The 144179-nt window shown below is 41.0% G+C and overlaps 2 protein-coding genes across 6 annotated transcripts; both read left to right on the top strand.

Annotated features, from left to right (window-relative positions):
- The first annotated feature begins 4054 nt into the window (after positions 1-4054).
- On the top strand, positions 4055-50767 carry LOC103375900 (neuronal cell adhesion molecule). 3 transcript variants are annotated; one of them, XM_008306196.1, is made up of 27 exons: positions 4055-4093; positions 23440-23615; positions 25296-25401; positions 26166-26359; positions 26749-26871; positions 27999-28169; positions 28729-28785; positions 30770-30881; positions 30992-31176; positions 31368-31502; positions 32597-32740; positions 32856-32967; positions 33055-33221; positions 33795-33942; positions 34172-34296; positions 34621-34650; positions 35459-35560; positions 36104-36301; positions 36564-36634; positions 36928-37153; positions 37282-37397; positions 37508-37712; positions 39403-39525; positions 39909-40085; positions 44731-44862; positions 45622-45700; positions 48597-50767. In XM_008306196.1, exons 2-27 carry the CDS (start codon positions 23531-23533, stop codon positions 48841-48843), a joined length of 3570 nt encoding a protein of 1189 aa, XP_008304418.1. In that variant the 5' UTR covers positions 4055-4093; positions 23440-23530; the 3' UTR covers positions 48844-50767. The 3 variants fall into 3 exon arrangements, with proteins under 3 accessions (XP_008304418.1, XP_008304415.1, XP_008304416.1); XM_008306193.1 differs by lacking the exon at positions 34621-34650; XM_008306194.1 differs by lacking the exons at positions 28729-28785; positions 34621-34650.
- A 9880-nt stretch (positions 50768-60647) lies between these two features.
- On the top strand, positions 60648-132152 carry LOC103375896 (contactin-1a-like). Of its 3 annotated transcripts, none has more exons than XM_008306191.1 (24): positions 60648-60882; positions 92824-92958; positions 95446-95484; positions 103573-103699; positions 104519-104697; positions 105059-105154; positions 106992-107198; positions 110509-110608; positions 111361-111542; positions 111820-111944; positions 112424-112541; positions 112809-112956; positions 113876-114003; positions 114702-114874; positions 115756-115879; positions 118741-118902; positions 119216-119365; positions 119983-120053; positions 121154-121388; positions 122379-122482; positions 123080-123269; positions 123407-123519; positions 123613-123769; positions 129854-132152. In XM_008306191.1, exons 2-24 carry the CDS (start codon positions 92904-92906, stop codon positions 129928-129930), a joined length of 3060 nt encoding a protein of 1019 aa, XP_008304413.1. In that variant the 5' UTR covers positions 60648-60882; positions 92824-92903; the 3' UTR covers positions 129931-132152. The 3 variants fall into 3 exon arrangements, with proteins under 3 accessions (XP_008304413.1, XP_008304412.1, XP_008304414.1); XM_008306190.1 differs by having other exon boundaries at positions 103570-103699; XM_008306192.1 differs by lacking the exons at positions 118741-118902; positions 119216-119365; positions 119983-120053; ... (4 more) ...; positions 123613-123769; positions 129854-132152 and having other exon boundaries at positions 103570-103699; positions 115756-115890.
- Positions 132153-144179: the final 12027 nt, after the last annotated feature.

Raw genomic sequence — 144179 nt, 5'->3', positions numbered from 1 at the left:
CCTCTTGTTTGTCTGTTGCATTGTTGTGCTGCCTATCCATTCAATATTCAGCTGTCTATTTTGCGTGGCAGGACTCACGGCACGAGAGTCCTCTCTGAGGTATTGGGGGTACTGCGTCTCTTGCTGTGAGGGGTTTTGTAGTCCTGCTCGCTGCCCACTGTCGGCGTCCTATATCGGGCTATTTTCAGTCCCGGTCCTCCGTCCCCCTTCTTATCACCATGGCAGCCGAGCTGGACGGAGCTGCGCCTGACTCTGTGGTGTCCAAGGGCAGAGGTGGGGTGGTCGGATGGCTGGCTCGATGTCACGAGGGGAGGCTGCTTTTGATGGGATCAGGCTCCGGCTCATTCAAGCAGGATGTGGAAAGGTCATTTTGTTGTTGTGTTTTATTCAGACATCTCAGCAGCAATCAGCCGCTATTTAACACATGCACAGAGAAGCAGAAACTCTGAACTGGGTCCTGCATGTCTAAATGCAAGAGCTGAACAAGAGGGTAGCTGATCCGTAGGTCTGTAGTCAGGTACGGAGTCAGCAGAGGTGTCAGCAATAATCCAATGTGATGTTCTGAGAGAAGAGCATGTATGTCAGTGTCTTTTAAAATCTGGGTCAGGATCCTCCTAAATTCGGGGCTGTGAGAAGATCAGATTTTCTGTTGTAATATTCTGTAAGAAGTCTTATACAGACCAGGCTAGGCGGTAAGGCTTTTGAAATCGGTGAATTGTACAAAAGGTAGAAGTAAATAATATAGTTCTCGGGAGAGTAGCATAAAAAAAACAACTGATGTGTTTTTGGTGAAAGATACAGCACACAAAGGCTGCAGAGTTAGATCTTGGTTAGGAAAATAAAGAGGTGATCCTTGGAGAAAACAACTGAAGAAACTACACGTGCTAGTTGTGTGAAACAGAGGTAATGTAAACCTATAGTTGACAATAGCGTGTCTGCGAAGTGGTGCGGAAAGCAGTGTTCGTATTAAACTGAGTGGAAGCGGTGGGCTTCTCTCAATGGGGCTTCCAGACTCTTATTTAGAGCAGCAGACTGAAGTCGATAAGCCTTCGCTAGGAGTAAATTGGATCGGCTTCTTCAATCATTTTGCCCATCGATTCCTTTTGGTGTGTCTGTGTTCGCTGTGGCACAGTTTAAGGAAAAGAGACGGGAGGATTGGGCATAAAACAAATGGTGGCCGAGCAGACAGAAGGTAGAGGAGAGAATAAAGACAATCTGTAGAGATTACTAAAGAAGAGGAAGGAACAGAAAAGGGCAGCTTAGGTTAAGACAGAAGGTCTGAGCCTTTTCTGCCCTGTGACACTGTGTTAAGTTCATGTTTTCTTAGCAAGTGAGTCATTTCGTGTGAAGCATCTTTTTGTTCTTGGGTTATGAAGAGATTTTTACATCTTAATCTATGTTTATTTAATAAAAAATATGTCAAGACGCATGTGTGTCATTGTCTCCCAGACCTGTCTGCATGGAGAGTCTTGACTTCAGGCTAACAAATGTGAAATGAAAGAAGGGAGGACGTGAAGGGAGTGGATTGCCTATAAAGGGAGATGAAGACATGACAATAACACATATTAATAACGACACGAGTGGAGGAGAAAAGAAGATACAAACAGGGATGCCTCAGCCTTTTCTTATAATTGACTCCATTTTTAGGTGCCAAAGTTTCATAATCAGAGCAAATAGTCGTACAGTTGTTATGTTAAACAGAGAAACTGTTTTTTGTAGCCCAATTAAAAACCAAATTAGAAAACTACTGACAGTTCTTCAACTCCACATTTAGTTCTGACATTTAAACTGGATTTAGCCACATGCTAAAGCTCCGTGGTTACACTGAAGCTGAGTTGCACCTCCTCAAAAATGTGAGAAGATAAGCAAAAAGGAATAATAATTTTTTTTTAAAAAAACAAGGAAAGAATAGATGAGAACAAGGTAGGCCCTTTATTGGATCCCTAACCATTATACATTTTCATGATCAGAGTGAGTAGTTGTGATGTGAAACATTCTTTGTGTTAGTAAGAGAAATTGTTAATGAAACATCATAATAGAAAGAAGAAATCATGACAAATATGTATTTTTAGTGGAAATGTAGGACAAACATCCGCATTAAATAATGCAGCTTCACATGAGCTCCTGACCTTAATCCTCTGAACCTTACACAATTTCTAGGTGTTTTCTTTTGTACAACAGTATAAAGTCCCGCTCCTGTATGGAAGCAGCACACCCATATCTAGAAGTAGAGAGATTTTAAAAGTGTAACAATGTTTTTATCCCATACATTTTAGATGCAGAGAAAACAAAAGTTGCATTTCTTTGATTAATCATTTTTTCCACAAGTGTTACAGATACTGAAAAACTAAGGTGACTCCACTTACCATGGGTATTTTACAACTTGCATTTTCAGTTTGTTTCCATACTTGTCTCCTGTCTCCCCTAAAGCCTGCAGTTCGGCCCAGTTTAGCTGAAACATCCCTAAATGTTTGTCTCGTGACTTTTGGTTGCAGCTGAGTCACTTGTGGCTTCACAGCTGCACTGAGATGCTCAGAATCATTTTTTTTTTTTTTTTTTACAAAATCTGGTTTGAGCAAAGTTGTTATGCTTTTTAAATTAGATATATTTTGAATAAAGTGATTTTGATGAAATAGCATGATTTTGGACAACGTTTCTGATAGAATGGTATGTCACAGATGAGTCTTTCAGAGTTTCTTAAAAAAAACGAATGATTCGTCCTGTTTTAGGTGTTTTTTTAAATGATAAATGGTGAAATGTTTTTTTTTTTTTTCTAACGATGACATGCCTTTCAAACCCACTGGTAAGTTTTGTTGGTCAGGATGAGAAGAAAGGAGAGTTGGGTAGAAAAGTAAAATCAACACGGCAACATAAACGGATAGGCTGGTCCAGTTGAAAGAGGAAAGGTGATGTGAGGACAGGAAGCGATCGTTTCAATTCCATGTTCAGGTCTGAAATATGCACGATCACAGCAGACAGTTGTCAGGCTGTTATGTGAAATAACATGGGTTTTGGAGGAAATATGATTTCATACAATCATTCTCATTTAAAACATGTCAAAACATCTTTATGTTAGTCTTTGAAAAGTTACATTTTTCTCTACATATTATGTGACTCCGCATGGCAACCTGACCTCAAGGCTCACACATTCATGACAGAGAAGAAGGACATGAAAGAGTCGACATGTGGGAAGAAAAGAGGATCGGTTATGGCAGGTTAGAGAGGACGGGTGAGGAGAGGGAAGGAAAACGAAGAATTCAGAAAAGACCGAAAATGAAACAAGGTGAGAGGAAATAGAGGACAAGAGCAGAAGACGGGAGCGAGGGTGACAGTCGGTAATAGAAGAAGAATGAGAGGAACGGAAAGGAGACGTATAGAGAATAAGGACACAAGAAAGTAGGATAAGAGAAGAAGAGATCAAGGAGATGAGACAAGACAGGAGGGGAGATGAGGGGAGGAGATGTGTCTCTCCTCCAGCTCTCAGCCACAGGCCTTTTTGTCTATCAGCTTGGATTACACACTGTTGCCTCTGAAAATCCATGTTCGCGCTCTGGTTTACACAGCTCGGGTGTTTGCCTTCTTTCCACCTCCAAAACTTGTCACAGTTGGGAGTGTTTTAAGTGCATTTCCAGAGAGTCAACACACTCACGAATGATTATGCGTGTAAAGGAAAAAAAAAAAAACTTGTCTCCTTTCATAAGACCAAGCGTTTGATGGGAAGGAGAGATTTCATGTTGGAACTTCCTGGTGTGTAATCATTGCTGTGACTGATGGAGCAGGAGACTTCTAATATGAAAAAAGATTGTTAGCAGATTGTAATAAAACCAAACATAAAGTAATACGGCAGTTATCAAGTCAAACACGTGTATTGGATGTCAGAAAATGTGCAAAACATCCTCCCCAGAAACCTTATTAACAAAGATTAGATTTTCTTCTGTGGCTGGTTTGTAGTCTGGGTTGTTTCAACAGCGAAAGAGAAGAGAAAAGATAATAAAATGTCTACTTTTTTTAAACCAGATTGAAGAAAACCACAGAGGAAGAAGCAGACAACTGGCCATCGAGGAGGAGGAGAGAGGGGATCTGGGTTTCTTGGGTAAGTTGGAAACATTTCTGCGAGACTTTAAATCCTTTTTTTTTTTTCTCATCACACCACATCGTCATTTTCCAAAACAGTGTGAACATCCGGCCTTTTACAATCAAACGTTCTTGTTCTTCTCAACGGCATTTCCCCTCCAGCAGCATGTGAACACACACAGATGTCAGTCTGTTGCCATGCCTGGCAGTCGTCCCCCGTCTAAATATCTTCATCTATGATACCAGAGTGTTACTACCAGAGTGTGAATTTATTAATATTAACACTCTCTGTGGAGCTCACCAGCCCCTGAGCGACTACCCAACCTTCCTACAGCTCTTTCCCTGCCGTCCCTTTTGTTCTAGCTGTAAGGCAAAGGTCACCGCTTGCTTGACTGCCATTTGTCAACTGGCAAAGTGTGTTTTTGTGTCGGCGTCCATTTTGGCAGCGAGGGTTTGGCAGGGAGTTAAAACAAAACACTGTTTCTAGTGTCCAATTGTCTGTTTGATGCATATGGTTGCCAAGGTAGCGCACCCTCTCATCCTCACCCACTGCTGTGACAGTGGGCGTCAATGCTTAGAAATCGCAAAATAGCACTTAGAGCCCAAATTGTGCCTAGCGCCGCTCTCTTATTGACACATAATGTGTCATAATCGAGCGTGCAGAGGTAGAAAAGTTCCCTAATGGCAGTTGTAGAATTAAGAGCTGAAGTAGCGCCCCTCGAGCAGAAGGTCTCAGGATGCATTAGAGCCCAGAGAATTGACTCTCGGCTCGCACAGGGGGTTTTTAAAAGGACCCTCGGTAACCTCTGGCTCATCCCCTCATTCTCCTGTGCTGAAAGTGCGTCTGTGATTCAGCAGGGAGTTGATCTAATGCTCTGTGAGTGGAGGTGACACGGTGTGATGTGTGTCCACCGCCCAGCCAAGTGTGAAGGAAGGATCCCACCTCGGCCTTGCAGCACGCCACGCCAGGCGGGGAGGCGGCATGCACAGCTGAGTGGAGAGTTAAGGGACTCTCACGGCTTGGAGCTCATCCGCCTCTGTTGCTGGTGCTACGGTTGTGTTATTTTTGCTGGTAGGGAGGGGGGAGCTCCACTCTCTCCCAGTTTATCCATTTATGTGTCTGTTTCAATCTTTCACTTTGCCTCTGCTTTTCCGTCTGTCAGTCTGCCTCCGAGTCCCTCATTCTTTCCGCTTCTCCCCTGTCATAGCACCGTGGCAGCGGCTTGTTGTTGTGAATGTGTGCTGCAGGCACAGAGAGGCTGAGTCTACAGTTTTCAATGGCCGAGTCATAGAGGGCCACACTTAGGAGCTGCAGACTGAATTTGCGGTTTGAAACACAGCGAGGCGTGAAGTGTCTATTGTGAGCTGCAGCATTCAGGTTCCAAAACCCTTCAATAGAAGGCCACAGAGGTTTCTGTTTACCTCTATGCTGCTGTCTTTCACCAGTTTCCCCTCACGTGGCCGTCAGGGAGTGTGGTATTATTGTTTGTGTGTTTTGATGCAAAGTGGGGGTGGATGGGAAAAAAGATGGAGGATCACTCAGTCGAAGCTGTGCCTGCTCTGAAATAGCTGATGTTGTCAACTTCGCAGGTCTTGGGATGCATTAGAGTGTGGCTTTTGACTCAAGATCTTGGAGACTGATTAGATCATGTGAGCTTTTAGTACACAGTGCAATCAGAAAAGATGTGTGAATTGATGTATTTGAATTTGTAAGCTTAAAGTGCTGCTTAAAGGGCATTTGATTGTGGTCGTTTTGCATAATGCATGGTTAGCAGTTTTTAGAGCACCAATTGTAGCAGGGTATTGTGGGAGACCAGTCATCAACACACAGAAAATATAACCAAGGAGTTACATGGCCAAAGTTTAGATTTTCCAAATCAGTCACTCAATACAACTCATAATGTGTTGCTCAAAACCAGACTGAAGCCAAAATAACACCCCTAAAACAACAAGAAAAAGTGCTGCTCAACAGAACAACAGGGAAGATGCCAATGATCCACTAAGATCTGGAGCTCAGAGAATTCAGCCTATCATTAACTGCAGACCATTTGCAACCAAACATCCCAAACTTTTTGCTATCGACAACTCATTTTGTAAGTTTTGACTATCACTTGTAGCATTTGAATTTGCTCACATGACTGAGATGTAGAAACATGAGAACGCTGCTCCAGTGGACAATAGAATGGGCATATTGGACATGTAATTTACATTTTTGTGTTCTTGGGTGTAAAATGTGTGATTTGTGATTTTTGACGTTGCCAGATTGCCACAAATAATGTGTGAGGCGAGGACAGTCTTACTACACATGAGAACGATGCCCTTCTAACAATCCCTTGTTTCTATCTGGTGAATAACCTCGATTGCATGACATTTCCATCTTTCTCTCAGATTTTGTGTCTCCTCTGTCCACAATCAAACAGAGGCAAGCATTGACCCCTCCAAAACAGGAACAATAGGTAAAAATGTGAAAAAGTCTTTTATGAAACCAGAGTTGCCCTTTCATCGCTCCAATTACATTCTCTCCTGGAGACAGAAGGGGAATGTGCGTGTATGGAAGAAGACCTACAACTTGATGTAAACAGCCTCTAATTAAAGCTGACTGTCAGCACTTTAACCTCCTCGTTGTTTTTTTTCTTTTCCAAATTGAATCTTCATGACCACAGAGCCAAAAAAATGTCAATTCTAATAGAGCACTGTATAAACTAAACCACTTACAGCGACATTTTTCAGATTTTTCATGAATATGAGTACCTGAGCAGTGTTGTCATCTACTATGAGTGGAGCAGCAGCTTTCTTGCTCATGGTTAGAAAGCAGAGATATTACACAGCAGCAGTTGTGAGATGAGACAAGCTGCAGATGAGTTGTGGGACTCATACATTCACAGAAGGCCCGTGGGCTGCTCCCAGCGCTCGTCGTTTCGCATCAAGACATTTCTTAGGTGTCTCTTTGATTCGAGCCTGACAATTCTCTGACGATTCTCTGTGTCAACACTCGGGTCTGTCTGCTGCTCGTGAGAGAGAGAGTGTATGTTTGTCTGTAGCAGAGCAGAGAGGGAGATTCAGCGAATAAGTGTCGGAAAGAAGGACATGAATAAACAAACAGATGAATAGATGGATACAAAGACAGTGAGGGACAGAAAGAGGCTGAGTGATGTGAAAGAGGTTGGTGAGGCCCCTCTTCAGGGGCTTCTGCTCTCCTTCGCCATCTTCCAGGGTGGCGGAGAAAATTGGCTTCATGCTCAACTGACTCACAAACTGCTCAGCAGTCAGCCTGGAGAGTCTGTTCTATATCAGGTGTTGCATCTCCATCTTCTCACCTGCACAACCTTCCTCGAGGCCTTTACCTTTGCAGCTCGTCTTCTCTGTGTGGTATTATCTAGTCCAGCCTTGTGAAACACAAAGTTGTACATTATCAAGGTGTTGTTTGCTCGAGCTACTTGTTGGACACAACCAGGCTGGCTGCTCGAAGTCTTTATGCTTGGTTAACTTGACCGCCTGCTGACTTTAACTTCATATTAAGCATACAGACCTGGGATTATTAGCATTGTAAGCTGACTCTCTAACAATAATGGTGTGTTCAGATAAAAAACAATTGTCTACAAGTTCTTTTTAATCTACCAATCACAACCGAGCTAGCCTTACTGATTGTTTAGTGCTCCAGTGATGCAGTGAGGTGAACCACTATTCTTCATGCTTGCTGGTTCCCATACTACCCATTCTTCCCACATAAAGCTTTTTTTCCTTTTCCTTTTTTTTTCTAACTGCAACATCAACAACACCTATGAGTGCTTGAACTTCAGCACAGGTGGTTACACTTGACTGTTTTGTAACGCTCGTTGTGTCAACTAGTGATGTCCTTAACAAGGTCACTTGAAGTTCTATAGATTAGCTGGAGTACATTGCTGTGCTTCTTGCTGCTTAATACTGTAGCAACCAGAGGCTGACTTTTCCTTGTAGGCAACCAGAGATTATTATGTGGTTTAGCTACTAAAGAGGCAACACGACAGAGCCTTGTGGGATGCGTAATGACTTCTGGCCAGAACACATGTATTAAGTGAGGTTAAGGTCTTGTAGAGCAGTGTTTTTATATCCCAGAGGCATATGTAAAAGCCACTTTTGCAGCTCGTATCATGTGTTTATGGCTTTGCCTGTAAAATCAATGTATGAGCAATCAAAAGTGTGGTGAATTTTAAATAGTCAGTCATTGATTGATCTTGCTGTACAACGCATGTGTGGCAGTGGACGTAAGCAATGGTTCAGGTTTAGTTTTTTTTGCTAATACCTATCACTGACAAATCAAGGGGTCAGGCTTGGTACATCCCTGGAGTTATTATAACATAAGGAAGTCAAAAAATAGCTTTAAAATATGTCAAACCACCTTCATTGAAGTAGTCCATTTCTTGTTTCAAGATACCTCTAAAAATCCTCAAGCAGGTGTCTTTCTCACGTGAGCTTTATAAAGCAGGATACCCTAACAGAATACTCTGCTGACCAGAGAGGATGTGTACCTACTCCAATTTAGGTTTTTTTTCTATTTATTTAGACAGAGAGAAAGCAAGAGAGAAAATTCTGGGCCAGGTTTTAATGCATAAATGTGGTTCCAATGCAGTACTGCGCGATTACAGATCTCTGTATTAGATTTTTAAAATTTGAAATACCCGTGAACCCCCTTTCACCCTGTCGATGAGGTCCAAAGGTCTGTTTTGACTGATTCAGAGTATCGACGTGGCTTCAGGACAGAAAAGACTGTCCTCAAACCGTTGAATGCTGGTGGGATCTATCTGTTTGGAATGGCCTCGAAGAAACCGAATGATTTATGTGGCTGTTAGGCGTGGGGCCTGGTTCAAGGCCAAGTCTATCTGCTCATCACTATAAACAGCCTGCTCCCTGGGTGTTGTGGTGGAATACAAATGCCTGAATTTAGATGTAACCCCTCGCTCACCTGCAGCTCAGCCAATTCTAATGAGAAATCTCTCTGTGTACCTGCTGAGAAAGAGGGGGAGTGTAAAGGAATGGGTAAGTATGAAACGTGACGTCACACTGAAACAGCAGACAACGTTCAGAGTTTCATGTGTGGTTTTCTACTGGTTGCTAAATTGCATCAAATCCCAGTGTACTAATATTTATTTTTTTCCTGTTTTTGTTTTACTGGATCATTTACCAGTGACATTGCGCATGAATAAACATTGCTGTAAGCACATATTTGTCCAAAGTAGTTCCCGGACAGATGATGCAAAGTCATCCTAAAAGGAAAATGACTCAGCATGCTAGAAAGCGGGCTGCAAGGTGGCACAGTTGGTTAGCACTGTTGCCTCGCAGCAAAAAGGTTGCCGGTTTGCGTCCCGGTGGCAGCACCGGAATCTTTCTGCATGGAGTTTGCATGTTCTCCCTGTGCAGCGTGGGTTCTCTCCGGGTTCTCCGGCTTCCTCCCACACGGTCCAAAAACATGCTGAGGTTAATTGGTGATTCTAAATTGTCTGTGGGTGTGAATGTGAGTGTGCTTGGTTGTCTGTCTCTAAGTGTGGCCCTGCGATGGTCTGGCGACCTGTCTAGGGTGTCCCCTGCCTTCACCCTGAGTTGGCTGGGATAGGCTCCAGCCCCCCCGCGACCCTAGTGAGCGGTGTATAGATAATGGATGGATGGATGTTAGAAAGCTTCGATGAAATTAAACCATTCTGTTTTTGCTCACACCTGTAATGTTAGAGTTACTGTATCATTAACCAACCTCACACAAACATCTGAGATTTTTCATGCAAGCTTTTACGGATTTTCATACATCTGATTTTGAGTGTAAAAATGTAGAGTTAGTCTGTAAAAGCAAACGAGCACAGATGCTTCATATCAGCAAGACCTAGCTGATAGAGTAGTATACTGTCAGTGCACACAATTTTGATCCTCATGAAACCAACTGTGCAACCATATGACCCTCTCTAGTTACTGTACTTGTGAAAATAGCTCTCAAGGTGGATTCCGCAGATGTAATTACCCAGGATTCAAAGGAGTCAAAGACTTTACTGTCATATGCAGCAATTAACAAATTCTTTGCTGGCTGTGTCTTTACCAAGGGCCATGGTTAACCTATGTACAGCATGCCCTCATTAAAACGCACTCATCACTCGCATCTAGTCTACTGAGGTAGACAAATGTTGACTATACTAAAAGCAATGCAAAAAGGTTTTGTATATATTAAACAGTGTAATGAAGTATGTGCAGTACATATGCTGCAAAAGGTCACTATGTGCTAAAATTTAAAGTAGTTCAAGATTGTATGTAGTTTTTTTGTATGCATAACTTACAAGCCAAGTCTAGGTCGAACAACAAAAACTACTTTTAAATACGTTGTTTGATGGGTGTTTTTCCATGACAATGCTGCTATTTCAAAATTTAGAAAGCACTGACAATATATATGTATGAATAGATTTAATTATCGACAGCATTCATGAGCAGATAGCAGCATCTCCTACTATTAGTCTGGTAAACATTATGATATCTTATGTTGCCATAAGTGTATTGTGTCACTTTCTGTTGCCAACAAGCTCTGATGTGCTGTTGTTTATGGATTTGTCTTACCTCATATGCACCATGGAAAACGATCAATTAGCTGTGGGTACTAGTCAGGCACCAGTAGGCGGTGCAAACCGCCCCAAGGTAACCCCTGATAGCTGTCCCCCTGGTATTTAGCCAAAGCTGATTATCTCAAAATGGCATTTAATTAGCCTGATTAATCTCTGTGTCTGTATCAAATTGTGATACTTTTTTGGCACAGGGTGAAGGTCTCTTTCATAAGCTTTACTTTAAATATTCACTGATTTTATACAAGTAAGTTCATGTATGGCTGCCTTGTGTAGTAGAGGATTTAATACTGAATAATTTTGGCTTCATAAGTTTGACAAATCCAGATACATTTTTTTCTTCATATTTTTCAGTATTTTTGTGTTGAGAAAAGTTGCTTTCTATACACCAAACCTCAGAAACTGGATGAATATATATATGTATATATACTCAACTCTGTTTGAAACACACTGCTGAATGTTTATGCTGGTCGTAGGTCACCAGGAAATGCATTTATTCATTCTTTGAGTGTAGACAGATGCAGCTGAGGTGGTTTCTGCAGAGATAGTATACTGCATCTGTTATGGCACTAATTCATTCTTCTGTCATGTTCAACCCTGGGGGCATAAACAAAGTGAAACACCTCTGATCTCCTCCCACGGAAGCAAGTGACACGCACCATGTCCAGCGATACTGTTCGACCTCCCACTGTCAGCCTTTTCCTGAACCTGAATTACGCGACAGGCACAGTAAGAAAAACACCTCAAACCCCACTAAAGCCTCACCCAGCTATTATCCAACACTGAGCAGACACTTCTACTGCATTAGCGACTGGTCTCTGCCCGTCACAGGCAGACGCAGGACAGAAGCTGTTAACGGAAGCCGGGCTGACTGTTAGTGTTAAATGGGAGCAATGTTTCCTCCGGAATCACCGTTTGACAAATGAGTGCTGATGGAGCAGTTCTTGTCGGGGCCATTATTTCTGATGGGGCCGGATGATCTGTAAGGACGGAGCAGTGTTTGTCTGCTGCGATGCCCTCTGGGCAAAACACCAAACCTTGCCGAAACACACTCAAACCCTCCAAATGATGGATGTAAGATGGAAAATCTCTAAGCTATTAGACCAGGATTTTTATCTTTTTTTTTTGGTATTGAGTCTCTGATTTCCTCATTGTCAACTGAACTTCAACAGGAGACTTCTGCAGAACATAAAAAAAGCCGCTGCCTTTATGAGAAAGCTAAGACCTTCATTAGTGTCATTAATGCTCATTAGCTAACATTTCAGTCATGCAGACCCACGAGACAGATAGAAGCATGATCACTGTAAGCCGTGGTGAAGCGCCAACAGTCACCATCAGTCACTCACCACCAGGGGCTTTCCGTTGTATTCTTTAATCTTCAAAACTCTCTCTCTCTAATTTCACAAAATCCAATGCTTCAAATAAAATGGGGTCATCCAATTACTTGCTGACAAAAAAATACTTCCATCCGCTTAAGGGAGATGTAATCTCTCTCCCTGTTATTTCATTTCTGGTTGAATATCACAAGTTTCTCAGTCACAGAACTTAATTAGATCAAATTCCATCTAACGTCTTTGGAAGGGGAATTTAAAATGAAAATTCACAGGGCCACTCTTTTAAATTCAAATAGTCAGAGGAGTTTACTCTGGGATATCTTTGATGAATTGTTCGCTTCCCTCGACCGACTTGTTTGTTTGGTTTTGCATATGAAAACCTGACTCCTGAAATAGAGTGGCCATAGCTCAAACCAGTGTAATCAAAGCTCATTCACACTTGGCTGGAAGTCAGTGTTTGGATCAGTGCAGCAGACAAACATTATTGTCACAATAAGCAACATTGCTGCTTGTGTTGTGGTGGGATTTGCTGAATAAGGTTTCTAATGTGGATTATGTTGTGTTTGACAGTTGATTAGAGAAATAAGATGTGTGTGCATGCATGCAAGTGAAGGAGATAAACGCTTAAATATTAAATCAAAGCTAAAAGAAGTTGTGGAATGATGAGTTGCTTCTTTGATTAGCTGATCCTAAGAATATTAGTTACCAACACTTTGAGAATCAGTTTATTGTTGAAGTCACTGCATTACTCTGCTGAACAAAAGTATTCTCTCCTAAAATGAAAACAAGCACCTTTCAAAAATAACAACTAGAAGGAAAGTGCAATAAAAGGCCAGTTTATTACTAAATACTTAACTAGCAATAAAGTAACAGAAATGTAAATATGCATATTTCCAGTTTAGCATCAACTATGATAACTTACTTTGTGTGCATGGAGTGAATATAAAACATCAGAGCTGAAGTGTCACTTCAATTAAATGTTGAAATTATTAGCTCAGTAATCAGCTAATGAGTTGTCTGAATATTATTTTTGCTACTCTGTGGATCATTTTGTGTCATTTATTGAGGTAGAATGTAAATGTCGAACATTTATTGTGTAAAGCTCATTCAGGGAAAAAAAAAAAAAAAATCTATTTTCCATTTTTCAGAACTGGTTTAGCATTTTGGTAGGGTTAACTTGTGATTGTGTCTTTCAATAAAAAAAAAGACCATGATTTGATTTTCTCACACTTTGAAAGGACTATTGTTTGTGTCCTCTACGTCTGAAATTGGATGGTGAGTCCTTTTGGAGTGCAGCGGAGGGGAAATGATTTGTATTCACCTGCCGTATCTGAATAGAGCCGAGGAGGGGCTGAGAGAGTGAGAGAGGGGGCAGTTACATAGTGCTTCCTTTATGTGATAATGGATTGCTCTGACATTCACACACATTGTGGTGTGGTGTGTCTATCAGTCAATACTCTAACTCATTGGGTGAATGGCAAATTTTAAACAGATGCCATTACAGTACTGTCTCGCATTGACACAACAGGTGACACAGTTGTGCATTAGTGTCTCTTTTATGCCAAACTACCACGCTGAATATGCGACACCTCACACAACATGCAACATATGTGTCTTGTCATCATCCACTCCTGCAAATGAATTCCTTTTCTCATTTTCTTTCTTTCTTTCTTTCTTTTTTTTTTTTTTTACGTAACTGCACTCTCTTTTATTGGCCCGCCTGGGCAACTGGATTCTTCTGTCAGCCGCACAAAAGAGACAAAGTGAGACCGGGGACGGGCAGTAATGAGCAACTCCTCTTACAGTGTTACATATAGACCAGCCGCAGTGTGGGGAAGCCTTCTGGAGACAATGGAGGGTTTTGAGAGGTCTGGAGCCCTCTGAAGCCCTTCTTTGATTGAGTTTCCTGGCACTGGTTTCCAGTGTTGGGGATGATTGTGGAGTGGGAGCTGTGGGTCCGGGGAGGGGGCGAGGACCCTCCTCTGCGCTGACCTTTCACAGACACAGGTGGAGTGGAGTGGAAGGGGCTGGAGGAGGAGGAGGAGGAGAGGGAGGAGGAGGGAAACTGCAGGAGAGGCCTATTGTGGTGCTCTGTGAATGTAGAGGTGGCACTCAATAACACTAGAACTCGCTGCCTTCGTCCACCTGCCGCAGATTTTCTCACAGATTACTTGTCCTCACTACTTACTTTTCTCGATTTTTAAATGACGTGTTGTGGTAGCACATATTTATAACAGGTTGTTGCCGTGCACAGTCCATGTTCGCGCTTTGTTCTGTGATGCTGTTGGTGGATTTTGCTTGACAACAGCGAGCACAACTTACTGTTTTATCACCACAGAAGCAACATGGCTCTATGGGTGGCAATGATGGCCAGTCGTGGTGGTTGGGCTACACTTATTATCTAGACTGAAATCAACTATTGGATGGATTGGACTGTGCATGGATCCCCTGACTTTAGTGATCTCTTGTCTTTTCCTCTAGTGCAACCACAGCATTTACCAGTTGGTTAAAGTTTCCAACTGTGCAGCAAAACCATTGACATTCATGCAGCCACTTCTGTACTTGAACTTGAACAGGTATAACTGTACATGTTCAGGGTGGTCATGATTCATTGTTAATCAATCGTGTTAATTATTGACCAATTGAATTATACAAACCAATAAGGCAAAAGACAATGGACTCATGTCAGAAAATGTATCATAGATTTGCTGTAGTACCTGTTTAATGAGATAGAAGACTGCAGCTTGTTTGCTGTTTAACACTGTAGCAACCAGAGGAACTTAAATGAGTTCAATGTTTGCAAATGCAAATAACAACGGGGATTAATACTATTACAAATCAAATAGTTAAACGCTTAGTCCTGTGATTGTTACTGCAGTTGTGTCGTGTTTGAATTCAGATTTTGTGGACGGTGAGGTAGTTTTTTGTGTGGCTGGGAGCATTACTGGGGTTACGCTAGCAACAGGTCATTATGACAAAGACTTCTGTAGCAGTTTAAGGCTTCTGGCCAGTGACCATTTATACAGAGTCAGCTCTGTTTGGCCTTGGCGGTGATCCTGTAGCCACATAGTGCATCTGGTAATGGAGATGCTTCCTAAACTAATTTATACAACTATAGTTGTTATTGTAACATTTCCCGAACAACTAATTTGGTAAAATTAACAGTGTTTGCTATTTAAAAGGTAGTTAAAGTACCTGGTGTTATCTTGACCTGTTCCCAACATTTAACAAGCTTGCAACAAACTGTAAGTTGCTGTGATGAACAAAGGATGTATCATCATCACTGTGAGCATGTCAGTATGATGGTGTTGGCACTCAGCTTTGCGGTTCCATTACTGTGGTTGGTAGACTCAAAATCTCAAAATATTTTGGTGTCTCTACATTTTTACTAGTACCTTCTTATAAACATCACACACTTAAAATGTAATTTTGTTCCATCTCTTTCACTTGATATGCCTCTGAATCCTTTTTAGCTCTGTGAATGCATTCCTGCCTGCTGTTTAGTCTGATTATAAGTATCAAAATGGCCACAGGGTACAGATTGGATTGGATGAGACTATAGGCTTTGCTGCCTTTGTCCACCTGCTACTTGCTAATTTTTAAATTATGTGTTGTGTTAACACGCAGTGGTAACAGATTGTTCCAGCTCACTGTCAGTGTTCACGCTTTGTTATCTGATGTTGTCGGCAGATTTTGCTAGACTGAATGGTACCACACAAAGTGCAGACAGCTCGAAATGACCACTCGCTCCCTGCCTGTCTACATACTGTATCAGCACAATTCAAATTCCACCAGAAGAGTGTTTATTATACAGCAGTGTTTTTCTAGAAAGGCCTGGTTGCATCAGCTGTTGACTCATAGCGATCATCTATAGACATTGTTTCTTTGTGTTTGTCGTGGCCCACAGGAATTCATTTGCTACAAAACATCACGGCTTCGAGTCTGTGTGAGTTCGAGGGGAACATTTCCCGCACTGTCCGTCTCACACAGACTCTTTTTTGTGGCACCCCTAAGCTTAACGTAAACTCCACATATTGGCCCCATCTTGAGAGACCCTTCACATGTGGAGTAAGCCATCCGGTGTGAACACGGTGGCAAACTGAGATTCTAATCATACATCTTTTGTTGAGCTCAGAGGAGGTTCAGAGGTTTTCTAGTGCTGAGCAGATGTCAAGCGTACAGTTTCTCTCAAAGGTTACTTGTGAGATGACAAATGGGTCTGGGCCCCTTTCTTCTCTTTTTTTCCATATGTCTGTGTTTGATGACGGAGTTGACATCTTTTTGTTGGCATGGAGATCTAAGAGCATTTGGGGGATTGCTATGGATACAGAGTGCCCTTTTGGAGAGCAATTTTGAGTGGCTCTGCTCTGTTGAAAAGTCCCTATATTTAGCTGGTAAACATTTTCCCACATGTACTGAACTGTGAGGCTTATGGATTATATAGCATAACTATTATAGTGGCATTTGAGTCCATGTATGCATGGATGTTTCTGTCTGCCGTCTTAAAGGATTTGCTTGTCTTCGCACAGGAGATTGGTTTTATGTTGATTACGTTTTTCAAAGCTGTTATGTTTCTGTGGCTAAAGTGCGTCTTGTGATGTTGTATGCCGAGGATTTTGAGGGTCCTTTTAGCTATTCAAGAAGCCAGTTTGCATGCATTCCTCCCTCTCTCCTGCATTTGTTCATGACAATGAACGTCTGCTCAGCATATGAATGGCCTCACCCATAACGCTCTCATGTGGCACGGCAAGCATACTCAAGCTCCGTCCGTGACGTCCTGCTCGGGCCCAGAGTGTGAAAACACATAAACAAGGAGGATGCATATGCAAATGTGTGTAAGTGAGTATGAATGCTTATCCAAACATGCACAAGCGGGAATATTTGGGGATATGGAATCGCCTGCTTTTAAGAAGTAATTACAGTGTAGGGATAAGCTATTAAATAAGGGTCAAGTTCAGACACACAGTTGTTCACTCAGCCTTGTGCTGCTTTGCCTCCTGATCTCATTTTAATCAATGCTTTTTAGCTTGTATAATTTTACATTAATGAGCCACTGTACAAGTCAGATGTTAAGTGACAAGTGTGCAAATGCTCTTGAGGGACTTACGTTTATGCAACCTTACTGAAATTGCTACTTCATTAACTAATATTTATAGTTTTTGTTACATTATGAAGCAGTGAAAAGATTGAAAGACCTCCAATTTGCTACCTGCAATTATCCACGAGGAGAAAGCGAGGGCTTCATACACCGATACCAATCACGAGAAGCCTCTCAGGCATAATGGGAGGACATGACTTACCAACTATATGTCATATTTAGTTGGGCTGCGATGATAAGATGAAAGCGAAATGCCTTTTGGTTCCATTCAGGTTGAACAGGCAGGGATTTCCTCCTTAACACCACCGTCCCATCTAGTGTTGCTGCTTCCATCTGCATGCTAAAGAGGAGAACTCTCTCATAAGTGCCGGCGCCGCCAGTGATTAGCATTTGGGCAGAGGGGGACAGAGAGCGAATCCCGGAGTGTTTTTGGCGTGTACGGGGAGGAAGCTTAGTGAATGTCAATGCACGGTGCTCTGAAAGAAGGTGGACTAAACAAATTGCCGGACATGTTGCATTAGTAGCAGATGCCAATTAGAATTAAGAGTGGTTTTATATTGATAGCTGGGGGGGAGTTGTAAAAACAGAGCCACGTATCCTTAAGGGCCCACTGCAGAGATTTAATATGGCTCTTCCTCTAAGCTGGGTGACTTCTCTGGTGCAGTTTTTCAGAAGAATAGTCTAAATTAATGCAGCAGAGGCCAAAATATACCAACTTTTATTTTCGAATGGGGTTTTACTTCACACAATGACAGTTTTACATTTCCTGTAGTCTCCAAGCCAAAGCTGGAATTTAAGTTCAGATCTATAGAAGAGGAGGAGTGCACAACATAGATAAGGTTTATTATTAGGAAGACAAAAGCTTGGATTTACAAGCAACATGTATTATATGGCAGTGTATTTGAACCACTGTAGCTCTGGCCAGCATTGTTCCTCCAACAAGAGAGAGTTAAAAGAGTAGGATACAAACAACGCATTTACAGTGGAGCAGATGAATGAAGATCTTTTATTGTCTCGCATTGTACAGTGCAGATGAAAGGATCTGGCGTGCTTTCGAGCTGCGGGGTCTCCCTGAACAACAGGCACCAATTCATATGTTAACCACACCAATTATTTGCATACGGTCCCTCAATTATAAAAGCTAATGAGAAGATTATGGGAAACGCACGCTGCAGCCGACCTGCAGAATTTCCATTGTGGTCCTGTAGCTGCTCATAAAAGGCCCGTGAGAGGTATCAGTCAAAGCCGCTGAACATTCACAACTCGTGCATCGTGGCTGTAATTCATATCACTGCTTACTCCCGTACAATACATTAGATATGGATTTATGGCTCATGGAAGAGAAGTAATTAAGGGTCACCTGCAGAGAAGTATTAACCAACGTGCTAACAACATTACTTCATATTTAAACCCCTATGGTTGTGACTTTCTCAACCTTTGACAAGCCACTAAAAGACTGTGTCACTGTTCTTCTATAGCAAAGCCTTTTAAGCAGCTTCCCTCTTCCCCCTTTTAGATGTCTAATGGCACTCAGAGAAATTGCATGCAGCTCCAGGCGTGAATAGCAAGCATCGAGAGCACCCGGCAACCTCAGAAAAATAAACTCTTCCAACCTTATCCGTTTTCTCATCAAAACCTTCCTGTGCACGGAGCCATTCTCATCATTATGCCCTCCTCCATTCAGTCGTGTGCAGGAGATCCCTGCTGCTTCATTAAGGCCATGCCGAGGCTCACAAACCCCTGATTGCATGAGCCATCAATAGCACTGATTATGGACGTTAATTAGGGTGCTTGCCGTGAGAGAAAGGCTCGTCTTTCATCATAAATGTTAAAACTGTACAGTACTGATGCAATAGCAGTGAATCTGTCAGGGTTGCAGCGTTGCATCACGGCTGTTCGGCACAGACAATGACAATATCTTTGCTAATGGTTGGCATAAAGCGTGTGATGCAGTATTATCTGTTGCTGGGAGGGGGATTCAACTGGGATCCTTCCCTGCGGACTGCTATTCATTTACACTGTGCTCTGCTTCCATTCTCAGTCCTCGTGCCCCCGTCAGCTCCATCTGTGTGCTCAGACATGTCCTGACCCTCACGTTCTTCGGACAGCCTGCAAGAATGTGCCTTATCCTATGTACTTGTGTGTGTGTGTGTGTGCGTGTGTGTGTGTGTGTGTGTGTGTGGCTGCATGCGCTACGTGTCTGACATGTGCACAAAACCAATTAGTTTTGGGATGGAGAAGTAGCTGGGCATGGGAAAATGACAATGGAGTAATTGAAGAGGCCGGCTGAATGAGAGGCCAGACAGCTCAATGCAGCTTTTTACAGAGCTGTGTGTTTTCTGACAAAATGAAAAAGCAAGTCCTGAGTGAAGGTAGTCTCATGTAGCTGTAGACACTAATTAACATTACAGCCTGTCATTGTGCCGACATGAATTTTAACCAAAGAAACCCGACTAGTTAGGTGGTTTAGTGGTATTTAAATGTTCTCCACAGTAGCTTTGCATATTAAATGAATTCCTTAAATTGCATGACTTTGCACCAAATCTAGACATTCTGCCAACCATGTAGCTGTGTTTAAGGTTTTGGTGTCTTTGCAACCATTTGATGCAAGCGTTCATTTCTATGCAAACTTCCCTGACTTAATTCATCACTGAAGTTTAAGCACAGACTGGCTCCTAAATTTTTCATGACTTACAGTTTGATGTTCGCTGTGGTGGTTTGCAAATGACATCTAACTTGTAAATACGTTTTCACATCTTGTGCAAATAACTGGAAACTAAATGGCTGCCAGAAACATGAGGAAATGCCATAATTCTGCAGCACGTATTTCAAAATCTTTGGTAAAAATGCGAAATATAATGAATTGTGTTTGAAGCTTCCATTAATCAATATTTTTCTTTCTAACAATTAATCAAATATGTAGGTGTATGTTAAAGGGATTAATTATAGTAGAGCTGCACTCATTTATTGATTAGATGTAAACAAACAAATTATTCCCCCACTATTTTGATTTTTATTTGAATTTTCGAAGATATTTAGGGTCAGATATTCCAGCTGCTTACATTTGAGTATTTTCTGATTTTCTCAGGCCTCTATGAAAGTGAACTGAATTTCTGTAGGTTGAACAAAACAACTGCAATTTTTTCCATTTTTCTGACATTTGTGCACTAAAGAACTAATCCATAAATAGTGAAAAATTATTGATGTTGACCATTTTAGCATCTTTCAGCTTCACAGCTCACAACTTCCTCTTGGTTTTTTCTGTCATGGTTCTAAAAATTCAAAAAGTGAACTGCATGCTACCTGCCGAACAGCAGACAGCCAATAATAGCAACTGATTGGTTAACCTAGTGACACATTTAGCAGTTCTTAAATTCAATTATGTCCCTTAGGATGGAAGAGATCAAAACAGAGCTCCTTCATGAATGAATAGTAAGGATGCTCTGTGGATGTGTGAGTAGATAAATGCTAATATATTGCACTTGTCTCAACCTAAAAGCTAATAGTATATTAAGTGTGCTTCCATCTTTTTTTAACTGTCTCCTATAATTCAGATAATGCAGATTTAAGGAGCTAAAACAAATCTGGTCCTTAAAGCTTTCATGAGGCTGAATAAATATTGTATTGAGTTTTCAGTAACCTACTGTAGTTTATCCTCTCAGCCTTATCTATTTGAAAAATAGGCAAAAATCCTCACTGGAAGTGTCGTTACCAACCTGTCGTGTTTCTTTCTAAGAGACCATTTCCTGTTCGATTTTATCAGCCCTATGACAGCTTTTGGCACAGCTCTCCAAACTGTAGTGTGGTTTTTATCTGGGCCTCGGCAAAGGGAGCTTTATTGACTTTGGCTTTTTCCCGCTTCTGTCAGCAAAGGATGCAAAGGAGGGTTCAACAGCAGAGGTAGATACTCCTCTGATTGTGAGTGTCCTTGAAGAATTATATTCAAATGAGAAGCGGGTTTTGAACTTTCTTCTTTAAAATCCAGCGGAGCTCAAAATGCGCTCATTATGCAAGCTTTGCTACATTGCTAAAGTGGAGGTTTTTAGAATTAGGAACATGAATTCATTTGAACAGGATAAAGACTGGCTATTTTTCCACAACTTTAATTCTTAGTGATGTTTTTCGGGCTCTGGTGGTTGGTTCGTCTTAAGAGCCCCACTTGAATTTCCGCTGTCATCCTACTGTGAGAGGGATGTGAGGGGCCGGCCTCGTATCACTGCAGCTCACAGGGATAATTATAGCAAACACACACATACTGTACACACACACACACGTATCAGATATGTGCACAAAGACACACACATGCTGACCGGCTGGAGCTGAGCTGCTACACCTCATTAAATTGGGAAATGAATCCTGGATGAAGCTCTGGCTCCATTCCAGATAAGAATCTCCAGGCTTTTGGGGATTCACCATAAAACTTATAATTAACACATTTATTCTCTTGCTGTCACAGGCTGTCCTTTTTTTTTTTTTTTATGCCTCACCTGTGACTGCTCACTCTCGGCTGCTAATAAGCATAAATGGAGTTTGCATAAATTACACGTGTTCTTAAATTTCTAACACATAGTGGGTCAAAAATAAATGTTGAAGGAATGAATGTGTACAGGTTCACCACCTTTGCCTACAGCCTGCAAATGAGCTTGATGAAATGACCCGCTGGATCTTTCTATGTCAAATCCCAAGCCAGGGCTGCCTGATGGTGTAAGCGGCAGCGTGATTGGCTGCCCTAGGCGAATAATACAGGCCTTCCCGGGAGAGGTGTAGTTGAGGCCGAGGGCAGCAGACGTTAGCCTCCGTCTCTCCGTACGCTGCCAGACACCGGCTCAGGGGTCGGTACTGCGCCATGACTGTAGGGCAACACTAACAAATACCCCAGTTCCCCAAGGAGGACCGGGCCGGGACCAGGTCTGGCTGCCTGGCTGTCTTAGCCTCTGGTCCCAGACACAGCATCCACCACCTCATCTCCAGCGCCGACCCGCCCCACGCCCAACGGCAAGAGAGCAACACACATGTGAGGCTCCACCTTCAAAGGGCTCCGTTTGATTCTTTCATATGCTAACCAGCATTAATATCCCAAATTTGATAGTGTGCTTTTGTGATAATGCGGCAAATTAGTCTGCCTGTGCTCTAAATTCAGCTGTGACATTTTCATTCTGCAGATGCCTTGGGTGAGACAGGCAGGAAAAGCAAGATAACAGGTCAGACTGTTGTTGTTGTAAGACAGAAAACGACTCCTCAGTTCAGTTTCTTCATTCTTTTTGCTCATCGTTTGAGAGCTCACGTTGATGCAAAATACTGATCATTTCTCTGACGGCACAGAATTACGCTGATGAATATGAATTAGGCCGAGCAAAGTCTTTTTGACTTGCTGCCTACGATCATTTTCTGAACCCTGGGCGACGCTACAGTTTGGATTATCTTGATATTTCAGCATTTGAATTTTGCTATTATTCCATTTGTCCTCAAAAGAAAAGGATGAAGGTGTGTAATATGGCACCACCGAACTCTCAACAAGTGAAAACTTTGCACATTGTGTTTAAGTTTCGAGCTAATTACCGTCCATCCACCAGTGTTGTGATGGAGACATGATTGGATTACATTGTGTAACAAAAGAAAATCCTCACTTAATTAACACTTAATCAATGGCTACTAAGCCTCCCACCACTTTGTTCAAACATGCAAACAAGTAACCTCAGCTTAGCCTGAACACACTTTTCAACTTGAACCGTCCGTCCCCACTGAACGGAGATGTCAGAGATCTAAGATCTGTCCAGTCACACATGATATTTCCCAGTACAGCAGTCTCCTGAAAGCACGATGCTTCAGTGTCTGAAATCTGACCTCGTTGCAGATCAGTTTTGCTGCTGGCTCAGTCCATCAGTCAGTCAATCAAACTGATAAAGCTGAGAGTAAAATGGAAAGTAAAGTGAGTGTCGCCTTTGTCTTGTCCCTCGGCATGTCATCTGGCAGCTGATGTGATCGATATGGCACAGAAGCCTAATGGCATCATGACCACGGCGGTGATTAGCCGAGCAAAATGAGCCCACGTGGGCCCGGTCGCTCCCTACTGGAATGCATCAGATCAAAAAGATAGCCTCCAGCAAACTGCAGTGCATGGCAACTAGCATCGATCTGTGGCCAGAGCTATATGTGTCTGTCTCGCTCATTCTCCCCTTCTCCCTCTCTCCCTCCCTCCCTCTCTATCTGCTGCTGATGAAGAACACAGAATAGAACAAACTAAGTATTATGATTGATAGCTGCAGTAACTGGATGTGCTATTCAAACCCAGTAATCTCTGCTCCGGCCTCTATCCTCTAATCTGTGACGCTCTCTCTTTCTTTTCTCTCCCTCTCTGTAGTTGTGAATGTGCACGTGTCCTCAGACGGTGTGACTGAGCAGAGAGGCGGGGCGTCGCTGTATTCGTGGGCAGGTCTTTGCGTCACACGCCGATGATGGAGAGGAGGAGGATGGACGCGGCGCTGCTTGTGCTGTTCCTGGGACACCTGGCCGCCGCGTTGGAGGTCCCACTAGACCGTAAGGCAGCAGATCACACAGCACGCAGCAAAAACCCAGGAGAACAGAGTGATTTTTCCATAAAGAGCAACTGTCATGATTTTTAGAAAACTAAATATTGTTATAATCATATTACACATTTGATAGTATCATAAATAATGCAACACTGTTTGCTTGACACTCCAACGTAGAAACAACATACAGTACAGTCATGGACTCTCTATTTTGAGTGTAGTTCGTTCAATAACATATTTATAACCATATTTTTGAGATATCATGATATTATTTTTATTGTGAGTTCTTTCAGCTATGATAATCATGTAGGGAAAATCTGATGTTGTGGCAGGCTGAACTAATGATGGCATAAAGTAATCATTTCCAACCCTAGTTTGGCTGATAAGTGTCATCATGTTTTTTTTCCCTTGAAGGTTGGAAAAATCGTCTTATTTTTGATAATGTTACGTTTACGGCCGCAACTGTTTCTATATAGTTTCATAATTAATTAATTATTACTTTTCTTCCAAGCTTAAGATGATGTCTTAAGTTTTCTATTTTTACAGGACCAGTCTAAACCCTGAAACTATTCAGCTTGCTATCGTATATATGGTCAATAAAACCATCAATTACTCTCATTTGAGCAACTGAAGCCAGTCAATAATTGGTATTTTTGTTTAAATATTGGCTAAATGTTTTTGCAAAGTGATTAATTCCAGCTCTAATCACATTTATTCTATGAATATTTATTCATATATCCATGTCACTCTTTTTTTCTAAACAGCACTGTTTTCTTAAAGGAAGCTCTTTTTTTGCCTTCTTTTTTTGTGTGAAGTAAACACTGTTAGCTGCATTGTCCTCATTTTGACTGATGTGCAAAAGAAACGGCTGTGACAGACCGACTTTTAGCACCTCAGCCTGATGTCTGTGTGGCAGCAGAGCTTCTACGTATTGTTTGTTTGGAACTGTTGACCACTGCAGGCTGGCAGTCCTCAGTGGGGAACTGGCCTCGTTCAAACTTGGCTGTGAAGCAGGAATAAGGCAGGGAGGTATTTTTCTTCACTAATGTCTGGTTCTCTCTGCTGTCACAACTTTTTCTCTCTTGTTTGCTGATTCTTGGGGGAAAACACAACAGTTCAGGAAGGATGTAAGTCTCCAACGAATCCACCGCCAAGGCTGTGCTAGCAATTTTTGTGCATTAAGGATTCTACTTTTTTTTTTTGAGCTGTTTGTTATATTTTTCGATTACATTTAGTTTGTTTTATGTTGAAAGCGTTTGAGTGTGATTTTGAGTGGACTTTGCATTTTGCATGAATTGATTTTATTGTTTCTTTGTTTGCTGTTTTTGTTCCGTGTTTCTGCAGTGGTAGGACATTTTCCGTAGCGCGATATTGCAAACAGCATGAGTTCTTATATGATTTGTTTTGTCATAGTCCATTAGTTATCTCCCCAGCACTGACAGGAATACATTAAGCATCGGATCATTGCAATAAAGGATAATGTACCTGCATGCCTTTCTGCTGTTGCACACGTTGTGAGAGCTTTTTGTGTCTGTCAGCAAACAGCTGTCTGGTTTCATTCAGTGTGGTAAGTCTGCATGGGACTGGTAAAGACTGCTTGTGTGGTCAATACAGCAGCAGAAAAAAAGACTTTGTTATGCAGCAAAGGTCATGATTAAACATCGCCCGTTTTCTCATCGCCCTTTAGTGCCGCAGCCGCCGACCATAACTCAGCAGTCCCCCAAGGATTTCATCATTGATCCTCGAGAGAACATTATAATCCACTGCGACGCAAAGGGGAAGCCACATCCCAGGTAGGAATCAGTGCACAGCGATTTAGCATTCAGGATGCTGTTAGATGAAGGAGAGATATCCCAGGTGAGGATTCAACCACCACCTGTCAAAACCCAGAAAAACGTTTCAGCTAACAGCAAGTTTTCTTGGAGTTCAGTTGAAAAAAAGGAAAAAAAAAAACGACTGTCAAGAGTCTGAGTTTATTCAAACTTTAAAATAAATAAATGCTATTTTATTCATGGGCTGCCCTTGCCAGAGGCTGATTTTAATGATTCTGAATGCTTCAGATTTGTGTAACACCTAATTAATTTGCCAGGCATCAGCAGTGCACACACTTTTCTACTTTAAGAGATGCAAGAAACCTCATTGACAAAATTCATTTCTTAGCCCTTTATCTTAACTTTATTCAAACTACAGTAACTTTATTCATAAAACTAGTGTCGTATGTCACCATCGCCACAACACAATGTTTAAAAACTTATATGTAACTTTAAATATTCATGACTAAATTAGCAGATTAGCAAATTAGCATCAGTCAAAGTTAAGTAAAGGGAAACAACATCATTAACTCTGGAGAACTCTGACATAAAGTCCATGTTCATGTTCATAACCATTACTCATAGTAAGTAGCTGGTTAAGCAAATAGATTTTCAGGGACTTTTGTTCTCTTTTGTCCGTGTTATTGTTTATTAGAATAAAATACAAATATAAGTTTGTCATCCAGCAACATGTTTTCACTGAATGTTAGACACATTGTTATAGCACTTGTCTGCTTTTTCCTCAGTTTTTCATGGACGAGAAACGGGACCCACTTTGACGTCGACAACGACGCCAACGTGAACATGAAGGCCCATTCTGGGACTCTGGTGGTGGATATCAGCAGAGAGAAGGTGGAAAACTACGAGGGGGTGTATCAGTGCACAGCAAGGAACAAACATGGAACTGCTGTTTCCAGCAACATAGTCGTACGACAGTCCAGTACGTGCTGTCTCATGTTTCGTTTCTTCAAGTCATTTTTCTTTTCTTCCATTTTCTTAACATCTCACATCATGTGAAAATCAACTCCTTTTTTTTCTTTCTCTAACACTTAAGTTGCATTTTTCACCTTGAGAGCGCTCCTGGAAGGTAAAGGTTGCATGTAGAAAAGATGCACGCTTTGTTTTGCGGGATGCTTTAGCCGGTAGAGCTGAATCTCCCTTTTGTATTTCCCCTCTAGCGCATTGTAATTCAGTTAGGCATCATCCCTCTCATCTCGCCTCGTCACCTCTGTCATCATGTCAGCAACAGTCCATTAGCAACCCAAATTTCACGTCAAATCATGACACTCCTTCTCCGCTGACGTACGTGTTTTTCTCCGACCAATCCAGGATCCCCCTTGTGGTCGAAGGAGAAGATCAAGCCAATCGTGGTTCGGGAGGGCGTGTCCTTGGTGCTGCCATGTCGACCCCCAGCCGGCCTTCCTCCTCCCATCATATTCTGGATGGACAATAGTGAGCTGCTTTATCTCATAAGTTTCCTTCTGGTAACCTTATGTGTCTGCTGTCTAAGAATACATGTTGGTGGTTTTACATGTTAGTGACCCATTTGTGTGGGGCAGACTCGTACACAATTTAATGTGTGTTTCTACTGTTGTATGAGTGTGTTTTATGTACAGTCGTCCTCAAATGTATTCATATCCTTCCATTAAAAAAAAAAGGCAAAATTCACAACAGTCACTAAAAAAGCTAGAAACTGAAAAAAGTAATAATAAATAAAACATTTCTAAATTACAATTTGGTGAAATAAGGCATTGCTTTTGAATTGTGGTTGAAAAGAATAATTTTAAAAAACAAAACAAAACAAAGCTGTCCTGGACAAATGAGAGCACTTTGCTGATGAGCAGTGGATTAAAATAAAAATACCTGTCAGCAGGTACAGAAGTCTGATTGAGAGTTACAGAAAACACTTGATTGCAGTGATTGGCTCAAAGGGTTGTTCAACTAAATATTAGTTCACGGGTCCCATCAAGCTTGTTTGCTTGTTGTTTATATATATATATATGTTGAACCACAATTCAAAAGCAATGTCATGATTTTCACTATTTTTTTATTTCGTATTGCTTTCATCAATTTCAACTTATTTCAGTGACAGCTGTTTTTTTCCTTTTTGAATGGGAGGGTATGAATAAATTTGAGGACAACTGTGTCTATTAGTGTCCATTAACTCCAACAAGTTAGATAGCTCTTTTAAATTCTGTAGATTTTATGCTATTAATCGATTTTCCTTCTACACAGATATAAATAGAAACTAATATTTGCCTTGAACACTAAGGACAATGAATCTGCAGTTAAACAGTATCACATGCTTTTAAAAATTGTCAGCTAAAATGTGAAAATTTCAACCTGATGAACCAAAATATGCAAACAAACATGCTTGAATGCTGCACATTAGATGCACCGAGGCCTAATTTGGAGCATTTTAACATATTATGGGTTTGATTTAAAGGTGATAGTTTATCATGAAATGTATCACTGTGGGAGAGGCTTTATTGTAAATATATCATATAGCATCATCTTTCAAACACAGCTCCATATATTCAATAGAACTGCAGATAAACTTATATTGCTTTACGTTTCAGACTTTCAGAGGCTGCCTCAGAGCAGGAGGGTGTCCCAGTCGCTCAACGGTGACCTATACTTCTCTAATGTTCGCCGAGAGGACTCCAGGAACGACTATATCTGCTACGCCCGCTTCCCTCACACCCAAACCATCCAGCAGAAGCAACCCATCAACGTCAGGGTCCTCAACCGTAAGTCTGACTCTGCGTGTGTGACGCAGAGAACAAAGCACCGAAATCCACTGAAGCTGTAATGAACCAGCGCGGCTGAGACGAACAGGGAGCGACAGTGTTTGTGTGTAATGTGTGCGCATGAGAGGCAGTTCGTCTGCAGTAGTATGTGCTGGCATGACTGCGTAGGAGGGAGGCGGCGTTTCCTATCTGTGATCCCATCCTGAGAGACGCCAGCGGTCGTCATCCCACTGAAAAGACATATTGTCAGCGCTCTCATGGCTCTGCGGACTATCTGCCAGGCAGCCGTTTGCTATCACTTCTCTGAGATGTTCTGTATAAACACTCTCCTCCAACAACAAAGGCTGCTCTCATCCAGTCTAGCGTTTGCAGCTGACGTGACGACGGGCCATTCCCGCTGGATTCCTACGAAAGTCGTTCATTATCACTTTTTTTGAAGTTTTGTCGTGTTGCTTTTGATTTTGTGCACTGTCATGTTAAGCTGTCAAAGCATGTGCTTTTATTTTTGTCGTGATGATTTCAACTTGTGGTTTGTGTGATTTTTTCTGTTGTGTTGCAGTGGATGCAATCAATGACACAATGGCAGATTTTTACAATGACACTGATTTATTTAGTGGTGAGTTTTGGCACCCCCTAGTGTTTAACCCCCGACTTCGAGCTTTCAAACTCCAGCTCTTACCTACTAATGCTACCCCTTCTACCCAACGATCCTGAGGCTTAACATCTCACTGGTGTATTTAGGGGTGACATCTGGCACCCTCTAGTGTTTATCCCTAACATAGAGCTCCAAACTGTACTTCACCCACTAACTCTACCCCTCAAACCCAAGAATCCAAGATAATTCTCTGTCCTTCTGTCACTCCTGCTCTGTCCAATCAAAACCCTTCTGTTAACTATTTCCTTCCTAGACTTAGCACTGCATGCTGACTTCGTTATAAAACTGATTGTGTAACTTAAACATGCAACATTCTGAAAATCACAACAGAGCTTTGAAAAGAATACAGTAAAGTAATTAAGTCCCAACTTCAACACACTAAAATAAAATCTGATGGATGATGAACGATGGATTTGATCCGATCACAGCTCCTCTATTTCATTAAAATTCTAAATTTTGTTTCCTGTCAAACATGCAGCTGCAATCTTAACTTCTAAAATCAGTCTTTCCATGCTACCCGACCTGATTTCAGCACCAACTCTCGCTTTCATCAATTATTTTCTTCTCAGTTCATTTCTCTTTGCTTAAAATATCTTTTTTATTTCTCCTTGTCTAAACAGTCCTACGCAGAACACCTGCAGACACAATGATTCTCATCAAATGACTGAAAATCACTGCTATCATCAAAAACAACCACTCTGGTTTTTACATTATTACTTTAGATGATCACTTTTGCCCTTTTCAGACATGAGATACGTGACATTGCTACTTTATCAGTCTGACAGCGTTCTGTCATTCAGGCTGACATCACGTTTACATCGTGTTCCTCCAGGCTTCATTTACATAGTAGAGCCACAGTCTGCGCTCATATTTGTCCTTTACGCAGGTTTTTGTTGTACATCAAGTGATGCGTGATACGCGTGAATAAACAAAAGACTAAATCTTTGCTAAAAGCAAGCTGATCAAACTGTGAAAACAGCCTAGTTACTTTATGATTTCATAAACACTTCTTGTGTGATGATATCTAACTAACCCATAGTTAAATGAAAACATCACAACAGCTTCATCAGTCGCTGGTATTCAACAGATTTAGAGGAACATTTCCTACAAACAGCTGAAAGAAAGAAAGTAAACTTCAGCTCCTGTTAATGTTTTGTCAAAATTCAGATTACATTAGCTGTTTTTGCGTCCCATTAATCTGACTTGCAGACTCTTTTATTTGTATGATTTGTTTTATTTCAGTTTGTAATAAATGTAAAATTGTTGGCCAAAATGAATGAGAAAGAAAACCCATAGGAGCTTCAGTAGAAAGCAACCCTTGCTTTTTTATTTATTTTTATTCTTTAAGATGTTTAACCGCTCAGAACTGAGAGTTCAGAACTGAAGAAGCCACTTAGATGAGAGGTGAAACATCTTCAAGAACCTTAAAGAGAAGTCCAGTTGCTTTCTACTGAAGCTTCTTCTGTGAACTGGATGACTGAGAATCTACACAGACAACGAGAAACATGTTTTGCAGCTTCAGATGCCGTCAGATTAGCGGACACGAGTGCATGTCTGAAAGGGGCTTTTGTTGCCAGCTTATTTGCCAATTCAGAAGAAGAAAACAGTTCTTTGTGTCTCTTATTGTAAGTTGCTTGTTACGTTTCTTTTATTATTAAGAGGGAAACTTATTGACAATAAACACCCACAGAAAGCAGTACAATTAATCACAACATGACAATTACATTTACATCTAACTAGAAAATATGAGAACTGCTTTACAATGCAGTAGCTTAGTGTCTGTGGGGACCAATGTAGGTTTAATTACATGACTGTTTACACAGTGGGGAAGTTAGTGATTATGAAAGGTCTTATTTGCTCTACATCTTCTCTTCATTATGGACTGCTACAGAAGTGATGGTAATGTCTTTGCTGTTTGACTCACTCTGTGTGTATGTGACTACAGAAGCCCCGATGGATGAGAGGAGGCCAACCTTCCTCATCCCATCTGACTCCTCCAGCTCCAAGATGGTGTTGAGAGGACACGTACTGGAGATGGAGTGCATCGCTGAAGGACTGTGAGTCAAAGAATCCTCCATTACTTTAGTGCTGAATGCCTCAAGTGCCCACCTGCCTGGGCGTCTTCATCACTCTCTGCCTCTTTGCCTTCGTCTCCCTTTGAATCCAGACCCACCCCTGAAATCTCCTGGACCAAAGTGAGCGGCGATCTGCCCGCCAAGCGCACATCCTTCCTGCACTATAACAAGACCCTGCGTATTATGAACGTGTCGGAATCGGATGCGGGAGATTACCGCTGCACAGCCAGAAACCAGCTCGGCGCAGTGCACCACACCATCCACGTCTCGGTCAAAGGTGTGTCCGTGACGAAACGCTCAGTATCCCATCAGACCGTCAGCTGTGTGGCAGCACAGTCGCTGCTTCTTTCCGTCTCCTCCTTCCTCTTCTCCCTCCAGCTCATAATTGATTTATGCACAGATGCCAACAGGGCAGTGTGTTCAGTGATTAATTCTCCAGCCTTCTGCTGCGCTCTGTTCTACTTTCAGCTGCTCCGTATTGGATCAGCGGCGCTCCCACGAACCTTGTTCTAGCTCCGGGAGAGACCGGTGTGCTGATCTGCAGGGCCAGTGGCACACCCAAACCCTCCATTAGCTGGGCTATGAATGGTATCCCCATAGAGAGTAAGTGCAACCTGCTCCTCTCACTACCGCTGCCTACAGTTTCCTCCTTATGGGTGTTTGAAAATTATGTGAGCTATGACACCAGAACTACATCAGTGTAAGGATTATAAAGACGGTTTTCTAAAAACACATTTTTTAAAGGAGTAATTCAAGAATTTGGGACATATATTTGCTTTTTTGACAAAAGTTGAGGTTGTGTTGTGACTGTAAGGCCCACACATATCCTCCAGTAAAAAACAACATTTTTCAGTTGTACACATTAAACAAATGAGATATAATGTGTTAAACAACACAGATTTTATTAGCATTGTACAGAGTCATTGTTTCCTCACATTTTTAGACTCTGTGCTAAGCTAAGGTAGCTGGCTGCTGGCTAGATTTATCCAGTAATAATTATGGCTGCATGACCTTGCCTCACATCACAGGAAGTGAAGTGAGCCAAATTAACTCAAGCACATCACTATGCAACTTTTTTGCTGTTTGGTACAAAATTTGCATGATTTTCATTTTTCACAACCAATATACAAGAGTAGTCCATCTTTTAGCATAATTTACACCAATTTAGGAGTGTTGCATTTCAACTTTATTCACAAGAGACAGAGTTTGTTGACGTGCAGCCTCAACAGCAGAATGAGTGACGAACATGAAAGGAACACTAAAAGCGTTAAGATTTGGTCGCGAAAGAAATGCAGCATCAGTTGTGTGGAAACTTTTAAGCTACAGAAAGGGTGATGTTGAACAAAGACAGGTACCCAGCAATGTCTTGCAACCACATGAGGACACACAACTGATTTGTTTGACCACATAAATACTGCCACAAAGCTCTGTATGTTCTGAACGCCAGCCAAAGCAAAAAATCGTTTCATTCCAGTTGTGAGAACAAACAGTTCAAAACGGTTCCTTTAAGGTTTGATATCTAGTCATGCTTATAGATGAATTAATGAATGCCAAAATTAAAGTTTTCTGTCTTGCTTGTGTCTTACACATGCATGTGCTTATCTTACACTGATTCTGCTGATCCTGCAGAAGTTTCTTTTCATTCAGAATTCTCAGTCACATCTGTAAAATTGTAAAATTCTGCTCTACATTGACAGATTCCCCGAAGGATGTGAGCAGAAAGGTGGAGGACGACACCATAATCTTCACAGCTGTGCAGACCGGATCCAGCGCTGTGTACCAGTGTAATGTCTCTAATGACTATGGCTACCTCCTGTCCAACGCCTTTGTCAACGTCCTCTGTAAGTTCATCTCACAAGCTCCATTTATATTTGAATGCTTTAGTTTTTTTTGTTCCATCTACATTGATTGCTGGAAGGTAATAACATAGCAATAATTGCTGCTGCCTCACTGCAGCGGAGCCACCCAGAGTGCTGACTCCGGCCAATAAAGTCTACCAAGTCATCAAAAATCACCAGGCCTCGATAGAATGCTCTTCCTTTGGATCACCCATCCCGAAAATTACATGGTGAGTCAATAAACTTTTGAACAGAGGAGAGGAGAGTGTTGTGTTGTGTTTGTTCGAAAGCTCATGGCGGTCGACTCTGTGCCTCAGGTTTAAAGGCAGTCGGTCCATCAGCCTGGATGGAGACCCTTACATCACCCACGACAACGGGACTCTAGAGATTCACGTGGCTCAAGCCCAAAACAGCGGCAAATACACCTGCTTTGCCAGAAACACCCTCGGTATTTCTGAGAATCACGTCTACCTGGAGGTCAAAGGTGAGAGTGTGTCTGTTCTGAAGAGCTTGAAATTATTAGCACGAGTACAATTAGCTAACCCACAGGGCAGATTATTGTAATGTGATGTTTGTCCACTGTGGGTCAAAACAACCAAAAAGATAAAATACAACAGTTAAGTCAGCTACAATAAACCTAAAAATAGTTTTTGTGAGAAAATACTTGAAAAGCCAAGTAATCTTTCTTTGCATATGCGTCATATATACTATGATCTAAAACAAACATTGTGCAATAGCATGTACATAATTACCATTCATTGTCATATAACAGTCTAAGGAGTTGTTTAAGTGTAAGATACATTTATTTTTTTTGTTTGTTTGTGTAATTTGTTCTCTGTGAACATGTAAGGGGAAGCTATTGAGAATCCGATTCTTTGCAGGTGTTAACAAACGTTTTGATTCAGATTAGTTGATAAATGAGTTGACATTAATAACCAGGTAATTAATCAATGACAATCTTTGTCAACTAAACTTTCATTTTGAGCTTATTCCAACAAGGATAGTTTAAGATATTAGGTTTTTAGTGCCTCTGACCTCCTTGTGCACCTCCCATCAGAGCCAACCCGAATCCTGAAGCAGCCGGAGTACAAAGTGGTCCAGAGGGGCAAGTCTGTGGTGTTTGAGTGCAAAGTGAAACACGACCCCTCACTCATCCCCACCATGACGTGGCTCAAAGACGACGGGGAGCTGCCTGACGATGAGAGGTTAGAGTGGTTAAATGTTTGTAAAAGTCTCTATTTTTTTGTTTTGTTTTGCTGTCAGTCTGCATCAGATGTAATAGATCAAGTAAAATTCTGTATATGTATCTGTTTCATTTACTGATTTAAATGTTTATTCTCAGAGGCTGCTCATAAAACAAGTTCAAGATTTTACATAATCAGATGATGCTGAACTGTCTGTTTGAATGTTGTTGTTTTATTTATTTTTTTACAGATTGATCGTAGACTCTGACAGCCTCACCATCACTGATGTGACAGAGAACGATGCAGGAGTGTACACGTGCATCATGAACACCTCTCTGGACCATGACTCAGCCAGCGCTGAGCTCACTGTTGTCGGTATGGAATTCTCTGCAGATGCTCAATAACACTGACTCACGAAACAGCCTCACAAATTATTAAAAAGTGTAACCTCACTCCACCTCAGGTCTTCCTAGAAAAGCAAATCTGTCCAATAACTGGCACAACGATTGCCTTTCAGCCCTTTCAAGGTTAATTGCTCGAGAGTTTACTTGAGTGTCAGAGCGGATTTAGTCAGCTATTGTGTCAGCAGCATGAATATTTGATTGTTGCCTTCTTAGCGAGCCAGATAATCTTCTTTGTTTTCTTATGGCTGACTGACCACTAAACTCCCTATTTCACTCCTGCCCTCCAACCTGGCAGAAGCCACACCGACACCACCTGTTGTCTACGGTAAACCTGCAGCACACATGAGCACCCCGATGTGCTTCGCTGACATGGACTTGTGTTGTCTCTTGGTTGTTTCTGTTAAACGCAGCATGTTGCCGCCTGAAGATGCATTTTGTTTTTGACCGTCACAGAGCATCGTGCCGTCTCTCTGTTCATTTTGGCTCACCAGCATTGATTCGTTCTGTCTGTGAGATGTTTTTTTCATAACCTTTTTTTTTTTTAAAACCAAGTTGTATGTTTGCAAAATCCATAAAGTCTGAATGCATTAAACCACTAGTGCAAACATTTAGACGATGAAATTCCAGTCGAATGCAAACATAATTTGCAAAACAGACATCTCCCCGTTGCATATTTTCAGATGCACCATTTCCTCATCACTCATATATTCCAAGCATGCGATTCACTTTATCATTACAATTCCAAAACATGAGCATCAATTTAGCCTCTCTAGTGAGCCTGAGACTCGATTTCATGCAGAGTGATTATGGAAGATTTTCAAGTTGAGCATCAGTCATTTCATATGCATGATGCAGTGTCAGCATGTGTATCATAGGACAAATAGCTTTGTCAAACGGAACATGTAACGAAATGAAAGAGCAACAAAAAGGCGTGCTTGGTGAAATCTACAAACTTGGCATTTATCGTGATTCTAGCGTCCCAGAAATAACACGACTGAGATATCCTCTCTTGTTTTTGCTTCATCTTGTCATGGCATGAACCCTTCATATTCTGTAACTGCAAAATGAAGTCAGTGTGAATATAATCCCGGGCACATGTGTTGATGTTGCTGCCGATGTTGTATTTCTCCCAGAGCGACCTGACCCACCGTCCGACCTCGAGCTGACAGACCAGAAAAAGAGGAGTGTTCAGCTCACTTGGATCCCTGGGGATGAACATAAAAGTCCCACTCAGAGTATGTGTGTGTGTGTGTGTGCATTTGTGTAATTTGGCTGACTTTCTGTGTTGGTTCAGTGTGTACATGCTCATCTGGTTGTGCTATTAAAAATGAGTATTAGTAAGAGGTAGTAGCGATTTTATTACATAGTTGGCATTTAGCTGAGTCTCTTGAACAGAGATTGAAATTATGTTCATAAGTCTAAGAAAGATAATAATCTTCAATACAGTATAAAATCAGTGCAAAAACATCCTCAAATCCTTTTTATTTATTTATTTTTAAACAGAGTACAAAGACATTTCTCCAACCTCTAGTGCAGCATAATTAGTGTGCTCAGCATGTTGCAGACGCTCATGAAAACCTGGCTAAATCCACCATTTCCTTGAAGCTTCAAAGCACTGCCACAAGTGGCATATCTTGGCAAACTGTGCTTTTTGAGTTTCCAAAAAGAAAAAAAACCTGAGGGCATTCATTCCACTTATACAAATATACTGTCAGGTTTTAGGTAAAATAATGGACTTTTTAATTTTTTAATTTTATTTTTTTTTTATTTTTGGAAAGAATTTCTGATCCAGTATGAAGACTTGCTGCACCATCGAGGTCACTGGCATAATCTGACAGAGGTCCCTGGAACCAAGACGACAGCCCACCTGAAACTGTCCCCCTACGTTCACTACACCTTCAGAGTTTTGGCTCTCAACGCCATGGGGTTCAGCCACCCCAGCTTACCCTCCAGAGTGTACAAGACGGATCCTGCAGGTACTGAGTCAGCTGGATAGTTGTGTCATTTCCTCAACTGCCTCATTTGGGATTTCACATGTAACTTACTGCAATTGTACACTTGTTCATTATTTAATGCAAAAATAATTGCATTAGATAGGTTATCTTTTAACACAGAAAAAAAAGAATGATCAACATATGTATCAACATTCTTTGAATGCTTTAATACAGAAGTCAAACGACAGTGAAAGATTTTGTTTTGGATAATTGTTCATTTTGTCCTTAATAATGTGTTTTCCAGCTCCAGATGAGAACCCAACAGGTGTACAGGGATTTGGAACAGAACATAACAACCTTGTAATCTCCTGGAAGGTAATAAAGTAGTACCACATAATATCATCAGTTATATCATAATCCTCAGGCATTTACCGTTGTCCAGGGAGTACAGTGATACATGAAAATCTCCTTGTACTTTGAAGTATGATTTTGTAACTGTCTGGTCTTATGAGCTTTCTTTCTGTGTTGTTTTTTTAAAATCATCCTTTATTGTCAATCACCAGACCCATACATATATATATATATATATATAGCATTATGTACTGCTTATTTTCTGCACAAGAGTGTTATTGGAAAATAAGGTGCATTTAAAGCTTTCTCCTCTGCAGCCTCTGTCAGGCTTCCAGGCTAACGGCCCAGGGCTTCACTACAAAGTGATGTGGAGGCAGAAGGTGCTGGACAGCGAGTGGACCACAGTCACTGTTGCCAACAATTCCAAGTTTGTTGTGTCTGGAACGCCCACATTTGTTCCATATGAGCTAAAAGTTCAGGCTGTAAACGACCACGGAGCTGGACCTGAGCCTAAGATTGCCGAAGGCTACTCGGGAGAGGACCGTGAGTTTCACCGACTCTGTAGACTCAGAAAACAAGTGATGCCGGCTGCGTAACCTATGACACTGATTCAATATGTTTCTCTTTTGCATTTAGCCATTGCTATGTTATGCTCTTTGTCTGTTGTACAGTGCCGATAGGAGCTCCAGGAAATTTGCAGGCTGTAGTAATAAACAGCACCCTGGCAGAGGTACACTGGGATCCTGTGCCTTTTCATTTAATACGTGGACATCTCAAAGGATACAAGGTGCAGTGCTATGGACCACTTACAGTGTAGCATATACACCAATCCTACCAACCACAATGTGTACACACATACACACAGTCAGTGAGTGTATATCACCTGTGCCTTTGTAGGTGTATTACTGGAGAAAGCACAACCTCCACAAACACAACCCTGACCACATGGAGAAGGACATCCTGACCTTCAGCGGGAACCACACCCACGGCATGCTGCCTGGTTTGCACCCTTTCAGCCTCTACTCATTCAATGTCAAAGTGTATAACGGCAAAGGAGAGGGTCCCCCGAGCGAAACCCTGCAGTTTAAGATGCCAGAGGGAGGTAAGAGAAGGATGGAAAAGCCTTTTTATCTGCCTGTTTTTTTTTTCAAATGAGAAGTGTCAATACTCAACATTCCGTGTCATGTTCAGGCCTAAATGTCACATTATGAATCACTACCAAATGCTATATCAAGATTTTCTATAAAACACTGATTTATGTGGATTTAATGTCCCAGATGGTTTGTTACGTGGAACTATCTAGGAAATTATACATTAAAACTGTTTGCAAAGGGGAAAGCAATTTAAAAAATACTTGCCAGGTGATTGGATGAACCACCTGTCAATCATCGTCTATCACAGGCTAGCTCGCACCTAAAACAGAGCTGCCAGCACGTCCTCAAAGGATGCTGATATGTCAGAGCAACTGTAGATTGGCTCCAAGCACATAGTTTGAAGCTTGGCAAGGTGGATTATCTCATGATCGCGATCTCACAAATCTCATGATGATTCAACTGCCTCGCAAGGTAATGTGGATATAATGTAGCTCTCTGAATCTCAAAACCTGCTGACAGGTTTGCAAGGGCTGCTAACTTTAAAAAATCACCAAAATCTCACAATTTATCAGAGCCAGGAGCTAGAAAAACAGGACGCATTATTTAGTTTTCAACAATCTGAAGATCTTTGAACTACTCATGTGGCTGTAGCTCTATTGGAAAACTTTTCATCAAAATTACTATGTTCTACATTTGTCATTTAAAAGAAATTGCCAAAAATGTATCATATGTGGTGACTAGAGTTTGGAAAAAAATCTGCACTTCTTACTCCAACTGTGAAGCCAGTAGTTGCTCAACTGTGACTTCCAGTAACTGGACTAAATTGCAATTAGTGTGAGTCAAACTAAAAGTAAATTGTAAAATATCTATCGCATTTAGAGCCACCATTTTTCCAATATTATTAACACCTGTGGGCATTTAGACATCTTTTTTTTCAATTGTTAAAATCAATAATACCTTCAGCTTTTCTCTTTTTATAATCTATGTCATTAAGGTTGACATTATATCTGAAAATGTAACATTTAGTTAGGGTTAGTTTATACCTTTATTTAAAACCTTTATAATCGTAGATGTTGTGATTTAACAGTTAACCATTTTAATTGATTATTTAATTTAATATTTTGTTTCTGGTATGTTTTTATCAATCATTCTTAAATACACTGTTATTCATTCTCTCAGTATAAAAATCCAACATTTACAAAGACATACATATTTCTCATTTCAAAGCATAACTGCTGTTCACAAGATGTGTTTTGCTTCATTGAGAAGTCTCAGTGTACGAGCCCTGGAGGCTTCAAATTTCCCCATCACACTTGTGTAAAGACCATGACTGGCTTTCAAACTAGTTGTAATGTCTCAAACAGCGCTTGTAAGTACATGTTTTAAACTGAGATTTAAGAAAAGCGCAGAGAAACTTTCCCCCTTAAGCAGAGAAATGTGAAAATGCTGGCTTAGTGGCTGAGTGAAGGTCAAACATTCAAATGAACCAGGAATAAGCAAAACACATTTTGACTGGAGGAGGACTTAAAGTATTAATGTTGGACATTCTGCATAAAGAAAAACCCTGAAATGTTCAAGAACGCTGACTGGCTTTCTGCCTGTTTTCAGTCGTTTATTTGAAACATCATTTGCAGTTACTGTGCAAAGCATTACTTTGATAAAGTTGTGAAAGGTTTCATAATTCATGTCTTTCTGTAGTGCCGGGGCCTCCCACTTCGCTGCTAGTCTCTAACCCAAACCTGGACTCTCTAACCCTCGAATGGAGTCCTCCTCATGACCATAACGGACACATTACTGGCTACACACTCAAATATCAGCCAGGTGAGGCGCTTTTATATAACAACTAAGATTTTGTATCTTTGATTAGCAAATGTCATCTTCCTTCATGTAGTTTGTAGTTGTGTGTCATTCTTTTTCATGTCTTGTATTGTCATTCTGGTCAGATTATTAGACAGAAAGGAGAAGCATTTAATTTTGCCTAAAGTTCAACAACACAAATTAACAAATCAACTTTGGTCATTCCTGCCTTCTATTTCTGAACCCTACACCTCTTTGCTCCAAATGCTCCCATTTCCACCTTTGTCATCCATGACACTCCATCTACAACCCCGCCCTCCTCATATCTCTATTCAACTTACCTGACTGCTTCCCAACTTCCACCCCCCCATCCCATCATTCTTGTCGCCCATCCTTCACCTCTGTAGTCAATAACTCCAATGAACTGGGCCAGGAGAAGGAGATGGCCCTGGCCGCCAATGAGACCTCAGTCACTTTGCCCCACCTCAAGTACAGCACACGCTACAGGTTTTATTTGAATGCCAAAACAATCACTGGAGCAGGCCCCGCCATTTCTCAGGAAGTTGTCCCCGTCATGGATGAAGGTAAGTACATCAAGTACAGACAACTAGTACACTGTTACCTAAATAACGCTATGGTTTGTCCCACTGGAAGCCTTATTAGTTCCATATAATTTAAGAAGGAGGATCCCATTATGTTACAGATGATTTGGGTGTCTTTCTGAAATTTAAAAAAAAACAAAAAACTCTCCAGTGCACCATACATTATTCCCTAAATGTTTTCAACTATCTCGCCCTTATTAGGGTGACAGCTGAAGATCAGAGATTGTAATTGGTAGAGGAAAATATATATTACATTCTTCTAATTTATTAAAAGTAAATAATCCAAATTTCAATCTCCACATTCATCTATGATCTATAAGTGATCTCAGGAAACCAAAACAGCCTCAGATACCACCCTGATGAAGGTGAAAGTGATTATATGAAGTTTAGTGCACTGGAGCAGAGTTGTACAACATGTTTTTTTTTTTAAATTTGTTTTGCCATTGAAGCTCACACTTCTCTGGTGTGTGTGCTCTCAAAGTTCTTGGTTTGCACAGAAAAACATTCCTCCAACTCAGAAAAGCTGTTCATTGTGAAGCATGGTGTTCTGTTTTTTATGTATTATAGAAAAAATAATTCTGTTTATTTATTAGTTGACGGAAAAACAAGACAATGAAGCATTTAGAAAAATAAAATTTCCAATTGTTTGCTCGTCCGAACTTCTACAAATACAACAATATTTAGTTTTTTTGGACAGCTGTTTAAAAATTTACTGGCATTTAATAGACTATACCATCAATTCACCAGAAATTATTGAGCGTAATTGATCATGAAAGTAATCACGCCAGACTGTTCCATCAGATTATGTGACTTGTGTATGTACAGTGTACAATGTTTCATTTATTTTTAGCCTTTGACATTGCATGATGTACATAAGCTCTTCACCCATGTCCATTTTAAGTTACATATGAGTGTGATCCAGTTGCATTGTTACACAAGATGACTCATGTTCTTATGCGGCTGCTGAGCATCTTATCTTTAATTGACGTTACACAGCTTGAACACATTAATGTCTCGCTGATGTATGTGACACAGGTTAGGGGGCATGACGACCCCTGTCCTGTTGTTTCTCTGCATCTCTGTTCTCCGTACAAGCTCTTAATATCACAGGTTGATGTAGATGTGGTGTATCCAGACAGATGCCTGTTTTACAGATACAGCCACAGCTACAAAATCCACCGCAAACATGTCCTCCTCGTCTTTGAGCTATTTCCCCCCTCGCCTCTATCGCGTTCTGCGACCCGCCAAAACGCTCGGCTGAGTTCAAAGCTGGGAAAAGTTCAAAGCCACGTAGATAAAGATGCTATGTGACATGTGTCTTTTTCATGCCATGTGATAAAGCTAGATGAGTCTTTTTCAAAGTGCTCTGCTGCTTTTTCTGTTTTTTATTTTTTTCTCTTCTACTGTGCCTTTGGCTACTTTGACCCCTTCTTACCTCTTCCATGGCAGCTTCTGGTGACACTTTCCTGCTGCATGGCAAGGGTTTGCTTGGCATGCCAATGAACTGTGCTCTCTGTGTATAATGACTTCAGTGTCTGCAGTGTCTCTGCTGCGAAAAATGTTATGCGTCTCTGTGGGTGTCTCGTGTGTGTGTGTGTGTGACTCTGTCTTTACCCCTCTTCATGTTGTTTACAGGGAACACCCAAACCTCTCATCCCATTGCATGGTCTCCCCCGCGCCGTCCACCCCACAAGGGTACAGATTCTGCTGCGATTTTAGCAAACTATAGTCATAGCTTTGTGTATTCTGTGTTTTTTGGTGGTATAGTTTCCAGATTGGCAATTACGTAAGGTTGCACGAGTCTCGATTCAGTGATGCTAAGAGCATGTAATGGGACTATAATTACAGCAAAGCATTTGATTTGCCAGTTATTGGATTGCCCTTTGCCCAGCAGGCATTTCTTGATGGTTGTCTTTTCTCTTGTGTGCTCAGCGCAGCCCGTGTGTCCTTTTGGAAACGTTAGCTACTCGGTCGGCGAAGACGGGGCCCTGATCCGTTGGGAGTACTGGGGCTCGGAGAAAAACGTTTATCTAGAATACGTAGTAAAAAACAGTAAGCAAAAGCAACACACCAATATATGTGTCAGCTCCGTGCATAGGTGGCAAGAGACTCCTACTTCATTATTGGCTTGTGCAGGTGAATAGAAACATTGGCAGTCATGCTGATGCTGGCTCCTGCCAGCGTAGACCCAGATGTGATAAACAAGGCTCTCTGTGATTGGATTGCTAATTACTCAATGCTGTTATTAACTAGAACCGCGTGCATTTCCCGTGACAATCTGGATGGAACTTCTGTAGACAAACATCACAAAAAAAAGCAGCACAAACATTCTTGTTATGCCAGCCGAGTCTGACTGAAGTGCTCTCCATTGTTTTTATCCACCTGCAGCGAGGATGAAAAACACAGTGCTGTTGTAGTATGGCTCTCTCGCACCTACTGTTTAATGGATTCAATTAGGGAAGATCATAATAATAGATTCCAGCAATTCAGAAAATGTTGTTATCAAAAGCGCAATCATGTGATCAGCAGTCACAGCACATTTCATATTAGGCTCATTACCGCATGAATGTGTACAAGTGGCCCTGACAGCGTAATGCACTGCACTTTAAGAAAACTCCTGCAGATAGACAAAGCAAGAATCAAATGGAGAAGAAATCATCGCCAATTTGGCAACACTTGCACGACATTAGGAAGACGAGACTGAAAGTTTACAGCTGCAGCAGCGGCTCTGTGTATATCTGGCTTTGCACTTCAGAATACAGAGCTTTGTGGTGCTGACTTAAATGGTCACACAGACTTCTCTTGTAGATTAGACATGGAAAATGAGAACTACTGGAGGTTAATTTTGCATCAAGTAGTAAAAAAAAAGTTGCAGCATGATGTGAATTAATTTATACTTACTGCAATGAGAGTACTGCACATGCACACGTCGATATATTGTGCAGCCTGACTCCAAAGTATTGGAAAAATTAAGATTGTGACATGATGATGGAGCGAGAAGAACAGTCACCATTATCACCACAGTTATGTCAGTTTGTCACAAAGAGGACATTAATCTGCGGCAGGCCGTTTTGTTCCTGGAACATTTTGCTGAATAACGCAAATGTGGTTCTCTGAGAAATGTCAGGGGTTCAGCAAAATGAGTAGGATTCATCATTAATGTCAGCTTTGTGGTAATGCATCCAGTAGAAAATGTATTGACATACTACTATAACCTAGACTAAAGTGTTTTCCCAGGAACCACACTGCTGGCGTGGCTAAACGGAAGAAAACTCAGTCCAATACAGAAACGCTGCACGTTGTACAGAACACAAAGGAAATGAGTGACAGAACCACAACTTTGTAAGGGACAATGTATATGATGGACATATTTGTCTTCCTTGTGTTGTTTGAACCTCATTTCCAGTGTCTTCTGTGCAACATTTCTGGACCTGAAGATATTTTCTCATTCATCTTTATTCAAATGCTGCACGTGTTGCCAAATTGCTGAAACGGTTTTCTTGATTTGCATACGTTTTCTGAAGTTGCAGTGTGTTGAGCTTTCAGGGACACCGTAATAATTCATTCATAAACTTAATGGATTTTTTAAAACTCCATGAATATTAACTATTGCCTGAAGTGTAATACCATACCAGTAGATGTTTTATTTTAGCCAATTAGCTCCCACAATGTCATGATCTTGATGGCCCGTATGAATTTGCTCCCTCAAACATGCCTCTCTTCATGAACGTCCCTCCTGCAGGTGAAGGAGAAGAGGAGTGGCAGAAAGAGCTCGTGAATGGCTCTCAGAACTTTATGCTGAAAGACTTAAAGGAGGGTCTCCCCTATAGGGTGCGTTTGGTGGCCAAGGGTCACCACGACCAGCTCCACTGCTCCAAGGAGCTTGAGGTCACTGTCCCAGGTGAGGCAGTTCCCTGGCGGCCGCCTCCATTGCGGCCGAGCCGAGCTGAGCCGAGCCTTGCACTGTGTAGAGTGTGTCGTAGTTTGTGCCGTTGTGTAATTACACCCAGTCAAGCATGGGTTTAACAGATGTGTTGTGGTCGCTCAGTGTGCCAGGCATGTACTGTAGTGATGTAGAGACATCATATAGCAGCATGCATGATTGTATGGTTTAGTTGAAGCTATTTAATTCAGCATTTAATGTCAGTCTTGCTGTAGATTCAGGAATTTTTTTTAAAAAAAGCACCTCTGCTAATATAGAAGGTCAGTGTGTGTTTAATGTTATAATATCCAACCTAATATCGTTCTCAGTAAACCTGTGTGTTCCTGTGTAATTGTGACTGTCTTGCGTGTATCCGTGACTGTGTGCGCGCTTGATTTCTTAGACTGTGTACTACTACTAATGTGGTTTCAAGTCACCATTAATATAATCCAGGAGATTTCTAACTAACATGAAAGCTGTCTTTTTCGGTAACAATGTGAAATCATGATCCACTCACGGAGCGAAATTTCTAACTAGTAGATGCATTTTCTGTGAAAAAAAAACAAAAAACCCAACTTGATGTTCCGTGTTTGTTTTAGCACATAATTATGGATAATTGTTTCTATTTTTTTCCTTGCCACTGGGGAAAAGATGGGAAAAGAGTGCTTTCATAAATGTTAAGCCTTGTTCTCCTCCTCTGGCCAGCTGTGGCGAGCAGACAGGTCGACATCGCCACTCAGGGATGGTTCATTGGCCTCATGTGTGCCATTGCTCTGCTCATCCTGATCCTTCTCATAATCTGCTTCATCCAGAGGAATAAGGGAGGGAAATACCCTGGTGAGTAGTAGCACAAACGCCACCATGCACCAACACTCTTAGATAAAGTCCCACTTTAATGCTTTCAGTTGGATTTTAAGTAGTGATGCACAATATTAAAATTTCTGGCCGATACCGATATCTGATATTAAGATTTCTGATATCGCAGATAACCGATATTACCGATGTCGATATTCAATTTTTGTTCACACCGATAACAGTGTAAGTAAGCACAAACTATTCAAAAGAAGCCCATATCAAATTAGGTCACATAGTCTTCTTTATCACGTAACAAAAGTAAAACATATTTAAACATTTCTAACGTTCAAGTCCAGAACCATTTAAGTCAAAACATCTGTGAAATAGCAGCAATATCAAATGTAGAGACGGAGGCTCTAATGTTAGACAATCAGTTTTTCACATTGGCTAAATTCGTTCATCGGCCCAATACCGATATACCAGGAAAAAGCCCTAATATCAGCCGATATCGATGTGGTCGCTGACATATTGTGAATCCTTAATTTTAAGAATAATGATTTATCCATTTTCGCTCCTAAAAAATACTTCTCATCCAAAGACTGGAGACAGATCTCTACAACAATGAATCAACTAAGAATTTGTTTACATTCTGGCGGCATCCTTCTCATGTTTTCATATTCTAATGACACAGTAATCTCATCTAGCTGCCTAATATACACTGGTCCATTTAAAGAAAAAAACAAAAATGTTATTGTCTCTTGCTAAGCTGGTTTGTCTAAATGGTTTCTTCTACCTCACCAGTCAAAGAGAAGGAGGATGCACACACAGACCCAGAGTTCCAGCCCATGAAAGACGATGACTGTACTTTTGTGGAATACAGGTGAGAGAAAGCGCCCCGGCCTCTGGAGCCACCAGAGCCCTATTTACCCATCAACCCTTGCCCTGTGCCCGCTTTCTGCCCAGATCTGCTCTCTCTCTCTCTGGCTGGGCAGGAGCTCTGCACTCCCTCCCTCTTCTCAACCCCTTACAGCTGACGTATAAATGACCCAGAATCACGAATAACAAAAAGTCATAGCACCAAGAGGAAGTATCTCCGATCTGAACTTCCGCCGCCGTGAAGCACAAGATTTTTTTTTTTTTCTTTTGCTCTGGTTTCTGGGACGTCCTGGATGCTACTCGTCTTTGGACTCTATTGTGTGTGCTTGAAATAGCATCGTGGTGTCATTTGAGAAGCAGGATTCTTCAGGTTTAAGGGATTTAGGGTTTTGGATGTTTTCAAATACGACTGTCAGGAAAAAAAAACACATAAGCTAGGTTCATTTGCAACACATCCTAAACCAACCCCAAGCATTGAATCCCATTCCAACTAATAAGCTATTCATATACATTGTATGTACAGTATATATAGTATTAACACTTTGCCTAGTGTCTTGCTACTGACATACGAGACCCTGATAGGATTGGAAACCACTGAAACCATCATTCCTGCTAACTTACAGCAGTTATCCAGATATGCCTGTTAGCATCCTCTTTCTAGGCCGCTTCTCCAACCGCACGCAGAATAAAGAAGAATGAAGCACTTTAATTCTGTATATCTAGCATTTTTAAATATTGTTTTTTATATAAGTCGATTTATAAGATGGTCTTGCTTTTATATTTTATATTCCTTTTTGTATTATGTATACATAAATCTGTTCTATGGATTTTATGCTGTGATAAATACATATATATAAAATATGTAATATGCATGGTTATAACATCTGATATACTGTATGAACATTTGCTCTAGGCAATAATGTGTTGAATGGATTTATTGGTTCTATATAGATACACAGTATACATATATACATATATATATATGCATATGGATCTAATATGAAACTATCAGCATGTTCGAGGGAAGCAATCATCACTGACTGTGCAGGAGCTGGTTTAATGCTGTTTAAACAGGCCAGTAGCCATTCTTACCAGTAGTAATCCTTGCTGGATAGGACTGGGGATACTCTATTTTGTAAAGACCACAAAGAGATCAAAACCAACAATATTGTAACTCATCTCTCAATACTGCCCAGCTTGTCTGTGGCTCTTTGCATCAAAATCTTTAAAAACGGGTCACAAATATATACTGTAGCTTTAAAAAATAAAAAAAAAGGCTTCAAATCTTCTTAAAACAGCTGAACACTGTGGTTTTTGAAAAAAAAAAAGTCACAATATATTTGTTGGAAAACTATATTTAGCTGCAAATTTGTTGTGCTTGTAAGTATTTAATACAGCAGGATGGTAACTGTGGGATCGACTTAATAGCCCATGTTCGCTGTAATGAAGGAGCTTGTTGCCCAGTGTAACAATGTGGCTCGTGAATGTGTTTTTAATAGTTTTTGGACAGCGCTGGAGGTGTATGGCACAGATACACAAGCTCTATCAGGCTATTCCTACTCAGATGATAATTATCTGTGGGATCAGCATATTATTGGTTTTGGTCTTGTTTTTAAATACAGGCTAGAATATCACAACTCCACAGTATTTACACTGCAACAGGACCTCCCCAGAGGACATCAACCCTAAAAACAGTAGACAAATCACAAGGCAAAGTGTACAAATATTATAGTGCCTTTGTGAGAGTATTCTTTACATCCATGCTGTTTCATTACGCTCAGCTGGAACCTTACAGTATGTCAATAAAGGCGTAACTTAACTCAACTGAGCTGTTCTTGTTTGACTGTAGGGGAGCAAACTTTAGGTTCAAACTGTGCTTGTATTGTACGTGGCACCTTTGCCCGCCAAAAGTGCCACGCTAATATAGAACTATCAGATCTTCTCAAGTGTGTGCAAAGTGCAATAATGTGTAGGAATGATGGTTTGTGTGGGATCTCAGGTGGAGGTCCTCATCCGACCGCATGGGGGTGTAGGTCTCAGGACAGGTAAGGGACGATGATGGTGTGTTGGAGGGGTTTTGGGCTCCATGTTTTGTCAAGTCCAGCATGTGAAAAAGGGTCAGTGCCACTGAGTCACTGTGGAGAAAAACGCTCGCCAGGTTTCACAGCTGTCATCAAGTTTAATATCTGGTCAAAAAGCCTTCATCATGCATCCTTCAGATCGGCTTTTTCTGTGCTAGTCCTCTCCCTTAAATGTTTACAGATTATAATCCATTTAAATTTCAGAACAGTGCAGCATTATGATGGCTTTGTGATCATACCTCATTGATGTTCAACTCATGTATGTGGAATGTTTTCGACTCTCTGATATCCAAAGAAAACTTTCTTTGCAGACTTTTCATGCATTTTGCCAATTTGTGATTATTATCATGCTTGCTTCGGGGGATGTCTGGCTGAAACCTTGCTTTCCGAGTTTGATTCACATCATTGCGTTGGGTTTTTCTGTTTCTCATCACAACCTCTGTGTTGGGGGGTGGGGGGAAATGCTTTTCGTCAAACAACACATTTACCACTTCATATTTGGTTTCAGGGGGAATTTGAACAGGGTATGATTGCTTGAGCTTTATTCCCCCGTTGCTTGATGGAAACCAACTAATCATTCATAGCTTCCGTTTTTTAGACATGGAGCAAGCCAAATTCAAATGTAATTCTTATGCAGTGAGCAAAAAAATTTCACTGCTGCATATTTATATGAGTGACTTTGCCATTATTACCAAATTCAGTCGCTTGTGGTAAGAAATGGCAGCTCAGTGCTCCATCTAAAAAAGTGATCACTAAGCTCCTTGTTGCATCTGTCACGTCATCTCACCTGTAACACCTGCATGTTATTTTCTCCTTCAGTGACAATGAGGACCATAAACCGTTAAAAGGGAGCCGCACGCCATCTAATGGGACAGTTAAGAGAGACGACAGTGACGACAGTTTAGTTGACTACGGGGAAGGAGGAGACGGACAGTTCAACGAGGATGGCTCCTTTATCGGCCAGTATAGTGGGAAGAGTGCCAGCAGGGACACTGCTGAGGGCCACGAGAGCTCGGAGGCCCCATCCCCTATAAATGCCATGAACTCCTTGAACTCTTTTGTGTAGCCAATCAGTCCTCACAGACCAGTGTGAGGCGCTGCTCTGACTGCTCACATCCCCTCGATCCCCCATAGGGCTGTCCCAACGCAGCATGGCTTTATGATCACACATCCATCCCCAGTTCCACATGTGAAATACTCAGTAAAGACACTGGAAATCTTTAAGGAGAAGCTCGGAAACCCATACCTACATTATCACTGCCTAAGCCGCATTTAGGAAGGAAGTAGCTCAACCGTAATTTGGATTTTAACAGTACATAAAATACCTGACATTACCTAAATCCATATATTAATTAACACTTTGATATTAACAAGTGTTGCATTCTTACCTGGAATCTCATATAGACTATGCAGTGCTTGTCTGAACTATATTTGTTTATGTTAATGGTTATTATATTATCTGCTATGTTCAAATAGTGTTCAGTGTCTACAGTAAATAGCTGTTACTCCGTGTTGTTTTTTTTGTTTTTCTTTCCAACATAGAAGCTTGTACCGGAATCTGTAAAAATGTAATACATTCATGTAATGCGTCATATGAATGTGTTACATTTATGTGACATCATGATGCATTTACAATCCACAAGGCAGATTTTGGGAGCCGTGCACACAGCATGCTTGAAGTTGCTGCATTAATACGTCTTCATCTGTCACCGCTCTGTCAGACTGCATCCGTGAAGGAGGAAGCTGAAATGCTGCATGGCATGTCACATGACCTCATGACCTTTGCCCCGCATGTGACCTCCTCATACTGAGCTCGATCTGAAGGCCAGTTGGGAACACTGAGAGCGTAACAGCTTGCCTCAGTGCTCCCCTGCCGCGCTCCTTCAGCAGGTAGTGCCTTTTCTTCAAAACAATGATTCAGTTCTGAAGTCTCTTTATGGAGTTCAATGACTGGAACAGAGACAGCAGTACGACTGCAGAAGCTACATCCACGGATGGATGAGATAAACTTAAGATGAGGACTCTGAGGACAGAAGAATAATTCATACAAACTTGTCATCTTTTTTTTTTTTTTAAGACGCCTCCCAATGCCTTGAGACACAGAACTGGCTTTGATTCCTCCAAGAAGTTAAATGCACCAACATTGGATCAGATTAAAACATTGGTAAAATAATTTCTGGTGCATAAAGTCTACAGCCATTATGTACAGTACCAGATAGTATTTCTGCAGTGTATTAATGTATGGATATCTGTGAGGGTGTGTGTGTCTGTGTGTGTGCGGTTGTGTGTACATTAGCTATTCAATTCCTATTAGGCAAAAGTGGTTCATTTGTACTAACTACACTTGAGGGCCTTTGGATGGGATCAAGATTTCTTTTCTCTTAACTTGCATCAAGTTTTTCTTTTTTTTTTTCTTTTTTTTTTTAAATACCTGTAGAATATTTGTTGAATTTGTAAATACCATAATCGATTGTACAGGGACAAGAAGCAGCGTGTGAGACAGCCCAAGCGGCAATATTGTGCATGATATGGCTTAACTTGTTGATAGGACTGTATTAAATATAGACTACTTGTAGAGAATATATATATAAATATATACATATATTCTTTTGTTTTCTTGCTGTGCACTGTGTACATTGTACTGTAATTAACTGGACAGAAAACTGCATATAAATTCAGAATCTGCTTGTTTTCTGATTTGCTTGGCAGCGAGTTGCATAACTTTGGTTTTGTACAACAATATCATGATGCGCAGAATTATATTATTCTGATTTGTATTGCTTCCATACAGTCCCACTATACTCCGAAAATGATGCTCTTTTCTGACAATATTGCAAATGGTTTTGTATTTAAGAAACAGATTTGTACTAACAGATACTTTCTTTGTCGCTATTTAAGTTTGTTTTTTTTTTTTCTTCTCCCTTTTAGTGCAAGTATGAAATTCAAACTACAGGAAATATAATGAATGAATAAATAATTATCTGCTTTAAGTTTTCAGAGTCTTCACTCGAAATGTCACTGCCCTTTCTCGAAATGGAATCATGCTCTTAATGGATTTAGACTCAGTGATTCATAAAAAAACACTGTTACACACTCGGTGCATGTTAAGTGGCATATAATGCAGCCATAAATGATTCACTACTGAACAATGACACCACATAAAAAGTGAGGATGTGCCGCTTCAGTATGCTACACCACAGCAGATTCTGAGGAAAAATGGATGTAATTATGTACCAAGACAGCAACAGTTAGATCAACTCTGGACAGGAAGCTCTACAGTGAAGCTGCTAAAAACTCAGATAGTGGCCTTGTGTGAAGGGTCACAAAGCAAAAACCCTGGAAAACACTCCTTAATATAAATATGTAGTGAAACTAAACGTGATGTATGTAACACAATGAATAAGTAGCTCATTATTATAGTGAAGTTCAGTACTTGTGTATTTATTCACACCTGGTTGGGTGGCATTGGCATACCATATACTGGTAGATGTGGTTGGGATATACGAGGTGTGTCAGAAAAGTTTCAGAACTGGTGTCACAAAAGATGTATTTCAAATCCAAAATACAAGTTTTCCACTTTGAAGTAATCTCCCTGGATTAACACACTTTCCCAGCCTTCTCTGCCACACCGCCATGCACTCCTGGAAGGATTTTTCTGGGATCCTCCTCAGCTCCGTCATCACAGCCATCGTGATGTCGTCCACGTCTTCAAAACGGGTCCCCTTGAAGACCCCCTTGAGCTTGGGGAAGAAGAAAAAAATTCTTCAGAGCCAGATGGGATGAGTAGGGAGGTTGCTCCAGCATGGCGATGTTCTTCTCAGCCAGGAACTGTTCAGGATTGTGAGCAGGCACGTTGTCATGGTGAAGCAGCCCCAACTTGTCCTGCCACAACTCTCACCTCTTCTCGCACACTGAGCGAAGCAAACACCGCAGGATCTCTTTGTAGAGGTTTATCGTCTGAAGGGGAAAACTCGTAGTTTGGGTTTGAAATACATACGTGGACAAAGTTGTTGGTACCCCTCGGTTAATGAAAGAAAAACCCACAATGGTCACAAATAACTTGAATCTGACAAAAGTAATCATAAATAAAAATTCTATGAAAATTAACCGATGAAAATCAGACATTGCTTTGGAACCGTGGTTTAACAGAATTATTTTTTAAAAAACAAAAAAACTCATGAAACAGGCCGGGACAAAAATGATGGTACCCTTAACTTAATATTTTGTTGCATAACCTTTTGAGGCAATCACTGCAATCAAATGATTTCTGTAGCTGTCAGTGAGACTTGTGCACCTCTCAGCAAGTATTGTGGCCCACTCCTCATGAGCAGACTGCTCCAGTTGTCTCAGGTTTGAAGGCTGCCTTCTCCAGCGGCATGTTTCAGATCCTTCCACAAATGTTCAATAAGATTTCGATCAGGGCTCATAGAAGGCCACTTCAGAATAGTCCAATGTTTTCCTCTTAGCCATTCTTGGGTGTTTTTAGCTGTGTTTTGGGTCATTATCCTGTTGCAAAACCCATGACCTGCAACTGAGACCAAGCTTTGGGCACTGGGCAGCACATTTCTCTCTAGAATACCTTGATAGTTGTGAGATTTCATTGTACTCTGCACAGATTCGAGACACCCTGTGCCAGATGCAGCAAAGCAGTCCCAGAACATAACAGAGCCTCCTCCATGTTTCACAGTAGGGACAGTGTTCTTTTCTTGATATGCTTCATTTTTGCGTCTATGAGCATGGAGCTGATGTGCCTTGCCAAAAAGTTCCAGTTTTGTCTTGTCTGTCCACAGGACATTCTCCCAGAAGCTTTGTAGCTTGTCAACATGCAGTTTGGCAAATTCCAGTCTGGCTTTTTTATGATTTGTTTTCAACAATGGTGTCCTCCTTGGTCGTCTCCCATTAAGTCTACTTTGGCTCAAACAATGACGGATGGTGTGATCTGACACTGATGTACCTTGACCTTGGAGTTCACCTCTAATGTCTTTAGAGGTTGTTCTGGGCTCTTTTGTTACCATCCGCATTAGCCGTCTCTCCGATTTGTCATCAATTTTCCTCCTGCGGCCACGTCCAGGGAGGTTAGCTACAGTCCCATGGATCTTACATTTCTGAATAATATGTGCAACTGTAGTCACAGTAACATCCAGCTGCTTGGAGATGGTCACTCCTTCACTTCCTCTGGTCCATGTTTAGTGCGGTACACACCATGTCACCAAACAGCACAGTGACTACTTGTAACCCTATAAACAGGCTGACTGACTGATTACAAGTTTGTAGACGCCTGTGATGCTAATTAGAGGACACACCTTGATTGAACATGTCCCTATGGTCACATTATTTTCAGTCTTTTCTAGAGGTACCATCATTTTTGTCCAGGCCTGTTTCATGAGTTTATTTTTGAAAACAATTCTGTTGAACCACAGTTCAAAAGCAATGTCTGATTTTCATTGGTTAATTTTCATAGAATTTTTATTTATTATTACTTTTGTCAGAGTCAAGTTATTTCTGTGACCGTTGTGGGTTTTTCTTTCATCAACCAAGGGGTACCAACAATTTTGTCCACGTGTGTATATCTTTTGTGACACTGTCCTGGAACCTTTCTGACACACCTCATATGTGTGTATCTATGAAGAAATGTAAGGATCAGAAGGAAATGAATCCAAACAAAACATCTGATTCCAAGCTTTCCAAACCAGGACATAAAACATACACCACACTTACTTCTTCAAATCTACACTGCGCCGTATCTGAGGGATGTGTTAACATGGATGCCTACACCTGCCTCAGTCTCCTCAGTGTGAAGCATCTATAGGAAGGCCTTATGGAACACGACAGTTGGGCTCAATCTTTTTGGCGCTCACTTGTGGCACTTCCACTTCCATTACAGTCATATTGTCAGAGTAATGGCAAGAGAGCAGCCTGCCATCTGGTGCATTATCACACAGCAATGAAGTCAGGAAGGCAAAGAAGTCTGTCTATCTTGGAAATACTTTCCATCCCTCTGGCAAGGATTTTTTTGCCTTCTGTTCATTCAGGTATGCTAATTCCTTTGGCCGGGTAAAGTTGTTTACAGATATTTCATGAGATTGACGTTATTTATCAGCGGAAGATAAACTGCTTCATATATATATTTACAAATTAGGGATTTTCTATATGAGACCTGGCGCCAAGGAGAATCAGAGTGCATCACTGCCAACTGCAGCTGGCTGCACTGATATTCATTATTTTAACCAAAATTAATGACTCACGCTCATCAGCAGGGATCTCAAAGAACTTGTGACCTTCAGCAGCAGGATTCAGTCATCAATTTGCTTGTGTTTGACAGATTCTACCACTTGACTTTACTGCCATCTAGTGATAAGAGGCAATTACACTAATGGCTGAACCTAGCAACAGGCATTTAATAAACTGAATAGGAAATGCTGTTTTATGCACAGATTCAAACTGTCCATTAAAACTGGCAACTGATAATGTGATTATTGTAAACTTTAATGAATAGGCAATGAAAATATATTATGCAGAGACCACATTTGGACCATTCTCTAAAATGCTGCATTCAAATCACAATATGCACAATAACCCTACATTTTAGCTGACAGTCTGTAAGCTTATGAATTTGTTTGTCCCTCTGCTGACATCCCTTGTCCTCAATTATGTCTGCTGCCTGTAAGAGGCTTAGCTATTTATTTCCATGGCAGCAGAATCACATTATTTGTCTGTCAATTGGTGATCATTGCTCCCAAACAAGCAGCTGCCCCATTACCCCTCTGAACTCCAACCAACCCCCCTCACCGCCGATCCTTGTCGACCCCTCCCTCCACCTTCCCATTCCTCACCCACTCCTCAGGAGATTCATTCTGTGTCTGCTGTACGTCTGCCATAGCATCCATTATCCATTCCCAGCTCCTCTGTGTCCAGCTCCTTGATTTACAGCTGGGCGGAAAGCCTGGTTGGAATTGATCTATAGCTGGTTTCATGTCTACCTAAAGTCTGCCTTCAATGGGGGCAAAAGATCATTACATGGTCTTGTGATGTCTTGTTCCTAAATAAGCATTTTTATCATTTGCATCCCAAGTGAAGGATCTTCCAGAGTCCACATTCTTTTCTGTAACACACTCTACAGAATCAAGGATATCAAAAGCAGGTATTAGAAAAACATCACCATTTAGTTCCTGATATGTTTTAAGTGTGTGCAGAGCTTCAGGGCGTCTGTTCCTCAGATGTAAGTGGCAGAGCCTTTGTGTCTCTTTATGCAAATTTGCCCTACTCTGATGCTCTGAGAGCCGGGGAGGATAATTGTTTATGATTACTCTGTGACATTTCCATATGGCTGACGAACGGTTTGCCAGCACACACACACACACACAACCACACACCAACACTCACATCTGTCAGTACCAAGCTGTTTTGAGGCTGAATGGTAGGTTTGGTTAGCCTGAAATTGAAAACCACAACTGTAGGAGGGAAATCGCCTCCTCTGGTATAAGGGTATCATTTCGTTCACCAGTGTTTCTATCAAGCCAAGTAGCCGGTTTTCCCTCAGGGGGGCAATGAGATCATATGGTGGCAGTTTTCATTGCTCAAAAGTGCAAAAGTGCGAGTGTTTTGTTGTATCGATCTGACATTAACCCTCTCTATCAAACCCCCTTCCCCCCGTTTTGATCGAGATAGCACCGGGATAATAACCTTTCCACACCCTGATTCTTATTCCCCAAACATCCCCCACTATGTCCCATGTGGATTTGGGTTGGTGGGTGGGTGGGGGGTTACCTTTGCATGAGACCCTGTGGAGATCACTGGGGCTAAATCACATTTACCCTCCCTCCTTCCCTCCACCCCCATCCCCCTCCCATCTCCTTTGCCAGGCAGATAGATGACAGCCACCTATTCTTTCCTCCAAACAGCAGGGTGTTTGCTGTTCCTCTTATCCACCCCAGAGACCAACCTTGTAACAGTGTTATTCACCAGCAGGATCCATCTCTATTTGTACTGCCATGTTGTAACAGGAACAAAAGTGTTTGTCTGAGGGTTGAATACATCTAGAGCTTGGATCACTAACACACAGAATAATATCCTTTTGGGCCACGTATTATGCCGCTCTATTTGGATTTAATGAATTTCCTTAGTGTTCCCGAATCCCTTTGGCTTGGGTGTTTTTCTGTGGAGTGTCATATTTTTCTAATACAATCCCTCTGGGCCGAGGATAATGTCTTTTTTTCTTGTGTATTAACAACAGTTCACATCTCAGAGGAAATGATGCCTTTTTGATGAAAAGTCTGGATAATAATCATACCTTTGGGGAACACGGCAGCCACAACCAACTTGATACAAGGCTATCACCTCAATGTAAAGTCAGCTTCTGATCACATTGAAAAGAACTTCTTTGATATGTTCCTCCAAATTCATCCAATGAGGGTAAGTCCTTCAATTAATTCTAGCCTGCTCTTTCCCAAAGATTCCTGCATTATTTATGGGCTTCTGCCACAGCAGATTATTATTTGCTGTTTGGTGTTTACATTCCAGATTTAAATCTAATCCCGGGGGAGATGAGATGAGATGGTCCCATGTTTGGACTGACACATGGGCAAGGCGTTGTAATTAGTTGAGGTGGCCTTTTGATATCTGCCTGATGAAAAACAGGCTGACGGTTAGTATGCAGGCTGCAGTCATGCTTTATTCTCATCTACTGCTGGTGGCGTGTAGACATGCAGATCAGTTTATCTGCCTGGGATTTAAGCTTTCTGGCTCTCAAACTTCTGCTTCCGTCCTAAAACAATGGAATGAAATTTAGTTTGTGGTGCTCAAAGCCTCTGAAAAGCCTCGCTGTCAACATTCTGAGAGGTCATTTGTCTTCAGCTGCTAAGTGCACACATGATCCATGATGTTTTCTGCGGTGTAACACTGGGGCTGCTGGTTAATGGGAAGCAGGTGTGTGAGATGCTCCGGCTGCGGCTAAGACCACAGAGGGCAACTGGTTGGCAGGTGAGGAATCACAGGAAGGGACTGGAGAGGTTAAGCGAATCTGGCAACTGGAGTAAATAGACAAAATTGTGTTAGAAGGGATTAGATTAAACCAGTTTTGCAACTTCGCAGGATGCATTTTTCTTTTCTGTTGGACCACTTATCATTTCTAGGAAACTTCTAGCCTAATTTAATTCAAGAGTGCAGATGACTAATAATTTGTGGCCAAAAGTCACAAGCAAATCCAATTCCTCTCTATAGTGTGTGTACGCACTATTGAAGATACATGTGTTATCATTTTTGATGTTACCACTGACTAACACCAAGTTAAAATGGTCAAATTATGGAGAATGAAGACCCATTTTAGCAGCTTTACAAGATTTTCGTCCTCTATTAGTTGTTAGTTTTATGACTGCACATTCATTTTGGCTGAATATCAGCAGCTGTTATCTTCAGCCCCAATTAGCAGGGCTAAACTTACTGTGCACTGTCTGCCCAACACCATGAGGCAAAGTTAGTAGGCTATTAGCTAGAAAACACAGCTGACAGATCCAGATATTTTTCTCAAGAGCAAGTGTTATTAGTAGAGAGTATTTAAAAAAGGCGAGAAGGAGGGTGAGTATGAGAATCAAGTTCTTTAGCCAAACATATGACTTTTATTAGCATTAGCTGTATGCTAAATTAGCCACCTGAGGCCTTGTAGCTAGCGTCTAATGTTTTTAAATGGAAAAAAAAAACAACAAAACTTTAAAAACTCCCCCCCAGAAAAAAAAAGTGCATACTTCAAGAAAAGAATAGCTAGCTAGTGTTAATAAACTGCTCTCTTTGCTAATATTATCTATGTTTAATTAACATGGCGCTTAGGCAGCTAGATAGCCACGCTAACTAGCTAGCAATGCATAGCTTAGGGCTAACTCAGCTGCAAATATTGGAAACGTTAGCTACAGTAGCTTTAAACTTTATAGTTTTAGCAAGTCAGGCTTCCAGGTAATGTAAGATTAGGTTATGGACACTCCTGTGCAGCTCTCTGCTGTCAAATGTGGACAACTTTATTAGTTTTTTGATAAGTATTAGTAAAGCTATGTATATTAACCCAGTCAAATAAGGCTACATTACTTAGCTTTACATAAAAACAGCAAAGTAATGCAAGTATGACACATGGATTCTTAGTTGAAGGATGCTGCCTTTTTGTGTTTTCATGAGCAGTGTGGAGTGAGACCATCACTCTTTATAACAGGCCAGAGAGTTGTTTTTTTTTGGTCACCCACCCTTAGCATTTAGTTATGCCGGCATGACTTCTTTGTAGTACATGGGAACTCAGATGCAGTGTAAAAAGCAGTTTTGTGTAACACTCAATAAATTAAAAATCTGCAACTGTTGCTAAAGTTAAGCTTTTTACAATTAAAATGGCGTAAGATAAGTTACCACAAGTACTACTCTTATGGTGATAGTGTCCTAGTTCACCCATGTAGTTGAGACATCACACTGTATCTACCCTGCCTTTTGTTTGTTTCTTTTGGGACCAGGATCTGGGTCAGTCTTTTATTGTTCAGCAGTTTGTACCATTTGTTCCAAAGCGGTTTCCCTTCAGCCCCTTCAATCTTTAACAGTCTGTACAAGAACAACAACTAAATCCAATGCTGAACCTAAATCATACACCCTTTAACTAACTAAAACATGATTTTTAAAATGTGTATGAAAAACAGATGCATCTTTATATTATCTGTACACTTTTCACTGACAATAATATGAAATCTTAAAACACATTTTTTGGTTGGTTAGAAGTACTTGGTTGTATGTGGCTGGATTGTAAATGTACCAGTATTAGAAAAACAAGAAATGGCTTCTCAGAAAAGTTCAGCCTGAAAAATACATCTGGATGTAGCTCCAGCTCTATGAGTATTGGCACAGTTCTCTAGTTTGACTCACTGGATGTAGATTCTGGGTTTAAACCTGCCAATGGCATTGCATTTCCTTTCTCTATCTACATATTACTGCTATCAGAATCCCACTAACTAAAGGAAAGAACAACATTTGGACAAGCGACCTACCACCCTGAAACCTTAACGTTTTGCAGAGAAGTTGAACTGTATAATAAAGCAGCCCTGCTAGTTAGCTATTTTGATGACAGCACTCACCTCCCGTGTTCAAATGTTCTATCAAAACAATCCCCCCATGACTTTGGGTGTTTCCAAGTGTCCACACTATCATACTATGTACTACGCCAGAAAAAAAAGATTCAGTGTGTCCCAATACATAGTATGTCAAATGCAGTACGCCAAAAATACCACGTTGTCCTACTACATCCAGTTGGGTTTGGCAGTATGCAAGCCAGCATGTTGTTTCTTCCTTGTCTCACGCGAGTATAAACACGCTTGAGAGTGCACAGATGGAAGCTCATTTCACACAACAGACTATGACAGATATATGAGGAAGGTGCAATATTTTGAGGAAGTAGTCTGTCCCATTTGTATGCATACTGCATGCAACAGGATTTGCTTTGTGACTGCAACTGTCGTGCAAACTTAAAATAAAAACACCAAGGATGCAATTTGGAACGCACCCTTTTTCGAGGGGACGACTTTGCTCCATCCTTTGCTTAGTTCAAAATGAATCTGATAGGTTTCAAGACAAACAACATAAAGCTTTTTTCCCCCCCAGTAGCAGTCAGACCATTCCGTGCTGCAGAATGGTCTGACTATGAATAGCCTGACCCATCAGATGTAAGATGTGGGTATAAGCCTACTATTGACTACTATTTTCAGATGCTATTTTTATCTATGTGTTACTGTTTTCATCAATATAGGAAACAACAACCACCACCTACGGGCAGCAACCTACCCAATGAAAATTTTAAGTTTAACAAGTTTTGCTACAGTAAGGCAGCCAATGATAGTTTTACGTTTGTTTGTTTGTTTGTTTTTTGTGAGATTATCCATTATAATGGCAGTGCTTGCTACCCTGAATGCAAATATTTCAACAAAACACCTCCACCCATCACTTTTTTAAATGAACATTAAGTTGCATCCTTCGCTTAGCCTTGCCCACAACATCAGTGTTTTGTTCCCCTATCGTAACATGATGACGAGGTGCTAAGTGAAGCTACGTTTCCACAGGTGCGATAACGTGTCGCTTCTGAGAATTGCCCACTTGATATGTGTGCACTAGTGGGCCACTAGGTGGTCACATGACAGCTACTTTTCTATTCACCAGACACCAGTTCCATAGAAGTTTGCGAACCAACATGGTGGATTGGCCGCAAACTTTTGCTTTTATTACAAAAACTGTCCACCGTTTCTGAAAACATTTGAGGCGAGAAATAAGCGATGCAGTGAATCTGTCCACATTTCAGTGCAGCCACAGCTAGTTTAGCCATTTTACGAGAGTTACACGAGGTGTCGGACTGCTCCAAATTTGCATGAAGTAGAAGTCGATACTACTTTATGCAAATGAGCACATGGGCGATGCTATGCCTTGTCGCTTGAAACGCCCTGTGATGCTCCAAAACAGGACGTGGGGAATTTCACATCCACAATGAATGGGAAGCGAGAAATCGACAGATCCTGTGGATACCTACCATGAGACCAGTAGGCCTCTAACAGGCTTCACAGCTGGTTGTTTTAGGTGGACACACTTTAGTGTGTGGTGGCCACCCCAGGGCCCCCCTTGGCTCTGCCCCTGTTTATGGACAGACCCTCAAAATAAAAACCCTTTAAATGATTTAATGTAGCATCAGTGAGAGTCAGTGCTGATCTGATAATACTCCAACATCAAAAGCACGAAGAGACTAAAAAACTTCCAATTACATAATGTCTTGTTTTATACTCCCCCCGCCTTTAAAATATCATCTCATATTCAAATGAAGGGAGGAAGCCTCTTGATATGCCGAGGAGGCTGTGACGGAGCTGTGGAGGGACATCACTGTGGGAGTCAGTGCTCCGTGATCCTGAGGAACGAGCAGGTCTAGCGCCCCCCTGAGCAGACAGCCATAAGCCTTCATCCAATCCGGGGGGACAGGACCGCGGCTCCGTCAGTTTCTTCCCCTGCTCTTGAGCGCCGGGCGATGCGGTGCTGAGCAGGTGCGAGCATCGTGAAGGACACACGGACGGACGGACGGACGGACGGACGCGATTGCCCGCTACGGAAGGTAAGGACGAAGCAGGGCGCTGGGCAGATCCACTGAAAACTGATTGATTTTTTTTTATTATTATTTCTGGAGAAGCCGGGCGCTGCGTTTTGACAGCTGAGAAATCAGTGTTGTTTACAACAGGCTGAGTGGGATGGAGCATATGCAGCTCTCCGCAATGCAGAATTGGTAACAATTTGGGAACACTGATTTTTTTTTTCTTTGCAATTTTGTGTCGTAGGGGCAGAGATATTCAGTGAGAGCAGTGTTAGCGTGGCGTGGTGGGGAGGATGGAGAGCTGCTGCACATCCTGACATGCACTTGTCTCGATGCACAGAGCAGATGTGAATATTCTGTGGTGCTTTTTTTTCCTCTTCTTCTTCTATAGGACATCTGCTCTTAAGTAATAAGTGTGAGTATTAAAGTCAGGATTAATTAAAACCCGCCAGAGGCCATAGTCTAATAGCGCCGCACATACCGATGATTCAAAACTGCTGCCTGCCTTCAAGAGATTAAGAAGCTGCCGACGACTGTAAACACTTTCATCTGGGGTGGAACTAAAACGCATGTCCCGGTGTTAGTGCCGCGATTGATTGAGGCATGTGGTTCGCCTCTGTCATCTTTGCTGGCAGATTGAGCGGTAATGCTTCGTAATGGCCCGTTGCAGGTTATTCTGTCAGGATGCGAGGTGCTGGAGAGGGTGTCATGGGCGCGTCCTGACTCACCACACTAGGCTCCAGTGGAGAGAAACTGTTCCTGCTACGTGTTGCCAAAGTCAGCCTCAGGGACCTCCAGAGATGTCCAAGGAGATCTTTAATCTAAAGCTACATGTGTTATTCCATTCACAGATGACACAAGTGCAGAAGAATAATGAAGTTGTCTGTGATGCATATATGCACTGATTTATGGTAAATTACAAAAATCACAGTTGTGATCTTTTTGCTTATTAAGTCCATCTTTGCGGCTCCTAAACTGGTCATCTGAGGTAATACTTGCAGTGGCTCTTTCTAGAAGTGACATTGTGAAGCCAGCCTGTTGTTTCCCTGGATGACCGCTCCATTACATGGTGACACAGTTATAATTTTCATAGTGCTGTTAATGGCTGGACCGCCCAGCCAAAGACAGCAGAATATCAACTGAGGTGCCACAACTTTTCATGGTGGACTAGTCAGCATGCCATTGTGATTTATGACAGGATCAATAGCACTGAATATGTGTTTGGTATTTACAGATCTGGAGTAGCTTTGCTTTCGTGATGTGCAGAATTCACTGAATTGAACATGCAGGTTCTTGAACAACCTGCTGTGTGACTTCTGTCTTCGTAATTGTTGTTTGTTAGTTATTTATTTTTACTTCTAATCCTGTGTGGGTATTTTCACATGATGCGAGTGCCTTTTCAGATGATCCGCTGATAAATGTTTAAACCCCCTCTGAGTGCTCTGCTCCTATATTTTTAATCCAAATTTTCATTTTGGCTTTATTTGCCATTCAGTGCATGTGTGAGATTCTTCAGTGTGGCCTGACTGAATCAGAGCCGTAATGTGGCACAAAATGTCAGAGGGAATCCATGGCCGCCTGTCAGGTGGAGCACTTTATGAATCTTGTAAGCTTGACTGCTGCTAATGCATCCTGTGCCGTCCTGTGTACACCCCGAGGACAGACCCTCTCCTTCATGCTAAGCGAATGAATTTACTCTGCTCAGAAGTAGGCTAACCTACTGTGTGCAAAGCGGCATCTTGCGTTTCATCCCCCGCGCTCCACAGCAAAATATGTCCGAATATAGAGTTCTGAATTTTGTAATAAGCTGTTCCACTGCCAGCACATTGGCTGGAGGGCCACATTGGCTCGCATGACGAGGACGTTTTTACATAACACTGTATCCTGCAAGATGTGGCTGTTCTGTGATGCATTTCAGCATCACAGAACAGCCTCAGCTTCCATTAGTGTCACAGTCAAATGACTCGACATAAGCATGCACTTACTTCTGCTTTGGTTTGAAGCTTCACTCACACACATGTGTCATGTATTGGTGTAGACAGACTAACCTCACCTGAGGCAGAAAACAGAGCTGTCTTGAACCTCCCTATCTACTCCTTACTTCACTCAACATCTAATTTATGAGAATGAGAACAAGTATCTTTTGTCTTTTCATATCTGTTGGGGAATTTTGTTTACTATAGATCTTCCTCCTGCAAGAAGACATTTTTTTATTCAACTTGTCAATGTTTTTTTTTTCCCCTCAATTGAATGCTAGTGTCTAAATTTAAACAAGAAGAATCTTGGCTAGCTGCCATCTATGATTACAGCAATTTTGGACCCGTTTTATCAGATTAGATTTGTTTCCAGATGTCCTTCCAAGCCCTGGGCGAAGAATTCTTGGACAAAGAGTCAAAGCATTAGCCGAACAGAAGAAGATAGATTTTGCGTGTGATTTTGAAAAGACTCTAAACTGATTGGCTGTGCTGGCATTTGGCAGCAGCAGGGCAAGCTTGTTAAACGGCGTTTGTTCTGTTGTACTCAATGTAGTGTCAGTCACGCTGGAGGCAATATGTCCTGTAGACTTGTTTCGTTTCGAGAGCGAACGGAGAAGATGTAGCAAGACGAGACAGCCGATGCAGATGAACATTGTGTGCTGAAACACCAGCCTTTTTATCGCTGCAACTGTCTTCGCCGCCTGTAGAAGTGCTTCTCTGTGTCCTGCTGACAAAACATGCAATGCCCTCGTCTTAATGCTTCCAATAGATTGCTCAGCAATTTACACAACGGCGATCAATAGCGAGACTCACTAATGGTACGGCAGTGAGGCAGAGACATGACGTCTTCAGTGTTTGCCTGGAGACAGACCTCTCCTCTGTTCATGCCTGTAGAGGAGAAAAGGGCCTCAGTCCCCATCTGCCATTACTAGCTGTCTGAATACAGTTTGCACCAGGCATGCCATTGATTCTCCCACTGTGATCTGCTCCCTGCTCCCGGCATGCATCTTACCCTATAGATCTGCTGTGGAGAAGCAGAGCTAACTGGCAAAAACTCATAAGCACAGTACACATTTGTAACCCACTTGTTGATCTAATCTGTGCAGTGCTACAAAGCTAATATTAATGTTAGTTATTTTCGGAACAGTTTGTGTTTCCATCGTGTAAAATGGTGATGCTTTGCTTTGCTTTGCATTGTCATGCCAATAGGCAGAAATAAAAGATGTACAGGTTAGGATTTTTTCAGCGTTTTAGATTTTATAGACCAAACCATTAACGCACTAAAAATGGGCAGATTAACTGGCAGTGAAAGCAATAATTTGCTGAGCAGGTGGTAACATTAAGACAACATTAGGAACATTTCCTATTAAATTACTCAGTTTGTGTGACTGAACAAGTTTTTTTTTTTTTTTTTTTTTTTTGCCTGGGCTGATGTTCTATATCTGGGACCTCTGTTGCCCACATGGATTTAATAATCTTAAATAACTGCTTCCAGCACTTCTTGACGCCACTTGTTTTCAGTGCCAGACCCCATATGAATAATTAACTAGCCACACTGGATTAAAATTGTTTTAATGTGTATGCGTGCAAAATGCATGTATGTGAGTATGACTCCTCCAGCTCTTTTGCAGTGCATGATTTGTATCTGGGATATCAATGATCAGCATAAAATAAAGTACAGCCTGCATAAACGGCCTTTTGTTGATTTACACAAAAAGCAGCACACTGCAAAAGATAAAAATAGATTTATTTGATGTCAACTGCTGAGTTTTGTCTATTTATAGCATTTTAAAGGTCCTTGTGGGAGATTTTAGTATGAAAGTTTTTTTTTTTTTAACAGGTTGTGAAAGAATGGCTTTGTTGTAAAAACATCAAAAATCCAACACTCTCCAAGACATAAGTTAAAGTGTCTTTTCCTATAGAACATGTTATCTGTTCCTCTTCTCTTTATAAGCGTGATTTTGTTTGTTGATAAAGTGCTCAGCTTCCTCAGTGACTCATGTGGTTCCTCAGGTTTGTCTGTCTGCCAAAGCGATGTCTCATTGAAAATCAGATTGGTCCCTTTTCATTAAGATAATGTGGACCGGACAAGCAGGTAGTGATCAGAAATGACCCGGTATCTCCCCTGGCCACTCACAGGGGAAACAGGATGACACTGATCAATGTTATCAAAGTGTTATCTCACAGTGGGTAGAACTTTCAGGTTCAGTGACCATGATTTGTCCGTGGCCTTTTGGCACGACTGAAAAGTATAATTCTTTAAAGCCATAATTTAGATAAGATCCTGAAGAATCCGGATTTACTTATCAAAGGTAGTACTGATAAACTGGACAAATCACAAACTGCTGTCTGTCTGAGTATTATTTTGGAGCAGTATATCTTAAACCTTTATGTTTTGGTTTCAGACCGTCTGCATTTCAAAATATTGAGTTTAAGTGGGTGATCTTGGCTACATTTAAAAGCCGTCAAAATCTGTAACTAGGTCAAATCTGATGAGATTTCAATGCCTTTTCACTGATATTTCACTTGGTTTTCTCTGAGATATTTTTAGACTTTACAATCAAAGTAAATCTTCTGGGATTTATGGACTCAATTGAAAAGAGATTACAAATGTGTGCCCTTCCATAGCCTAATTTGTGTTAACAGCATGATCAGTCTTTTAAAAAATCTTTCCTGATAGTATTTGTCTTCTTTCATTACAATGTCAACCCAGAAAATTGTTTGTTTGCTTATTAGTGGGGTAAACCTTATCTGACTTTGCTGTGATGCATTCAATTTCCACAATATTATTAAGAGGCATTTGCTCATCAAACAGCTCATTACAGTTTGGTTACTGTTAGCTAGAACTAAAGATGTTTGTATTTAATGATGATAAGAAGTACAAGTGACAACATCGTAAGGTTAGCAAGTTCAGAGGACAGTTTTCGCTAATTAACTAGTCAATTTTAAGCATCTTAGTGTGAATGGGTCTTAATTAAACAGCTCCTCAAGTGACAGATTACCTCTTGTGTATTTGTTTAACATTTCACTGAGCAGAAATATTGTGTTACACACAGTGGACTGACTTCTCACGTGGGAGTCTTGAGCCATCTGTTTTTGCACCTTCGTAGGTGCATTCAGTTACATTGTTTACAGGGCTGCAGAGAAACCGTGCAGCCAGACAGCACTACATGCTATTTTTGTCCTGTCAGAGATGACTCTCAGTTTCATGCAATCTGAAAATCGGTGGAGTGTGTTTGATATGTTCCGAGGGATTTCAACCAGAGCTTTGCAAAGTAGAAAAGTTTGTGTTTACATGAAAATACGTGATTTGTCTAAATACTTAGATTTTTTTTCATGGTGTTGCAAATCACATTGTAGAATTCAGATTATAATGAACTACAGAGAAATATTGTGAAGACCTTCGAGCAGGCACTGAAATCAATGTATAACTTGTATTTAGGTGAAGAGAGATTTTAGACGAGATGATTAAAAGTACAGAAACGGTTATCTTTGTTGCCAGCCCGAGCTTATCTATACAACCATGTTCTATAGGTCTATATTCTTTAATCTACTCATGACACGTATTTAGCATCATTTTGAAGGTTATATTTCTTCTGTACGTTTCCTCAGTAATTGGCTGCATCGTTGGGAATTTAATCCTATTTAATCAGTGTTCATCATGAGCATGTGAAAGCTTCCTTCACTTTCAGCGGCTTTCACTGTTATCTTGTAGCATTGGGAATAAAGAACATGTGCAATGGTGGAGGGAACTCTCCAATTAGGTACGAAAGCGTCTTTCTCTGTGGGGCCAAGTCGCTCTTTGGGCCTTTGAGCAAGGCTTGTTGCTATGGTGCTGGGAGCATGTGTGGAAGGCAAGAACACAAAATCATCCACATGCTAGTTCAACATGCCATGCTTCCGAGCATAACTGCACTGCTCTGCTTGAATCGACACTTTTCATGCACCCTAAATGTTGTTTTTCATGCTAATTGAGCGTATGTTAGCTCATAGCGATGATGCATGCTGTAAATGGTTTTCAGCTCAGCCCTGTTGCCTCCATCGCATACTAAAACTGGGGTTATGAAATCTCCATCTGTGGCATGCTGAATGTAATGACAGAGGCTCAAAGGGGATCTTAGATTAATCAAAAGCGTCCTTCGTGAGCGGTATGCTACTTTTTTGCGTGGCTGATCTCTGGACTTCTGGGTGAGGGATTGCAGAAGTGTACGGGTAGAGGGCTAATCTCAGAGAGAGCCCAGAGGCAAAGGCTTCCTGGCACGTGGAGCGAATACTGAGAAAGTTGAGCTCCCGGGAAGCCTCATTATACATTTAGGGGCGTTCTGTTTTCCCTCTTCTCCGGACAGCTGGACAGCTAAATTGTTTGTGGATCAATAGTTTAGCTTCCTATTGGCTCCACAGAGTGAGTGAAGTGCATTTAAACCCAAGAAATCCCATTACCCTTGGCAGAGATGGGAAGCATAGCACTAGGAGCCTCAGCAAGCGCTATTGCTATGCCCATTATTCAATCTCCGTGTTTGTTTACTGCAGAGACCACCCATAGTCATTTTACGGTCATATTATCTAATTTCTTTTCTAATTTCCATTTTCTGTGCTAAACCGTTTCATCTATAAATGCTCCACGAGATTTCAATTTGGTTCTGTTTTTTTTTTAAACTATTACTTTATGCAAAGTATTCGTAAGTACTTCTTTGGATGCTGTCATTTCCAGGAGACTACCTATCGCTGACACATCTTCACTAAAGGGATTGATTGAACGTTATAAGGCTGTCTCATGCTCCCATGCTGACGAGCTGATTGTGTATTAACGTTGCTTATTATGACCGGAACCTGCTGCAGCCCGTCTGTATTGATTCAACTCTTATTTAGAATGCCTGTTGTTTTTCAGCCCAGCTCTTTAGCTGTGTAAAAGGCAGAGAGAGGAAAGGGGTAGAGAGATGAACGGGAGGAGGGGGTAGAGGGCATTATGAGAAACAGAAAAGGACAAAACATTTGGAGGTCTCCCTTCATTCCTTAGATCAGTGTAACCGCACATAAAAGCTGTGGCTGTTGCAGGCTGTGGGCCGCCGCTGTCCTCTCCTGGCTGTTTTGCCATGCTGCCAGTGTATTTGTGTTTCACTGGTCAGCCTCCTGAGCTCCAGGGTCCTCAGCTGCATCACTACATGAAGAGCCCATTGATGTGGGCAACATTAGCATTCGGTGTAGGCGAGCACAGCAAACAGGTTGGTTTTCCATTTCACACTAACAAACCTGTTCTCTCTGGATCCTCTCAAAGGGTCTCAAATCAACCCTCTTGTTGCATAGGTAATGAGTACGAATAAAAGAGGTCAAAGAATGCTTATGTAGCCTTATCCAGTCCAAGGAGTATACTCTTTGTATAAATCCTCGCTCTGCCAACTGACACATCAGGGCAGCACTCTCTAGCTGGCCTGACACTGTCACATTTGGCTCACAAACTCACAAGGTGATGTAACAACCTGCGTCATGTTTTCTCAAAGTACTTGTGAGACAATACACCAGCACTAATAGCTTCCGACAAACTCTCCTAAAATGTCCCTTAACAAAAGTTGTCCTTTTTAGCAGTGGCATATCATTATTCAGATCTGAAACAGGCATTCTGGGGAATCTGTCTGACTTATGCATGAGACTTGTGCACTAATTACGCTCCAGATTCTTTTCCTTGGCTGAGTTTGTAGCTGCAGGAGCTTCTGTTGCAATCTGCTAATTCATGCTGCTGACATTATTTTCACATTTTTACTTAGCAACAGCAAATTGCCCCCAAGAAGAAGTGGCTAATATTACCCCATGAAAAATAACACGCTCGGTCTTGGTGTTCGCCATCTCTTTGTTTTAATTAACATGAGTCAGGCTAATGCTTGAGCAAGTCATCCAAGAGAGAGAGAGAGGGTCTGCGGAGAGCAGGGAAGAAAGGGAGACTAGGGGAAGGGAGCTTCTTAATTGCAGATATTTTTCTTCTACTGTTGTACATTTCAGCGTTACTGTAGGAGAATTTATATGAGCAGTAAACAGGTAGATAATGAAGATGTGAGGGAAGATACCTCTCATTACTGGCTGTCTAGACTGAGGGTGCTGCCAGTAATCACAACACGACTTTCCTGTCTGAAAATATCTCTGAGTAAAAATAAGGCATACATGCATATTAAAGAGCATTTGATCGGAGTTCAGTAGGGCACAACGGTGGACACCTCCCACACTCAGTGTGTGGGCCTCGTGGTGAAATGTGTCAGTAGTCTACCAGCCAGTGTCACAGGCTGGATTATTCATGAGGAAGGTGTAATAGAAGTGAGTAGAGGAAAGGGCATCCAGAGGTGAATCTGACTGGGAGAAAGAGCACTGAATCCTTTCTGTTTTTTTTTTTTGCCTGTGCTCTTTTCACACAAGCATCCCCCCCCTCTTCTTGCAGTACTCTGACTCTTATCTGCAACACACAGCTCCACTCATGCTGCACACACAGGGCCATAGTGTGTGGAGGACAGACTGAGTGAAGGGCACAGTGTCACAGTAAGGCAAGCCCACGTACAACCCCCCCAACACACACTCACAAACACACACTCTATGCACAATAGATAGAAAGAGGAGGGGTTGTGCTGCTCTTAATTCCCCTGCAATGGAGGACAACAAGACAATGCAAACCATTGCTCTCCTATATTATGGAAATGACTGTGTGTTTAGAGAGACGGTTGGAGTACATAATGTTATTCACACTGACCCGTGACCAACCAGATTATTATTTGACTTCAGCACAATGAATGGAAAGGTTGCCAGTATACATACGTATAAATATAAATATATATATTTATATATGTCTGCCCAATATAAATAATAGATGAATCACATTTCCCTTAAATTGTTATTTCAACCAAACACTGAGCAATTGGTGGCGGGTAAAATCTAATGGATGGACGCTAATCAACTTTTTATTAAAGGATAATTTTAGGGAATTAAAATTACAGGTTGTCTTGATGAGAGTTTCACAGAGATGATGAATAACTCTCTGTTAAGTGTGAAGGTGGAGCCAGACAGACAAGTTAGCTTCATAGCCTGGCTCTATCCAAAGATAAAGAAACAAGCTCACTAATGAACACATTATATCTCAAAGAGAAAACGACGGCCAGCGCCAAGGTTGCTGTTTTCCTGCTTCAGAATTTTGCGCAAAGCTAACAGTCTCCTGCTTTCAGCTTCGTATTTAACAAGGCACGAGGGTGGTATCAGCCATCTCATTAAGTAACTGTAGCAAAAAAGCAAAGAGGTGGTTTTGTTAAAACTACTCCATTAAGCAGGGAACTGAAGTTCCACATTTTTTTCACTGAACGATTTCGCTTTTTGTATTTTTTGTGCTGAAAGTCCCTAAAATACGAGTTTTAATAGGTTTTGTATTAATACCAGGGATTTAAAAAATAGAATAAACATTCATAAATTATCCAGTAAGAATCACCACAAATATGAATAAAAACAATGCCACCGATCAGTGCGACCACTGCTGCCAGACTGCAATAAATAAAACCCACCATAATGTACATGAACAAAAAGGCCCTCTAAGTATAGGGCAGTCAAGCAAAATCATTTGTTTAAAGCATAATTTATACAAAAGTCTTTCAACCTACTTTAGCTTTCTTGCTGATACTGAAGGGGAGGCGAGCTTGATTGGAAATGCTCTAAAATAATGTAGCTGCGTGGGTTGTCTGAGCTGTGTCTTTTAACAGCCGTTGGACAGCCTCGTCACAGCAAAGAGATGATTTCCTTGTGTAAAATGATAATTTTAATCTGAATGCCAGAATGCACCCACACATCTGCACCTTCTTTGTGCTGACGCAGCCAAGAAATATGATGTCCCGATTTTGTGTTTGAAAGATTTTAGTTTGTGCATCATATTGCAGAATTACCTACCTGTCTGTCTCATGGCCTGACATCGATCTAAGCGCTTGTTTTTAATACATCTCTCTCTGTTCTTCTCTGTTGTTTTAAGTGGGCACCTGTTCTGTGTTTTGAGCCATGATCACATGGTGTGACTTGGCCAAGAGGCACCAGATGACTCAGGTCTTTGACCAGACTGTTCTCATTGTCAGTCGGCGCACACACTGCTTTCCAACAGGCCGCCTGACTGTGGCCATGTGCTCAAGTGACTGGGACTGTTTACATGGACACACTGTTCAAGACACCAACATATATGACGATGGCGGACATGCAAATATTGTGTAACAGAATATTTTGATCATTAGTAAAAAAAAATAAAAAATAAAACAACAAAAAGCTGTGAATTGGATAATGTGTTCACGCTTTCCTACATAAGCACATATCAGTGTGTCTCAGCTGTCATACTCAGGTTTCTGGCAATTTTAATAAGACCTCATGCTGGTTGTTTTTAAATAGTGTATACCGCTTTTCAAGGAGTGCCAAATAACAGGGGAATATTATTTTGCACATAAATACACCCATTGAGAGCCCGCAGTGGCACAAGTAGTGGAGGAAGACTTCCTGATGGGGAGGCATGAATATGCATGCTGCTGCTTTAAAGCACTGGCACACACCAATACAGTAGGCAGTCAATGGATTCACAAAGCAGGCTTTGTCTCGTCTACTTTCAACTCTGGAGGAGGTGTCTGAGCCTCTTGTTTGAACCCTGCGGGGTCACTGGAGAAATTTCAGAAAGAGAAATCTGACTTAAGAACTTTAAATCTTATCAATGCATTATCACGAGGAGCTATATTTTGTGTAATAATTACATTTCTTCACTTGCTACTTAATTACTTATTTATCAGTAAGATCGTGGGGTGTTTACATTCGTACTCAACTCGGAATTATGATATTTCATTTGGGATTCATTGCGTCTAAGTTGGTTTAATGAATCGTGAGGCAATAAGGTACAAAAGTAAACAACTCGGCATGCGTCTTGTGCACTAGAGATCTTTAAAGAGGCCTGTGACTGTGTTCTCCCAAACCTCTTTTTGTGGTCCAGACATGCAGGCACCAATGCTGTTCAGACAGTGAGTGGCAAGGGATTTGTTTCTCTTTTTCATTTCCTGAAATAATCCATCCACATCTGCCTTGGAGAAAAATATGGAAATAGGAGATATTAGAAGTAAACAAATCTCTGCAGGGCTTGGTGTCTTACAGCTGCAAATTGCAAAACACTGCCCCGGGCAAAAGGGCTGCTGTTGCATCAAAGCTACAGCAGCAATGGGAGCCACAATGGCCTGAACAAATTAAATTACGATTCCCAAAGCTTGAACACGTCCAGACCCAACATGAATCTGTTGCATTTGTCTGCTTTTCCTGCTTTCATTCATTCTTCTGCCGTCTGTATGTAGCTGTGAGGTTTCACATAAGAACATGAGTGAGGCTGTGGCTACAGGTTTCCCTACAGGGAGAGATTCTGCTGAGAAAATAAAAGAAGAAACAGATCTGGCTGTTAGCAGATCCAGAAACATTCTTCTTTGTGGCTACACAATCAACGGTCGGTTGCTGAAACGTTCGGCAACCTGCTGCTGATTGGGAAGAAAAGCCGGGACAATTGTGTACTGAGCATTCAGAATATAGGGACTTATTGTTGCTGTATTGTCACAGTATAAGACCTTAGAGCAATTACTGTGAATAAACAAGAACGGTTAAAAAGTCAGTAGACTGCCTTATGGCATGAAAGGATATTTGGATGGTCAAAGGGTCTGTGCAGACTCCAGAGCAAATGGAAAACTTGTCATCATGGCAAAGTGCCTGAAAAGCTAATGGTATAGTAATGTCCAGGGTGTTTTCCTTGTCAGTAGAGGAGAAATGTACAGGGGCAGTACAGCAAACACAGATAGTGATAGCAGGTGGCTAAAAATAACAAGTAGTGATATTCTATATTTAAAACATAAAGGCAAAATAAATGCATTATACAAACTAATGCACTAATTAACATGTTTTTTTGTTTGTTTGTTTTTTTTACCATCAACATAGTTTCTGTTGTTAATTCATAGTCACCATTGACCAGGTGACTTGTGACCATTTTAAAATTAAGTCCAGGTATGTCTTCTATGTGAATAAATGGCATTGGAACTGAGAGACAAGTGATCCACAAGATTGTTGGTTTTGGTCTCATTATGGGCCTTGCAGAGTAGAACACCAAGCTCATTTACGGGAGGCATTTTGTGGGTCTTCTTGAGAAACTGGAAACAATGCTTCTTCTGTAATCATCCTAATTATGGTGACAATTGATTAAAGCAGTGATACCGAGAAGTTATCAGTACCAGATTACTGAATCAATACCAAACAATGTAGCCAGCCGCTCTGACTCAGATTTACCTTAGCTGTACTGATAAACATCGATCGATCTCCTGTTGGGTTCTGGTTCTCAGGCATTGCTTAGCAATTCGTAATACATGTCTGGTTTCATAAATAAATGTCAATGATTAGCCGGTGTCTCACCAACATCCACAAAGGTATAGCTGTGTCTCTTGCAGTGACAAGCATCTTGTCTGGCCTGTGAACGTCACTGACTTACATTGTGTCTCGGTGGTCATTATGTCCTCATGTGCTCTGTTTTTTTCAGCCAATTTGTATGACTATGGCTGGTGGTGAAAAGTTCCGAGGGAACACTAGACTCTTCAGCTGACTTGCACTTATAGTGCAGTGTACACAAACTCATTCACCCACATCCGCCCACACTCACTTTTCAGTTGCTGGGTTTCTTCGAGAAAGCTGAAGAAGAATTCCAAAATTAAGCAGTGTGTGGAGGAGAGGACTGCTGGCTTTGACTGTGTGTCAAACCAAAGCAGACGAAGGTAAAGATAACAGCAATCACACACGTACAATAGACCTGTCTGCTAATAGTCCACACTTCAAAACTCCTCCACTCAAATCACACAGGCAGTTTGTTCAAAGAGTCTTCTGAGCAGATGTGGATAATGAAGACAGAAAGCCCCAAAGATGAGATATAAAGAGAAGAAGAAGGCAGTGGGCAGTTAGCTGGTGATGGCTACAGTTTTCTGTGATTAGAGCTGGTGCTTTGATGTGCAGTAATGATTATCAGACAACCTGTATTCAGTATTCAGTTCCCTGTTCTACTGCGTCGGGAAAGAGATCATGGCTGTTTGTATTTGTGCATGTCTGCATTTGAGGAAAGCGCCGAGGGAGGGAGAAAGAAAGAGGGGAAGAATGTCAAATTGCCAGAACACTTGGCGACACAAACACGAGACCTGTGCTTTGACCTTGTTTGCTAATTAAGTGTCAGACCTATTTTTCCACTCCAGAAAAAAAATCCCATATCTAAAGGCTTAGATTGCCAGAAGGCGATGTGAACACTCATTTTGCTGCTGTTGCTTGACTCCTCTGGGTCTTTTTGTGTGGTTGTGTGTGTATGTGAATACAAGTCAGCAATATCATTAGAGATGCTACTGTATGAGTACCGCTCTCTCATGAATACTGCATACAGCTGTGAACAAAGATGTAACAACAAAATATAATAACAGCAAAATGTCACTATTACATGCAGGTAGTGTCTTCGGTTTTGCACAGACCCATTTGGGCTCCTTATAGAAACATTAAATTTGTCACATGGGAGGCAAATCATTAGTACAGCAGGACATTGCATCAGTATTGCGATAAGATTCAATGGGGGATTGGCTATTTTAATATTAGCTGTTCTAGCTCATTAAAATAAATGATCATTCTTCCTGTTTGCTTGTCATATTTGCATTTGAACAGAACTAAACCATCAATCAACTAAAGATTGGTTGACAGGAAGTTAATTAGCTACTATGCTGCTTGTCTGACTCACCGATTGTGGATTTTAGGTATAAGCCTGTCATTTCTGCAGTGTAATTCATGCAGCCTCTCCTCTCCTGCCGTTATCTGCGTGCTACCATTTTCAAAATCTCCTTTCCTGTGAGAAACATCAACAACAAGCTTTGAGTAGCAACCTACACGGTGAAAATGGAAAGTTTTGGCATAGATTTAGATCCTGCAATAAAGCCAAATAGAAACTAATATAGAAGTTTTTATCTAGATGGATATGATTTATTTATTTCAATATTTCCAATCTGGAAAATTGTCCAAAGAGCCATTTTTTCTTTACAAAATATCTGCATACAAGTATGTCAGGCCTATTTACATCAACAGTACATTAAATTCCAGAGAATGCAGACATGAAATCATTTGTGCAGCCTTTAAACTGCAGATGGACCAAGTGATATCGGGCACAGCAGACACAGAGATTTCAGCAAGTGGTGCAGCAATGCCAAGTTATGTTGTAAACTTATACCTGTTAGTGCTAACCAAACGTGATGAACCCAGTACATGTCTATTGCTGTTGTTGTTCTTGTTGCTGTTTCAGACACATGTTCATCACATAAAGCAGCAATGTGCAATCGTGTGACATCAAGGTTTTCCATAATTTTGTCCACATGGATACACACTAATCAGAGTTTAAAAAAAAATCCTAACTTTAGCAGCAGTTTATTTAAAAAATCCCAGCTTTATTTTCCTAAAATATCATTTGCATGTGAGAAACCCAAACGCCACTAAAAGTGTCCAAGGCCTGCTGCATTCTTTCAGTGAATTAACCATTTCAGTAAAACCACCAGCCTCCCTACATGTTCCACACAAACAATTTACCATACACTATTTTGCAGGGACACTGTTGCTGTGTCCTGGGTTTAGCGCTGCCCAAATGATTGTGACTGCTTTAAAGAAATACACATAAGTCTGAATGATAATGGGTGCAGTCAGACCATTCTCCCAGCGCTGTGGAGAAAGTCTGGCTATGCTAGATAACAACATTTTTTGGTCATTTTGTTGGCAAAAATATTAGAAGTGTTGTGGTTTCAGTAAATATTTTCTGGATTGATAAATCTTATGTGACATTAAGTTAAATATATTTCCCATTTATTTATTTTTGGTGTTTTGCGTTTATTAAATATTGCATTGGAGACAAACACAAAATGTGGGGAATGTTATCCAGCAAGGGTCCAGCCAACTGGCTGTTGACCTGGGGTTTCAGCTGCAGAAGGCATTTTAGCTCATGTGCTATGTGCCCCATCCACACTGGGTCACCCCATCTTGGCCCTTAAGTGTGTCCCCAAGCACAAAACAAGCAATTTGAATTTGCTCCCTTCAGGCGATGGATGTAACAGGAATTTTTAAACTCTTTACTTGACGAGTTAAGAAAAAAACTGAAATATTAATAGATTATTAATGGTATCATAATTCATCATCTGCTGTTACCTTATCTACATTGCAGCGTAACAGATGTTTCTCAAAGGACTGATCGTGGATATAATATTCTACATTTTGATATTGAATTTTTTTTTAATAACAATATTTAAATGCCAGCCTGAGCAAAATCCTGTCGAGTTATTTGATCTTTAAATGGCTTTTCACTTGAGCTTCTGAAACGCTGTAGAAGTATTGCTCCTGTTGTGATATAAAACATGCAGAGGAAGAAGGCTGCATTCATGTGGTTGACCCCCATTCATGCGGTGCAAGTATAAGAGATGTAGTATGAAAATAGATTATCATTTCATTTCTTTCCATTAACGTCAGTCTATCTTTGCCTTTATATCACACCCGTGGTTCGTCATATCTGCTTGAAAAGTTGTTTTCTTGACATATTTCCACTTGTCTCTTTGAATCTATAGCCACTCGCTTTACATTGTATGTGTTTTGTTCAGCGACCATGAAAATTGCCCTATTTAATGATGCCCTGATGTAGCGCTTCTTGAAGCCACCAAGAACAACTCACTGACCCTTCCTCTAAAAGCTCCTGACTCCAAAGAAGGTGCTGCTTTAAATGAACAACAGATTTCACTTCAGATATCATTTTCTTTCCCTATTGTACTGGATATTGTTCCGCTCTAATGCTGCGGGGCAAAACTGATTGTTTGTCCAGTTCTAAAAAGAGCAGCATTATGCCCGTGACACATATCAGTCACTTGAATGCCGATGTTGACCTACATATGAAGGCGTGGGTCAAAGGAGGGCACGCTGGCCTGAGCATCGGGTAAATATCTAGTCGAATGAGCTTTAATGTAGCGCCCAGTGACACGACATGCGTCAGACTGTGGCACACAGATACAGCCAAGAGGAACGCAGGATTTATGTGGTACTTTGGCAAATTCTTCAAGCTGAAACAATTGTGTGTTGTGCTGTGGTTGTGGTGGCATAATGCAGACCACTGCCTTCTGGATGAGAATGACATGCATGAAAACCTTCACACATGCATGTTTGCTGGAGGCTCTCTAGCACTACTTTCTCTGTCTCCTTCTCTGGTATTCACTCCTAGATACTTGCAGATACTTTGAGAATCCTCAGTGCTAAACCAATGAATCTATTTGCTAATTGGATTCTTATGCATGTTGGACAGGGGAGACAGCAGACGACAGGAGAAGATGGACCGACTCCCTAAGGGCAAGGGGAGGGATGTAGAAAATTCAGTGTGACTCTAAACCTTATTATCTATGCCTTGATGACTCCTCTGGTGCAGGAATCAATACAGCCTGACTGGCTCCCGGGGCACAGGGCCCACTACAGGAAGAGGATATCTCCAAACTATCCATTATGAATGAGAGGAGGAGTGTCGGGGTGGAAAAAAAAAAAGAAGAGGAGAAAGACAGAATGCAAGACGGAGCCAGAGGAGGAGGATATGAGGATGGAAAGACAAGAAGGAGAGATGAGAAAATGAGAAAGTAAAGGGTGTGAGGATGAGGTGATCCAGACTGGATGAATGGAGGAGGAAGAAGGGCAGTGAGCCTTGCAGCTGTTTGTTTTTTGTGTTCTGCCTCAGCTGCCTCAGTGGGGCTGGTTGCTGCTGTTCTTCCGGTGGTGGTTGTGATGTTTATTTCCAGCTGTGGGAATGGACGCAGCCCTCACAGCTATCAAAATTAAATTGTCTTCTTCCATCCCTCCCTCCCACAGTGTGCTGTCACCCCTGCAACTTGCAAGCAATATTTTGTAACACTTGTTCTTCTTCTCCTCCTCGCAGCAGCATCCTTCCCCTGGCATATACTGTGGTCCTCTTACTTATTCTTCCTTGTTGTAGTAATTTTGTCCACCCCACTGTGGCTGCCACGCTTTCTGGCCATACCCTGTTATCACTCTCTCTCTCTCTCTCTGTAAAACACATATACAACCCCCAACCCCTTTCCCCCCCTCCTCTCATCATGCTTTCTTCCCTCCTCCTCCTCCTCCTCCTCCTCCTCCACTGTGATGTGAGGTCACAGCTGGGGAGCCCGGTGATTTGCCAGAGCTATGTTTATGTGAGGATACATTCGCGCTTGCATGTGATGGAGGAGGCTTCTGTGCCACCAAGTGCCGGTGATAGAAGGGGGCAGGATGCCATGACAGCGGTTGCTAACCAGCACTAGCAGACTGTTTATCCTGAGGCATGCTGTAGTGCAGAGATATACAGCTGGCTCCACTGCTGCCAACTCATCGGGACTATAGCTACAGGCGTGTTGGGGGTGCGTCTGTGTGCACCTCAGGGCCGTGTGCTCGGGAACAGAGGTGGGTGGCAGAGTGGGCACACTGTTTGGTCTGTGCTGTGTGGAGGAGCCAGAGCAGAGCGGAGAGTTAGGAAGTTTGCTCGCTTCTCTTGGGCCATTGTAAGCATGTATACGTGTGTGTGTGTGTGTGTTTGTGTGTGTGTTCTGGCACTGCTCAACTCTGCTGGCTCTGGGATTCTGTCCTCTGCAGAGGGAATACCTCATTATCCGCCTCTCAGAATGGAGCAACCTACCTAACACTGCAGTGCCGCACACCAGAAGGATGAACCTACTGAAGCATGATGTGCGTTCGGATGTGTGTGTGTGTGTGTGGTGACTCTACATGTGCTTTTTTAGTGTCTGTCATAAGAAAAGATGTGTTGTTCATCGCAGCTTGTTTTGTATCTTCTTGTCTGTGTGCGTTTGGTCAGGATGTGAGGGAGTCTTGTCATGTTTACATTTTCCTTACTTGAAGCATCACTTTGCACACGTTTCAGCTACTGAACCGGCCATTCATTAAATATTCATTGCTTATTTTCATCCGTTTTTGTGTATTACTACTGTATGACATATGACCTCACGTACAGTGTGTGATTTATTCATATAAAGGGTCACTCTGAGGCATTTGTCCTATAAACCCAGTTTAGCCTGTCAGGGAAAACAGTGCACAAGCTTCATCATATATGCTGCGATAATGTGTGCCCTGCATGTGCATTATTCATATGTGTATGTTGTGTTTGTAGGCTTTAAGTGTTTCAACAGTGTTGAAAATGTAGCCGCTTCATAATTTTAACACCATACGGTTTGAGTCTCTGTGACCTTTGTGTAATTACTTCCTATGCATAATTTTATGCCATTGGCCGTGTATAATCAACAGCAGCGGACACGTTTCCTCTCTTCAGGCTCACTCTGTGTGCCTTCATGTGGCAGCCAAGCCTGGTTTTATGGTTTATTGGGTTATGGTTTGTGGATTACCTTCAAGGAAAAAAGCAAGCTGAATATTGAATGATCAACTTAACTAAATTACTCTGGAAAAATGCACCAAAGAACTGAATCAAAATGGTGACATGACTCTGGCTGGAATTTGCCAAATATGTGTGCACTTTGAAGTTCCTGAAAATCTGATCTCAGTGGGAGTCATGGGGTTCTACGTGAACACCAAATTTGGTTCCTAGTTTTCTCACAAGATGTTTAGCAGTCATGTTTGTCTCTGTGCTGTGGCAGATGAGGGCAGGGCTCAGTTGATAAAACATAAATTGTCACATATTCTAGTACCAATCAAAATGTAGCGACACTTCACTCAAAATCTGACTTGTGAGGTTGTTTGCTAATTGATTGCCAAACGTCTGTGAATCAAACATGATTCAACTACAAACACATACAATTCTGACGCAGCCGGACGTAAGTGTCTTTGGCTTTTTAAAGATTTATGATCTGTCCAAATGGCATGTCAGATAGTCGAATAGTGTTGAAAGCCTCCCTCGTCATGCACCTACCTGACGTCAGATGGTGGGTGTGTGTGTCAATAATTTGCTGTAATGTTCCACCCACCAGCTGTGCAGAGGTGAAAGAGGAGCAAGGCACCGTGCTTTCCCCTCCCCACTCAGAGTGACTACAAGCACGTTTGATTTCCAGGCAGGCAGCACATTTTCAGTACTCTATACTGAGAAGTCGTAGGAATATGTAATACCTGACCCTTTTATCAGTACTTTGACTTGGATTGTCCCTTATTATGTTTATTCAACATTATATAAAAATACTTTGTCACTCATTGAGTAAAATCAGTTAATTCGTGATCTTTTTTTTTCCTGTAATGTTTTCTATCAAGTAATCAGAGTAATCCAATTGTCAAACTCTTTCTCCTCTTGACATACTAAAATAAAAGCTCTTGCAACAAGAGCTGACTGCCTTTCAAGACGCCTTCTTTTACCCAAACCTCTCGGCACGACTCATATTAACATGCACACAAAAGCTCTTTTGGGCTGTTTGGGCCCAAACGGTCATTTCTACAAAGTCGCAGCTTGGCTATCTCGCTGTGCCTCTATTCTCTTTGACTAAATCACGGTGCAGTAATAAAGGACTTTGGAAAGGAAGAATCAGATCTGGGCAATCAGGGACAATTTACTTTGGATTAAATTCAAGCATCTGAGAGACTGTAGTGACGCCTGACCTCTAAACAATCAAGCATAAATGGCAGCGGTAAAACCCTAAGAGCATTATGCAGGTTCATTTATGTATGTCGCATGCAAAGACATTCTGATTCACTGACCTGTTTTTAACCTGCAGTGCGTGAGATGACACTTCACTACATATTGAGCAAGACTGAGTCGATTACACACAGATTGATTACACACCTACACACAGAATCTCAAAGCCAAAGAAGCACAAGAGGGTGTTTGTGGGAGTAAAGTCAGTTCAATCAAATATGGCCAACAACTGCATGTTAGAATCAAAGGATAATCAATATAAGAATGTGTTGACAAGATGGACTGTAGGCTGAAAGTCTACAAAATGCAGTGTCACAATCTACAAAATGCTGTGTCATTTAATATGCATGTCATTTCTTCCTTTCATGCATCCAGGCTCCTTATTATGCTGCTGACATGCAACACCACATCAAATGTGATCATAGGGAAGAAACAGAAACCAGGGCATGGCAGATTTATGACAGTCAAAACACTTGCACATCTTCCATCAGTGACTAATAGTTTAGCCTAGTTGATGGTCTCACCAGATCTATTTGATTCTTAATGTTTGTTTTAAGAGGGTAGAGTTTAGTGATTTACTAATTTGTGCAATTTTATGAATGAGCAGTCAAGTGCTGATCATAATTTACTGATAAACACTCTAAATAGATCGTTGTTGAATGGCGGGTGATTTTTAATTTCACTGCTTATGATCACAAATTAGAAAGAGTTGAATTTGTTGCAGTGTCATTGGAAAATTCCTCATGTGAATCAAGTGTGATATTGAGGTTTTGTTATTTATGCTTCTGGTGCACTTCTTTAAAAAAAAGTGCTGCTGTTCGAGGAGAATCTGTTAACTTTATATACCTATGGTGTACAGGTGGTCAGGATGGGTGCTAGGATTGTTTTAATTCTATATTTTAAAGGGCCCAAACATCCCACAGTGAAATTAGTCCTTGCCTATCTAGTGCAGTTGTCCAATGAATAGCCAGAGGCAAGTTTTCAACAGTAAACAAACCCTTTTGCAAACCTGAAACTAGTAGATATCCAAGAAGTGTATCTACCTGAAACAAACACCAACAATTAGCCGTAAATGCTAAAGCTATTTTTGTCTTTTGTGGTCACAGTGGTATTGTGAAACAGTGCAAACTAAACGCACTGCGCCTCTGATGACATGGACACAAGGGAGGAAACGATCCCCTTTTACTCCTGCCGGTAGTGGGATTGTGCTGAGTCAGAAGTCTTGGGTAAATCACGCTGGGAGGAAAAAAAAAAAAAAAGCCAAAGCAATGAAGCCAGCCAGACACAAGCCTCATGCTCTGCCACTGCACTCTGCTCCACATGCTGTATGCTTCTGAGAGATTTGCACTTGTTTTGATTAGCCAGGGAGCTCATGGTTTATGAATACAAGCGGCGCTTGCTAAAAGGAACAAATTGTGATTTTTGCTTCTTTGTGCAGTTCTGCTGTCGGGCTGGTCTAAATGGACGTCGTTAGTTTGGATTTGGTCTCAAGCATCATCTGCACATCTCTTGACCTGATCCATTAGCCCTAATGACTGGAACGCTAAGTGCAGACATCTGTAGGTTCCTGATTTCATTTGGTATATTTGAGCATGAATGCAATAACTTGATCTGTTTTCAACAGATAAAAAAAAAATGTTCTCACCACATATTCTCCACAATCCGTTGTATTTTCTGTAATAATGTATGTAAGTTGACTGACCTACAAAGTTAATGTTACTTACAGCTTCACATAATACTCGGGGATCCTCTTTTTAGAGTATTTTGTAATTCTCTTATCTTGTCTGTGTTGTTCTCAATACCAGACACAGTTTGAGGCCTTTAAGAATCAAGGTCAATTAGGATGGATTTTCTTCCATTAGAGCATCAGCTGGACACAAATTGCCCAGTAAGATAGATGGCAATACGGTATCTGGAGAGACTGGGACTTCAGTATTATCATAATCAAATGTAATTCAGTTGATTGTGCTGTGTTTTGTTGACCCAGCTCAAAGTTTTGTGTCTTTTCAGCCTGATCATATAGTGTATTATGTTGTCAGATGTGCTGTGGTAATACAGACCTATAGTGTACTCAAAGTCAGGTGAATTTATCATGTGGGCCTTGCAAAGCTTCGTGGTTCCCAAATCGTCTGGTGTCTCCTCCACCAAATCCCGGCAACACTTGCTCAGCATCTTCTTGGTTAAGGCAACCCAAAGGCACTATGTGAGAATTTGTATAATGGTGGCTGCCTCCTGTCCCCAAAACAGAGCAGATACCACTTAAACCTCATGCCACCCCAGAGGCTGAGAATAAAATTCACAGCTGGAGACAGCTGAATAATATATCATCCTCTTGCTGTTTGCCCATGAGTAATTCCACTGGAGAGGTTTGGGGTTCAGTGTCTTGCATTAAGGCACATTACTTATTTTAGCTTCTCTCTTCCTCTCCCTTTTCAGACCCCTCCAGCAAGTGGTAGGAAAACATTTCTTTACATTTCTGAAAAGTTATTTGTCAGTACCAAATTAATATTGTAATTATAGCTCAACCCTTACTCCAAATTTTTACAAGCGTTAAACACACAATATTAATCAATATTTTTATTTACTCATTTAAAGAACTGTACTGAGCGAGACGTTTCATGTTTACAATAAACATGAATAGTTGTAATGTAGACCTTTCTTTAGCACTATTTATTTTATTGCTCAATTTAGATAGCTATGCCTGTATTATATGCACAATATGACAAGTTAATATAAACTGATATATAGTCACCATCTGTAGGCCTTTATATTTGAGTATACTTTGAGCTATAAATTATTGTATTATTATTGATATTGTATTACTATTCTATCCTTCTTACATCTATTTCTAGGGTAAACAGATTTTTGACAACATCAGAGATGATTTACTTTTAGGAGAATAAATTGTTGTGTTTCTGTATATAAAGATCAGTTTAAGAGACCCATCATAGTGGCAGGATCGATCATTTATCCTTTTTTTCACATGTTGGTGATTGGATGACTTCTGTTCACATTTGGGTGATGATAGGAAACTTTAACAACTGGAAATACTGAGTTAATCGGTGTGCTTGTATGTTTGATAAAGGTAAAAGAAAGCCAAAGCAGACTTAATCCTACCTCCTTGAGTATCACTTCAAGGAGAGGAGATGAATGAACTTCAAAGATGGGTTCAATCATTGTTTTCTTTCTCTTGCAAGATATAGCGAATAGGAGAAAAGAAAGATTAGGAAAATGAACTGTAGAATGTGCTGAGGACTGAGATAATGTTATCAATTTTTCTGTAAGCAATCCATATCGCAGCAGCAGTCTTTCATGTCTTATCATCAGTTTTTCTGTTCTCCAACAGACGCACAAGTTGTTTTTTTTTTTTTTGCAAAGAATGTGTTTTCTTGTGCTTTTCAGCTCCTCAGCATTGGGCATCTTCTCCAGCAGGAAATTTGCTTTTCCCGCAACAGCAGTGAGGATGATGATTATGACAGTGCTGCTGATACGTCTGGCCCGCTGCCAGGCTAATGATGAGAGTGAAGTCGGGGGGGAACGTAGGGTTGGGGTTAAAGTTTGGATACAGGGGGAGAGGGGATAAAAATGTGTGTCTGTGCATGTGTTTTCAATTTGTATTTTTTGTGTGGGGGTGTTTCTGCATGTGTGTGTGTGTGAGAGTGGGACGGGAGGGCTTAAGAGATTAAACCGCAGCCTGGCCACAGCGAGCGGAGAAGACCCCTCTGTGGAGCGCTCTCGCTGCAGGGAGGCGTCTTCATTGGCGTCCCATTTGCATGGCTCCCTGTCCTGCTCAGGGAATTGGCCTTTTCTTTTCTCATCGTCCCTCCCTCCCTCCTTTTGCACCTTGGAGAGAATGCTTCCATCCAGCAGCATTGCTTGTTTCTGAGGCAGACAATAGAGCAGAGTATTTAGGACACTTGGCAGAGGAGGCACGTTGGAGGGGATGGGGACATGGGCTGCTAAGTAGCTCATCTCGTCACATAGCCACTGGCATGATAGCTCTCCACAGCAAGGTAAGCACTGAGCAGAGTCACACCACACACACTCCATGGTCTGGTTGTTTTTCTGCTGTTGTAGCTCTTACAGTGTGGTGATGTGTTTCTGCTAATAGGTAACCTCCTCCTCTTCTTGACCATAATGCAATTAAGCAGGATATTTGTGGCTTATTTTATGATTACATTTAAACATTCCCTTTGTCTCGTTAATCTCTGGCCTAATGTTGGATTCACACCCTCTAATCTAATAAGGGGATGAATGGGAAATGTTGCGGGGAAGAGTCGACTTAAGTTAATCTGTCCATTGTTTGCCATTTATTGGAGCTACCAAATGTGGAATAAATGCAGTCTTTCCCTCTGAGACCTTCCTTTGTGCAACCTGAAGGTATTGATTGTTTTTCTCAGTATACTTACGCACTCAACAATTGCAGCATATAAACTTCCTTTCTTATCTATACGGCTTTGCCATTACGTGGAAGCAGCGCTCTGTCCCTCAGTAATTACAGTGATTCACTGCAATGTATGGCCATTAGTGAATGGGGACCAAGAGATGTAGCTTCTAAAGCATGATGCTGTCCTGCCATTTAGCCAATATCTTTATTGGACAGATGTGGCATGAAGCAATTAAGCAGAGCACTCTTTTCTTGATAGAGTGCAAGTCTCTTCTGACCTTTGCCTACATTGCACTATTCATCATACATGATGTGACATAGTTTCCATACTTGGAAGCACATATTTGGCTTTCTCATGAGCATTATCCTGCCGATGAACGAATCACACACTTCCAGGGCTGTTGCACTGAAAGGTCAGTGCTTTTCTGTTACAGTTGATTACATTAACATAAAAATAAGCTGCAAACTTATTATATCTTGTAGAAAAGATTGTGTTTCATGTGAGTAATGATGGTGACATCCAAGTGCCAGACAGAAAAGCTCACCCTTATTCATGGCTACCTTTTCTTGTATTGGAAATTCGTCTTTAATATACCAAAAGTTTAAGATGATCTTAGTCATCTGCAGACTGATATTTTATATTACACAGTCCTATTTCTGATAAGAAATGGTGTAAAATTAAGACAGGGTCTGCACATTTTCTCAGTTCAGTGAAAGAGAAGCTTAAACTAATCAGACTGAAATATTTGAATGCATTGTGAGCCACCTTGGGAGAGTTTTTTTCTGTTTTATTTCATGACAGGATTGGGTCTTGGGGTTGGAATTTTAGTTTTTAGGGTGAGGCAAAGTCCTTGAGTAGAGAAATAATTTCACATTCCATTCCTCTTTATCAATATCTTTTGTGCCCATCTCTACATTTGTTTGTAAATACAGACTACCATCATTCTTATAACTTCCATTCAATTTTGTACATAATAGTTTTTGCTGTAAATGCTCTCCCTTTGTTGTATTTCCTCTTTAAAAAAAAATGAAGCGCACCATTTTCTTTAATACTTGACTTAACACTTGACAGTGACATCATACTGTAGGTTAAGAGGAAGGTTGAAACAAGAGGTCTATATCTGCGTGGTAGTTACACCTAATAAGCAGGTGCAGGTGTAACTCTGCACTTCAGAAGTGTAAGTGTACGCTCACTCGTCATAACAGAATTATTGGCTGCCCTTCTAAGTTCTTCTTCACCATTCAGGACCAGCTGATGTCTACCTTCTCGCCAGACAGTGATCAAACAGGCAAAAGACAAAAGTTGTAATAATTTTTTATGATTCAAGTCACGTGTTCACTGTTGTGGTTCTGCATTAATTTACAGACGCTACTAGATTTGAGGTTAATGCAATTCATTCGGCAGTCCAGCTCCAGTGATCATCAGTTGAATGACTGGTGTCATTGATATTCAGGTCAGCTGAGGTTGCTGAGCCAGTTTGGCCCTGGGGGGCGTTGTGTTGACTGCAGGGGCTGGGATAAATAGCTTACATTAGCATGACTGCTTGTGTTGGGTGAGAGACAGAGAGTAAAAGGAGAGAGAAAAGGAGGCAGGAGGAGTGAGACAGGGTGACATAGTGAACCAGCCATGACTGGATCATCTGCAGCTGGATTACATCATGAATAATACTCCATACTGAGCCTGTCTGCTTGAGCTTAATGAGATGGGGGTGTTTTTTTTTTGCAAAGGATGGACAAAAAGCAGTCCACACTTCAGACTGCACACAGCACAACACATAACTGCCTGAAAAAAATCATGCAGATGTGATTTCAGACCTCACTCAACAGTGCCAGAAATAGCCAGAAAGGTTTTTTTTTTCTTTTCTGCTGGGCTGCACTACATGAGTACATATTTTTAAGTATCCCTGGTTTTCATGATTAGTTTATGTTTAATTCTTTTTCAATGAATAATTAGATAATTAATTTGTCATTGCACTGTCTTTTTTGTTGTTTGTTTTGTTTTTAAACAACAACAATATAAACATGATGTCAGCTTGTGCTGCTGAAAAGAAAACTGTTGCAGATAGCTCTGCTATTTACTCTTCTGGTTTGCTGGAAGGAAAAAGTGAAAAGTGAATTCTGTCTGCAGGAGAAATCAAGCTGTTACACTCTGAAAAATAAAGTTATTTTTTCTATCAAGTGCTGAACCAGTTCCTGCTTAACAACGGGGGGTCCGTGCCGCACAAAGCGTGTACAGAGCATCTTTTTCTGCAGGTGTTGTTGTGTGTGTGTCTTGGGCTTACTGCTTTATCTGCTGTATAATAAGCTTGGATAGCCTATGTCTATATCCTGTACTTAACTGAATCATTCCTGTGGTCTTCTGGGAGATAAAAACATATTTACCTGTAGCCAAGGCCAGCCTTATTTTCCACACAGATACAGTATACGAAGAGTACATCTTTCAGAACTGAGAGTTGAAGAGACAAACAGGCTGCCTCATTTTAGAATCAAAATCAATGATTCTGCCATAAATAATTCATAGGTCAGACTAAATGCATCACCGCTGCTTTGTGGTACAATAGGACTGATTCAGCATAAAAATGAAATGGACAACAGCTTGTGTTTCTTTCTAGGATTTATGTTAAAAAACACTATGTAGTCAGATCAGGTGTCTGATCTCATCACAGATAGAAAGATTTGTGATATTTTCTGTTTCTTGCAGCCCATTTAAGAGATAATTATGTCAAACTGCTTTTCAATAGCAAATCTCACATTTTCCATTGCAAAGAATATAGTGACACTGTGGTTGATATTTGCTTCTAAAAATAGAGAGATCGGCTGCCTGGAGAAAGAGAACTGTGCTTGTGGCTGGTAAATTATACTTCCTGACTGAATTCCGAATGGAAAATTGTAATATTTCTATTTAAACTTCTCAAATGACTTGGTGGGCCAAAAGTAGAAGTGTGTTTACAGGGCTGTTGTGAGACATGTACACTCCAATAAGGTAAATCAGAAAAACAGCAAGTCCACAGGCTCTTAAGATAAACAGATTGAACAGTAATGCCCCTTAAAGCAGACTAAGAAACAGCTGCCTCTCACAGATGATGTCAGGCCCAATGTCTCACTGTTTCATCTTAATTTAATCTGGATCAATATTCCTCTCCTTATCGCCTGTTTTCCCCAGCAGCATTTGGTGATGACACAAAATCCTATCTGTATCACAAAATATGTGATTTAGGAGGGGTAGTGCATAGACATCGCATAAATATTGAATTCCATATCTCATGCCTCAGTATGAGCAAGAATACACTGCTGGTAGGGGTAATATGAAGACAATCCCAACGTAATTAGCTGGCCAGGAAAACCAGGCATCCAGGTAAATACACTTATGCACCTTATTAGATGACATACATCAATTGCACTCACATATTTATCCACTAAAGATGGAGTCAGAGTCCAAAGCATTATCTTAGCTTAGATTTACACAAAGACTGGAAACAGAGGGTTCTGTCCAGGGGTAATAAAGTCTGAATAGCAGCACCTATGAGTGCAAATGAGATACAGTACTAATTGGGGAGGTGTAGAAGTGCTGGTGGGCATTATTCAGGAGACTTCACTGCCATTTGCACCGACCCAGGCCACATGCATATATGGATTAGTGGGCAGTTTACTCAGTCAGCTAAAGAAAATACAAATAAATAAAAAACGAGATAAATAAATATGAATTTCAAAAGTGGCAACATCTGTTTTAAACCAAAAATAATCTTTGTGCGAAGCTCAACAAGCTAGTTGAAAGGTTACGGCTTCAGTTGTACTGAATAAAGTCTTTCTGGACTTGAGTTGGTGATTTTTATCAGGATTCTCTCGTCTAAGTTGGCAAGAAATCAAATATTTTAAATTGTTCCATGAATTTACAGAATATCACAATATGATATCCATGTAGTGAAATTAAACTACTGAAAAAATAGACTCATCTACTGACAGTGGTCCAAAGAAGAACTGTGAATGAACAGGGTGTTGGGGGGATGTGCTGGAACAAGTCAGATGCTTGCATCTTGGGGGGATGTGCTGCTCATGTGTACCAGCACTTTCAGAGGTCTTTAGGAGTCCATGCCTCAGTGAGTTGGAACCGTTCTGGCTGCACATAGAGGACCAACAGCGTATCAGGCAGGGGTGGTCGTCAGGTTTCGGCTCATCGCTGCACCGCATTCCCAGTTAAAAATTCACATCAAAACCCACAGCACTAAGGCTGCTAGTGATAATTTTCATTATTGACATTCCTGCAGATCATTTGTTTGATTTTTCACGTAATTGTTTTGACTTTATGTTTGAAAATCATGAAAAATGAAAGTCTAAAACCCCAAAATAGTTGCTATACAGTGATATAAAACTGAACAAAAAAACAAAAAAGCCCAAAAATATGACTGAAATAGTTAGTTGATTATCAAAACAGTTGCGTAATAATTCTGTTGATTGACTAATCTGTCTTTACTAAGTGTTGGAATTGTTTTTTTTTAACATTCTCTGAACGTCAGACATGACTGGGATGCTGCAGGAGATGACGCTGTGTCTAAGCAGTGCTCATTTTCCACTCTCTAACTGATTAAGACCAATCCAGCGTTAACCCCATCTTGGCTTCCCCTTGCAGGATTAGTGCAAATCTGTTGTTAATGACTGATTGTGGCGCTGGTGATTGAGCTTGTATGTGTAAGGAGTTGTGGGGGTGGTAGGCGGGGATGAGGTTGTTGGAGCAACATCTTGTTTTTGAAGTCTGTCACTCCGTCATCTCCTCTTAGCTGTCCATTCGTCCTCCACAACATCACTGCTGATAAGACGTTTCTATAAAGTTACCCACTCAATTATGTGACTCACATCAAAAAAAAAAAAAGAAAAAGGAGGGGTTTCGCTCACTTTCACTCAGGCTGTGGTATCCTCAGGGAGTTGTGGGGTCAGGATAAAAAGCACAAATGACAGTAGTGGTCACTCGAGTGCAGCACTGAAATCCCAGAATCTGTTCCCTGTACTCGATGTAATGTGATTTCCGATTTCAGTGCAATGAGGTTGAGAAATCCAAAGGGACCGAGGAGAGAGAAAGAGATTGAAATTCAAAGCAAAGCTGGGAGGGTAGGGGGAAAGAAAAAAAAAAGAAAAAAAACTTGACAAGAAAACTACGAAAAATCAAACCACAAGCAGTAATAGCTCTGGCAACGTCCAAGGTGTGATTTATGGAGGAGAAGAAATGGCCTTGTTTGAGGGCTTTCACGTCTGGGCCTTGTGATTTACAGTGATGACTGGAGCGCTCTCATCACATGCGTTCAGGCTGCTAAGATAAGACAGGAGAGGTAGAAGGCCCCATTAATACTGATTGTAAGAGGCTGCTGCCTTTCTGTGTGGTAGCTGGTCTGATGTGTTTTTACAGTATATCAATTCGGTGACAGTCCTTAATGGGATAGATGGGATTTCCTCTTTGAGCATGTACTGTGATGCTAAAATGAGGCTCCTTATGGTCAGCCCTAATCTCTTAAGTGCATCTATTAAGAGCATTTATGATTTATGAGCTGCAGAAATTGTACTTACAGTAGCGGTATAGCTGCAGAGTGAACGGAGACGGAGAGAGGATGAGAAGAATGAGCTTTAATAAACTTACTTTGTCAGTGCTTTGTCTTGACTTCAGGAGATGAATGTCTTTAATAGAAGAGCACAGCACCCAGGGTCTTCGTTCCACAGCAGCAGTGTTGTTTCAGATTAAAATGAGTGTTTGCATAGTTTCATGGCTGGTCACAAAAGGCCCCCTGCAGCACACAAACTGCTGCTTTAGAAAGGTGTTGCTAGGATACAGTCCAGTGTAAAGATGAAATCCTGTCTGTATGGCTTTCTTGCATCTGTACAGCTCGGACTTAAAGTCTAGCGTATTGGGCACATGGCACAGGTTACAGTGTGTCTGCATTTGTGTCTTCATTTTTGCGTGCGTATCCTTGTGTGGCATTGTGTATGTATTGTGTAGCTTTGTTTGTGTCATGCAAAGCTGCTATAATAAATGCACCATCCTCTACCGTAATCCGTTTTCTGTAATAAGACTCCATTTGTCTGGTGGGTGCTGAGATCTCAATCCTGCTGTCACACCTCTGAGTCTCCGCCAGCTGACACCTCAGGCTGTTCACAAAGAATCAATAGTGTCTGCCTCATGTTCAATTACACTCCAATCAACACTCACCAATCCAGCACGACCCGGGAATGAATGGACAGGTCTGCTAAGCCTGAACCGATGCTCAGTGCCACGATACCAGAGAACGAATATGTGAGTTTGACAGCGTGCTGGGTCGAAAGATATTTGGATTGATTGACACTGACAAAACTCCTGCTGTAAATAAAAGAGTTTTTGTTAAAAGACCTGGTGCTAATCACATTGTTGTTCTGTCACCTGCTGCACGGTGATTTCCACCCAATTTTCACTGAGGTTCCTGTCAAGGAAAGTGTTTCATTAAGTATAGGTTTGGTGAAAAACAGCAATTTCTGAGCATGATTTTAGAGCACTTTGTTTATCCTAAGAGAACATTGCTGCATCTCAGAGTTTTTTTCACCTGATTCTTTACATTTTCTTCTTTTTGGGAACACTGTTCGAGACTCCCCTCTGTCTTAAATGCTAGTTTGAACATCTTTGACTTTTAGTGTGGGAACAAATCATTCTAAACACATGAAACGTTATCTGTCTGTCCTAATTATATGAAAATTGTGAAGATATTGCATTTACAATTTCATATCAGATACTCTCAGCCATTATGGAGAAATTATTATTCCGCTTTGTCTTATCTCTGTCAGCGCCCCCAGTGTGCTGACTCAGTCGGACAGCTGTTAATTTTCACGTTGCGTTACTGGGCAAGAGGCTGAGAACTGCTGCTGTGCTGGTGTTAAGATCTTGGGGGAAGTGAGTAAGCAGTGAGATGCCAGTTCAGCTAAACTGGTGCTCAGGATTTCTTTAGGCAATTGTCCAAATGTCAATCATCAGGCGTCAACCTATCAAGAAGCTTGTGCCTCGGAGGCTGACAGGAAGCAGAGACATGGTAAAGATGTTGTTGTACTGTCTCAGTGAAAAATGCCAAACACCTTCCTGTTCCCAGATTAGATTTTGTTTTAAAGAAAATGTGTAGGTCTGAACTGTTGGTCAGACAAGGTCAGAGGTTTAAACAATATGTCAAACATGTTTACTTTTCTGTCCATGCCAAACGGAGATATTCCCTCCCACATAACACACTCAACACAATGTTCCTCACCTGCATGGAACGCCTTAAAGAGAGTGTAGCTGAAACAGAGCATTTCAGACAACGACTGACTAAGGGGAGCCTTAGTAGTGTACAATGTTGGAAAAATAATGCGTTTTTTTGAATATTAAAGCATATAAACATATCCTAAAAGACCTCTAAATTCAAATTATAAACCTGTAAATGTGCAAAATATGGGCTCTTTCATAAATATTGAAAATGTTTGTTGCATTTCAACGCGCAGTCAGTGTCTCAAGTATTGCAAATGGCAATATTTTTGAAGTGTAGTTATGCTAAGTCCTTCTTTCTTACTTTGGCTAAATGTGGCATGAGAATATGCAATACATGGCAGGATGTTAAATCAGTAAATCCTGTTTTCTGTTTAGCTGCTCTTTTCTGATTTATGCGGTCTCGTACTTTTCTTGTGAAAGTTAGATTAAAAACAGATGCTGTCTTATTATGCTCCTCCACTGTAGTCTGGGCTTTAAAGAGCCACACTATTCATTGTTTGTTATGCAAAGTGCTTTTTTGTGCATCTATTTTGCATTATTGAGGTAAATGCTGCAACCTGAAAGGAAACAGAGGTTTTATCATTTTTCTGTAAACTACTACATTATCTTCAGTCAAGTGACTTTTTATGTTTTTTGACAACCTCCTCTTCTATTTCTTTATCTCTTTAAGGAAAACCCGGCGGTCCTGCTAATGTTCCATCAGCTGAGCTTCTAGCTGAAACCCCACCAGGTGGTTCTCACTCCAACATCATGCTGCACCTCACCCTGCTCCTCCATCTCCTGGTCCTCTCACTCTCCCCAGCAGGTCTGTAGCACGTTCAGCCCAAAGGAAATGGCTAAATCCCTGTGCAGAATGTGTTAAAAGATATTTTGAGACACTATATCACTGCTGTTGGTTGAAAAGTAGCACATCTTAAAAAAAAATCATGCTCTACACTTCTACTCTACTCTACTGGCAATCATACGATCTTATATATAGGTTCTGATTGTTTGTATGACCCACAAATCATTAGATTTGTCTGCACAGAGCTGGAGTTGGCATGAAAACGTTTCAAACACAAACATGGAACATGACATTGGCAATACATAAAACTGATTTGATCTGAGAATTCTCTTTTCAAACATTGCTGTGAAGGAGCAGCAACAATTCAAAAGGACTTTCCTTAAACAGCTCGACTCGACGTTTTATTTACACATCCTTCACCTTCTAAGTATCGGCATCCAAAAATCCACTTGCCAGATATCGTTTTGCACCAACAATCTGTCAGTAAATTATGTTTCATACAGCAACGACAGAATCAAATTGTAATAATATGGCTTCAACTACAAAGTATGATAATCACACAGGTGGCAGGCAGCTCAGATGTAGCACATTTGTCAGAATTGGATTGCCAGTGGACCTTTGACTGCAGAAACAAGTGGACAAAGTGTGAACAAGCTGCTAAATGCTGGCTTTAAAGAATGTAGTAAACATAATGATGCTGACAGTGATGTGTGCTTCAAGGAAAAACCAGAAACTTGAATTTGATATTAACGACTACAGTGAAGATTTATTTGAAAGTTTCTTTTCTGGCTTTGATTAAACTCCTAAAAACTCAATACTGTTCATCAGTATGACATATTTATAAGTTTTTTTCCCTGAAAGTAATCCGTCTAATCCTTAAAATGACTTAGATGTAACTCTACAACGTTTCTTCTTTTAGAACTTAGAATAAGTATAATAACTCTGTACTTGCAGGCAGCCTGAGCATACCTGCTCACCTTCAGCTCTGCTTGATCATTGTAAAACTACTCTACGCTACACAATAGCAAGTTGTAATATTGGAGAAATGTGGTCATACTTGTTTGAAGCAGACAGAATAACGATACAGAAAGCCTCAGCCCACAAACTGATGACAGTTCAAAGGTGGAAGTGTTCATTCATGGCATTTACTGTTTATGTTTGTGCTATGTCTACAAATCTGAAAAGGTCTTTAATGTAAGGATGTGGTGAAAACTTACCAGATTTTGGTCAATTTAAGGGGGAAAAAAACATGCTAATGTTGACTAAAACGAGAACAAATTGTCAAAAAAGACACATGTGTAAAGTCATATGTGTAGCTGATAAGCCAAGCTGAGCAGTTGTGTGCCTTTAAGGCCCTAGAGTTTGCAGCTTTCTGTTCAGCGTACTGCTGTGCAATCAGCTGTGTTGGAAACAAAGCAAAGTGGACAGAAAACAGCAGGCCTGAAAATGACCTGTCTAAAAAAGAAACAACCTCCTCTGTGTTCCTATACCTTAGGCAGTTCAGACCTTTTTTTTTTCAATTTGATTTCACGTGAACACAAAAAGAAGGGAGTCTGGACTGTGAATGCTCCTGGCTCTACACAGGCATCATTCTTAGAAAGACATTGAGATCTTGGAGATTTCACTCTATTTTTGCCCTGTCTCTCATTTTTTTTTTCTACATGGGAAGGGTCTTGTGGCATTGTAGCTGCATTCACTAACAGATTTGGTCACGTTGCGGTTCTGCGGACTGCACAAATAAATGCTACATACGTGGCTACACTTTGCACATACTACACTGCCTTACATATACAGTTCAAACACGGGGTTGAACTGTGTTGTTGCTTTATCTAAACCGGCAGCAGCCGCACTGCAGTCACAGGTTTTTATTGTGAGCGGAGAACATTGCCTTGACATTTCTGTTTAGCCACAACAAGAATAAAGTTTGAAGCTTAATGTGATGTTAATGAAATGACAGTAGAACAAAAATCAAGCACACACACTGGCCTACAAATAAAGCAAAGCGTGTGTGTGTGTTTTTTATGGTTCACTTGGTTCACAGTCATACATAGACTGCAGCATTTATTATTTACAGATAATATTTAATCATCAGGTCGACATGAATGTTTTTCTTCATTCTTTCAATGAGTGACCATTTGAATACAGCATCTCAGAATAATTAAACCTACATTCACTAAAGGCCAAGCACATACGTTAGAGTTTTGTAATTCATTTTAGTCGTCAGGATGTTGTGGATTCCACAGAGATGGCATTCAACCAAAGATAGTCTTTCATTCTTAGGTGGGATTTCGAGCCATTCATCACATTCTCAGCAGCAAAAAGTAGTTCTTTCAAAGTCAAGCACCTCTCTGAGAAACTTTTATGATGATACATGATTTGTTTTGATACATTTTTCTATTTCTATTCTATGATAAATGCAGGTTAGGAGCCCGTGAAGTAATCTAAATACCATATCTGCTGCATCATGGTTCAATATGTTGACACAACTTCCTATGTTTACTGTCACAGGGGCATCAATCCACGGGGAGGTACCTGACTTTTATGGAGGTAAGACTATATTAGTATAATTCCAAGAAAAACAAGTTTGATTGCCATTATCTTCCTGTGCTGTAGGAGAGTATTGGTGGAGTTTCCAGTGTTGATTAAATAGGTTCTTGGTTTTGGCTTTGTTACACCATAAGACAGCAGAGATGCACATTTCACACACATACATTCATTACGCTGTGTCACGTCTCTCTGCTGAATGTTTATACAGTGTTTTTCAGATGATGTGCAGAGTCTCATGCAACGCTGTAGTGGAGAAAATCCTTCACTTGTGTCATTATGTCATGTTACAATCCTATGTTTAATCAGTCATAATTTCATTCAGAATTTAGATATTTTGTATACGTTCACTTGTTAACGTAAACAGTAGTAATAGTCACAATGACAGACAATGGGAGTGATATTAAGCTCTGATGTTGTTTGAGTTGTGTGTCTCTTCTCACAGAATTTCAACTCTCACCTATTTACCAGACTGAATGTTTTGTGGTTGTAAACAACATCTGATTTCTAACAGAAATTCCCAAATGTCCAGCATAAACAGTATCACATACTTTACCATCTACTGGACTGCCAAAGCTATTAACAATCATAGATGGAGGAATACAATTGGTAGAGAGAGCCTGAGTGGGGGGAGGACATGGGAGACTTTTGAGGCTTTGCCAACATTATAAAAACACATGTGCACAGTAAGAAATCCGCTCACTTCCCTCTGTAGAGACAACTAACTCAGATCTTTTGTTATCAAACGAAAGATCTTAACCGTGCAATTTAATGTTTTCTAACACTTCCAAAGAAAAATTGTGTGCAAGTGTGTCCAATGATTTATTATCTGGAAGCTGATTGAACTGGAATCAATTTGCGTACGAAATACTCAATATCAAAAATCAGGTTCTAAAACTGCCCGCAAGGTTACAGAAAGTGTCAGATCAGTGGAAGGTGGCAGAGTTCACAAGGGATTTGTTTTTATAAGCAGTTATGTATTCTGCCCGTGTGCCTTTGGGAAATTAAATGGTTTCCTAGATTTTCCCTCAAACCGAGACCAAGGAAATACCTGAACTGAGAGAAATAGGTTAGCAGGATGGCAGCAAAATTCAAAGACCTGTTTCCATTTTATTTACAGCCTTCAGACCAGAGACAAACTGTCTGCACTATTTACTGGCAGGTTGACGAGGATGTGACCTTGGAGAGAGCTGTGATTTATAGTCAAGGCTACGTCATTAGACTGTTTGAGAAGACTTATGACTTGTTATTGCACAAGAGCAGGAGCTGTTACTGACATTAAACTTTAAGGTTTATTTTATCTTCCATGGCGAAGAACTCACTGCTGACGGTAACAGGGCCTAGATATCCACCAAGTTACACAATGCAGTGTCCAGGAGGCGAGCTGCTTCAGTGTCGCACAATTTCTTGTTTTCCTGTAAATTTTCCAGGATACAAATGCTTCTTGTTTGTTCCAAATTCTGATCAGCTCCTGATGCTGTTTTATAGTTCAAGAGAACAGGATATTAAAAAAAATGTTGTGGTGGGCAGGCAGACCACATGGGCTGGCTTTCCACACAATACAACCCTCTTAGTAGTCAACGAACGAACAATGCAGTAAACCTACGGTAAAAGATAGAGATGATAGATAATAGTACTTATTAGAGATAATAGAGATAATACTTATTCATAACACACAATTTAACCATTTGTGTTGTTCTACTCGTTTACTAAAATGCATGATAAACCAAAGAAAAGAAGTATGTTGCATCTGGTTAAGTGCAGGCCGTGATGTGGTGAAACTACAGTAGGAGTCAGGAGCAGGCGCTAACAGACACTCAATAAGACACCGTTAATGAAAATCATTCTGGAGGTTCTGTTTCTGTCCACTGTAGCTATTTCTGGATTCCTCCTTCTTCCAGACAGTAATACTAATGGAGATGGTGAAATCCAAGACAGTCGTACATGGCACTGACCAGATGAATCTCAGATTGGTCATTAGAGCTAGAAGCTGTGTTTGAGCTGCCGTGCCTCATTGTAGAGTTATGTGGAGGAAGACAGATGAGAAGAAGAAAATATGTAAGGCTATATGATTCATTTATGAGTCATTCATACAGTCATATATCATCTGTCTATTGAATTGATATACATTTAGATATACTTGTGTCTTTTGTATATATATTTATATATTTTTCACTTTATTGCCGGGAAGGAAAAGATGTATCCCCAGATCTAGAGATATAACTCGCCTGGGTCTGTCCAAAGGTCTACCTACACAATCTGTCAACAGAACCTCTGAAGCTCACAAATGCACAGGTTTTGTTTGTATAATCTGCATAAAAAAACCCTAGAATAAAATGACAAGCTGTGGTTTTATAATGAGTTAACTTAGATTGTTTTGTAATGAGTTACAGTCACTGTGAGGCTGCCAGCCAAGCAGCGGACACTCGAGGAAGTCGCCGAGCCCGGCCAAGAAACTGTCCAAAAATAGTCCATATTGATCTCATTTAATTCAGCAACAAAGTAAATGAACAGATTTCCCCAGAATTTTGTGGCATTTTTAAGTCAGGTGTTTCGGCAGAATGTATTTTAAATACTCCAAATGCTGATACCTGAATTGTAAAATTGTAAAGTCAAATAGAAAACAGTGGCACTCTCCATATCCAAAAATAGATCTCTGTTCATTATTTGAAATATAGAAGTAGTCTCGTCAAAAAATGGAGAGATTTGGTTAGTTGGAGTACCTTCCTGTTATTGCAAGTTGTAATTTTCATTGCACTGTCAGTGTTTACTGTCTGCATAAGATTTTTACTACATGTCTTGTTATGTGGGGGAGAAAAAAAAGTGGAAGCAGACTGTCAGCAAGGGGTAAATTTGAAACAGGAGGGCTTGCTGATTTGTTGCTTGGGAACAAGTTGAAATGTGGCATGCAGGCTGAATAGTTTATGGATCCAGGGAGGAGAGCCATAATTTTTTCTGGTGGTCTCTCTTTGTTGTTTCATTTTCTTTCTTTCTTTTTTTTTTTAACCTATTCATTCTCTCTTCTTCTCAATGAGACGTTGACCCGAGAAGATTTTATTTTATTTTTTTGTGTGAATGTACGGAGTGTCACCCTCTGGACAAGTTGACATTATCTCCACATGTCTGCAGAAATAACCCCGCATGATGTAGCACGGGCACTGTTGAATGTTTTTGATGCACTCCTCAATCAGATACACCGGGCTACAGTTTTTAAGGTCATTCAGCACTAAAAAAGGTGTGAAAATGCTGCTTTGGCTTTACAATTTCGAACTCTTTGTCAAACCTGGACAAAGATAAAGGTGTAGTCATTGGAGGAGGCAGAGTCGATACCAATCTCCTCAAAGGTTACAACATTGCGTAGGCGGCCTTCCAGCTGGGACACACTGCAGGATTCCTCTTTTTTCTTACTGGTGAACTGCTCATCGTTCAGCTCACGCTAATACATACCATCCTGCTGTTAAAGCAATCCTTAAGCTCGCCCAATATCTGTCTCTCTAGTGCCAAGTACTCGCCCCTTGCAGGCTTAAAAGGTGGGTGTAAAGAGTTCGTAGCTTCTTACGGCATTCAAAAATATCTAAATGTCAAAATTGCCTTCTTCAATCTCTACTAGGTTGTACGGCCATATGGACACATACTAATACATGATCCCAGTGGTGAAACAATTGTCATTGTTTGTTAACATACAGTCGTCCTCAGATTTATTCATACCCTTCCAAGAAAGAAAAGGCAAAACTCACAATAGTCACTCAAATAACTCAAACCTGCAAAAAATAATAATAAATAAAAATTTGTTAAATTATAATTTAGTGAAACAAGACATTGCTTTTGAATTGTAGTTGAAAAGAATGATAATAAAAAACATAACTGTCCTGGACAAATTAGAGCACTTTGCTGATGAGCAGTGGGCAAAAATCAAAAAAGAAAAATTCATTCAATTTTTATTTATTATTACTTTTGTCAATTTCAACTTGTTTCAGTGACAGCTGTTTTTCTTCCTTCTTTAATGGGAGAGTATGAATAAATTTGAGGACGACTGTAGCAAACAGATTTTCAGAATAATATCCATAATGGCCTCTGGAAATGCAAATTTAAAGTTAAATATCTTGTTTGAATAGCTCGAGTCAGTTGCATCTGTAATTTGAGGCAATTCTTTTCGACAGCAGTCATAATAACACAGTTGGCACCACGTCGAGCGTACACTGACTGACATTGTCCATATTGCCGCAAATAACTTGAGCCTGCAGTGAAGCAGAGTAATTAAATATTTATTTAACACATCAAATTAAAAAAGTAGATTTTTTTTTTTTAACTCCAGGGACATTTTGGTTTGCCACCATGCCTCGTTATATGGCTCAGGGGCTTGTGGGCAATTATTGCTAGACTATGCTTTTGGTGCCTCAAGGATACAATATGTTATCTGTCCCACTTGGACAGTCTCTTGGTCATGCAAACAAACCGTGCTGCAGATGTCGCCGTAAAACATCACTGCGAGGACAGTTAAATTCTTCAGAGGGTTCAGTTCTTCTGGGATTTTGAGTAATTATGAGACGATTTAGACGTGAAACAATCATAGATAGAATATGTTGTTTTTGCAGGATGGGAGCTGCGAGCAGCTGGAAAATTTAAAAGAAATTCATTTAACGTGAAGAAACAACTAAGAGGAAATATTACAGTTTTGTGTTTACTAGTATTCATTTCATGGCAGTGAGTCATTGTCATGCACCTAAAATTAAACCTAAACCTCCCTGAATAATGGATGCCTCATTAGTAACCAATGCTGGGGTAGATAACAGGCTCCTAAAATAACAGGCTGTGGTATTTCAAAATCAAATTAGAGTCTAAATTTACTTGCTGTTGAACTGAATAGGACTGTCTGTGTTTGATAATGAAGTCTGTCCAGCGGATGATGACTTCCAGAAAGGCCCTGGAGACAGAAAGCTTCTGACTAGATTGTGTCTATGTACTTGTGTGTGTGTGTGTGTTTTTCCCCTTTTGCACAGATGTGGCCTTTCCCGAAAGTGACTGTCCATCGTTCCTTCTTTGTCTTTTATGTATGCGGGATCTCTCAATTGACTATTGTGCAAATAATGACTTGCCTGTGGAGCAGGGCAACTCAGCGCATCCACAGTCAAGTTGTGCCAAAATCGGAAACAGGGAAAGGATTTGATGCAGGGAGAAGAAGAGAACCTGAGACCCTTGCAGATTAGGAAAGAGAATAATAGGGAGACTGAAAGACACAGGTAGTGTTAGAGCTTCAGAAAGAGATTTGGTGTGTTTTGGACAAATCATACCCGACATGTTTGGAATAAGGGTGAAAAGGGTTTATGAGAGAATACCCAAGACGAGTGAGAGCGAGAGGTTACGAGAGAACAAGATTCGAGTCTACAACCATGCTTCCATGTCTGAGAAGATGTACTTCAGTGATGCTTTGCGCTAAATACTAATGTCAGTGTGCTAACATGCTGCTGTAATGGTGTAATATTGAACATTGACTGTCTATCTTTATTTTGCATTTAGCATGCTGCCATTACCTCGTTAGCACTAAACACAAAATGCATCTGAATTTGACGGGGCTCTCATCAGTTTTGCAGGTATTTGGTCATAAAGTGCTGGTGGTGAATTTTGACCTGGATGGTCATAGATGAAGAATTAAGGGATCATTAGAGTCATTAAAATGCATTCTGAAGCAGCTCTTTCTTCTGAAAGCGTGGTCCCTATACAACTAATTCCATTTTGAGGGAATCATATTTTCTTCAGGATTATATTTGTTTAAGACATATCACAGATAGGATTCTACTCAACATGTTTTTTTGCCATTTATTTTACTACTTTACTGTTGCACCTGTTCAACCAATCATATAGTAGATGGGGTGGAACCTAAAATCAAGGAGATGCTTCAAGCATTTTGTGAAAGGATCGTGTTTTAACCCCAACTGTTCAATAGTTACTGACATGTTTGTGTTGAAAAGTGAACTGAACACCACAAACTACAGAGTTAAGAAATCTTATAAGGGAAGTAGTTGTGAATGGAATTCAGGGAAAGGTGAAAAAGAGAGGAGCAGAGCGTGACAGTAGGATGTAGGTTAGAGATGGAGGAAGGACAGAGGAAGCCGGGGTGAGTTAGAGACAGACAGAGAAATTGAAACAAGGCAGAGAGAATGTAAGAGGCCTGTGAGTGTCTCCAGGCAGTGGGCCTTATGTGGCCTGCTTTAACACCCCCCTCCACCATCTGTCACATCCCACATTACAGGGAGAGGATAGGCATGGCACCAGTGCTCATCTCTGCGAGTTAGACTCCAACTGCTATTTCAGCACTGCACCGCAGCCTCCCTCTCCTCATGACTCTCCTCCACCAGCCCATCCCACATTTATATTTCATTTTTACATGTAAAGCCTTTATCTGACACTCTCGCCGTACAACTTAAGTCCAACAGCAGAAGAAGGTCACTGTATTCCCTTTACTCTACTCATCTCTCTGAGTCGATTTCTCTCAAATCCCCTTGTTTTTTTTCCTTTGTTCTTTTTTCCTTTCTCCCTTGTTCCCAGAACATAGATTCTCACTTAATTTGCCTCCCCTCAGCCCAACAATGGCCCATTTATAGTATGTTTAATTTCTTTTTCAGCCAACACTAATTCAGAGTCCTTGGGATTTGCATCAATGTCAAGCACTCGCACACGGTTGGCTGCTGAAGTGTGTGAGTGGGAGTTGATCCTGTCTCCTAACATCTTAATTGCTGCCTCCTGGTTGGCTGTACAGGGTTCAGCTAACTTGCTAATATGGCTATAAGTCTGTCTTCATACTGGTTAGGATTACAAGATGTTTAATTCCTTGAGTTCCTGACAGCAGAGGCAGCAGAAAATTTACATCTAGTTCACTGGTGTTAAACCACAAAGTCTGTTTTGGAAATGGCTGCACATAAATATCAAGCACTCGTTTGACTGCCGGAATGTATATGATTCTACCTTTATTGCATATTATAGGATCAAATTTATCTCACTGCTTTTGTGGTAGTAAATAGTAGTGAGAGTGATGTTTCAGGTGGCAGGATATTATAAAAATAAGCATCTTTTGTTCAGGTTTCTAAAGGTTTCTCAGTCTGTCAATATGACATTTTCAGAGTGAGTGAATCCTAAGCACTGGCCTGGTTAGAAGGATCGAAGAGGAGCAGGATATTACTGTCTGAAAGAGCGAGCTTCTCCCCATTGAGGTGTCAGCTGTGCTCTCTTAGAAGTCAGAGACGCAGGGGAATAACACACATGTGCGCGCGCTCGTACGCCTCGCATTTGTATTCCTGCAGTCACCTACACACACTCTTGATCTGAGAGAATAATCAGCGTTTGGGAACATTTTGACTCATTGCTTATTCATAGCCCAGCATTGTGTTTATGTCTTATTCATGCTGCTACTCGTGATGTCTGTCTGTTTTAATGAGTAATTGGGGCTAATTGCATGTGAGTGTCATCGGTGTTAAAGGCAGATTGAACCAAGAAAGGCATTTTCATCAAGGAAGGCTCTTCTGCCTGAGATTTCCGGTGCAACCGCTTGTAAGGATGGCACATGCGGTATGAAAAAGGTTTGGATTATGCTAAGTCAAGTTGGCATTTCCACTTCCAGGATTTGTATTAGCTTGTAACAATATCATATCCACTAGTAACCGATGAATGCGTCACTCTGGTTTGGCACCTGAGTGAGCACATCTCAGCCATAATTAGTGTGATATTGTGATTTGGAATAAAGCAGGGGCTTATTACTCTGCATCAGTGCCTGAAAGGGAGTTTGTGTGGATTCAAGAATTAGATTAGTTACAGCTACAGCCGGGATTTATCTAAAACCAGCTACTAAGCATTAGAGGTGTGTGTGTGTGTGTGTCTGTTAGATGCACAAACCAGGCTGAAATATTTAAAGACAGCTCCTCACACGGGCAATCTCACACTCAAGTGTTACTTCTGAACCCAGCTGTCTGGTTTTTGATGAAACCGCCCCAGAACTGACAGACAGATGCTGAGCTTCAACAACTTGATATTACCTGTTTGTACATCTGACCCAGCTTGTTGTTATTTACCCTGATATTGTTTGTTTGTTGCCAGCAGATGAAGCCACAGGTTTCGGACCAGTGTTTGAGGAGCAGCCGGTGGATACTATCTACCCCGAGGAGTCACCCGAGGCCAAAATTACCATGAACTGCCGGACTAGAGCCAATCCACCTGCCACCTACAAGTAACATATGTCCCCCATAAACCCAGTGTCATTACTACATGCTGTGCATTTTGTGCACCTCCCACCTCTCACACTATTCAGACTGTTTTATGGTCTGCCCTCAAATGGCAAGGCCACGAGGATGTTTATCTGATTCTCCTCCAAGGTTCACTATGTGTGTGTGCGATCATCGTTTGAAGCCATCCCCATACAAATGTTACTGTTTTCAGACAACGTGCACAACTAATTTATTCACAGCCCATGTTTGTTTTTTCTTCATTCTAGCAATAAATTAAATTCCAAAATACGAGAAGCCAGAAGAATCCTAATAACAAATAAGACGTTCCCACAGCTGTAGCACAAACAACGCTGGAATTGTGTCTGCACCTCATTTTGCAGCTCAAATTTTAAAGCATTTTACATTATCCATTTCAATTTAGATGTAAATATATGTAAATTATATGGCTCTGCATCCAGTACGTCGTTTTCACTGTCAGAGAGCCCAGAATTAGATGTCAGAGGGGAAGGAATTAGCTTTGACCATAGCTGGTATAGAGAGTTTAAGAGGGTTCATCTGTAGTACAGTCTGTGATGCCTTTCAAAACATGAAATTGTTCATTGTTTTTATATAGAACAGCCCTTAGTTTGCCTTGGTAAATACTTAAAGTAGAACAGTGACTGTAAAGACCTGAAATATCTTCAAAACAACTTAGCTGACAAATCCAGTTTGTGAGGCTGCATTTAAATTAAATTATTTGTCAAGTATTCATATACCTGCACATCATACTTGACACTGACAGCTTTTTAAAAATGTACTGACACCGACTGCTTTCCTTGCAGGTGGATGCTGAACGACATGGAAATTGACCTGAAGGAAGAGGGCAGTCACTACAGTTTAGTAGGTGGCAGCTTAGTGATCAGCAACCCCAATAAAAACCAACATGTAGGAAAATACTCGTGTTTGGCTACCAACATGTACGGCACGGTCGTTAGCCGAGAGGCCTCTGTCCAGTTCGGATGTAAGTGGTCCAGATGTATATCCCCATTTATGCTTGGGTGCACAATACCATCCAGATTTAACAGAACTGCCCTGGAGCTGTACTTTCATGCATATTATGCACGCTGAAATTGCAAGGGCTGCTGGGACAAATCATAAGTGGTGTGGAAAGTGCAATTTGTGAATGGTCTAACTTCATGATGACAGTGTGGCTAATGTGCTTTTCTATTAAAAACTACAGCTCAGTTCAAGAGCAGTTGTTGAACTGTATAGAACATTTACACCTTTAATGTATTTTTTTTTTTAATGGAACTTAGTTGTGTGAGATTCTTAAACATAAATCTCTGACAGTGAAATACATTTTTTGCCTTTTAATCTCCTAGACCTTGATCTTTTCTCATCGGAGGAGAGGTCGTCGGTGTATGTCAAGGAAGGACAAGGGGCAGTGCTGCTCTGTGCTCCCCCACCACATTATCCAGGTACAGCATGTGATAGCTGGTCAGCTTCTGCTGAAGCGAACTTACAAAATTATATTTATTCATCTGATTGATGGAACTGAACTGGAGAGATGGAACAGAGGCACACTAGTGTGCTTTGATTCCTGACGGCACCAGTGGTACTAAAAATGAGTTAGTGATGAGTTAGTGAGGTGTCATGGGGTGGCTTTCTTTTATCTTGACAAGATCCCCATGGTAACTTGCACAGCTAACTTGCTCCAGAGAAGGTTCTTTCCAGAGTTTAGGATTTAAAATTGCTGTAATTAGTGTGACACTTTCTCCATAGCTTTTCCTGATTATATTGGTTATGAGTGATACAGATTCTCAGCTGAGGGAATGCGCTATACCTGCAAAGCCGTTGAGGGGTATGTTAGTTATCCCACCGTATAAAGCTGTGCAGCTACAGCAGGCCAACTGGATGAGTCATGTTGCTATGGAAACTTACATGCATTCAGTTGGTGACAGAAAATGCATAAATATGTATTTAGGTTCAGTCCTAAATTGCTACCAATTCAATTTCACACTGCTGATTTTGTAGTTGATAGAACACAGATTAGAAAACTGATTTGTCTGCTGGTATTTATTACAGAGAATATTTATCAGTGACACTAATATCACTGGGATTTGGTGAAAAGATAGATTTCAGTGTATCCTTGATCATTTGACAGTTTCCGACCTAAATGCACTTCTTTGGTGTAATGTTTAAATGTACTAAGTTTTCAGACTAAGACCTCCAATAGGCGGCCGCACTGGCAGTGCACTGAGTGGCAAAAGAAATATATGAACTTACACGATGAACTATTTTCAAGAAGCATCCCTCTGTTGAAGTTTTTGAAGGAATGTAATATTCCTCATAGCTCTCTGGTATAAAAATATGTTCCTCTTGACACATTGGTCCTTTTATAGAAGATGAATAAGAACCAAATGACGTGTCAAATGCTTCCTTTTATGGAAGTGCACTCAGAGCCTCATAAGTAACACAGAAGGCTCATGTCCACCGGTGTGATACTCATTATCTCTGACTGGGGTTTTAGGTTAAGTCGAGCCAGCTTACACAAAGAAAGCCTGGCTATGTCAAACTTGCTTTGTTGTACCCCATTCTGTTCTGGTCTTTGGTAAGTCAGATGGACTAAAGACTGAACATTTTTCATACTCACTGTACGGGGAGTATTTTTATGAACATATCCACATGGTTGTTTTAATGAAACTGATGAACAGAAATGTAACTTCTACTCCATTCCTGATTTAAAAAAAGAAATGAAAAGAAATGTTTTGATCAGTCTCATACTTAATTCACACTAGAATGTCATTCCAATAACCTTTGCTTTTCCCTCTAGGACTGATATATATGCAGCCTGGTTTAAATATTTCTCCTAAATTTTAATTTCCTAAGCTGTCGACATGAATAAACAAAACCTTTTTCTTCTTACCATTCACACTGTTGATATTTAAGCACCCAATACACACTTTTAATATTCATACTGATGCAAATTTGTCTCCATCCATCCAGACTGAAAGCATTGTTAACTCTCTCTCCACAGCATCATAATTGCACCAACAAGCCAGTGTTCTTACAGTATCCCTCTATTATGCCTCTCAGCTGAAAGAAATGTAAGATTTCATCTGCAAGGTCAATGGATACTTGAATTGTAAATCCTCTCAGCACCAAAGAATTGTGCTATTTTTGTTGTGCACATATTTAGATTATTCAAAGTGAGCCATCTCCACGTCCAGTCCCCTCGGCTGTTTCCAAAGCCATTGCTGTGTGTCCAGACCCTTGATTGACAGGTGGCGTTGTGCCATGTCTCTTTCTGTGCAGCCGAGCTGTCATTCCGATGGATCCTCAACGAATTCCCCACCTTCATCCCACTGGACAAGCGGCGTTTCATCTCCCAGTTGACGGGCAACCTCTATATCTCTAAGGTGGACTCCTCCGACAAAGGCAACTACTCCTGCATTGCATCCAGCCCATCGATTTCCAAGAGCGTTTTTTCCAACTACATCCCCCTCGAGCCTTTGGCTGAACGTAAGTATCTTACATTCTATCCACTGTCTTTCCATTTGCTTGCTTCTTACTGTGACTGTTGCCCTAAAGCAGCGGGTTAGGTTTCCTGCATGAGTGAAGCCTGACTCTGGTTTCTTGACCCACATGAAAGCACCAGTCAAAATTAAGTTGGTTTAATTATCTTATAACAGATTGATCACAGTATAATACTTGGGCTACAGTAATGCTTGCAGTGCACTGCAATTAGGTCAGTAGAATAGAGAAATACAACAGAGAGATTAAATATGTGTCTCTGTAATAGCTACAAATTGCTGAAAATTGTATCCAGCTGGTGCTTCTTTTGCCAATGAAATGAGGTGTGAGAATAGAGCAGGACCTCAAGTGTTTCTTAAAGAGATGCTTGAAGATAGGAAGTGACTCTGCCTAGTTGCTCCAAAATACCGCATTGATTTTTTCCCCCTGTCGCTGCTGAAACGCAGTGTTTCATCCCAGTAGTGCTTGTTTTAAATGTGATAAGGTCATGTCGCTGTTATTGACTTCGTAATCTAAATTTACAGGACTACATTGGCTCAGAGGTATACTGACACACAATGGCTTGTTTTGAGACGGAGCCAGCTGGCTATAAAGAATGTGCAGAAAATACAAACAGTGCCAGAAATGAAGAACAAGAAAAAATGTACTTGTTTAACAAGGCACTGTGTATTTGTGGAGCCTGAATAAGCGGTCCAAATACAAAACACAGCGACGTTAAGGTTTTCCTAAGGGGATTTCCCAGAATCCTGCAGATGTTTACTTTCATCGTCATCTAACTTTAAGCCTATTTCACCTGTGGCAAATATGTCTTGAATAGCAGTTAGAACACAAACTAGGATGTTTTGTTCCACCAAAGAGGAAAGGAACGGAGCTGAACGGTTTGTTTGGGCTCGCTCATGCATACGTGTGTTATGTGATGTCTTCTGGGTATGATGTGACCTGCATTTAACTCCATCTAGTTTTAAGTCTTTGTGTGTGAGGCAGAATAAATACATTTGCATTTTGAAAAGGTTTTATAAATGCCTTCTGTATGTAATATACATTAGTAAATTGCTTGCATTTACATGGATATATTTAAGTTGCAGTATCCTGGTTACGGGCTTAAACTTATAAATATTTTAGAGACCTGATTAAACCTTTATCACAGAAACCTAGATATGCTTCTTCTAATACTCCAATCTCACTACTTTGACATGTTAAGACTTTCTCCAGGTTTCAGTGTCTGTGATGTAGACAGGTGGAGCAGAAACTGTATGAAATGCTCCTAACATCTGCTTTCTGTCTTACTGCTGCTCAGATGATAAAAAAAATAGACATTTAAGCTTTGAATGTTATTGCAAAGGAGCTTAATTTAGGTAACTGAGTTTGTACAGAAATGTCCATGTGTCATATGTGGAACATTTTCAGAAATTAAAGACACATCTGGATCTGTACCATGTACTGCAAAATCTGCACTATGGCACACCCAAACATCAAGTTTACAAGCTGGATTTTTAAATCATTGAACTTTTCCACTCAGACTACATCACTTAGTGGCAGGACGTGCATTTTACACCTCGGCCCTCAGTGGCGTCCTACCTGAATCAAACAACGTCTTCGTACCGTCATTATGACGCTATAGAAAACTATAGAAACCATCAGTATTACACAGAAAGGCAGAATAGCAGGTTGTTGCATCACAGACAGGTATCTCATGTAGCGAGAATGAATGCTATTACTAAAGCAAGAAACCCAATAAAAACAATTCAGCAAGTCTCCTTTCACTGCAGCCACAGCTGCACTATATACATCACATCGGGCATCCCAATAAAATGACAAAGCTGTGCAAAGCTACATAATTTCCCCAAACCTTCGTGTTGACAACACAATAGATAGTAATTTATACATAAAATACACCACATACTGTTAATGCAACATTACACTAGTAGGGTTTTATTACAGACCACTACTATGAGGTCACATCTAGTATAGTTTGTACCACACTTTTACAGGATAGAACAGAAGTGAGCACACACTGGTGCAAAGTCACTTAAATTATTTCATATTGAATCACCTCTGGATAATTGCACTATTTCTAAGCTGATGTAGAGAATATTTCCTCCTGTGAACAAACACAAATATTTTATAGGGACCATATTGAAAGTTCAGGCTCTGAAGTAGAAACTCATTGCAAGTGCAACAGAAGTGAATACACCCATGCACCTGGGATTATCAGCCAGCATAACTGCATGAACATGGTTATATATTGAGCTGATAACACCAGAGCTCTGTAGTGAATGCATAGTCCTGACAGTGAAGCACCCTGAGGCTCCATTTGGAAAAGAATTTTCAGATAAATTTAAAAATCAGAGATGGAAAAGGATAAAGGAAGATGATACAGTAAGCTGCACCATATACCTCACGTCTAGCAGGAGCATCAATGTCAACCCCATAAAATGATGAATATTTCTATAAATGTAAATATAATTCATTTTACTCACCAAAACATGGGATTTGAACACAAAATCCAACCCTGTCGCTACAGATAGGAATAGCTAACTTTGGCTAGGCTCTCTATCCGTTCAATCAGAGGACATTAAAAAGCTGACGTTATCGTAGGCCTGCTAGATGGTAGATCAGCAACTTGAAGTCTGATTGGTTAAAGTAACAGTTTCATTGCGATGTATTTTAAGCTGCACTTTTGATCCTGAAGGCCTCAGGTCAGATTTCTTTGACCCTGGCAACACATGATGGCTGAAATGTGATTGGATAAAAGCTCTAATATAAACATACGCTGCTGGAAGCGCCACAGCCCAGAGACACACTATGAAATAAGGAAAATAGTCTGTTGGGAAGAATATAAAAAGATGAATGGGCCAATATTTGTTAGTGATCGTGATAGAGTTTAGACCAGCAGAGAAGGCCTTGCTGGCCCTGTTGGCCCACCATTGCCTTGTTGTCAACCATTGTTGACTACTACAGTCAACTGGGTTAATCCAACAAACACACAACTATGAGAATTGTATAAGAGATCCTCATAGGAGCAGACCTGTGCTCTTATTTTCTATGTAAACTTCATGTCCTGAATATGATCAAAACCAGGATGAAAACCAGAGCACTAGTATGCATATAGTAGTATGGCATCTGGCTTGAATAGGCGTATTGTGTGGTTTGCCCACCTAGAAGAGGAGGAAGGAAACCTCAAAATATGGATAAAGCTGGTTAAGGAGAACACAAAATGACCCATTAACTGTTTTTTGTTTCAGCTGCTTGAAGTGACTTTAACAGCTAATTTATAATCTGTTGTTCTTCCATTTAGGTCCCATCAGGAAATACCCTGCTGACCTCAAAGTCAAGTTCCCAGACACCACTGCTTTGGTGGGGCAGAATATCACCTTGGAGTGTTTCGCTTTGGGAAAGTAAGTGTAAGAATTGGTCAACTCTGTTTGCTAAAGTGCACTGTTCTTACTCCTGAAAGGTTTTAATGAAAATCTCATGTCAGCCAGTGAATCTTCTAAAATGGGTCATAAAGCAGAATTTAAATCAATATAAGTTTCAGAGGCTTTTCTGCTCAGTCAATACAAAAATCGCGTGACATTTTATCAGTCTCAATATAGCTTATGCGCTCACACTTAATGAATGTATTAAAGTTAAATTTGCTGTGGCTTAGACTGCTTGATAACTCTTCCATTCATTGCCTTTACACTGAGCTCAATGAGTGAGGGCAATATGGGAAATATGTTGTAAACAGAACTGAATGGCTGAGTTATGTTATTCACACTGACTACCAGATATGACCTGATATGAACTCTAAGATTATCTGACGGGAACTCTTGTACGACCGCTAAACGATGAACACTGAATGCACAACACTGACTTATTTCTGCCAGAAAAAGAACCCGGAATGTCATAACAAGAAGAATAATTGCTGGCATTATATCATACACTATGAATTCTCACATAACTTCAAAGGTCTGTAGAATGCTGTTTATGATGTTGACTCCGAATGAAAGCGTATAAAAGAATCTGAAGTTCTGTATTGCCTCCATTATTGTGCAGATGACTGCTGCTGTTGATTTCCGCTACATTTGAAAAGCATGATTAAGAATGATGATGCAGTGATGCATATGCATTTCAAGTTGAAGTCTGGCTTTTGTATTATTTTTCTTAGCCCTGTCCCCGAGATTCGCTGGAAGAAGGTAGACGGACAGCTGCCACCCAATCACGAGGTGCGGATGGCAGGAGCTCAACTGCATCTGTACAATGTGCAATTTGAAGACGGCGGCACCTATAAGTGCGAGGCAATGAACTCGAGAGGAAAGGATTACCACAGTGCACGTGTATCTGTGGAAGGTAACAGTTATTTTGAATTTCGTGTCAGCCTTCTTGTCTTAAAACATATTGCAGTGACTACACACATGCATGAAATGCAAGTCTTCCAACATCTTCATCAGTCGTATTAATTCTCTGTTAGGAATTCACAAACCTCTTGGTATCATTAGTGCATGTTGGTACATTAGCACCAGTTAGGGTAAGTCTAATACCTACTTTGAAGCTTCGTGTGTCACCCTTGATATCATTTAGCAGCTTTGTACTTTTCTTAGATGTTTCTGTGACTCCGCATTTGCAGCTTTTCCTGAATGGGAGGAGCACATCAGCAGCACAGAGAAAGACCTCAATAGCGACTACACTATGTCCTGCACAGCCAGCGGCAAACCGAAACCACACATCCGCTGGTTGAAAAATGGAAAACCGGTAATATTTCAACTCATAACTCTTTATTGTCCTGTAACTGAGCAATTTAGCTGTAGCTGTTAAATACTACGAGTTCTTTTGAAAGGTCTCATATCTGTTCAGTATGTATCCAAAGGTTGTTACAGTAGCGTAGCAGTGAGAGGAAGCTGGCACTGTGAGTACATTTTGTGTCAGGAGAAAGTACCTGTTGTTATTGAGCAGTTGCCAGCATGTGTTGTGCAATGCTCCATAGAGACAACTGTCATCAGGCCTGAAAATACCCAAGGGAGCAGCAGCTCATGACAGCAAAGTGGGGGAGGATGTTGGATGTATCATTATGCATGAATGAAAATCTCTCCCAGTTAAATGAACTAGTTGTCACCCGTACTACTATGGATGTCAACAATCAACAGTTTAATTTTGGCCTTTTGCTGTGTAATAAAATTTCAACTGCATGAAAATTGTGAAAAGTGAAATGATACTCCTGTTATTTTCCACAGGTTGACAGGAAAGAGATGAGGTTCAGCAGATTGACGTTTGATGATTCAGGGATGTATCAGTGCATAGCAGAAAATCACCACGGAGTCATTTACGCCAATGCAGAGCTGCGTGTGTACGGTGAGTCACACTTTGGCTTTAGTCGCAGCACAAATGGCTGTGTCAGATTTAAGGGTCATGTTTCAGGCTGACTAATTGGAGCTTATCAGGACATATGGAGTGTGTTTAGAAGAGAAAGCCAATGTTTACATCGCTGGAATAAATGTAAATTTAGAATGTTTTCAAAAATTGGCTTCAGTCATGAATGTGTCATGAATGTATGCATTCCTGCAGTTAATACATATTCCACTAAGTTTGTGATGAATGTTCTATACTGTCGCTGCACAGCCTGTGCGCCCACGTTTGAACACAACCCAGTGAAGAGGGTGCTGGCTGCTAAAAATGGACGGGTGGTGATTGAATGTCGTCCCAAAGCGGCCCCAAAACCCATCTTCTCCTGGAGCAAAGACACTGAGCTGATCGCCAACTCTACCAGGTGAGCAGCCTTTTAACAAGATGGCTCTCCTGTAATCATTTTCTGGATTTTCATTCATTCACAGAGACTGGTTTGTCATGGCAGAGGTTTCCTTTGTTGTTTTTAATAACAATATTCACCAACCATTTTCTGTGACTGTGAGACACATCTGGGTCACATTTACACAAGGAGGAGTATCTGGCAATGAAATGTCATTCTGCTCTGAAGGGGACACATAGAGTATCTTGATTTTGAGGATCTAAATAAGCTCTAGATCTCCTAAGCCTACTATATATGCCAGGAAAGTCTTTAATGTTGTTGTTTGTCAGTGACTGCTGAGCCCAGCTTTGCTGTCTGTCAGTGGCTGACATTAAGCTCATTCTTAAGATCAGTGTGGACAGACTGTGTGTAAACTCCTGCCTTGTGCTCCTCACTGGCAAAACAAGCCTAATCTGAGAGCTCTTAGACCCCCAACTGCCTCCCTCACCCAACACACTCCCTCCAGTCCCCACAGTGGGACTCACATAAAGGAGGAGCAGAAGGTAAATTACTATGCAGCATATGCATCCTAATGCTCTCAATGGCCACTATCTGTATGAGAGAGGGTGCGTAGCAGTGATGGGGCATCTGGCACAGTGTTTGTCATGCATGAATATGAAATATGCGGAGAAAAATGAATCAAACATTGTTGCTTTGCCTTTAGCACAATTTAATATGGCTTCTTGCTGAGAAGTTTGAAGTTCACATACTTCTTTTTTCTTGGAAAGCCATTCCATTAGGGAACAAGCAGATATTCCAACTACTTTCATCATTTTTCATCATCTTCATATTCATGGAATAACATACATTGGACTTTTGACCTTCATATTGTGCTGAATATTTCATTCCACAAAGCTTTTTCTCCTCTGTGTGTGAAGAATTAATTATGGTTTCTCCTCAGGGTGTTCATCTGGGAGGACGGAAGCCTGGAGATCCTCAATGTGACGCGAGCAGATGAAGGCAGGTACACCTGCTTCGCAGAGAATGACCGGGGCAAAGCCAATAGCACGGGCTCCCTGCTGGTGACAGGCAAGTTTCAGCTGAAGACTAATACTTATTTAATAGTTCTCTTTATGTCTCTGATGTTTCCAGGACAGTTGGTGTTGCTTTGACTGATGTCAACCTTAGCTGGCAATCATTCCTGTCACTCTCTGTCCCACCAAACAGTCCCGACCTCCAAATGTCTGCTGTTGTTGAATTATGGCCATCTGAGCAGAGCGACGGTATACAAGTCACTGCTGATAGTCAGTCAGTCCCCAAGGGCAAAGGCGTGAGGGAATAGCTTTAGATCCACTGTGATGACACATGGGCTTATCCCTCACACTGTTCAATGAAAAATGAAGACGCGACTTGAGTTATGTGCTAAGTGAGATTCTTTAATTGAATATCAAATAACACAACTGATAGTTTTCCTGTTTGTCATTTCTTATCTTCAGACATGCACGCTCAGCTGTCAAGCATTTCAGTTTTTTTATAGTTGATCGCTGGTGGGGTTGGATGTACAGCTCTTTTCTGCCCTCTTCTGGACATTTGTGCATAGTGAACACTTCTTCCTTTTTCACACTGAACACCACATACTAAACAGTTTATCTGCATGGCCTCTCTTTTTCATAGAAGTAATTTCCCCTTTTTTTAACCCAGTTTCCTATAATCTAAATGGTTTCAGTAGCCACACTGACTTCTTTCTCTTTACTCAAATCCCCTCATCTTCCTGTGTTTTTCCCCAGACTCCACAAAGATCACCTTGGCACCATCCAACGCTGACGTTAAAGTGGGAGAGAAAGCCTGGATGCAGTGTGCAGCATCACATGACTCCTCTCTAGACATCACCTTCATCTGGTCCCTGGACGGCCGAGTCATTGACCTACACAAGGAGAGCCAACATTATGAACGAAGCCCGGTGAGACATTCTGTTGGTCGATTAATTTTTGTTGATAAAGGAACATAAATAATCCAAGTTTAGCTTGGATTGCCGCGGTGTGACCACAAAATGTCCGCTTTAGTTTGGAGCTCATCCACGTCAAAATCACATTTGAGGTCGAGTTGATGTCTGGACTATTTTCATTGGAATACCTGAAACGGAAAAATACGGCCGGATTTTAATGAATATGGCTCTAAAATCCATTTCACATACCTACCCTGAGTGGAATAGTGCACTGTATATCAGTTTAATGGCAATTTCCGCTAACATCCATTATTGTTGACATGACCTACTCTCTCTCTTTCTCTTAGTGCTGCTCTAACCATAAGCTAGCGGTTAGCTTTTCTCATTCGTCACTCCGCCTGCTAGGCAAACACCATATTATGACTGTGATTGATGATGCCCCATTTTTGTATGCAAGGAGAATTTTCCCCTCATAAAAAATGGGGTTCAGTTCCACTTAATACTGTTTGTGTGGTATTAGCAAAGCCAGTATGAATCTTTAGCTGCAAGTCCAATGCAGTGATTTATTTTTTTAAGTGGATTTTTATGAGGTTTTTGCTTTTCTACAATGAAAGTGCTGACTGGAGCAAACACTGTATGGAGCTTGACATTTCTTCATAGAAAAAGAGGTGCTGTTGAGTGAAAGCTGGTGTCCAGTTCACCTAGATTGCTCTGTTGACCAGAGTAATAACAATATCTAATTTTACATGTTTCTAGATGAGTTTCAGGCTGACCAAGAAAATATCAAACATGACCCTTTTCTTGCACAGACAGACAGCAGGAGAACTTTGCCTCATGATATATGATGCGTTGCTCGTGCTTGAATTAAAAGTTGTGTCTTGTGTTTTTTTGTGCAGAATGGAAGCTCAAATGGGAAGCTGATGATTAAGAATGCTCAGCTGAAACACGCTGGACGCTACACCTGCACAGCACAGACCCCGGTTGACAACATTACTGCTTCTGCCGACCTCGTCGTCAGGGGTGAGTCATGAGTCGTGTATTGAAAAAGTCTGAAAACAATCTGCTTACTGCACAAACTTGTATTATCTGTAAAGTCTGAAAAGTTACAGTTTCTTTACATGAGGTTTTGGCATTTTGTGTTTTTTTGCGTGTGCTCTTCTCACTGCTTTGAAGTATTTGGGGCTCAGCAGGAAAAATGCTGATGTCATATAGATCCACTAATTAGGATTAGGTTACATTTAACGTTACTTAATCTCATGTCAAATCTGATTACCATTGTTGGATTATTTGTGTACTGTCAATTAAGTCTGACCAACCAAAACTTTTTCAGTGTTTAATGCCTAGAAAATAAGTTAACAGTTTTTGCAGGGAGAAGATAAGATTGTAAGTTAGTGGCTTTAATTCTATAGAGCTTGTTAAACTTAACACAAGACAAAATCAGACATATACAGCTAAATTAATCATTAAAGTGTTCCCAAATTCTTTTTTTCTAACCATTAATATACTAATAGAAAGTGCATGTGTGTGGAAACAGAGACAAAGAAACAGAGATATAGTACGAGTACTGTATGTTCTGCAGCGCATGTTTGAAGAGAAGTAAATCTCTCCAGCGTAACCAGACCGTAGCCTTTTTTGCCAGATAATCTGTCAACCCCGAGACTCCATGCGAATGAAAGTGAGAGAGAAAGCACTGGAAAAAGCTGTGGAAGGAAATGCCTTGTGTCCTCATGCATAAGACAGAGGCACAGTGAGAATACTGAATATCTACCAGTACCACCCAGTAAAGGTCAGACCAACTTAGTCTAGTCTCTGTGCTGGTGCCTTCTCTCTACATTACATTGTTTGATTGTATGTTGGCATCTTGCAGATTAGATCTTATTTCTCCTCCCCAAAGAATTGGCCGTGTCCAGCGAGGCAAGGAAAATTGGAAAATAAATTGTTTTGCAGGAAAGTTTTTTGTTTGTTGTCAGTTCTGTTGCTCTGGTTGCGTAGACACAGTAGCAGATTAAACTGAATGGGACAAGCCACGCTTGTGCCAGTAAGACATGTTTTGAATGGTGCCAGTTCCCATCTGTCTTCATTATAAGTGCATTAAGGGCGATGCCGTGTGATGAGTATATGATGAGTCATAGATTTCTATCTCTCAGCACAATATTTTGATATGGACAGCTGCTGATCGCAGTGCTTGTTCTCCCAACCACATATAGATATCAACACATGCAAAGTAAACACTGCTACATTTCTGCAGTGCTCTGGCTCTTCTTTACTGTACTTCCAGCTCCTGGATGATTCATCAGGCTTTGTTTTCACCCTCCATTTCCTCATGACTGAGAGCTTGCCTTACAGCCCTCTCCTCAGGTCGTGAAACAGGCTCAGTGTTGGTGGACAAAGAGTCTCTTCAGATAGCAAACACAGAAATTCTAGCAGTGATCTGGTTGCCATTGATCCCCGTTGTGTCCTGGGTGTGCTGCCGTCACCGCTGCTTTCAGGGCAGGTGTTGACAGATGGCCAGGTGGACGCACAGCGGCTGACTGTGACGTTTCCCAGAGTGTAACTAAAGCACAGGTCCTGGGCTGCTCCTAATGGAGTGCCAAATGCCAGCAGCCTGGGGCGCAGCGAGAAAGAAATGAAAGACAGCCATTTATCACGGCAGATGAGGAAGCAGATCTGCTTCAGGAGATTGTCCAAGCTAAAAACACAGCTCTGCACCTGTAGCTTGTTATTAGTAGGGATTTGAGATAGGGACAAGAGTTGTTTTCATATGATGGGTGTGTGTTTTTAAAGTGTAAAATTACTGTCCTGCTTGGAATGGTGTTGAAATGTGGCTTTGTTAACTTAAGTGTGAATTAGGAAGTCAGTTTATAAACTTTATTAAAGTTGGTTGTCTTTTTGCAAAATGCCTACCACCAGTACCTGTCAATTCAAAAGACACTTCATGCTAAAGGGTCACCAATGTAACACAGTATTATACAGACATATATTCATTCATTCTTCAAAAGGTTTAGTTCATTCAGAGTCACAGTAGCAACAGGGGAAGCAGAGACACCCTGGCCTCAACGTCTCCAGCATTTTCTTCTAGCCCATCCTGTGCAGGCATATACAATGTATAAAATGTTTAATTAATTACGTTGAATTCTAAAAAAAAAAAAAAGCTACTTTTTCTACATCTATGCTTTCTCCCCTGACCCTTTGAGAAGAGGACAAGCTTAAGGGCTGTCCAGCTTTGGCCGTCTAATCGCCTTACTTCTCTCGGCTTATATTCATGATTTGGAAAAAGTAAATTCTGGCTGATTTCTGAGGCTGTGGGTTGGGAGGCTAACCCTGACATAGTCTGGGTTTTCTATTAAGCCATTTTTAAGTTCCAAAGGAAGACTCAAGAGGAGCAGGAGGACCAAGAGGAAAACTGGATTCAAAAGCCTTTGCTTAAGCTTTAGTTCATATGTGTCAATGGGCTCTAAGCTCTAATGCCTTAATCCATCAGTCTTTGCTGATGTCTTTTAAAGAAGACACTAAAAAGAGGAAATGTAAGGGCTTTGATGTGCTGTGTTTCATATGCATCAAAGGGTAGTCTTTCTTCTACTGATGTTAAAGTATAAAGTTGTTAAACAGCTCAGGACTTTTGCCAAGGATTTCCCCATGAGGATGAAACTCTTTCAATAAAAATGTACCTTCCTTCTCTCTGTCTGCAATTTGTGAACAAGCAGGACATCCATTGTCTATTTGAGGGACAAGTCAAAATTGTCATTTGTGGGAATTTGAAAATATGAACTGAGACCTAAGGGATTTTATCGTTTTCTCTATAGAAACCTGCAGCCACATTTGCATTCTTCACTCCTCAAACAAGACTTCAGATTAGTTTGTTATTCGTCTCTTTACCGCAGGTCCCCCTGGTGCTCCAGGTGGTGTGCGGATGACAAACAAAACTGACAAGAGTGTAACGTTGCAGTGGAGCCGCGGAGCAGACAACCACAGTCCGATCTCCAAATATACCATCCAGTACAGGGACCAGTTCTCAAAAGATGTCTGGAAGAATGCCACAACATGTAAGAACTCCAGCGTGCTAGTTAGTCAAATAAACACTGCTACCTTAATGCAGAGCTGAGTCTTGTGTTGTACTAATTTTGGTCATGCCACACAGAGATGCTGTAGGCCTACATTGTGATTAATGTCTCTTAAAGATGACTAAAATATCATTTAGCCATGCCTCAGTGACCTAAAATATAGCAATGGGTTCCAAAAATAGAACTTCATGGTTGTTTTAAGGATCATTTTGTTAAATTGTGGGACAACACAACCTGTGATGTTTAATGTTTCAACATACTGTGCTACAGCGCTGAAATGTGCACTTGTCTTTAGCTCCTGCTGATGTAGAGGGGAATACAGAGACAGCCACAGTGGTGGATTTGTTCCCCTGGACAGAATATGAGTTCAGGGTCATTGCTACCAACACTCTGGGGACAGGAGATCCAAGCAGCCCGTCACTTAAAGACAAAACCCTGGAATCTGGTAAGTTTGTGTCCTGGCTTTGGGCCAACATACTGTCCATAAGATTTGTAGAATAAACAGTCTGAGCGCCTTGAAAGGTCATGAAGTAAAGGAAAAGGAACACGGTACTACAGTCCAGCTTTCCATTCTGATATTTATTCATCACCGTTCTATTACTGCACTGTTTACTTATGTTAAGTATCGCTGTAGAAATGAGTCAGCAGAAATCCCATAATGCTGCACTTCTTAGAGCTGGGCCACGCTGCCAAACTCACCACACAAACCACTACAAATGAGCACTTTGGTGAAACTGTATACTGAAATTCAATTATAAAATGGAAATCACAGACCTACAGTAACTTCTCTTAAAAAAAATAATCATCAACGTTAAAGTGAGCTACTGGACTCAAGGCAAAACAAGAGGACTTGTCCCTCTCTGTCTCCCCAAGTGGCAAAGTTCCCACATGGACATTAAGGTGTTGCGTTTGGCGCAGGAGAAGACATCGATACTGTATTTGCAGAGGAAGGATGTTTCGGTAACGTTGCCAGGGCTAGGTTACAGCCTGTGTGGGTTGGCTTTGTTTGTGTGGATTCGTAGCATGTGGGCTCAGAGTTTTGCTGTTGCTGTCTCATTGTAGCTCCTGTGGTGGCGCCCTCGGATGTCGGCGGGGGTGGAGGGGCGAGCAGAGAACTGACCATCTCGTGGACGGTAGGTCGGGACTTTCCACCGGGCCAAGTGAGGAGAAAGGTCACAAGTGCATGTAAAAGCCTACAGAAAGTTGTTCAGCTTGTAGTTCTGTTTGAAATCATTTCAGTGAGTTCATTGCATACATGAAGAAAAAAACAAAAAAAGAGAGCGCATAGCCATATTGGTCTTGCATTTCAACTTGCAAATATCAGTGTTTCAGCAAAACCTTATCACAGCAGTTTTTTGCATATTTTAAAACTGGTCCATGAAAATGTCACTAATTATATGAATCCAGAATAGTGCACAAAAAGACTATAACACAGAATACAAGTTTTAAATAAACACGTTTCTAAGTTTCTCTTGCTATTTAACCCTCTAAATCCCAGCAAGTCACAGATGAGAAGTTCAAGAACTGTCAGCAAGTTTTTAAAAAAATCCTCCGGTTTTAAATCCAACATGCCTGTCAAACCCAGGGGAAGGTTTTGAGGTTCAGTGGGTTTAGGGAAGCCAGTGATTAGTTTCCAATCACTTTGGAAGACAGAAAGTAGCATCAACGGATTAGGTTGAATAAAGAGAACAAGCCTTAAGAATGGGACACGCTACAGATCATACAATATAAAGGAGCCCATTGATAAGAACTGGATAATCTCATACCTTGTGCATGCACCGAACGCAACACCTCAACAATCACTATCCACAAAAATCAATGACTTAACTGATGATGTACTCGATTTCTCTGCTGCAGCAGTTGATAAATTAGCTATGGTTAAATTACGTTTTGCTTGACTGCAGCGTGACCATTCAATTGTAGAGCAGCTGGAGGATGAGGCGACATGTTTCGCTTTTCTGGGCATATGGTGTGATGATGACAATATGGTGCCAACGCAGGAAATGAGGTGTGAGGACAGATAGACAAGAATGAACCATGAAAGTGTCACAATGTCTCTCTCAGAATACACTTACCTTATTGAACAGTTTGTAAACAACATGTGATTAGTGAAAATTGGCCCTTTTTGAGTCAAGCTGTGATACCCTTGTATAAAGAAGATCAGTGTGTGTGTGTTTATTAAAGCCTTTGCCACATTACAGTATTTTTTTTTTTTTTTGCTTTATGTCATCAGCCCGTGCAGCCTCAGTACTACTATGGGCCGAATTTTGGCTACATCGTGGCCTTCAAACCCCAAAATGAAAACCAGTGGAAAAGGGTGGCAGTAGCTGATCCCCAGGCGAACCGCTACGTTCACAAAGACTCCGACATTCCACCTTTGACAGAGTTTCAAGTCAAAGTTAAAGCATTCAACAGCATCGGAGAAGGACCCTACAGCCTAACAGCCGTCATTTATTCTGCACAGGACGGTGAGTACTGAAGAGATTCACGAGTCTCAACACTCTCAACTATAATGTAGAAAATGTGCTAAACTGATCTCGAAGCAACATCACAGACCAACCAGGTCCCATTTAGTCGCTTTCAGTGAATGAGGAATCTTTCAGTATGCCAACACTCTGCCATTTCAATCTGTCAGTGTCAGCCACTTATCACCGCCGTGGTTTTCTGTGGAGTACGACCCATTTAATATTAGTTCTCATGTATAGTTATGAGGAATTTTAATTCCCCCTGAAAGTGAACCCATCTTTCCCTCTCTCTCACTCTCTCTTTCCTTGCGGGGGGATTATAATGATCTGTGTAGCATGAACCAGAAAGCTGATAATTCGCCCAAGGATGCGAAGCATTTAGCCTAGTTATTAACTTCCACTGACAGACAGTTGAGATAACCACTGGCAAGCCAGACATGATGGGTTACAGAGATGCCCCGCTGCCATGGTAACCCACTTAGGGAACGCTTGCATTTTGAGGGTCTATGATTTTATAGTTATGCATGCAAAGCACCCTTTCTCTAGGCAAACCATTTGTAATTGTGTGCTGGTTGTGCAATATTGTTACTGTGCGTTTGCCTCTGTGCTCTACATAGTTAAAGTATTTGATGGGTTGCTGGTTCAAGGCCCTGTGCCAGAGTGACATGTAAACGTTCAAGAACAGTTTCCTGGTAATAATTGTCTATATACAGATTACAGCTCTCCCATAACTCATGGTACACAGTCTGATAATCCAGTACAGGAATGTAAACCAAGAGGAAATATCTATCACTTGCTGAAGTGTCACTGACAGAAAAAAATGCATTACAAAAGCCACAAACACAAACAAGGAAACAGTATCAGCGTAAAGGATCTATTGGTGCATGTCAAGCTAAACATATTCATGCATATAAAATGTGCAATGTTAGAGTTTTGTGGGTGCAATATGAAAAATTAACTATTTACCACACTGTCATCTGGGTTTCTTCATAGCTCCATCTGAAGCTCCTACAATCATTGACGGCAGAGCTCTGTCTGCCACAGTAGCCACCGTATTGTGGATGCCCCTCGCACAGACTAATATAGATGGATATCAGGTCAGTAGAAAATTTCACTGAGGCATTATGGTAAAATATTTTCCTACTATGTTTGTGGAATGTGCTATGACTTAGATGATATTTAGAAATGTCTTTTTGTGTGATTTGGTTGAAGCTATTCTTCCTAAAACAACAATAGAGCTGCTAAAAGTACATAAAATCCCTCAAATGTATCTGTATTTATTTCACCAGCTGTCTTCTGTGAAAGCAGACTAAATGATTGACAGAACAGCTGGTTTCTATAAACTAGTCTTGTACCTTCCTTTATGCATGATTTCTCCATTTAGGGAAACATGCTTATTTACTTTCCAATGAAGAGTTAGATGTGAACTGATAATGCCTCCCATGTCTGTCCTTTAAATTTGAGGCTATAGTACCGTGAAAGCTGTTTCCAGTGTGCTAAACTAAATTGGCGACTGGCTGTAAACCTTATATTTAATTGACAGATATGAGGGTAGTATCATATCTTAGCGCCAGAAAGTGAATAAGTGCAGCAACTTTTTTTCCCCTTTCTTTATGCTATGTATTGCTTCTGCAAAGTGCTTCAATGGCAAAGTGGATCGTTGCAGTCTCACCTGTGTTTCTGTGGGCCCCCAGGTGAAGTACTGGAGAAATCACGAAGACAGTGAAGGAGGGGCTCAGAGGGTTGTGGTGTCCGGCACAGAGAACCACACCAAACTGGAGGGTTTGAAGCCCGACTCGCACTACTTTATTGAGGTTCGAGGCTACAACACTGCAGGATACGGGCCGGCCAGCAAACACCTCCAGATTCACACCAAGAAACCGCGTATGTTGTGCTGCAAAGCATTTAAACATGATCAGCAGGAATCTGCATGGAAAGCAATATACATCCCAGAGCAGTGTGTCCTAAACATTACAGTTGTTTAATAATGTTTTTTTGTTTTTTTTTCCATTTGTCACTAGCGCCGAGTCGAGCTCCCAGAATAATAAGTAAAAAGTTAAAGGGCCAGTCAGTAAATATTGCCTGGGAACATGTGGAACCGCTGGCTAATGAGTCAACAATAGATGGGTACCGGGTGAGTACATTTCAACATTTTCAATATATTTCTGAAGAGAAGCTAAGCATTTCTTTTTGTATACTACTATGCTCTTCGTGTACATATATATAGGTGCTGTACAGGCAGCAGGGCCACTCCACAGGCACTCTGTACACCACCAGCAGGCGGTACATAGACCTTCCCCTGCCTGCAGATGGGAACTATGTGGTGGAGGTTCGAGCACACACAGAGGGAGGAGATGGGGCTATGGCACAAATCCACCTCACAGGTAGGTTAAGATTTGGATGCCTGAGTTTGATCTAATGTTTATTTTTTTTCTTCTTTGTTCTAAATGTGTATCCTTGTTCTGATAGAGTGTATACAAGGTGCTGAGTAGGTAGCAGAAGAGCCTTTTTAAAAAGGTGCCAATTCAGAAGAATGACCCTGCTCTTCTTTTCAATGAAGTTATCTGTTAGATGAAATTCAATTTACTGCGTGAGAGTAATCTCCCATGAAATATATTATGCCATTTTCACCCAGGTTTAGTTTCACATCTGTGGAATAAAAATAACGACTTCAGTCATCTAATGGCATTTTAAATCCATACTTCTAAGATGACACACTGCGACTGTTCATTCCTGACCTGCCATTTGCTAGTGGGATTATACCAGGTTCAAAGTTGGCAGTAGGTTATCATTTAGCCAGAGGGTTCCCATGAGGCCTGAGTAGAGCTGTCACTTTAGGTTTCATACCTCAGATTGCAGAGCTAAGATGGTCCGTGACTAAAGCCTTGATAGCCCACCGACTGGATCCTCTCGCTAGGTGATGGACTGACAGGCAGGCTGACTGGATAGAGGAGGCCATAAGCCTCTGTAATTGATCTTGATGTGAAGAGGAAACCCCTCCTGTGGTTTTCCTTATCCCTTATCATTCAGTCCAGACCCCACCTGACAGCTTGATTTCACAGACCAGGGAATTTAAGCCGTGAGGGATTTTAAATGCAGGGCATTGACAAATAGAGGAGCAATTAAGGTGATCTTGGCACCGATGGGGTATATCACACTTCACACACTAAATATGGTCTTTGGTTTAACGGATTAGGATTGGTGGAGCGGGGAACTTTGTTGTATTGTATTTCAATCTTTTCTTTATCTTAGTCTTAAAGCAACTAAAAACTTAAGACTAGGTGGCTCAGTGTGGAAAGCCCATTTTAACTGTAAATTAACATCGCTTTTGCAGTTCCGTTTTTCCAGATCACTTTTTTATGAGGGGAGAGGGTGATGACCCTTTGGACAGGCCGGTCTCTGCCGGTGTGTGGTGGACAGAGTCAGGCCTTCATGGAGATTCGGCTCATCTGGTCTGGCTCTGCTGGATAATGTGGTGGCAGTCAGTCAGTCAGTCCCTTTCCTTCTGCTGGCTTCCACCTTTGTTGTGCTTGTGACTAAGGTTAATTTCACCTGTAATTTAATGAATTTGTTTTTAGTTACAACTCATGTGGTCGCCCCTCCTTTGTCCTGCCTTGAGCTGTGTGGTGACAAATGGGGCTCATCATCACAAAGCATAGCTGGGAAGTTCTCTAATGCTGACTTAGAGATGTATTAAGATTTTTCTGACAACAGGCTTGTTCTTGTACTTTTTGTGTCACTACTTCACATTTTTGTAATAAAGGTTTACGGCTTGTCTCCAGGAATTTCGTGGATAAGTCTCAAGTTTATCTTTGCGTCCTTGAGTTGGTCATTTTAAAACAGTAGGTTTGGAAGGAGATTCGACTGTTGTTAGTGATTGCGGTCAGTTGTGTAATGGTATACGTCAGTTTAGATTGACTGGTTTGTGTGTTGTTTTTTAGCTTTATTGCTGTTTTGCGAGACTGGAGACAGTTTTTGAAATTTAGTGCCATGGAAACGGCATTGATTGTGGTGTGAATGTTTACCCTTTGGGATTCATTTGTGAATTCTTTTCAGTGCTGCAGTGTAAACGGTTGGAGAAGTGACCTCGGGAGCACATCCATAGACTCAAGGGGGTCACTTTTGCAATTTTACAGTCGCCTGTCTCGCTCCAGGGGTTTTGTAGTGCATGAGTGCCCACAACAAGTTACTGTATGAAGACTATGAATGGGTTTTCAGGAAAGGTCGTGTATAGGAAGGCTTTGATTTTTACACCTGTCTACCTTTGCTAGTTCTATTCAATCATCATCTGAAGAACATCTTATGGATACTGATGAATGAGGGTTTTGCCTGCTATGTAAAAGTACTGGGGAGTTTGTAGATTCTCCAATAGTAGCTTTGACCTTCGATCAGCAAAAACAGCAGTGTGTTCTTGCAAAAAAACGAGAGATAAACTGAGCACAGAAAAGGATAAAGCAGTGTTTGGAAAAAGAAGAATTAAAGTTGCAACAGTGCTGGTTAGACCTAATGAGATCCTGTAAGCTGTCACTTACCCGGTGGTAGTCGTGGTAACGCTACCACTGGGAGTTCAGAAGACTCTACAGCATTTATTTCACGAGGACTGAAAATGTTTGATGTAGCTGTTGAACAGTGTTTTCGATGAGGCAGGGACACTTTTTTTTTTCTTTCTGATCGTCTTGCCAATGCTGACACTTACTGTGCAGGGATGCTGCAGTCTGTGCTAACAGGTAGACACAGAAATCTCATTCAGCTCTTAGTGCTGTTGTTAGCCAGAAATGGGCTATTGTTAAAGTGGCAGTGCTGAAAGGTTGAGTTTTACCAAAGATCTATTGACAGCATTTTAGGTTCTGAAGGAACTCTGACAGTCACATGAGCTTGCAAGGGATTTACCTAAACGTTTCACCAGCTGGTTTTCTTCTTTAGATGCCACTACCCATAAAGACCTGTAGGATCTGATGTTGCCAGAGCAACTTGAAAATTCTCTTCCATCTGAAGTTGCCATTCAGATTGCTGAGCACAGAATCAAAACAACCTCTGAAGCAGCTACTTTGGCACATTAATATGTGTTGGCACAGAAAGATACCAGTGAAGATTCTGCTTCAAATTATACGACTGCCAAGGCTGCTGGTCACCAAGCTAAATGTTTCATGTCTGAGTTTGCATTTAAAAACCATGTTCCTCATTCTGCTGATTTGGGTCAAGTGTGTAATTACTGCCATGGTGTGAGGTACTGGAAAGCAGGCTGTCCTGTACTCTAAGTACAGTTCCTGTAAATAAAGGACATTTCTTAGTGGTAAAAATGTCAAACCAGCAGCTCTCTTTCTAGTTAGCAGCATTGTAGAGTTCTCTGAGAAGCTGCTCCACATGACTAAACCTAAAGTTAAGAAATATCCAGGTCTTGCAGCGTATGTTTCAGATGAGTTTGGGTCTCTGTGGTGTTATTAAGATGCCTGTGAAAATCCTACGGGATACAGGAGCAAAGTAGTTTCATTCTTGCGTCTGTGCTGCCCTTTTCTCAGGACACTGATACTGCTAGTGTGTCCTGGTAAAGGGAGTGGCTGTATCAACTCTGTGTGGTCATTTGCATAAAGGAATAGTTGCCACCTGCTAAGTTTTTAAAGAATCAGGTGACTGTAAATGGAAGTTCCTAGCTTGTACTTCGACATGGGCCATGGCCAGAGCAAAGGCTGATTCTTTTACAAGAAGGAAGAATGTCATTCAAAAACCGACTTGCACCTCACTCTCTGTGCACCAGCAGGAATTAATCAGTGAGCAGCAAACTAATGCTGCTTTCAGTGAGTTGTTTGAAGAGGTGCTGGAAGTGCTGTCTTTGGGTATTTTCTGCAGGGTCAGGTGTTGCTCCATAAGTGGGTCCCACTGGGGTTGGACTGTTAGTGTATTCTTCTTTTGCAAAAAGCGGTTTCAGCCAAATATCAGAACGAGGTGTAAAAGTGTTCTCATTACCAGACTGGGAACTTAGGAGTCAGGAAGAAATACTCTCTCATTGTGCAGTTCTACTTTTGGCTTTTTAAGTATGACGTATTACATTGTAACCTGCTATAAACTGTTTGTCATGTAACAGGAAAACCAAATCTGTCTGTTCAAGCCAACGATTCTAACCCTGTTTCCTTACAGTCTGCGAGCTCTCCGTTCTATCTGCTTGCTGGTGTTCACTGCTTTACAAACTCTGAATCATTAAATGTTGAAGTTTTGTCAGCTCATTTATCTGTGGAAAAACATACAGAGTTAGCAGAAGTAAGAAAGAGTCATCCATCCTTGTTTGGTAACCTTCAGAAACAAATCTGGCTGAATTAATAATTGATATTTCCAAAGCAAAACAAATTTGTCCAAGGTTCTGCTGAGTCTCCGAAGAAGAGAAAAATCATTTATTTAAAAGTCAAGTACATGCTCGATAGCTTGCTGAATCTTCCTCTAGTTCTCCATCTTTGCTAGTAGAAAAATCCAACTTTTGCAAAGTAAATGTGACAAGTAGTTCCCCATTACCTCGTGTTAAAGACCCCATGGATCAAGTTGGTGCACTGATACATGTAAGCTGTACACTAGTCTGAGGAACAGTTTCCAGATGTCTCCTTTTTTAAAACAAGACAGAGTATGTGATGAATATTATAATGTATAGATTGAGGCTTTTGAAATCACTTACCAATATCTCAGTCTGACATTTACAAGTCGATTATTATTTGTCATTCGGTGGATGTGAACAAAAAAAGCATTTTTGGTTTTAGATCCACTAAAAAGGGTACTGGAGGGGTCATTAACCCCAAGAACACAACAAATGTCTGCTTCCACATCACCATCTGGCCTGTTTATACAGCCGTGGGCTTTGGCCTACATAGTGCTACATTTCAACAGCTTATGAACACAATGGTAAATGGTCTGAAGGATCAAGGAAGTCGTATTGGTGCTTTGTTTGATTGACTACAACATGGAAAATTGTTCCTTGACAAAATGTTGGTGAGGTTGTGGGAGGAGGTCATGTGCAGAAGTTTGTGCCAAGCTGTCAGCTACTGATGAGTTCCCTGTTTCTACTACAAAAACCCCCAGCAACAACAATACATTGTAGTATTGCAGTGTTTAGCTGTGTCCCAAGGTTTCATCCCTCAAAGGATTCAGACGAGGAATCGAATGTTAATAAATCAGATGGTTTGGCCTCCAGACTTTCTATTTGCTGCTATTTGCTGCCTAGCGATGCGTGTGAAGGTGCTGCTCCTGTCATCTAACAGTGTTTAGAGCCTACGCTGACAGTCGTGACAAAAGTTGAGACTTTAGTCGTCTTGACAAGATGAAGCTTGAAAATTAGATTTTTTTTTCGTGTTATCATATACTGCAGGAAATGTGATGGCGCCAGTGCTTATAATCAACTGGCAAAGTTCTGTTTGTGGAGTTTGCAGATTCTCAACAATCCAACCTCTGCTCAGTAAATGTTGGGATAGGCTGTTGCAAGAAGGATCCAGTGGGTGGATCGTACGCAGCCAGGGAAAAGAAGGACGCATTTCTAGGACGCATCTGAACGTGTCTTCAAATTGGGACAGCCTTTGTCAAGCTGCTGTGACGCAGTCAGTCTTGGATTGAAGCCTTAGAAAGATTCTTCCTCTGAATTGGGACACAGCTCGTCAGTGATGTGTAGACTGTAGTTTATAAATCAGATCCTTTCACTCTCTTTACATGGCCTGCCAACGTGTTGGCATTGTTCCACAGTGTTCCTCTTTCAGTGATTTATATTTCACATCCATGCACTCACACTTCACACCTCCCATACAGATATTGCATACACTGCTGACTCGCTCACAGAAAACTCTTTTTGTATTTCCTGCATTTAATGAAAACATGATGCATTTAGGAATTACAGTTGTTCTCAGATTTATTCATATCCTCCCATTAAAGAAGGAAAAAAAACAGCTATAACTGAAATAAGTTGAAATTGACAAAAGTAATAATAAATAATTAAAAAAAAAATGAAAATCATGAAATTGCTTTTGAATTGTTGTTCAACAGAAATATGTATATATATATACACAAGCATGAACCCTTTGAGCCAATCACTGCAGTCAAGTGTTTTCTGTAACTCTCAGTCAGACTTCTGCACCTGTTGACAGGTATTTAGATTTTGGCCCACTGCTCATCAGCAAAGTGCTCTAATTTGTTTGGAAGAGTTTTTTTTTTTTTAATTATTAATTTCAACCACCACTGTCTTATTTCACTAAATTATAATTTTGCAATTTTTTTTATTTATGATTACTTTTTTAGTTTTGAGTTATTTGAGTGACTATTGTGAAGTTTGCCTTTTCTTTAATAGAAGCGTATGACTAAATCTGAGTACGACTGTATATGTGGTCTCCCTCCTTTGTCACAATCTGGTGAACCATGTGACAGTAGGACACAAGATTTAACCATCAAATCAGCAGCACATTTGACTGTGAGACATGTCGTTTCTTCTCCCTCTGTCTCAGGTGGAGGTGTCGTGGCGGCCCAGTCTGTTGGCGTGCTCTCCCTGCTCCTGGCGGCTCTCCTCTGCCTGAACCTCTGAATGTAGCGCCATCTTTGTCTTCACCTTCCGTGAATGAGACTCCTATGGTTGCTTATGGTTGACGCCTATAAGGACTTTGGGACTCTTTCCACAATCTTTTGGTTCCGCCCTGTAACCCGGGATGTCATGTTCCAGCTCTTCCCCTCTGGAATACATTTGTGGAAATAGACACAGAAATGGAAAAATTGGAAATGGACAATGACATTCCTTATTTATCCACAAAAAGCCTCTTTGGAGGAGTGTCAAAGGAGTTCTGTCAACTTTTTAAATATGCCTTATATAAATGACTGCACTTACCTTTCACAGTAAATTGTTTTAAAAATGGGTCACGACTGAAAGTGTAAACCTTTACACTTTGCACCGGTTAGCTGTCTAGTCTTTTTACATCACAAAGCCCACTTTTCTGATACAAAGCTGCTGTATGTTCAGAAATGTGGGCTTCATTTAATCTGTGATGTTTTGGAAAATCAATCCTACACTGCATTCCATAGCGTAAGGTAAACAAGTAGCTGTGAAAGGTAAGTGTAAGAGTTTATAAAAAAAATTTTCATGTCTTTCTTTACTTGCAGTTCAGTGGCATTTTTTAAAAACAGTTAAGCACACCCTCTGTTACAGAGATACAGTCAAAGCAAATCTCAACCTCTGGCATACTTTATTTTATAACAAGCACAGAGAAAAGAGCGTTTTATGTCATGCTGAAATAATATATTCAATGATTGATATTGTTTTACTATCTAATATACTGTTGATGTTATGTGAAGAAAAGAAGATTGGTTTAACCTGCAATCAGTGCTTATTTCCAAACCATAACATGAGCTCTATTAATACCACTTTCAAATAGTGTGCATGTTGACGTTGTTACATGGGAGAAAAGTTTGAAATGGTTTCAAGTATTTGGGAGTTTGCATGCCGTTTCAAACGCAACGCTGCAGCAAACGACAACGTGTAACAATGTGGTTATCTCGACTGCTTGCGACCTCTGGTTACGTTCGTACAACTGATCAAGGCTTTGCCACGACATTTAGGCCAACGTTGAAACTGAGACCGACAACTTCAACATGTTAGAAAACCTAAACTTAATCCACTTTGTTTTGACTGTATCATTAGGACCTCAGTGGTACCAGCTGGTGCTTTGTAAAGAATGTTGGCATTTTATTTAATGTAAACTTTTTTTTCATTTCATCTCTCTCGTTTATGGCTTTGTGTGAGAGTCACTATTAACAGTTACAGGGAACGGTAGCGACACTCATGCCCTCCAATAATTGTGCAATGTCTGACTCATCTGTGGCTACTTCATATTTTCTAATAAGAAAATTTGCCTAGATCCTATAACAGTAATCTAGTATATTTCATTTTTCATTATCTAGTATAAACAAAAGGTAAGCAAAGCCATCCATGTCAGTGGTAAGAACCCATCCAAAGCTCATGATGTTGTTTCAAATGCATCATTTTTGTCTTTTTATTAACATATGATCAGAGATATATAAACATTATCAACTGTTGTCATTATTGTTTTTCGATTATTATATTTCTATGTCTTCACCCGCCTCTGGTTGGTCAGTTCAGAAGTTTATTTCCCTCAAATGGAGGAATGAATGCTGCGTTTTGACTTCCTCCGATTCATTTCTTGTGCGACTGATGCTGGTCATGCTTCTACATTGTAAAAATATCAGTGTCCACCACAAAGTGCTTTTCCCAGTTTTTCTTCATGCCACAAATCATAAAAAGAGTTGCCAAATGCATGAACGCCTTGAACTTTGACATTTTGGACGAAGCAGTGGCTCTACATTACAGCACGCATGAGACTGGAGACAAAGTGGTGCATTACTTTGCGGCAAATCGACATCATAGCGACCTCTCCACCTCTCAGCTTCACATGAAAAACATTCCATTCCTGAGTGACATCCCTTTATGTCAGAGGCAGTATAGATCTTAGCCTAATATGTGCATTCGCTGCTAAGCTTCATAACGCCAGTCATCCCGTGTGAAGCCTTTGGGGGGAGGGAGGATTTCTTTAAAGAGAAAATCTGACTAAAGGAATCTCACTCATTCAAGTTCAATGCGGCGGTTGGGATTTGATGGCATCGCTGGTGGCAGCGGCAGCATGTTTGGCTGTCTGCTGGAGTTTGGTGCTTCGCTGGACATGAATGGCATATGTGAGGGATGAAACTGAAACCTCTCATTGGCTGGACAAGGAACAATAAAAGTGTAGTTAACTATTACACTGCTCTGCCGTTTTCTCTGTTTTACAGTAACTTTTCTCACGAGTCTTTGGGAGTTTACTCTTTGAGAGCACTTTTGGCTGAACATTGGTGAGTTGTGTTTACAGCAGAAGAAGATTCTTTAGCATTTTATACCTGAGAACTATTAGATGCCAGAACATAGTCTGGCATCCAACAATTTCAAAAGGTTAAAGCAGAGTGTAATTATTGCAAGGTTCATAAGTAAAAGTACTCATTATGAAAAAAGACTCAATACAAGTTTGTTGTTGTTTTTTAATAACTTGAAGACCCAGAAGTTTCCTTTTTCAGTCGCCGCAGCCTAACTTTGAAAGTATAGAGCTACTTTATTTACTACAGCTGAGATTTCTTAACTGTCACATTACATCAGATTTTTAACCCTATACAGGACTTTCATGTTTCCATACATAGAAGGTCTTTCAGGGTCCATTGGACCTCAAGAAAGAATATGTGCAAAACATTTGTTGGTATTCATTATAGACTTTTAGACTATGTTAAATACATTTTCTGATGAGTTGACGTATTTTTGGTTCCAAATGTCCCTCTTTTTACATTTAAAAATAATTCTTCAAAGATACATAAACAATGTGCTGTTATAGCTCACCAGGTTGAGCTGCCGTCCCATGGGGCTACACTCCCCAAAGCGGAGGTCATGAGTTCGAATCCTGCTCATGGCCCTTTTCTGCTGGTCCTTTCCCCATTCTTCTCCCCCACTTTTCTGTCTCTTTCTTGAATGCACTATCAAATTAAAATAAATAAATAAACAATACCTGTCACCTAAACCAAATGGGCCGGGGTCCAAAAGACCCCAAAAGTCCTGAATAGGGTTAAAGCTATTTACAGTGCATATTTTGGATGTAAAATGTTAACATGTAAAGTTACTATAATTTAGGATGTTTAACCTCTTAGGACCTGGTGTGGACGTCACATTTTGGGTTTTATTACCACAGTAGTTCTTTATCGTTATGTATTTATTATTATTGATTTTGATATTTATTTTTTAAAAAATATTTATATATTATAGTTATATAAATACACATATAAATATGTATAGTTATATATTTTTCAATCTTTTTTCTTTATATTTTTTATTCTCTTTGCTATTTGATCAGATCAAATAGCAAAGGGAATACGAAATGCATATCAAACAAGAGCTCTTAAGAGGTTAAATATGTTTAAATATATATTTCCTTTTGAGTTTTTTGAGGACTTTTTGTGCTTTCTCGCTTTAAAAGATCATTTTTGACTTTGCAAACAGCAGAAAGCAGCCTCAGCACAAGCTTTCACTCATAACACATGATCTTTCTCATATTAGTCACTGCACTAAAAACAAAGAAGAATTTCTGCTCCACACTGCGTCAGAATAAAAGCTGTAGCTGCTTGCATGCGAAAAGAAAATGATGAATGGCTGGAAATATGAAACCTCTTCAAAAGTCCCTGTTTTAGTTCACAGCGAGGCAATCTGAGAAGGGATTCCCTGAGCCCAGTCTGAAATACTGATGTCACTGCACCACTGAAGCAGAGGTTACAGCAGGATATTCCACTTCAGCATGTTCACGACTCCACTTTGAAAACATGCCGATGTGTCTCAGGTGCTGCTGACGCTCCTGAAGAGGATTTAAATAAAAAATTCAGCTAAAAGGAAGCTTAGTCACTGCTGCCTTTAAAAGGATTAAAGTATCTTTCACACAAATGCAACTTCACACTGATTGTGTGTGAAATACTCGCAGAAATGTTTTAGCTTTCACGTGTCAAATAAGAGAAACTAGAGCATCATCTATGATTCATGAGCACCTTCCATTATCACCTCAGCTACAAGTTGTCAATTTATGTGTGGATTATCTCTTTCCCCAGGAGAAACCTATTCTTTACCAAAGCCAAATACATCAGATAGTGTTTCAATCTGGCCTCCATTACAGATAAGACCAGCTCTGTTTTTTTCAAGGAGAAACAGATGTTGGAGTTTTGTCTCCTATCAGGTATCAAGCAGATGAGAAGTAAATTGATATCGTTCCTCTTCGTGGATTAGGTCAGACCAAATGAATCAGATCGAAAGTCTTCTTGAGCCTCGGTCCGCCTCTTTGTTTCAGTCAGGGTCCCGGGTAGTTATTCAGTGAAATCAGCTCGCAGACAGAACAAAAAGACAGAGATAACTGATTTATTCTGCCGCAGCTTAGTGGTTTATCAGTCAGGACATGTGCAGCAGGTCTGATCCAGGTGGCTGTCTGACACTTCCCTCTCCTCTACATCACATTCTCCAGACTCAAAGCTCTCAAACACAAGCTCCGTTCCAACACTTGATTTAAACAGATTTATAAAAAGTAACACAATAGCTCCTATTTCATTTGCAGTGACTGACAGCAGGATAACGCTGCATTCCTCTGACCTCCTTGTGCATGTGTTTTTCGCAGACAGGTGTGCAGTCCCGAGACAGATTGTGCTATTGTCTTTGTAAATCTACACCTGTTCTCTGACAGCTCAGACAACACAAAACACACTTTAAAGTGGTGCACGCAGCAGACTAGAACCAGACCGCTTGCGCAGAGAGACCTGAAATGTGACGCTGTCTCTGAGATGCCTGCAGTATGTCATGCTGTGTCAAGGCAGTGAGACTGGCCTGGACTCATACAGGAAGGCTTTATAATTGAAGGTCTCCATGCAGATATTGTGTTACGGTTAGGGTTTAGGCGCTGAAGGAGTACGGTTCCCTTGAGATGAGTTCCATTAAGCGCAGAACCTGCAGTGAAAGAAGGCTGATTTAATTTAATAGGTGAGGAGGAGGCACAATGAAGCCCCTCTAATAATACCAATCATGATGTGTGTAAGTGACTGAGAGGTCTGCTGCTGCTGTTATGTGAGAGAATGAGCGACCTCTGCTGGAGATGATTCAGAATACCACAAGTTTATACAAGTTTTACACAATTAAATCAAACTGCACAAGTCATTAAATAAAATACCAGATTGGGAAGGTGGTGCCTGGTGATAAATTAAACTCAAGGTCACAGATCCAAACCACAAAGTCTTGCGTCTTAGATAGAGTTCAGTCTTTACGCACAGCAAAATCTCGTCATGTGGTGCGAGAAGTGGCGCAGCCCATCAGCTCACTGAGACCTGCGCAGACCAGCTCAAACTTTTCCGCGCACTCACGTTTTCATGAGTTCAGACTTGTGAAACAACTTTGTCCCAACTCGTAGTTGTGCGTCGGGGAAGTTTCCTGCGCAAACTATGTGCGCTGATTGCCCAACTTCTTATGAAGAAATTCAGCCAGTCAGCCAAGTTTTAACGCAAGGCGGGATGGAAAAGTCGCAAACGAAGGCGCACACGGGTCACAATCGCGGTGAATTCGTGTGTCAGAAAGGATGCGGTCTTCTGCTGTCTGATAAGAACATCAACAAAGAGCCGCACTGCTGCGTGGACGCGCTGCGCAGCGTCACCGACGCACTGGAGGAGAGAAGCGCAACTTTGGAGCACGAAGCCCGGATGGCGAGGCTCAGGTGGAACCGGAGGGAGCAGAACCTGTTGGCCCAGGTGACAGCTCTGCAGAACGAGGCTCAGCTCGCTGCCCTCAAGTATCAAGGCAGGCTGCACCAATACCTGCTGCGCATCAACAGCATCGCAGAGCACATAATTGGATACTGTAAGGTGAGGAGGATGATTGATGGGCTGTGTGTGGCGCTTCAGCTGTAATGGGGGGAAAATATGGTTTATGATTTCACTTTGGATAAAGCAAAACATGACAGGCTGATAAACACTCCTGTGTTTGCTGGCTGACTTCTAGAGTGACATCCAGAGCCAGATATCAGATGGAGCAACATGTGCAGAGGGGAACCCACAGGAGGCACCTCAGGTAAGAGGAGCAGTCAGGACTGTTAAAGCGTCTGAGCCCAATCAATTGCATTCATTAAAAACTTACCACAACTTTGATAGTGCTCATCCAGAATGCCCAGAGGCAGCAGTGCACTCACATTTTGATTTCCTGTCAGGATCACTTTTAGTGTCCACTCAGACTCTTTGGTGTTGCTGTTGATTTTAGGATTTTGGTGAGTGTTTTGAAAGCGTTACCGCCTCTTCTGAGCTTCCTTCCTACTGTGTTTCACCTGCTGCCTCTGCTCAGGTTTAACCCCACAGCCAGTTAATTCTCAGAGCAAATGTTGACTTTGGGATCACAGTCGGACTGAAGACTGCTTACAGTGGCTAATCTCTGCTCACACTCCGCTGTTTGCTGTCAGTTGGTGTGGTCTTTTATTTCCTGGGGCGAGATTGTGTTTATTTACACGGGAATTTGTTTTATAACTACCAAGCTCTCTCTCTCTCTCTCTCTCTCTTGGCCTGTACAGTATATAACTGTACTTGCCAGGCTATACTTTCCCCAGTGACCTTAAGAAACCCTCCGTGCCTTGATCAGAGCTTCTTTAGTGGACGACTCGACTCATGTCATGTGATTTCAGCCTGCATTGTCCATTCTGTGTAACTTAAGAGATGCTTCTAAAGTGGTCTTTGTTATTTTCTTTGTCTCTCAGCTGATCTAATGTCACTGTGTGGCACTTTTTTTTGAAAAGCGTGGGGTCAGGACACCTCATCGTATTTCATCTAATCTCTGCGTTCTGACTCTATCTGACCTTTCATCTGCACAAAGGGAAGAAGAAAAGGTTATTCTAGTGCCAAATGTTAAGTGTAGTCGAGTGACATTTAAATTGACTTAATGCACTTGTTCAACACATAAACCACAATTTTTCGTAGAAACATTATGCGAGTGAGTGTAATGAACACACTGTCTGCTGCTGTTCATATAGTAAAAATGAAAACTACTATGAGATTTCGACAAATGTTTGTTGTCATCAGTGATTTTTGTTTTTTTTTTTTCTTTATTGAATGAATTGCAGTTTCCCAAAGCCCATGGTGACAGAAATAAGCCAGTCTACGGTGTAGAATATTAGGAAAACCAGCATATTCCCTAATGAGAAGCCAGACTTGAAGTGTTTTGACATTTTTTTTTCTTAGAAATGACATAAAACAAACTGGCTTCGGTCTAATGTTAATGTTAATTGCTCCTGTTTGCTTTTATGCTTTTGCATAATGTGTTTTCTCAAGGAGACATGCCATTTACCTTTTTTTTTTTGTAATTGCCTACAATCTCTTTCATGTCTCCACGTTGATGGGCTAAACTGTGTGGACGGTTTTGTGACTGCTCATGAGTCTTTGTTGCTGCAGTGATTTATTAAACCTCCCAATGTGGCTGTCAAATCTAATATTAGCTCTTGTTTTAGTAAGGTCACAAGGTAGCCTCAAAATTTGTTATTAACCTCCTGGCCAGGGACTGTGTTGTGTTTGGGCTGCTGCTGAGGGTGGATGAGTTTAATCGTGCTAATGGTCACATAAAGTATCTCTCTAATTGCCTACAGCATGCTGTGAGTGCAACAGACTCACTTTTGATTAATGTGGAAAACTCTCCTCTCCTCACTCTCCTCTGCCAGCGCTGGGCAGCAACACAGCATCTATTTTCAGCTCTTGTTTAAAAACTCCTCTCTAATGCGCCTTTAATAGTTTTCTCACTGTGTGTTTTCTTCTGTTGCTTTCCAAATGGATTTTCCAATACTTGAGAGAGCTGCTTTGCAGTTCATCAAACAAAGTTTTAGAGTCTAGTGGAAATCCACTTTGTTGCAGAAGCGACATGTCTGCGTGGACAATAGATCTGGATGACTAGTAAACATCCCAGTAGCAGTTATGGATCATCACAGTCTCTTGTGTGGTTGGAAAGTGAACCTAATTGAGCCTTTATTGAGCTTCTTCTGCTCTGTTTGTCAAGTTTTCCATTCTGGCATGGCTTATATAAAATAGAAATGATGTTGTAAATTTTAAAACAATAGTTCTCTGATTTCAAACAAAGGAGGATAAACAAAGCTCTTTTGTCATTGCTAGCCAGTGACAATCCATTTTGCTGGCTGAAATCACAACTATTGTGAACTGAGTGCAGCTATGATTTACTAGTTATTTACCTTCAGCATTTTCTCCATGTGTTTGTTGAAAAAAATTCTCCATTTCACTTGTTTTGTAAAAGAACGTTGAAGAAGAGGTTTTAAATGTGCCCCTGATGGCTGCATGCAGTTTAGTGTGAAAGTCTGAGACCACAAGTAAAAATATTTCCTTTTGCAGCCGTCTTAAATTTAGTACAAGTTGTTTTATGAGAAATGATCATTTCAACCTAACTGTTTGAGTGATAATTTAAATCTGTAAAAAATGTTCGTGAATTTGACAATATCTTGTTTTTTTGCTTTCGTGACAGCAGCACTCGAGCTGGCATGAACGCCACAAGATTGTTCAAACCTGATAACTATGTTATTCCAGCGAGATCTGACAATGTTCCAAAGAGCTTCATATCATGTCACGAATGCCCGGCTTCTTGCTCTTAAATACCCCTTTTCCACCAAGCTGGTTCCAGTGCTAGTTCAGAGCCACAGCCTGACCAGTTCTTTATGTTTCCTCCGCCTAAACACCAGCTCCAGGCTCTCAGAACTGGTGCTTAGCAGCGCACCAACTCTTTGGTGAGCCAGAGCTAAGAACCGAGTACGTCAGGGGCTGGGGGCGGGGTTATCGTCACCAACGAGACCGTTGGAAACACAGAATGGGACACACAAACGGTAATTTGTGTTGTTTTTCACCAGGATGTCTCTGGTCTGACCACAGATGTATTGGAGTGAGTCCCGGGACACACAGAAGTTTTGCACAAACTGTTGCGCTGAAATCCAGAACAACTGTGTCCCACCAGCAGCACCACAGTGGTAGAAAACAGAACTTTTAGAACTTCGGTATGCTGCGGTATTTACTCTTAGAAATGTGGTCTTTTCGTGGAAAACAGAGCGCACTTTTTGGTCGCACACCGGTCTGAGCGCCACAGCTACCAACAGCAGCTACCGCAGCCTGCTATGTGGGGCGTTCGGGGAACATCGTAAATTTTAGTTTCTATTGATAAGAAAATGTTCAGCAAGTCATATGTTTTGCCTGTGACAAGGTGGGAAGTGTGACCAATTGAGAAAGTTGGTAAAAAACAAGGTTAGTCTGGAGTCATGTGTGAACTTTTGTACGTTGCGAGCGTTGTTTGGTAAATGGTTCAATATGCAGTGATGTATGGCGTGGCTCTAACTCGGCTCCTTGCCAATGGAAAAGCAAGCAGGTTCTGAGGAGGTGCGAGATTTGAACCAACTAAGCACTGGCCCTCGCACCAGCAACAAACTCGCACTTGGTTCTTCTTGGTGGAATAGGGGTAAAAATGCCCCGTAATTGTTCAGTGGGGTTGAAGGCAGGTGACTGTGGGGGAAACTCAGTGATAGGCAGCTCTCTGCGGTCTTCAGAGCTTTGAGGTGTGTTTGGGCTCGTTATCCTGCTTCAGTGTGAATCCTTCTCCACAAAGACAGTGAAACATTTCTCTGAAGACTTGAAGGCTACTTGTCGTGATTCGCTGCAGGTGTCCAACTCCAGAGTGGGTGAAAAAACAGCCCCATGGTTGTAATTCTTCCCTCTACTTGTGTTTCATTTTGGGTTTGATATGCTGCAGTATAATCCTCCTTCCTGGGGGTCTACTAACATACATCCTTCTGTTGCTGCCACAAATCTCTCTCCAAAACTTGGATTCATAAGTAGGACTTTTTCCATCACTCACTGTGAAATGCTGGCATGTCTTAGCCCACCACAAGCGCTTGGCCTCGTTTTCCCTCCTGAGAAGTGCTTCCGAGATGCTACTCATCCTCTGAGACCGCCACCAAACCGCTTTCTTTTGACGGGAGTTTTTCCAATTGGACTCTTGCGTTAGTTAATTAGCAAATTGTGTATCTGTGGGGAAGTTGCTTTTCTATCTGTCAGTGAACAAAGCTTGATGCATTGATCTTTGACTAGTTTAGTCACTTTTGGCCTTCCTGTTTGTGCTTTACATGCAGCTGATTCAGTTTTCACAAAGTACTTTAGAGCTCCTTCCTCCTTAGAAACCTTCAATTCAGCCTTGATACTGAGAAAGCTGCTCTTTGCTCAGAATAACAATTTAACCTTTGACAACTAGTAAATACTGATGCCATATTTCTCATGATCACAGTGCTGCTTTATGAGCCAAGTTCTGCTGGAAACTGGAGGCATGACCATATTTATTACAGGTAAACATTGCCTACAGGGTGATTTACTTGACCAAGCATCTGATGAGTCCAAATCTAACAAAAGTGTTGTTCAATGGAAGTTTTACAATTTAAGGAAATCTGACCGTTTGCATGAAGGAGTTTACATGTTCACTGCCACAAATGTGGTTACATTTGAAACACTCAAAATCAACTCATGTTCATCTGCTGAAAGTGAAGTTTCTTTGAGCTCACCTAAAATCTCATCAAGCAGGATTTGAAACAGAATCACAACTTACATAGGTGTGATGTGGAAACCTAAAGCCTGCATTGTGTATACAGTGAGAACAGACCTTCAGTGATGTCGTATTCCACTTATAAAATGGGAAAAAGAAGCATGTCCATAGATTGTGGCGTTTTCAGTGAGGGAAGAGACGGAAAAGTCGGTATTTACTTTTTATTACTGAAAAACCACACAGACTTAACGCATAATTCACAGCAGAGGATTTTTATATATCTTCAAACAAACCTTTAAATATCAAGCGCTGGCCCTGAACACTGAAATCCAAAACCTTCCCTGCTAAGTTACAGATGCTAAGCTGGATAGTTGATGCTCAGAGCTGTTGGTGTTCTGGTCAGATTCATTAAATGAGTAAAGTTTCCTATATTATCCTGCTGCTCTGTGCACAATAGAATAGAGGAGTATTGTAGTCTATTGTTAGAGTGACCTGAACAACTTAGCCCTTCCAACAGATTGTTCTTTATTGTCAGTGATTGTGAAGGTTGCTGTTCAGTGTTGTACTTGTGAAGAGAGCAACAAAGAGAATCCAGAGACTGTTGTGGGACGGCAGCGGACCGCCGTCAAGACAGCGACTTGAAACGAGACACACTGTATTTTTCCACGGAGATGTAGAGATTGTACCGACCGATTGTGTGTTCGCTGGCCTGACAGCGAATGCAGTCTGTGGCTGTGAGTCAGGCTGCAGTTCTGCTATGTTGAAAAGGGATAATGGATGTAAGGCACAGCGCTGAAAAGGCAACAAGGATTAGTCAGCATTGCGAAAACATACTGACCTTCAGTTGCCCATGTAATTTGCTCATGTTTGTCTAAAACCAGATGAATACACAAATGAAACCTCAGATGAGGTAAAACAATCCCACTACTCCTCTTATCTGCTGCCAAGATCCCACAAATCTGCACCCTTGACTTGGAGTCTGCGAAAAATGGTTGAAAACAAAGTGGATATGTTCATGTAGTTCATATTGGATGGTTCTTTTTCATCATCCATTACCAGAGCTGCTGCAAGTGCCACACCGGAGGGTAAAGATCTGTTTTGTTGACCCAGATTGTGCGTACGACACTTCAGTGAAGGGTTATTGGCAGAAAACACTGAAGCTTTGAGTGGGAGTACCGTGGATCCAGCTAATTCGTCTTTTTACTCAGATCAAGAGAAACAGGTTAGAGGGAGGGAGCGCACAACTTAAGTATCGGTGTCATCAAAATCCAATCTTGCGTGACAGGTGGAGGCGAAGGCAGGGACGTGTGTTTGCTTCCATAACAAAATATGACAAGAAAAGATTGCTTCCCGACAAGAGCGCCTCTGCTTTTGCGTCAGTGGATTTGATTTGTCTCGTCCAGTTTTAGTTCCTGAGCTGGGTGTTGGTCTGATTAAAGGAAAAAAAAATAAATACAGAGGAATATGGAGAAAACATTTTTTTGGTTGTTACCGCAAGCACAGGCAGATGTCTAATGGTGACAACAGTTGGGCGCACAGTTGAACACTTCTTTTTACTGCCTGTCTAGACAGAAAATTCCCCAAAGCGCTTTGTTGAAAATGGAGGAAAATACCTGTATTCAGACAAAACAAGCAGAAAGCCGTCGGTTTATGGCTTGCCGTCTGCTTCCCTCACAGCTGACGGAGTTAGAAAAGCTGGGATAGGCTGATATGGAAATTGAATTGGTCCCACAGTCTCTTCCAACTTAGCGTGGAGGTGGAAATATGAGGTCATCGTGTTTTGTGTGTTTTCTGTACCTGTTCTGCTCTGTTTGGGACGCCATTTACCCAGAAGTTTCGCCGTGTAAACTGTTTGTCCTTCGCCCGTGAGAGAGAAACCGCCCTGCTTACCATTTCCTATTTCCTCTCCACTTCAACACACACACACACACACACACCAAGCTGCTCAAACAAACTTCAGCTTGCATTAATTTAGATTCACCAGTTAAGAGAAATTTGATACAGATAAGCGTTTCGTTTTTCAGTGCCACTTTAGCAGACATTTTGTTTAATGTCCTACTCCTGCTTATCTCCCTGCATATTTATAGGATTTTCATTAGTTCAAGGAGCTTGCAGTATTTTCGTAGGTGTTGCTTTGGCAAACGACAATGTTTTTCCAAAGCTCTGAGGCAGATATTGAGATTAGGATATTCCAGATTCCAAGGTTGTGGATTTGGAGCGAACCGAGAGCGGTGGCTGCAGAGTAAATCATTTTTCTGTCCGTAGCTGTGTGTGTCTGCTTGTGCGTGTTGGCAGTGTGTTGACTTTAGCTGGTCAGGCCTGTTGTTTTAAGCAGGAGGTGTGAAAAAGAAAGCCTTTCTGCTTAAAGACCACCGCGCTCGTAAAAAGGAGCACTCAGGGTAAATTTGTCCCTACCTCCTGAAAGGCCCCTTTTTTTAATGTTGCCGGGAAGTTGGCTAGTTTGGACGGTGGGGTGTTGGGGAGTGACGTGAACTCAAATGAACTGTTCTTTAAATTTCACACTTGATGATAAATGATCTCTGTAAGTGTTTAACCCCAGTGACTTACAATGATACAGGGAGCCTTGTATTAGGTGTTGCTTATGTAAATTCTTGCCTCAGTGGGACTATATTTCTATGTGTGTGTGTGTGTATATATAGACACACACAGGAGTGAGCCAGGTGTACTATTCCAAGCACTGCTACAGTATATATTTTTTGTTTATTATGTTATTCTTGATTTAAAAAAAAAAAACAAACTGTTTAGAATTTTCTCTCTCTCTCTCTCTCTCTCTCTCTCTCTCTCTCTCTCTCACACACACACACACACACACACACACACACACACACACACACACCCCCACACACACACACACCTAGATAAATTGTCCTGGAAAATTTTACCTTTTTAAAATAAAAAAAAGAAAACATGTGTAGCTTACTTTTTCTTCCACTGAAGAATGTGAAGCTGCTTTGAGCAAATGTTAAAGTGAAACCATGTAACGAGCAATAGCCTATCAACTTTGAGGGATGAATGTAGTTTCTTTTTATTTAACATATGTAAACAAATGCATTTGTACAAGTTTAGGTCTTGAACTTGTGCATACTTTTGACACCAAGAGTTTGATATCTATGTCAAATATGTTGCTTTCAGATATTGGTTATCAGTCTCCTTGTTTACTAATATTTGTTTTCTGTTCAGGCCCTGAAAAACAATAGATATCGGGCGACCTCAACTTGTGTGTGTAGGATTCAACTTCTGAATGGGTTTATTACAATATGAACCCAGAAGTGACTTTTGTGTTTTCTGCTTTAGCTGCAGATTTTTTTCTTTTATGCATTTTTTTTTAATGCAGCCACGAGGTCTGAGCCTTGCAAATGTTCATATTGTATTTCACAGCTCAGTTCTGCTCCATAGCTCGGCTCTCAGGTGTACCGCAGGAAGCACTCAGTGAGTGGGGTGATTGATTATTTCATTTATCCAGGAAGGGGAGCTCTTGGTTTTACTCACACCTTAATGACTGTAGCCGGTCTCTCCTGCTTCTCTGTGAACCTCAAGTTCAGGATTCAACATCTGGAAAAGAGCCTAAACTGGGAAACCGAAAAGAAACTGATGAAATTTCCAGGTCACATACTCGTGTGGTGTTTTAAGGTTTCTTTTGTAACTGCCTACTT

Source organism: Stegastes partitus, unplaced genomic scaffold (genome assembly GCF_000690725.1).
Source record: "Stegastes partitus isolate 25-593 unplaced genomic scaffold, Stegastes_partitus-1.0.2 Scaffold3628, whole genome shotgun sequence".
Taxonomy (NCBI): domain Eukaryota; kingdom Metazoa; phylum Chordata; class Actinopteri; family Pomacentridae; genus Stegastes; species Stegastes partitus.
Note: the sequence above shows the minus strand (reverse complement) of the source record. Positions and strands in the feature narration are given on the sequence as shown.

Excerpts from the sequence above, each read along its gene's own strand:
- LOC103375900 (XM_008306196.1), top strand. The coding sequence starts at position 23,531 with ATGATGGAGAGGAGGAGGATGGACGCGGCGCTGCTTGTGCTGTTCCTG. Across the intron at positions 26,360-26,748 it reads CATAGTCGTACGACAGTCCA|GATCCCCCTTGTGGTCGAAG; the intron begins GTACGTGCTGTC and ends CGACCAATCCAG. Across the intron at positions 44,863-45,621 it reads TAAGGGAGGGAAATACCCTG|TCAAAGAGAAGGAGGATGCA; the intron begins GTGAGTAGTAGC and ends CTACCTCACCAG.
- LOC103375896 (XM_008306190.1), top strand. The coding sequence starts at position 92,904 with ATGCTGCACCTCACCCTGCTCCTCCATCTCCTGGTCCTCTCACTCTCC. Across the intron at positions 104,698-105,058 it reads GGCCTCTGTCCAGTTCGGAT|ACCTTGATCTTTTCTCATCG; the intron begins GTAAGTGGTCCA and ends TTAATCTCCTAG. Across the intron at positions 123,270-123,406 it reads GATTCACACCAAGAAACCGC|CGCCGAGTCGAGCTCCCAGA; the intron begins GTATGTTGTGCT and ends ATTTGTCACTAG.